Source organism: Anas acuta, chromosome Z (assembly GCF_963932015.1).
Source record: "Anas acuta chromosome Z, bAnaAcu1.1, whole genome shotgun sequence".
NCBI lineage: Eukaryota > Metazoa > Chordata > Aves > Anseriformes > Anatidae > Anas > Anas acuta.
This window is the reverse complement of record NC_089017.1, coordinates 9,845,815-9,973,990: the sequence shown is the minus strand read 5'-3', so window position 1 is coordinate 9,973,990 and position 128,176 is coordinate 9,845,815. Positions and strand designations below refer to the sequence as shown.

Here is a 128,176-nt window from a genome sequence, read left to right as displayed (position 1 = left end):
AAGGCAAGTTTTACCCTGTTTTTGATGTGTTTGTGCTGTGAAAAGGATCTTAAGACCATACACAGACACTGGTTTCAACTCCACGTCAACAGCTGGCTTTTTTGGGGGATGCTCTTACGAAAGTAAGAGCACTTCACTTTCTCTTTTCCCACCCTGCCATGCCCTCTTATTTTTTTTCTTTTGACTTTTTTTGACTTTCCAGAGATGATTCAGTAAGAGCAATAAATCACTACAGCTGGGGAAATTTCCATCAAAACATCTTGTCAAAGCCTGGATGAAACCCTCGTGGAAAAGCAGCTCCAAGTTCTGAAATCTCTCCAGATACTACATCTTAGGCACTGAATCTATTTTGAACAGTTTAAAACCGTCCTCAGAAAAACAAGTGCTTCATGTCACAGCATTACTATATGGTGAATTTTAAATCCTGTACTCTTTTGGCACAGTCTGCTTAAGAAAGTGCCTAGATCTTGGGTCATGCTACTCCATCCAGGTCAGGTATGCCTGTGCCTATTCCTCAGAAGTTAGCAACCACAGAGCCCATTTAGCTAAGACAGGGGTTGTCCTTGTGTCCTGGTTTCAGCTAGGGCAGAGTTAATTTTCCTCCTAGTAGCTGCTAGGGTGCTATGTTTTGGATTATGACGAGAAGAGTGTTGATAACATGCTGATGTTTTAATTGTTGCAGAGCAGTGCTTACACTAAGCCAAAGACTTTTCAGCTTCTCACTCTGTCCTGTCCATGGACAGGCTGGGGGTGCAGCAAGAGCTGTGAGGGGACAGGCCCAGGACAGCTGACTCAAGCTAGCCAAAGGGGTATTCCATACCATCTGGGGTCATGCTGAACAATATATATGGGTGGCTAGCCAGGGTGGCTAGCTCAGGGTTAGGCTGGGCATCGGTCAGCAGGTGGTGAGCAATTGCATTGTGCGTCACTTCTTTCACACACATTATTAGTAGTAGTACTATTATTATTATTATTACTATTTTCTTGTTCTAATAAACTGCCTCTATCTCAACCCAAAGGCTTCATTTTCCCATTTCTCTGTCCTATTCCAGAGAGGGAGGGGGAGGGGGAGCAAACAGCTGTGTGGTGTTTAGCTGTCAGCCAGGTTAAACCAAAACAGTCCTTTTTGATGCTCAACATGGGGCCCAAAGGGTTGAGATAACAACAGATCTGACCAGAGTGTGTTAAACTAAAATTGGTATAAGTATTAGACCTGCTTAATAGTTGCTAGTCACAACGTTGATTGCTTTAATCTCAGGTCTGCTGTACCTGTTTTCCAAATGGAGTTATATAGCACGTTACTGTCATGCTGTTTATCCTTTCCAGGCCCTGGTTTAAGATCTTTATGGTACTGTGCGGTGTAACGGGGTATCACTGGCTTATGATATGATGAAATTGCTGGTCATGAGACTAACCTCATATGTGTACTCAGCACTGTCATTGACTCTATGCTTTGGAAACCATATCTTGGAAACTATTACCAATGGCACCTGTTGCCTTTTTTCTTCAGAGAGCCAACCTGTGGAGGGGACAGGGGAAGATATTTTTTTCCTATTTGTTCACTCTCCCTTTCTCCTTCGCTCCCCTCTTATCCTCTGAGCTAGTTACAACAGTTCTTCAAGATGTTGAATATCCCTGGGATACTCAGACCAGCATGTTGTTATAGTTATGTCTCCTGAATGCACTTCAGATTTTGTTTAAGGTTAAACAACTTAGGAATGTCATCCAGAGACCTGTCCTGAGGCGGGATGGCTATGAGTGGCAGGGAGTGTGGGAGGATATGGGCAGGTATCTAGAGCAGTGGGCACCTCCACTGTACTTTTCACATTTAGTAACTATGAACCTCTTTCATAATTTGATTCATATGCTTTTATCACTTCTAGAAATTTCAATTTCTGTAAATGTGTCATTAGTTATAACAACCTTCAAGGTAAAGATATTTTGTAATTAACTCACAGACAACACATGCAAATAAACACATAGAGGCCAAATACAACTAGCAAAGAATGCATGTGTGGTGGGGGTCTGATCTTAATTAGTGGGTAGTATAGCTATTAAGAATGAATATCTTTTTCAAATGAGTTAATACTGGTGGAATGTCTTGCAAGAATCATTTAGGACTGACAAAAATGTTGCTTTGCAGATGCTGTATTCTACTATACAATGTAGTCCTGTTATCATACCTTTTAAGGTACATCAACCCAAAGGTATTACCTTCCTAAATTTGGAAACAGGATCCTACCTTTTTACTGACTGTGGCTTCAGTAGTAATAAAATCAAAGAGACTGAGCTGGCAAGGTGCAGAGGAGTATGAGGCAGAGAAAAACTTGTGTCCCTCCTAGGACTGCAAGCCCACAGCTCCTGTGGCTGTTTTGCAGTGGACTGCTATTCAGTCTCCTCTACTGTGGGACTGTGTATGGTTGATTCTTCTTCCATTTCACAGGGTATTTACAGCAACCTCTTTCTACTCAGCACTTAGGCTCCGAACCTTTTAGATAGCTTCTTACTTGTGCATCGTATTGCAGTGCAAGCCTCTGTGCAGTTGTGGGATAATATTGCACTATCACTTTGTAATGGGGGACTGTTCCCAGGCTATGACCGGTAGGTATGTCTACAATAACAGAAAATATTACTCAAAGGTCTGACTGGAGGACGTCACCAATCACTCCCCCAGCATGCACACTAATGAGGGACTGTGTAACTTTCAGAGTAGATAAGAATGATTCTTCCGTACTGTTGGTGAAAACAGCAATGTTTTACTCCTCTGTTAACACTTTTTCAGTAAAAGTGTGTTTATCATAGCAGCTTTCAGTTCTTGCTAAACATTTCTACTGTCTATTCAGAAATGAACTGGCTTCAGGCTTAAAAATGAAGTTTGGGAGGAGTAAAGGAGGAGTAGTTTGAGAGGCACAAAGGGTTAGCCATAAGGCAAAGCATTTCTTGTCTTGCACCACATGATAATCCTAGCACAAGAATGATTAATGCAATGCTTCACTTGCTGGGCTAATGATATCCTGCCTGGTCTGGAGACAGCATGAAATGCTATTGTCTGTATTTTACTTCACACTAAGGTCAGCCAGAATATAATTATATCAGCGATATTTCCCTGTAGGCTTCCATCCTTTTATAGGATTGATGCTAAGGTTACTCAACAGTTTACCAAGCTTTAAATAGTCTTGTGTCTTCATTGTCCAAGTTCATTATGCATTACAGCCCTAAAGACAGTCTGTGCTCTGTGATTGTTGCAAATGCCAAGGATCCAGTGACAACTGAGTGGAGAAAGAACATCTAGTCATTATGGTTTTAAATGGTGAAATTGACTCGAAGAGTTTTTGGATTTCTTTCTGTTTGCTAATGCCATCTAACTTTTTTTTTTCTTTTAAGTGTTTTTATTGTCTAGTTTGCTTTTAAAGTATTTATCATATTTCAAGGATTAATGACAATGCCTGGGGATGTGTCTCTATAAAATATGTCAAATAGCACTAACACTGTGCTAACTGTAATACAAATGATCCTCTCTTAAGGGACCTTGTAGAAGGATATTGCCTTAGATACCGGAATGCATTTACTGCAGAGCCTATGCCACACAAACAAGGGCTGTGAGACTTTTGGTTTGAACAAACTGGGTCAGAAAAGAAGAGCTCATGTCATTATAATTCAAAACTCAGAGGGCTTTAGTAGTAGTTAAGTAATAAATCAAACTTATCTAGAGCACAGACATTTCAGCCTGCAGTACACAGAGGTCTTTACTGGGCAAACGAATCATTACTATTCTCTAGAGTTATGTTCTGATGTTAGAATACAAGACATGGTGAATAAATTTAACGGCTTGAAACTGCCCCAAATAGTGAGTTACTATATCACATTTCCATCTTTTTTCCTGCTGTCATTTTCAGTCCTCACCACATGTTTCCTCTGCACATCTGGTGTTAGGTTTGGCACAGTTTTGTCCTGTCTGTGGAGGACCAAAGTTTAATTTATTACAGATAAATCCAGCAAATAATGTGAATGGTTTTCCGCTGTTTTAATGGGTGAGATCATCTGCCACAAAGGCCCTGTGGGCAACAGAGCCAGAAAGAGGATGGCAATGTATAGCCAGGAAGGAGAGAAAGAGGAGAAAAGAAGTGGAAAGTGTAAGAGAGAAGGAAGGACAGAAGGAGACCCTTCTGCATGCAAACACTGCATCTGCTCAAGTGCTTGCAAACCACCACCTCACACAAATTATTCTGGTTGGTCCTAATCCTAGGCTACTGTTTATAGACCACCCTGCAGCTCATTGCTTCATGGGACTCTGCTGGACATGAGGGTGGAATCCACCTTATCTGATTTAGTTGTTGACTGAGGTTGAGTATGTATTTCTCTTTCTTACAGTTATGGATACTTGCCTCCCTAAGACATCCCTCTTTTGTGCTAAAAAAAATGCTAAGGTTTCAGGCATCAGCCTTCAGAGATAACTGTGACTGAAGTGTTAGTATCAAATATGAGTGAAATTTTCAATGACTTCCATCACTGAAGGTTGGAAGCAGTATTAACCACAGAATGGTTTCGGTTGGAAGGCACCTTAAGTATCACCCAGTTCCAGCCCCACCTGCCATGGGCAGGGACACCTCCCACCAGACCAGGTTGCCCAAAGCCCCATCCAGCCTGGCCTTGAACACCTCCAGGGATGGGGCATCCACAGCTTCTCTGCGCAGCCTGCGTCAGGTCCTCACCACCCTCAGAGTGAAGAATTTTCTCCTAATACATACTCTACATCTACCTTCTTTTAGTTTAAATCCACTCCCCCTAGTCCTATCACTACATTCCTGACAGAGCTGAACAACCCCAACTCCCTCAGCATGTCTTCATAGGAGAGGTGCTCCAGCCTCTTGATCATCCTTGTGGCTCTCATCTGGACTTGTTCTAATACTTCTCTTTCCTTTTTGTTCTGGGGGCCCCAGAGCTGGGTTCAGGACTCCAAGTGGAGTCTAATGAGAGCAGAGAAGAGCAGAGGTACAGAATCACCTTCCTCACCCTACTGGCCATGTTACTTTTAACGCAGCCCAGGACACAGTTGGCTTTCTGGGCTGCAAGTGCACATAACTAGCTCATGTTGAGCTTCTCATCAATCAGCATCACCAATTCCTTCTCAGAGCTTCTCTTAATCCACTCCCCACTCAATCTGTATTTGTGCTTGGGATTGCCCCAGCCCAGGTGCAGGATCTTGCACTCAGCCTTGTTAAACTCCAAGAGGTTTGCCCAGGCCCACCTCTCAAGCCTACCCAGGTCCCTCTGGATGGCATCCCTTCCCTCCAGCACGCTGACTGCACCACACAGCTTGGTGTCATCAGGAAACTCAGTTTCCTTGCAGAAAGTACATCAGGTGCACTTGATCCTACTGCCATTGTTACAACAAAGAATTTAAACAGCACCGGTCCCAATACTGACTCCTGAGGAACACCACTCATCTCTGGTCTCCACCTGGACATTGAGCCATTGACTGCAACTCTTTAAGTGCAACCATCTGGCCAATTCCTTACCCAATGAGTGGTCCATCTATCAAACCTCTGTGTCTCCAATTTAGACAACTGAAGCCCACCATGAGTCCTTCTCAACCTGAAAACCATGCCCACTGAGCTCACAGGGGTCATGGCTTTTGCACAAACTCTTCTGAGAACTCACCTCTCAGCTGTGTTCAGAAGTACTATGACTGCAACAGATCCATAAACTCTCATAAACCTGCCCAGAAACAGAGGCTCACACATATATAGGATAGGTGTATTTCATGAATCACAGAGGTCTCATGATTTTAGCATTTTAAATAAGCTAATGCAGAAAAAGTCACATGAAACAGGCTAAAGTGGAAGTACTATTGCATTTGTGATAGTAGTGACAAAGAAGAGCAAAAAAAAAAAGGTGTGTCTCAGAGATTAAATCACCCAGATGACTGTAGAGTCAGTTCCAAGCAATTTATCTTCAGCAGCTGACAAGTTCAATTTTTCACAAATATCCAATGATTTAAGCTTTTTTTTTTTCTTGTATTCTTCTATGTTAATTGTGAATTTAATTCATAGTTTAATAAATTTGTAATTTTTCCATCATTTTATATGACTGCCTGAGACAGCAGTATTTAGCGCTGCTGATCCAGAAAGTCTCTTTTAGTTTGATGTCTTAGCGCTTTTCAAAACACTGTCTGATTGTTCTTTGTAGGGCAAGTGGAATGTCAAACATCAGCTATTAGCAACCTTGCCCAGGCTTTTATATTTCTGGTTCTTTCTAATTCAGTGGCACATGTGTATTAAATAGTTTAGAATTATTACTGTAACTAGTTGGAAAGGTAAAATGCTTCAAGCAGGAAACTTTGAACAGAAATCTTTCATCAAAATCCATCAGTATCCCTCTGAAAATTTCTGAGCATCTTGAAATTAAAACCTAAAGAAATATCTTTCAATAAGCAGAACAAAGATTCCTCTTATAAAAGAGAGTTAGGGAAGAAAATTAAGGCAGGACTTCAAAGAAACAGATCTTATTAGGATGTCTTTTTGAACTACAGTGTTTTTTGGATCATCTGAAATTCATTATAATCCTGTCAGCTTACTCCACAAATCAGTAGCTTACCCTAATTGCTACTGTGAAACTTCCTGGAATGAGTTTTTATAGACACCTTCTAGCTGAAAGGAAAGTTTGACAGTCAATGCAAGCTTTTGCAAACTTTCACTGAGGCAATGGGGATGTAGAGCATTACGCTAGTGGCACCAAAACAACATGTGGGTGACTTCTGCCTTCCCTGACTCTGGGGTGGGAAAATATACAACAACCATCAGACTGCAATAAATGAAAACACATAGCAGTGATAACAAAGGACTAATATAGTTGCAGAGATTCACCTGAGCTCCACTGACATTCAGCTGCGCTCAATAACATTTGCTATCTCTTCCACAACCAATGTATAAATCCTTAAAATGAATACTACATCCTTTTGCAAATTATTCTTTCTTCTCTCTGTACTCACAGCTGTGTTCAAAGGAGCAGCACTGAAGCACAGGGTCAATGTGCTGCTGTGATTTTTATTTTTCCTTTTTTTTGGTAAGTGGATACGTGTTTTCTTCTGTGCTACTGTTAATGATGTACTTTGTTATTCCCAGATAAAAAATTCTCAGTAAACTTCTGCCTATCAAGCCATGCATTTTTGACTGGTATATAATAAGTTGATTTAGACCTGTCTCTGCATCAAATGTAATTTGGAAATTTTTCATCTAGCAGTGAAGACCATATAACTAAATATTTTTGGAAGAATCTGCATTCCTGGAGATAGTATTTGCTCTTAGTTAACCTGTAAACCCACTCTGTTTTTTGGTTATTTGTTTAAAAAGCCATTATGAGCATGATTAAACTTATGGCATTTCTAATGTGAAGAGAGGCAATTAATAGCTAGGAAAAAGTATTCAGCAAGTAGCAATGTCCAGACTTTTTAGAGCTATCGAGTGGCTTGGAGGAAAAGGAAAAAAAAAAAAAAAAAGAAGAAGAAGAAAAAAAAGAGAGAGAGAAAGACTGATGATTCCAAGGAGATAATGTAAAATGCAAGGCTTGTGATAACTACAGCATACAAAAACCCCAATGGACAATGAAACCTCATGTTTCTTCCTTTCTTCCTAGGCAGGCTCATAGCAAAAGAGGCACACACTTCTGCCTGCTTATTGGTGACTGTATACCATACCTTCAGAGGTAGTAATGAAGCTTGCACAGGAATATACTGCCCCACACAAAGTGCATCAGCCTTTTCAAAAAGGCTGCTCAGGAAAGGTACCTTGGGAAAGGTTTGTGCTTTGCTTTGACTTAAGTCAATAACTTGTAATTTAGTTGAAATACTCAGCAGAAAAAGTCAATTACCAACTTTGTTGTTTCAAGGTTCATCACATTTTATTCTGCTTTTAGAATACAGTGAAAAGTATTCAGCAAACAGCAATGTCCAGACTTTTTAGAGCTAGTTTTGTGACCCTTTGTGTCATGGTTTTTTGACCTTTTATACAGTGCAAATTCCTTCACACATTTCCTCTCTTCTCTAGTAGCCACTTCTTAGGCAATGTCTCCACCATATGTTCAAGCACAACTGAAAAACATTTCTAACTTACAGCAATTAGTTATCAGCTACTAACTAACATGATAAACCAGATGTAAAATTGTGGTAGAAAGGTGCTAATGTGCAGTTCCAATCTAAACAGTGGCAGCTACTTAGCTGGATACTTAAGAAAATCTGATCTGATCCATGCACCAGATGACCAGAACAGCATCTCCGTTTCCACCAGCCTGCCAGTGTAAAACACAGACCTCAGGCCACATCTGCATCCCATCCCCTCCAAAATCTGCTCTGAAGAGCCTGGCTGTGCTGCATATGCTAGTCTACTCTAGTTCTGTGGCCACAGGATTCTAAGTACCATGTTGTGATCAGGTAGAAAAATGTTCTTTTTATGTCCTCTTTGCACACGCGAAGAAGGGTAGGCAATGTTTTTCCCTCTGTTTTTATTAAAGTGAAATGGTATACCATTGAAATTGTTCATGGATATTAGGAGAATTTCCTGATGGAATCAGTATGTCTCAGTTCCAGTAAACAGAAATCTGAAAATGCCTGATACAGGAAAAACCTATTCCAGAATAAACAGAAGATAGCATTTGTAACTGCAGGCTTAAACTGACCTTTGTTAGCAAAGCATTTGACTTAGAGAAGGTTCTGAGCTGGTGAACATAATAAAATGCAACAGTGATTTTGATGAAGAAAGGCTAACTTACTTCACCTGTGGAAATAGGTTTTATCTTCAACAAATTTAAATTTGCAATAGTCCATTTCATTTCACTGAAAAGACTTTTTTCTTACACCATGCATCTTGCATCCTGATATTAAAGTCATAACATGCAATTCCATGCAGAGCAAAGTGAGCTGTGCAAGTGTACAGGGTTTTCTACTTTTTAATGAAGTTATGTTTCTCTTTCTAGTCAAGAGGCAGAGTGATTACGGTAAGCAGTCATTTGTGGTAGCTCTACAGCCAGATAAATGAAGTTCTTTAGGATTCCTGAGGTGAAACTAGAGATAAATAAATTATATATTTGGCTTGTTTTTACTGATTTTCAGATCAAATATGAGTGCCCTACTCTTCTCCAATGTTTTCTCATCTGACTTCCATCTGACTGGAAACATGCATTTTTATTTTAACACTGAATATTAGGTCTAAACCAAAATTTAGTCTGTATGAATACAAATGTTCATGAGAAGCAAATATGTATTTCTGAAAATAAATAAAACATATTTTTTTTCACATGCACTTTAGTCACAGCTTACTGATGCTTTCAACATCATCAGGTGTCAAATCTGGATGGGTGCTGTAAGACTGAATTACCTGCGTACCTTTGGAGAGAGAAGGTACTGTAAGGTTTTATTTTCCCTACCAGTTTAATTTTTATTTTGTTTCTAAAGAGTCAGTACATCCACATATTGTCCATACTGGGAAATCTGAAAATGTAAAAGAATTGTTGTTATAAGTTATATTTAGATGTTCAACTCTGGGCTTCCAAGTTAGCAAATTTCAGCTATAATATTTCAGCTTAGATCTACTCTGTATCCAGCTATGAACCAGACAAGCTTTTGAAATATATGCATACAGTTATGTAAGAAAAAAAAAAAAAAAGGAAAAGAAAACTTTTCAAGTACTGCTAAGTGTGTACCATTCATGTGTATGTTTCTGCATAGAGATATACATGACTGAATGACATTTGCTTTTCTTTTGTTCAATACTGATTTTTTCACTGTAATATGCTTTAGAATACACCTGCAAATGCAAGCCAGAGACCTGCATTACCTTCGTAAAGGACAGATGTTTAAAATGCATGACTGTCTGTGCAAGGCAAGTTTGTAAGGCAGAGTCCATAGAGTTCATTTTACACTTACGTGTATGGTGTTTATTTTTATAATTATATCTATAGCATTTATTTTATATTTATTTATAGAAGGCATATATCAAACACAGCATTGATAACCAGTCAAGGGAAGGGACTGACCTACTCTGCTCTGTGCTGGTGCAGCCTCACCTTCAGTACTGCATGAAGTTTTGAATTCTACAGTATAAAAAGGACATAAAACTATGATAGTGTGTCCAAAGGACGTCTACAAAGATGGTGAAGAGGTAAGGATGTTTTAATTAAAGGGAAAAGGAAGAGGAAAAAAAAATGAAAGCAGCTCAAGGGAGATGATCCTGCCCCTCTACTCAGCCCTGGTGAGGCCCCACCTGGAGTATTGTGTCCAGTTCTGGGCTACCCAGTGCAAGAGGGACATGGAGCTACTGGAGAGAGTCCAGAGGAGGGCTACAAAGATGATTAAGGGACATGAGCATCTCTGAGGAAAGGCTGAAAGAACTGAGCCTGTTTAGCCTGGAGAAGAGAAGGCTGAGAGGGGATCTTTTCAATGTATATTTAAAATCTTGAGGGTGTCAAGACGATGGGCCCAGGCTCTTTTCAGTGGTGTCCAGTGATAGGACAAGAAGCAACAGGCAGAAACTGAAACACTGGAACTTCCATCTGAATATGAGGAAAATATTCTTTATTGTGAGGGTAACAGAGCATTGGCACAGGTTGCATAGAGCAGTTATGGCATCTCCTTCACTGGAGATATTCAAAACCCATGTGGATTCAATCCTGTGATGTGTGCTCCAGCTGTCCCTCCTTGGGCAGGGGGCTTGGACTAGATGATCTCCAGAGGTCTCTTACAACCTCAACAGTTCTGTGATTCTCTGAGCAGCCTTTCTCATAAACATTGCTGTGTGCTCATATTTTCTGTTATTATCACAGAGATATAAGAACAGTATAAGTAACATTGCTTTCAATTTATTAACCTAGTTTCCTGTTTAGAGAGTTTCGACTGAGTGGTTTGGAAGAAAAGTTTTAGTTGAACTATACTGTCACCTTGTGGTGACCAGTGTTTCTCATTCAAATTCAAACATGAAAGTTTTATTTTCAAACTGAAGAATCTGGACACCGTACAAACACAGGTGTATTTTCAAACTAGATACCCTTCTTGTATCTGCTTTTTAAAAGATATCCAGGGTGGCTTTGTCACCACTATTTGCAACGAGGTGTCTACCTTTGAAGATCAAGATGACATACAGAAACAAAGGCATCCAAACTGATTGTCATGAAAATCTTGTCCTTCAATTATTCACTTTTCCTGCAGCCCAACAGAAACACTGTTACCTAGGCCAGAGCGTCCAGTTCCCAACAGGACCTAAAAACATTTGTTTCATCTCAGAGATCACATTTAGAAATAGATACTTCAGCTGGCCTGCATTTTTGAAGATAATTGATATCAAGCACCTACTAGCTTCTAGCATATGTTAAGCTTGAATCTTCATTATTCCTATCCCTTGCAGTCATCCCCATTTGTGCAAAGGACACACAACATGTACACAATTAAGAGACGACACATGATGACATCTGACAGAAGTTGTTTGGGTATCAGGCTCACATTTGCCACACAGAATTCCTTTCAGCAGTGTTCAGGTTTTGAAGAATGTCCTGGTTTCAGTTAGAACAGAGTTAATTTTCTTCCTAGTAGCTGGTGGAATGCTGTGTTTTGGCTTAGGATGAGAAGAGTTCTGATAACAACCCGATGTTTTAATTGCTGCAGAGCAGTGCTTATACTAAGCCAAGGACGTCTCAGCTTTTTGCTCTGTCCTGCCAACAGGCAGGCTGGGGGTGCAGCAAGACCTGTGAGGGGACAGATCCAGGACAGGTGACCCAAACTAGCCAAAGGGGTATTCCATACCATCTGGGGTCATGCTAAACAATATATAGCCAGGGGAGGGGGGCCAGACTGCTCGGGGTTAGGCTAGGCATCGGTCAGCGGGTGGTGAGCAATTGCATTGTGCATCACTTCTTTCACACACATTATTAGTAGTAGTACTATTATCATCATTGTATTATTATTGTTATTGTTATTATTATTGTTATTGTTATTATTATTTTCCTGACTTATTAAACTGTCTTTATCTCAACTCACGGGCTTCACTTTCCATTTCTCTCCCCTGCCCCAGAGAGGGAGGGGGGAGGGTGAGCGAATGGCTGTGTGGTGTTTAGCTGCCGGACGGTTAAATCATGACAAAGAACCAGAACAACTACACTGCTTTGGAGCAACTCCCACTGTGGTCACTTCAGGGTACTATAGCTGTACAATGGCGATGCTTGTACCCTGGCAATGTTGCTAACTAGCAGTATAACGCCAAACCCATGAGAAGCAAATGCCCCTGAGGCTATTAGGTGCTTATATCTACCTCGCTCTTTACTGCTTAGGCAGCCCTGTTTCGGCCTCCCCTGCCCCCCAGCAGGACTTGCATGTAAGGCTACACTGTGTTAGTGCAGGCAGGGACTGGAAGTAGGCAATTCTTCTCTTCTTCCTCAGCAAAGTGCCAGGGCAGAGCAAGGGGGTCAGGAAGGCCTATGGATGGGATCAGGTTGAGGCAGAGAGGCTTGTACACCTGAGGTGAGGGATGGAAGGAAAAATGGGTGGATATGTCCATTGTAACTTTTGGCTTCAGTTTTTCATCCCCAACTATATAAGACAGGCTGCAAAATACTGTGTTAGGGGATACAGAGAAAGGCACCCACCTCCACAGTATTCAATAAACCTTTAACTAGATGCATGCTATGATCATCTAGGATCGTATTATCTGCTGACATTTGTGGTGGTTTTACCGTACTGGGCAGCTAAACCCCACAACCGCTCTCTCACTCCCCCTCCTTTAGATGAGGAGGGGGAGAAGTAAAGCAAAGAACAACTCACGGGTTGAGATAAGGATAATTTAATTAAAGGGAAAATAATTATAATAATAAAATAAAGACTACCGAACTAACAATTTAACTAAGGGGAAATAAAAAGGGAAAGGGGAAAGGGAGGGGAAAAAAGGAAAATAAAAAGAAGGGAGGAAAACAAACAAACAAAATAAATGAAGGCTATATGGAAGTGCAGAGGAAAGAAATTACTCTCTACTTCCCACAAATGAGCGATGATTGACCACGTCCTTGAAGCAAGGCCTCAACGCACGCAGCCGGTGTTCGAGAGGAGGACCGACCTCTTCCAAACGAGAGCCCACCCCTCCTCTCTTCTTCCTGTTTTCCCCTTTTATTGCTGAGTGTGACATCACATGGTATGGAATATCCCTTTGATTGGTTTAGGCCAGCTGCCCTAGTGATGTTTCTCTCCTCAACTTTTGCCCACCCCCTAGGAGGGTTAGAGAAAGGCCTAATACTGTGCCACTGCTGCTCAGCAGCAGACACAACACTGGTGTGATAACACTGCTGTTCCAGCTACAAGTACAGCGTACGGCACTGTATGGGCTGCTGCTGGGAAAGTTAACATTCCAGCCAGACCCAATACACATTGCAGTGACAGTTTCCCCCATCACTGGCTGGATGCCAGGTGCTGTGTGGGAGCTGCAGTGGAACATAGGTTGTAGTGACAGACTACTGTTTCCTGCATCAGAAAGACAGTCCTGAAATCCAGACCTTCTGTATCACTTGGGATATTTCCTATTGCATCAAAAAAGAGTGACTTGGTCAGTGAATTTAGGCCGGTGCCATTCAGTGTGTTATATATGGAGTGGTAATTCATGTCAAAAAAATGGTTGATATTAATAAAGAAGGGGAAGATGTGGGAGTGAGGCCATTGGGGTTGGTTAATGATAACATCAGACTCTTAAAGATAAGGCCATCAGGAATGTAAAAGAGCTTAGAGGGAACAAAGAAGGGTGATTCAGGAGACTCCATGCAGTCTTGAGTTTCTTGCTCTCCATAGAAGTTTCTGGGTGTTTGCTGTTGCTGGGCAAAGATGTTTGACCAAGGAAAAGTTGTTTTGAAAAGAACTGCAGGGAGGCGAAGGGTACAAGAAGGGAGACTGGCCTCGAGATAAAAAAGAAGGCAACACGATGAAGTTATGTCATCAATAAAGAAGCAGGAAAAAGGAGTAAAGAGGACCAGCCTAGCAGAACGGTTACCACGACGGGAACAGCAGGCACATGGATTGCCATATGAAGAAAGGAACAGGAAGTACCGCACCACTACGCAAAAGAACTTCTTCACGGTGAGGGTGACGGAGCACAGGGACAGGCTGCCCAGGGAGGCTGTGGAGTCTCTGCAGATATTCAAGCCCGGTCTGGACACCTACTTGTGCAACCTGCTCTAGGAAACCTGCATTGGCAGGGGAGTTGGACCCAATGATCTCTGGAGGTCCCTTCCAACCCCTACAATTCTGGGAAACGAGCCCCACAACGCCTAGGTTTCTCTATCTCCTGTTTAACCTATTGGAGTAACAGCTCCATTAATACAATGTTTCCACAGTCTTCTAACACTTGGATTACCCCTAACAATTGAAAAGAGGAAGATGCAGTCTTTCTAGACCTGGCTTGCATCGATAAGAACCCCTGGTCTTGAAGACGACATCGAACGGCGAGTTGCATAGTGGGGCCTTGGTCCTTGCACAGCCCACAGACTCAAAAGTTTGCAGAGCGGAAGCTTTGCAGAGCTGTACGAACACTGAGGATCCAGTTCTGCAAGAAGCTGATGCAAAAGCTACACGGCACTGGGCAGTCTGGGTGAGGAAGAAAGAGACTGGCATTCTCACGGTGCATGGTTTAACTGAGTTTAGTCCTGTGGGCTGTGTCAACAGAACTGGCTTTGGTTTGTACCCTTTCAGGACACTGAGGACCCAATTTCATGTCTGTGGGCAGCACGGCTAAGCGGGCAGTGTACTCTGTGTCACTGGGGACAGAGGAGGGATTGACTGATGGGCAATGTCAGTGTGCCCTGCACAATGCTGCCGCCACCTTGCTGGAGCAGTTTGTGTGCTCCTAGCGCCAAAACATGCCTCTCGGAGGGCCGGGGGCAAGGCGAGGCAGAGCTGGAGGTGGTGTCAGGAAAGCCTCATGGCTCCTGCCAGGCACTGCGCCAGGCCTCAGCCCTGGGAGGCCAGCCCCGCCCTGCGGCCTCCTGGCGCCCATCGGCTGCCACAGCTCCATGCTGCCTAGCAACAAGCGCCAGTGGCCTCGCTATTGGCTGCGCCCAGAGGTGCCAAGGCAGGCGGCCAATGGGGCGGCGCCTGGCCGTGATGGAGCAGAGATGTCACAGGGCAGGGTTGGTGACATGGTGCTGGGTGTGCTGGGGCTGCGGCACTCTGGCGATGGTGGCGCACAGGCGAGGCGCGGCTTTTGGGCTGCTTGTGGCCCCTGAGGAGTTCTGCACCATCCAGCCTTTGGGGTTCTTCGCCATGCTTTCCCTGAGGAGAGCTTCATCATGCCGCTTTTCGTGTTGTTTTCACCTTCCAGCCCCTGAGAAGTGCTTCATCTTCTAACATTTGGTGTTTTTTCTTCTCTTTCTAGGCCCTGAGGAGTGCTTCTGCGTGCAGCTTCTGGTGTATTCCTCATTGCAACCCATGAGGAGTTCTTCATCGTCCAGCTTTTCGGGATCTCTTCACCACGTTTCCACATTACGAGTTCTTCATCGTCCAGCTTTTCAGGATCTCTTCACCACGTTTCCACTTTAGGAGTTGTTCATCGTCCAGCTTTTCAGGATCTCTTCACCACGTTTCCACTTTAGGAGAGCTTCATCGTCCAGCTTTTGGTGTTTGTCCCCTGCAGCCTCTGAGGAGTGCCTTCTGGAGCAGTTTTTGGTGTGTTCTTCACTACATCGCTGAGGAGCTCTTCAACGTGCAGCATTTGGGGGTTTTCCCCACACCACGTTTCCCCTGAGGATGGCTTCATTATTCAGCTCGTCGTGTTTTCTTCACTGTGCCGCTTGAGGAGAAATTCTTCGTGGAGCTTTTTGGGGTTTCTTCTCCCTGTGGCCCCTGAAGTGTGCTTCTGCGTGCGGCTTTTGTTGTGTTCTTCACTACGGCCCTGAGGAGTTCGTCGTGCAGCTTTTCTGGTTCTCTTCACTTCGGCCGTTGAGGATTGCTTTGTGGCGCAGCTTATGGTGTTTTTTTCACTGCGGCCCTTGAGGAGTTCTGCATGGTCCAGCTTTTGGGGTTCCCTTCATTACGTTTATGCGGAGGAGTTCTTCAGCGTGCAGCTTTTCTGGTTCTCTTCACTTTGGCCCCTGAGGAGAGCTTCGTGGTGCAGCTTGTGGTGTTTTCTTCACTTCGGCCCTGAGGAGTTCTGCACCATCCAGCCTTTGGGGTTCTTCGCCATGCTTTCCCTGAGGAGAGCTTCATCATGCCGCTTTTCGTGTTGTTTTCACCTTCCAGCCCCTGAGAAGTGCTTCATCTTCTAACATTTGGTGTTTTTTCTTCTCTTTCTAGGCCCTGAGGAGTGCTTCTGCGTGCAGCTTCTGGTGTATTCCTCATTGCAACCCATGAGGAGTTCTTCATCGTCCAGCTTTTCAGGATCTCTTCACCACGTTTCCACTTTAGGAGTTGTTCATCGTCCAGCTTTTCAGGATCTCTTCACCACGTTTCCACTTTAGGAGAGCTTCATCGTCCAGCTTTTGGTGTTTGTCCCCTGCAGCCTCTGAGGAGTGCCTTCTGGAGCAGTTTTTGGTGTGTTCTTCACTACATCGCTGAGGAGCTCTTCAACGTGCAGCATTTGGGGGTTTTCCCCACACCACGTTTCCCCTGAGGATGGCTTCATTATTCAGCTCGTCGTGTTTTCTTCACTGTGGCACTTGAGGAGAAATTCTTCGTGGAGCTTTTTGGGATTTCTTCTCCCTGTGGCCCCTGAAGTGTGCTTCTGCGTGCGGCTTTTGTTGTGTTCTTCACTACGGCCCTGAGGAGTTCTTCGTCGTGCAGCTTTTCTGGTTCTCTTCACTTCAGCCGCTGAGGATTGCTTTGTCGAGCAGCATTTGGTATTTTCTTCACCGCTGCCCTTGAGGAGTTCTGCATCGTGCAGCTTTTGCAGTTTGCTACAATGAGGCGCTTTTTGGCATCTCCCATGTCTGCAGCCAGACTGACAGCTCCGTGCCTGACGTGTGAAGAAGCAAGTTCTTCTGTTTGTTTTCAATCTGCCAACCGATCATTTCATGTAGAGCTGTCTTTTTTTGTACCTGCAGGTGCCATGTTCTGTCATGCTGCAATAAATCTCTTTCCAACCATTTCCGAGTTCTCTTGCCTCATGTACTGGGTTTATGTGGCAAGGTTTTGGTAGCGGGGGGGCCATCAGGGTGGGTTCTGCGAGTAGAATCCAGAAACTGCGCCACGTTAGAGAAGGGCCTGCTGCTGGCCACAGCCAGGCCAAGAAGCGCTGTTGTTTGTGCCTCTGTGAGGCCAGATTTAAGAAAGGATAAAAAAAAAAAAATTGCTGCGGAAGAGCAGCTGGGAGAGAGGGAGGAATGAGAAACAGCCTTGCAGACGCCAAGGTCGGTGAAGAGGGAGGGGAAGAGGTGCTCCAGGCGCTGGAGCCTGCAGCCTGTGGGGAGGACCACGGTGAAGCAGGCTGTCCCCCTGCAGCCCATGGTATACCACGGTGGAGCAGGGTTCCACGCTGCAGCCTGCGGAGGAGACCCCGGTGGAGCAGGGGCAGAGAGCGACCGAGAAGGAGCGGCGGAGACGAAGTGCTACAGGCTGACTGCAGCCCAATTGCCCCGCTCCCCTGAGCCGCTCGGGGGGAGGAGGTGGGAGAGGGTGCACTGGGTGGGGGAAATCTTACTGTCTCCCTACTCGGAGTCTGCTTTGCCCATCACGATACCTGCTGAGTGATCTCCCCGTCCTTATCTCAGCCCTTGAGCCCTTGGCATCGTATTTTCTCTCCCTTTCCCTTTCAGGAGGGGGTGTGTTAGAGCGGCCGTGGTAGAACTCGGCTGCCCACCCAAGTAAAAGCACCACACAGTAACACCTAAACTAAAGTCCCTTTGCTGCATCTGAAGTCCTTTCTTCCTTGTCCTAAATCTATGGCCTGGGGAGAAGTTTGCTCGCTTTTTATTTGCAGCATCCTTCTCCACATCTCGGTTCTGCCTGCTCCTGACATTAAAGCCTTAGTCCATTAATCCAATGTTTAATCTTCCCTTAGAGACCATGTTTTCTAAAAGTCTGATCCTAAGAAGGGTCGTTCTTAGCATCACTTCCTGGTTCTTTGGATGCTTTCTGCTTGGTGTGTGTGTTCCTTGAAATACAATCCTCAGAAATGGACACAATTTCAGTGGAAAATTTCACAGTAGACCCCACACTCTGGATAGAGCAGTCTTCCGTCAGCCGCTCCCTCTCACCTTCTTCAACCTGCTGATGGGAGCATGAGGTGGAGGGTGCCAAAAGGCTTTCTGAAGGTGACACATGGGGGTCTTCCCTGAGTAAGGTGTTCCGCTGTCAGAGAAGGAAACGGCTTTGTTGTTTGTTTCTCACCATCGGCACTTTGTTGCAGTTTCAGTTGTGATTGCCTAACTACACATAACCTATTGGATTATTTCGTTGAATATTTTTGCAGGAGTGGACATTTAACTCATTAGTTCAAATAGTGAGATCACGTTCATGTCATTCACTTACTTTTCAGCCGAATGCAACTTTTCATAGAATTTGCTAGCGTTGCAAGAGCCCAGCCATGACTGCTCTCCTCTTAAGGCACCTCCAGTGCTAAGGAGATGGGGAAAGACTTTGGGAGTGCATTTCGTGTCTTCCCACTGGGATGCTGATGCGCTAAACTTTTCTATCACGGAGCGTGATGTGAATCTCCAAACCAAGCAACAACAGCGCAACAAAAACAAAAGGCTCCTGCTACTGTCTCCCATGATATCCTGCTAACAAAGCTGACAAAGCGTGGGGCAGAAGAGCGGACAGTAAGGTGGGTTGCAAACTGGCTGACTGGCCGAGCTCAGAGGGTGGTGATCAACGGAGCAGAGTCCGGTTGGAGACCTGTGACAAGCTCAGGGGTCGGTGCTGGGTCCCATCTTGTTCGACAGCTTCATCAGCGACTCTGACGAGGGAACAATGTCCACCCTCAGCAAGTACGCTGACGACACAAAGCTGGGACGAGTGGCTGGCACGCCAGAAGGCTGTGCTGCCATTCAGCGAGACCTGGACAGGCTGGAGAGCTGGGCAGGAAGAAACCAGAGGAGGTTTCACAAAAGCAAGTTGCACCTGGGAAGTGTTATATATGGAGTGGTAATTCGTATGACCCCGGTGGAGCAGGGGCAGAGAGCGACCAAGAACAGGCCCGAAGACCAAGTTGCTTAACAACTTAAAGCGAGACATATTGCTCCCACGACTAGCCCTGGAATTCTCCGGTGTTTGTAATCAAGAAAAGGAATGGAAAATGGAGACTGTAAGTCATGGAACTTAAAGGATTGTTTGTTACATTTCCTGATTGTACCTATGTATAGGCATATTTGGGTTTCGTATGTCAAAGCAATGTTCTGTATATTTAGAATGTTTGATGTTCGTGTGTGCGTTTTGGTGGAGCGTAGACTCCCCGCACACCCAGCACTGTTTACTTGCCTTTTATACCTTTTATAAATATTTTTTTATAAATATTACGAAATTTAGATTGAGATGAGACTTCGTGTATAACAAGTAGCTGTTATTATGCGAGCCTGTGGTTCTAAGTAGGCTGGAGTTCACAAGTGGCAGTGAATGCCATTTTCATACATGACCTGCATGGGGGCTAGGAGCTGGTGAGATTATACGGGGTCAGCCACAGCTCTGCCCATTCCATACCCTGTTAATTTCCAGCCGTCCTGAATAGTGAAGAAGGCTGTGTGATGATACCAAGAGTCCTTTCCTAACAGGTTTGAAAATATTTAAATGAACAAGATTATTTTTACCCCACAAAGGACAAGAATAATTCCTTTGGCAATGTATCCTTGCAGGCAGCCAAACTAACACACTGCCATTGAAGGCTGTTGCTATGGTATCTGTCCAACATCTTCACAGCATCCTACAGATTTCTGAGACCTAATGTGAAAAAAAGAGAAGTAAAGAGGTAGCAAATGAAAGATGCACACGCAGGTTGCTGGGAAAATATGACCTAGGCCATCCTGTAGGATGAATTCATACTTAAAGAGTAGGGTTTTTGTTGTTGTTGTTGTTGTTGTTTTGTTGTTTGTTTGTTTGTTTGTTTTTCCAGTGAGAGTTCAGAGAGATTTGTTTCTCACCTTTCACTACAGATGGACCATGGATGGACTAGATGCGATATATTTTCATCTAAGGATGGAAATCTCCAAAGTGAAAGAAGTGAGGTGCCTGGGACACACCTTTGTGTGCCTGGAAACAATGCAGATAAAATCAAAATGGCTTTTTTTGCCCCATCTCTCAGTCCTAGCAGAAGTCAAAAGACTTCCAGCACATAAATCTGTGCTGAAGGAATTCAGTGGCAGGCCACACTCAGGAAACAAATGACAAATTAACATCAGAACAACTGCACAAGGCTGATTTGCACCAGAGCGAATATACAACAGATGAGGCCTAATTGTTTTTGAGATGGTGCCATGGGCTGATCTCTTTTTCTGTACAAAGAGCTCTACATTACAGGGTTTGAATTGTCCACATGTTCTTCATGGGCGGGCTCACCATGGTTTACAGGCTTATAATTCCACAATCAATGTTAAATAAAGTGGCTTTATCATCATTTTCTGATTTTCATTTAGGAGTATATGCGTTGAGCTGCTGATAAACACAAATTTATGCAGCTTTCTCTTGTTATAAATGAAGATACAACTCAATCTGAATTTAGTAATATTTATAAAAGGCTTTATATTTACTTTTTAAATTTTTTATTTTTATTTATAAAACAGCGCTGGGTGTGCGGGGAGTCTACACTCTAGCAACATTCACATACTAACATCAAACTTTCCAAATATACAGAACATTGCTTTTACATATTCATAAGTATAGAGTATGCCTATACATACGTACAGTCAGAAAAGGTATCAATTGAAACATGAATATGGAAAAGTTTTCTGAATTCTGGCAAGGGTTTAACAAACAATCCTTTAAGTCTATTACTATTAATGTCCATGACTGGGGGAGCACTGTTGGGGTTGGTAATCCTGGTTGAAGTGCTCCCATATCTTCCATGACTTCACTAGTTTCTCTCAGACCATATAATGGCCTCCATTTTCCATTCCTTTTCTTGATTACTATCACCAGAGAATTCCAGGGGTAGTCGTGGGAGCAGCAAAGGCCTGCAGTGGCAGTAGCGGTAGGGGGTAATGGTGCAGCAACAGGATCGGTGGCTGGCAACCCACACGTGTCTGACTGTGGTCCCACACGGCTCTTTAAGGCCTCAGAGACTGCTCGCCAGGTGCTGAGCAATCCCACTGCAACCTTGTCGTTTTTAGTTGCAGAGTCCCACACCTTGACCTCAGTTTGGTCCCATATTTCAGGATCATAAACTGTCTGATTGTTAAGAAGGAGAATAAGCCGTAAGGTTACCAGGACGTTTCTAAGGATGTATGATTCCCCATAAAGTGCAACTGCTTACCAGTGAGGGGCAGTTGTGTGCGCGGCTCCGCTTCTGTCAGCGTGAGCTTCTTTGCAGCTCCGGTGCGCCCATTTCCAGCAACTTTCTGTACGAGTTTCTCTGAGCGGTTTGCTGAGTTTGGCTGAACCTATCTTCATGAGGCGATTAGTGTGCCTGTTCCCGTCCTGGTCACCGTTCTGCTAGCCTGTCCCTTTTAATTCCTTTTCTCTACTCCTTTATTGATGACATAACTTCATTATATCGTGTTGCCTTTTTCATCTCAAGGACAGGCTCCCCTCTTACACCCTTCTCCCCACAGCAGTCCTTTTCCAACAACTTTCCATTGGTCAAACAACCTTGCATATAACAGCAACAGCAAACCCCCAGCAACTTCCATGCCTTAAGGGCTGCAGAACAAGCAACCCCGGAATGGCATGGCTCCTGAATCACCCTTCTTTGTGCCCTCTAAACTCTTTTACATTCCTGATGGCCTCATCGTTAAGAGTCTGATGTTATCACCAACCATGTGGCTCGTGGACACCCATGGCCACATTCCCACATCTCCCCCTTCTTTATTAACATCAATCATTTTCTTAAAACGAATTATTACTCCATAGATCACACTCTGTGCGTGTAATTTTGCCCAGTACTAACTCTGATGTAATTCCCCATAGTCTCTAGGTCTATTGGAGATGTGTGGTAGGAGAATACATGCAGCGGATGTAATACACAATAAATGTTTGTTCATTGTCTTTTGTATTATAAAAACAGGGAGTTCTGTTTGAGGAACGGGAGTTGTGAAAACTCCCTGCTGAAGTAAGGAGCTGTATAATGCTTGGCTAGACACTATGAAAATTCTTTTGCTTAATGTAACAAAAAAGAGCCTCCCCCCCCCCCCCCCCCCCCTTCTCTCCTTCTGCATCTCAGTTGTCTCTTTTGTTTAAAGACCCTGCTGCAAAGCTCATGTAACCACCTCCTGATAAGTTGCTAAACTAGTGTATCAACATCCTGCCTTCCTGTCTCACGCTGGGCCAACATGACCAAATAAAAAAAGGTGAACCACAACGCCGAGGAAGACTACGGCCTTCATCTTCACGACCACCAGAGGGACAGAGACGACCCCCTAGCAACAGCGCGCGCAGCCGCAGAATATACCAGGATGTGCTGCGTAATCCTGGAATTACCAAGATCTAAAAAGGGACCCTGGGGGGGGTGAGGTGCGCGCCGTTGGTGGAGCTGAGACTCCCCGGTCGCCCAGCGCTGTTTTGCTTGCTGTTTGCTTACTCAGTAAATTCCTTTCTGTTATTAATGCAATGCTCTCTGAAAATTAATTAAGGGGGCAACTTATAACAGCGGAGATGAATTAAAACCGATTTTTCACTGGTTATGTCTGGTTTAATGCTTTAGACGGTATCACAGGAGCTGCATGCCACAGACAAGCGGACTCTCCCCTGATCACTTCCCATTTATCACAGCCGAAAATGCCCCGCTCCTGGACGTTGAAAGTACCAGGAGCTCTCCCAAGTCCCGCAGCCCAGGGATGCGCTTTTGGGGCAGCCGCAGCGTGCACAGCGCAGACGGGAAGGGGGCAGAGAGCGCCTGAGGGGCCGGGCCGGAGGGGGCCGGGCCGGGCTGCGCGGCCGCTCCCCCGGAAGCCGTGTCGGGGCTATAGCGGAAGGGAGGCGGGGCCCGGCCTCTTTGGTGCTGGCGGCGGGGGAAGATGGTGAGCGCCGGGAGGGGGGCGCGGGGCATCGGCCGCCATCCGCCGCCACGCCGCGCCCGGCGGCACCGCGGGCCCCGGAGGGGGCTCAGGGAAGCCCCGGCGCCACGATGCGGGCCCGAGCGGCGGCGTTGGGGCGGCCGATGGAGGGCAGCGGCCTCGGGGCTTGGGCCTGGGCCTGGGCTGGCGGCGGGAAGGGGGGGGGGGGGAAGGGGGCTGGGGTCGTGCTGGCGGCGGGGCGGGGAGGCTGAAGGGACGGGGCTCGGTTGACCTGGCCGCCCGCGGTGAGCGTGGGGCAGGCGTGCGGGGAGTAAACGCGTTTTAGGAAAAATAAGTTTAATATTTGTTGGTGAGGAGGGTGGGGGAGTTGAGAAGGGCTTTGGGGATAAATGCCGGGTGGTTTCACGTGGATCAGTGCACAGCGGGGGGATGGGGGCAGGGTGGGGCAGGGAAGGCCAAGGAGCCCATTTCTGAAAATGGAGGAGGCCTGCAAGTAAAACTGGGGGGGTGGTTTAGAGTTCAGCATGGCGCTGACACACTCACTGTGCCAGAGTCCTACCCAGCAGCTAATTCCTAATTAATACCTCAGAGGAGTTAGGGAACTTTTGCTGGTATTTTAGACAAAGTTATCCTTTGAGGTATGGATGTATCTGTCAAGTGGTCATGATATTTACACATGTTATGTCTTGAAATCTTTGTCAGACGAAGGGCACGTCATCGTTTGGTAAGCGAAGAAACAAGACACACACTTTGTGTCGCCGATGTGGGTCCAAGGCATACCACCTGCAGAAGTCTACCTGTGGGAAATGTGGATATCCCGCAAAGCGTAAGAGAAAGTGTAAGTATGGAGCTTTTAACTGACTTGAGCTTAAATACTTGCATTTCTCTTCTTCAGTAGTTAGACTTTTTTTTTTTTTTTTCCAAACCAGGGAAAAATAGTCTGTCATCCTGGAATATTTGAAGCTTTTTTGAATTGAAATTAATACTGATTTAATTAATTTAGCTGATACTAAAGCTACCTTGCAGTATTACTACATAAAAATTGACTTGGTTTAAAACTTTTTTTCTTCCTGTTGCTGAATATTTGTGCAATTCAAATGTACTGTGCAGCAAATGATTTTGTGGACAGCATGAGTAACAATAACTTCCATGTTCTAGATAACTGGAGCGCAAAGGCTAAAAGGCGCAACACCACTGGTACTGGTCGCATGAGGCACCTGAAGAAGGTCTATCGTCGATTCAGGTATGATGTTTCAGTGCAAACTAGTATAACATGAAATCTTACATGGATTTCACTTTATTCTAAAATCCATCGTGATTCATAGTTAACATGTTTGGTTAGCACACTTAATGTGGTATGGTCTTCCTTCTAAAATATATCATGAAATAAAGGATGCCTTATGTAATTGGTAGCATACTCCTTTGAGGTTATAAAGCTTACCATTAGTAATACATGGGCTGTATAAAAAGCTCTGATGTTTCTTTTAAATGCAGGTAGTGCAAAACAGAGAGGGTATTGTAATAAAATGGCCAAATTTTAAAAGATACCACCAGTATTTGTGAGTCAGTTAAGTTGCTGGTTGCACTCAAGTGTGGGTTTTTATAAGGGAATTCTTGAAATGTGTTCTAATCACTTCACTTAAATCCACAAAAAAAAGTTGAGAATTGAAATACTTCTGTAGTTGCTGTGTTACCTGGGTGAACTCAGTTAGCAGTAAGTAGTTACAATACCAGATTGTGTTCGAGGTTTCAAGATCTTACTGTAAAGCAGAGTTGAACTTATGAAGTAATGTAGGGGAAGGTACTGTGCTGTTAAATTAAGAATTCTTCTTGTAATTAAATCCGTGTTCTAAAACAAAACTGTGTAATTTCTGGTCTAGTAAGTCCTGGAACTAGGTGTAGTAGAGGGATCAGTTTCATAGTTTTTTTGTTTTTTTAATTATCACAGTCCATCCCAGCAGCAGCCAGAAAATAGCTCTTGTATAACTGCAACCTCTGTTCCACCAAGTGTGGCTGAAGTGGAAGTGTCATTTCCTGGCGGCAAGCTTGGGTCTGACTCTTTTGTCATGCCTGTGCTAATTTTTGGTTGGAAGCATGGAGAATTTCTGCAAGAAATTGACTTGATTTTTCAGTTCTAACAAACTGAAACGTATTGTTGAGTTGCTTAGTAGAACATAAAATACTGGATGCCTTCAGCTGATGTTCTGGATCAGTCTCACTGTTTACCCTCAGTTACTGAAATCTTCCTATTTGAAGAAGTCAAAATTAACAGAAGAAAGAAAACCATACCACTAATTCCAAAACAGCTTGTCAATGATGCTTCTTACTAAAAATGTCTGAACATATGAACTTCATAGTGATTTCAGTGCATTGCTGAGATAAGCTGATAAAAAGCTGATAAACTTGATCTATAATATTAATTATTAGACTAAATGACCTTGAGCAAAAGTATACCTTCCAAAAAGTGGTAACTGTATTTCTAATTGCAGGAATGGATTCCGTGAGGGAACCACACCGAAGCCTAAGAGAGCAGCTGTTGCAGCCTCCAGTTCATCATAAAGATTCATCTATTTGCTAAAATAAATGGTCTTATCCAGATAATCTGTTACCTTTTATATGTTTTACTTTATTGAAATATGGGATTCCTGAAAATACATACACTTAGACACAAAATTTCTTAAGAGGCTTTATGTGTTACTTGAGACATGACTTGCAGGTGAAATGGAATGTTGGCACTTGAAACTTGCCTTTGAGTTTCACTGTGTCCATAAAGAACCCTGAACATGTGAGCATCTCTGATGAGTCTCTTAGCATGGACAATTTATTTCAAAAACAGTAACTCCTATAACAGCTCTTCAGTGCTGTTTTAAGATGCAATAGGTTAAGAGGGATGCTCAGTCTTAGACATGGTTCACTGTTCTATGGCTCTGAAAGGCTACAAAGAATACTGCATATTCATGGGGTTGTTGCTCTAGGGAGGGGGAGAAACTCCCAAATCTGGAGGGGCTTATTGCCAGATGCAAAGGGATGGGAGATAGGTCATCAAGGCAGAAGTTATCCAAATGGTCTGAGAGCGGCAGTGTGAAAAGTTGATGCAGACAAATTATGCTGGGTATAAACAAGTAATAATAAGGTATATAAGTAAGTGGGTTATGTTTGAATTATGGACTGATACCTGGTAAACTTGCACCCTGTGTGGTGTTGCTGGGTCACTCAGCTTGTTTCAAGCTCTCAACCTTTCAAAAAGTTCCTCCTAACACAGAGGATGGTAGTCATTGGATGGGTTAAGAGGATTTTGAGATGTCTTGAAGACAAAATACGGAGTGGCAGTGGGGGGGGGAACCTGATGTTTCCTTGAAGCGTTGGCCTGTTTTTAATTCATAGAATCATAGAATATCCTGAGTTGGAAGGGACCCTTAAGGATCAAGTCCAACTCTTGACACCGCACAGGTCTACCCAAAAGTTCAGACCATGTGACTAAGTGCACAGTCCAATCTCTTCTTAAATTCAGTCAGGCTCGGTGCAGTGACCACTTCCCTGGGGAGCCTGTTCCAGTGTGCAACCACTCTCTCTGTGAAGAACCCCCTCCTGATGTCAAGCCTAAACTTCCCCTGCCTCAGCTTAACCCCGTTCCCGCGGGTCCTGTCGCTGGTGTTAATGGAGAAAAGGTCTCCTGCCTCTCGACACCCCCTTACGAGGAAGTTGTAGACTGCGATGAGGTCTCCCCTCAGCCTCCTCTTCTCCAGGCTGAACAGGCCCAGTGCCCTCAGCCGTTCCTCGTACGTCTTCCCCTCCAGGCCTTTCACCATCTTCGTAGCCCTCCTCTGGACACTCTCCAACAGTTTCATGTCCTTTTTATACTGTGGTGCCCAGAACTGCACACAGTACTCGAGGTGAGGCCTCACCAGCGCAGAGTAGAGTGGGACAATCACCTCCCTTGACCTACTAGCGATGCCGTGCTTGATGCACCCCAGGACACGGTTGGCCCTCCTGGCTGCCAGGGCACACTGCCGGCTCATATTCAACTTGCTGTCTACCACGACCCCCAGATCCCTCTCTTCTAGGCTGCTCTCCAGCGTCTCATCGCCCAGTCTGTACGTGCAGCCAGGGTTTCCCCGTCCCAGGTGCAGGACCCGGCACTTGCTCTTATTGAACTTCATGCGGTTGGTGATCGCCCAGCTCTCCAACCTATCCAGATCCCTCTGCAAGGCCTTTCCACCCTCATTCGAGTCCACAACTCCTCCAAGTTTGGTGTCATCAGCAAACTTGCTCAAAATACCTTCTATTCCTACATCCAGATCGTTTATAAAAATATTGAAAAGTACCGGCCCTAAAATGGAGCCTTGAGGGACCCCACTAGTGACTGCCCGCCAGCCTGATGCACCATAACCCTTTGGGCCCTGCCCGTTAGCCAATTGCTCACCCATCGTATGATGTTTTTATTTAGCTGCATGGTGGACATTTTGTCCAGTAGGATCCTATGGGAAACCGTGTCTGCAGAATGGTTTGGGTTGGAAGGGACCTTAAGATCTCCCAGTTCCAACCCCCTGCCATGGGCAGGGACACCTCATACCACACCAGGTTGCCCAAAGCCCCATCCAGCCTGGTCGTAAACACTTCCAGGAATGGGGCATCCACAGCTTTTCAGGGCAACCTGTACCAGAAATTTCCAGAGATTGCACACAGTTTTGTCAACAAATGTGTCAGCTAATGTAAATCTTTAAAGAAATTTTCAGCCAGGTTTGAAACAGAGGTGTATACAACTAGAGTGCCTTTAAAAGACACATAGTTTGTGCGCTGGATAATTTAATGTATCTACTTAGGCTGTTTATAAGCAAGAGAAAATTTGCTGTTTTTACATTAGCCTGTAACAAGCATGCTGTACTCTGTTATCAACTGGTCATCTGAGAGATTAGCAGTGTAAGTGTTGAGGTTTTAAAATAGATGTGTATTGCACATAAGTACCTGTGTATTCACAGGTCTAAGGAATGCCTCTGAAATGTGCTTCTTGATGAGCTACCTGAAAATGAGTAAATAGACAAAGTAAGCGTACATGCTTTTTTATTAGAACATCCCCTCAAAGTATCTTAAAACAGGAGATCAGCAAGACAGCAGAGGCTTGTTGAACAATACTACTGCAGGCATTCTGAGTGGAAATTAGAGCCTTTGTGTTGTAAACTGTTCATTCTGTAACCTGAGACTTGTTTCAGCACCCTGTTACACTGACACAACATGATACAACGCTGCAAAGGCAAGTGCTCAGCCATTTGATGCTGCTACCAGTTAGTTGCTTAGCATTAATTATGTTACACTGTACTGTGCTCCTTAAAAACAAGCATTTGTAATAACATAGCATTTGTAATAACATACAATATGTAACAACATACAATAACATACAAAAAAACAGTGATTGAAACTTGAAATGACTCACAGTAACCTTTAAACCTACAAACTTTTTTCAGAGATATTTCTACCTGCACTAAGAACAAGTTCTCTGTTGGAGCAGTTTGACAGCATTTTCAACTGCTCTTAAAATGCTTTGGGATTATATTAAACCAAAGAGCTTGGTTAATCACCAACACGTAAGTTATAGTTAGACTACAAGTCAGCTTTGCTGGACGTAGATTCTGAAGCACTTCATTTGTAGTGTTTCCTTAAATGCTGAAAACTTAAACTTTGTGCTTGTTCTTTTTAGCATTTAGGTAATCTTTTGTTGATATCTTGTTAAAATAATCTTAACTTGAGGGTTATCCATTAGAATTGAACCCCTGCATAGTGCTCACTGTAGTTTACATCAGCCCCTTTCTGTACAGAACTATTACCATACAGTTTATTTTTGCACCCTTCAGACTGATACACATGACACAGTTAACCTAAGAGACCATTACACAGTATTATCTAAATTGTTTCCAAAATTACAAAATGTCATATTCAGTGTTGCAAGTCTCGCTTTTCAGACAACACTGTATCAGATGATTTAAATTAAGGTTTCTTACAGAGAGGTGTTTGAGCAACTGTGGTGGCAGAAGATTAATCACTTTTGGTATGTCTAGCTCCAGAAGTGTAATAGCATGCTAGAGTTTAAAAAGGGATCCTTGTCAGCTTGACTTGAGGGTCAGAATGTTTTTTTCAGTCTCCAAATTGTAAACAGGAATTCTGCTTAGTGCCATGGAGCAGTATTTCATCTGTGTTGCTTCATAATGTAGTTGAAGGGATGGTGAGATCTGACACAGCAGCTGAATGCATAGTGAACCATACCTACTGGACAGCTAACCAGGGAGCCTCTTTAAATCCAGAGCTCTAGATTTATAGTAGGGTGATTTTGCTTTTCTTATTATGGTCTTTTGAGGGTAAGAAGGAACAAATGCATAGACCAGTACCAAAGTTTATTAGTTGTAGTTGATAAAATTAATGCAATCCCTTAAAGGGAATTTAGACATTTACTACTGTTGTACTGCCTGCAAGTACATGTAAATAGTAGTACCTATTTTAGATCGCATGTGTGCACTGGCAAACCCAATGTCACCTGTAGCAACAAGAGGTTCTTGCCTCCACAACAGGAACAGCTGAAGATGTTTCTGTGATCCAGCGTGCTGACATACAGTGGTGTTAATTTTGCTTTAGGTAGGAGCTGTGACCAACTCTTCTGCTGCTGTATTGATAGGTAGTATGGACACCAGTCCAGCTATTTTTTTTTTTTTTCACAATGACACAACAAGATTTACTAGGTTTTAGTGGCTTCCTGGAAAAGGAACGGGCAAAAGTGAGGAAACTGTTTGGGAAGAAGTATTAGTCACTTTTTCTTTATGAGTTTACATGAAAATGGTTTGTGCTTTGGTTCATGACAATGATGTAAAGATCTCTCCTAAATTACTTTCCCATACACTGCCTAAATACTGCACTGGATTCTTAAGCTTCTCTCACCCTGAGAACCTTTGAGGTCTTGACACTACATACATACTACAATACAAATGTGAGAGGGTTTTTAGTTCAAAATACCAAATAACTTAATTGATGTTATTTCTCTTACTCAGAATGCGTATAAACTCCTCTGCCACATCATGGGGCAGTCGATGTAAGATGTGTCCATAAAAAACATGAAGTGAATCTCCAATTTCTGGGTTTTTATTGTTGTTGCTTCATGAACTAAAAATAAATATGTTAGTGCAGCAGTCCTCAATTCAGGTTGTGTACAAGTTGGCCAAACTGCAATTTCTTCCTGGAAACAGTCATATTTCTTGTCTGATGGGGAGGTCAATGTTCTAGTGCTTTCCATGGAGCATTACTTTCCCAGTGTTTTTATCCATAGGGACCAGCAAACCATGGACTATGCCTCCTAACAAGGTATTTTGTATGTAGAACAAAGATCCTACATTTAGGTATAGGGAAAGATGCTAAATGACAAACCGAGTTTTCTAATTGCAATAAATATGGGATAAACAACGTGTTTCATCATGCCTTTTTTTTTCTCATGGTAAGTTTACCTAGTAATTCTCTGCTGTCGAATATGCAAAATGACTTTCCATTAGAATTCAAGATATAATTAATCACTGGGATTCTGTCATCCAATAATGGACAATTACAGGAATTATTTTCAACTATTTTATCAAATACACACACTCTTACTATGTACTCCCCATATGCCCTGGAAATACTGGTAGAAAATGTCAGACTTTTTGCTTCAGTAGTCGCAGGTGATCCCAGCTATCCCTTGGTTCAAGCATGTCCTACTGAGCAGCATTAAACCCTTGCAACCATTTTTTTCCTTGTTTTTGTATTTCTGTGGCTTCCAGCAATGGTTCATGCTTCTCTTGTGTGGTTTCTTCAAGGACAATGCTGCAGGTTTCTCAAATATGAATCTATTAATCAGCTTTCTGTGGAAAACATTTTCAACAATGTCTAACCCTGATGCTTATTATTCTGCTGTGGGATATGGGAGGTTGTAGTGGGTTTACATGGCAAGGTTTTGGTAGCAGGGGGCCCTAAGGATGGCTTCTGTGCAAAGAACCTAGAAGCTGCCCCATGTTAGGTAAGAGCCCCGCTGCTGACCAGAGCCGAGTCAATAAATGAAGTTGTTTGCACCTCTGTGAAAGCTTATTTTAGAAAGGGGGAAAACCAAACCAAAACAAACAAAAACAATGCTGTGCCACACAGCAGCTGGGAGAGAGAGAGGAGTGAGAAACAGCCTTGTAGGCGTCAAGGTTCCACGCTACAGCCCATGGAGGAGACCACAGTGGAGCAGGCGGACCTGCACTGACGGAGGCTGTGGCTGGTGGTGATTAAGGAGATGTTGGGGAGGCAAGGACAATCCCCAGACAAGGCCTGTATATTTTGAAACAAGACACTGGAACTCATGATAAGGAAGGGGCAAACGGACAGAGAAACAAATGTAAGGACTATAAATCTCAAAACTGGACATTGGAATTCATTATAAAGATACAACAAACGGAAGAATTAGTAACAACCAGCTCTTGCAACTAAGAAACATGCCAACTCAGCAGATTCCTGGCCAAAGGTGAAAAGTACACTGTGAGGAAGACTCGGGGTCTTCCTCCCAAAGACCCCTGCCCACGTCCCAAAGACCCCTGCCCACAATTCTTGGGAGGCTCTACGCAGGCGCAAGGTGCCAAAAGGCTAATTAGCATGAGAAGCGAGGGAAGGCGGGGATAGGTAATGAATATGTATAGGCGCTTGTAGAATATTGATAGATTGATTGTATAAATTCAAGACTGCTTTCCGCTTTGGGTATGCACGATAGGTGGAGAGATCCCCCGTGCATCCAGCGCTGCAATAAAGAATATACCACTTAAAGGAATTTTGGCTTTGATCTTTGAATCAGCGGAAGACCCCTGCCAGAGCAGATTCTGGGCCGGACCTGTAGCCTGTGGAGAGGAGCTCACGCTGGAGCAGGGGGTCTAGGGGGAGCTGCCGCCTGTGGGGGAGCCAGGTTGGAGCAGTTTGCTCCTGGGGGATTGACCCCATGGTATGGACCCATATCTGGGGCAGTTCTTGAAAGCTGCTGCCTGTGGGAGGTCCATGCAGAATCAGTTCAGAAGGACAGCATCCCATGGGAGGGACCCCACAGTGCAGGGAAAGAGAGTGACCAAGAAGGAGCGGTGGAGACGAAGTGCCATAGACTGACCACAGCCCCCATTCCCCTGTTCCCCTGCACCACTCAGGGGAAGGAAGTAGAAGAAGGTGGATGGGGGAAGGTGTTTTTAATTTCTTTGTTTCTCACTTCTCTGGCATGTTAGTAAAAGGCAATAAATCTTACTGTCTCCCTACTCTGAGTCTGTTTTGCCCATCACGATAATTGTTGAGCAATCTCCCTTATCTCAATGCTTGAGCCCTTTGATTCATATTTTCTCTCCCTTTCCCTTTGAGGAGGGGGAGTGAGAAGGCGGCTGTGGTGGAACTCAGCTGCTGACACAAGTAAAACCGCCACAGAGGTAATGGTGCTGGATAAAATATGTAATGGAGTAGAAAGTTAACTTTACATAAATCAACATGAAATACTTTTTATGTTAGCACTTTTAAAGCTAAGGTCTCATTTTATTACAGAATTGAAATTCAAGTAAATTAAAAGCTTTAATTACTGCTTGCTAATAGCTCCGAATTTATTCTGCTCTTCCTTAAAAACAGAGGATGCCCAGATGGGAACACAGCCTGATGCTCGCTCATTTCCCTCCAATGCTGTACATATGCTGAGGATCTGTTAGGGACGGATGGGAACTGCTGCAGAAGACAGGAAGTTCTGCTGCAGAGATCAAAACTACACAAAGAGAAATTGCCAGATTTCTGTACTCTATTCTTCACAGTTACATGAGCTAAAAAAATTGTACAACCATATGATTCTCAGTCCTCCTAGTGCTGAACAGGAGCAGTGAAAACAAATGAGAATTTCTGTGGAAGTACTTCTCTTTAGATGATGTCCAGAAAGGGCAAAACTAACATTCCCGAATCAGAAGTCAGAAAGTGAACAATCTGGCATCTTTACACATTAACACAGGCTTCCTAAAGAACATTAACATCTGATTTTCCTGCATTACACACTAGCTTTTCATATTAATTTATTATGTTTAAATTAAAGATTTTACTGGTCAATTAGTGCTGGCTGAAGGTATCTCATATTTTCTGCTGAGATGATCTTCATGAAAATGCTTGAAATTAAAATTCTAAACTACTCAAATCAGAATCATTACTTTTATTTTCCTCATTTTTACTATTTTACCATATAAAATGTTATTTTATTTCACGTCATGCAAATTTTAACAGGATACATATTAAGAGTAGTACCTACATTGCTTACCAACTTATATTTTGGCCCTGGCTGAATAAATTACTATTTTTTTCCAAATAATAATAATAAAAGTTTTAAAAATAATTTATATTAAATCTTATTATTTTTTCTTTCTTTCTTTCTTTCACAGTAATAAACAGATGGGTTTTAATTTTTTACCCTTTTAGGGCAGAGGGATGATTCTAAATATATAGTAAGATAGTATTAACAATATAAAAATATTAGTAACAGATATGTGACGTATATGACATATATAATTAGTAAGTATCAGTACTATTAATAATATAAATAATGTAAAAGTATCTTCCATGGACCTGAGTTTGTTTTCCAACTTTCTGTTAAATTCATGACTGCTGCAACAGAAGTAATACTGAATACTCTCTGAACCAAGTTTAAGGTCATTACTCGTTTTTTTAACTTCCTGTTGTCTGCATGCTGAAAGATCTTTATGTGGTCTGTGTTATAATACATTGATCTATTTGAAGACACATTTTGGGGCTGTGCATAGGGTTGGCAAGGGAAAGCATTTTATTTGGTTTCGTTCACTCAGTCTGGAGAGCAGGGGAACGGAGAAAGGATGGGAGTTGGCAGCAGCCTTCCTCTCGAGTCGATGATCTCCCCAGACAAACGTATCTACTCAATTGTCACTTTTTTTCCCCCAATTTCATCCGTTTCTTTGAAGGCAGGGTGGGACAGCGCTTTGGGACAACCCGGCCGCAGGCGGCAATAAGGAAGGGCGGTCTCTGGCGTGTCTCCCTGAGGAGAGGGGAGGGTTTAAACCAAGGCTTTATTAAAAAAAGAAAGAAACGATGACTCGGCGGGCCTGTTTTTCTCTATTTTCGGAGCCTCCTAACCAAGATGTCGCCTCACGGTGGCGCCAGGAGGGACAACCCCCTCCCAGCGCCGAACAGACCTCTCCCCAACCCACCCCCCCCGCAGGGCCGCTGGGCTGTCCCGCCCCCCCCCCGCGGAGCCGCAGTGGTTCGTTCCGCGCAGGGCGGCCGGGCGGTAAATGCGGCGTTCATTGCCGGGCTTCGGTGCGGGCGGGCGCAGCGTGGTTGCTCCTCCCCCGCCGGCCCTCCGTCCCGGCGCGGGCGGGCGGCACTATGCGCAGACTCGGCCCTTGGCTCAAGATGGCGGCGGCGGATAAACAGAAGCACGAGCACGGGCGGGTGAAGATCGGGCACTACATCCTGGGCGACACGCTCGGCGTCGGCACCTTCGGCAAAGTCAAGGGTGAGCCGCTTGTCCCGGCTCCTCCGGCCGGGGGAAGGGCGAGGCGGCGGGCGGTGGGCGAGGTGCGGTGTCGAGCTCTCAGGCAGGGGGGGAGGGGGGAAGGGAGCCGTGGCTGTCGCGACAGAGTCGCGACTGCGGGGCTGCCGACCGAGGAGGTGTCGGGGGTGTCGTGATCCGTGTGTGTGGAGGCAGCGCCGGGAGCCGGGTGGTGTCGGGACGGGAGGGTGGGGGGGCGATAGAAGCGGCGGGCTGGGCACGGGGGTGAGGGAGGCGCGGTCTTTGGAACGAATTCGGTCGTTTTTTACCCAACTTCTGCTCCTTTCCGACTTAAAAAAAAAAAAAAAAAGTTTTCCTGTTAGGGGTGCAGGTACCCCGCGGCGGACTTGCAGTGGAATAGAGATTAAGGTTTCCCCTCGATTCCTCTTCCTCATCTGGCCGCTCTGATAAAGGTTTCGTCACTTGGCAATTTAAGAAAAAGCATTTTTTTTAAAAAGAACCTCCTAGTTACTCAGTTTTTATTCAGGTAGGGTTTCCATCGCGCTTCTGTGGTGTGTGGGTCAGACATACGGCTTCTTGGAAGTGGGGGGTTTGAGTTTTAACAGCAGTAGCAGCCCCAAAAATGGGCTGGAAAGCCAGCGCTTTGCACAGCGCCTGGTAAAGGTCTCCTGCTGCCAAGGCATCTGTCGGGTGAATTCGCCTTTTCACTTGCCTCTTTACCATCACAGATAACTGGCTGGTGTGATGTTTTGCCAATTTAACTCTTCTTCTAGGTCTTCGAGCCCAAATTAACCATTGACCTCATTCACTGGACTGTGCCTCAGATGGGTGTCTGTGGAGGAGACCGCCAGTTCTAGCCAATACATAGGGAAGGCAAAACACCACAGCAGTGAAAGGCTGGGTAAAAGAGAATGCTGAAAACAAATGAGTTTTGTGAAGCACGTTCTCACTTAAATTTTACAGGGATTCTGCATAAAATATTACATGTATTTCAGTTTTTTCTTTTTTAAATACCACTGATGCTTCTTGCTGAAACCAAAGTAAAGTTAATTCCCAGGTGTTTCAAATGATTAGCTTTTATAAAGGAACGAGTAGTCAGACTTCTAGTAACTTGTGCTGAGGTGAGGATACTATTTGTGGTTGTAAATATACAATATTTGTGCTAGTCTTTAGAACTAGGTTAAGAGTGCTGATCTGTATAGACTGCAACATTGATGTAAATAGGCCTTGATGAAGGCAGTGATAAGACACCTGGCAGGGGACTGTGAAGATCAGTTTTCTGTCTAACGTAGTTGTTCAGGAATATGCCTTTGCACAGCATTAACGAGTGTCCATTTAATTTAGTAAAAAACCATGCAGCTTTTTTTTTTTTTTTTTAAGAGTACATTCTGAGCTTTGGGTTGGGTTGTTTTTGGTCTCTGTCAAAATATTTGTGTGAACCTAACATGCTTGTTCAGCTTTTTTTCTGCAGCTGTCATGGCTGGTATCTGTATTTCGTAAGAATGCCATATTTACTCTGAATGGCCTCGCCATTGTTTTTCTTTTCTATCTGAAGCCCTGCTGAACTTACTTTAGTTTGTAGCTCCTACATTTAAGCAGTTAAAACAAGGCATTGCAGCTTTGAAACTTTGTCTCTGAGTGTCTTTGAAAACTTGCTGCTGTGCATAGTGAAATTTGAAGGCAATTGACGTTAGTGACAGGATGTGAGGAAATTGGTTCTAGTTGCACCAGAGGAGGCGTAGACTGGATATCAGAATTTCTTTGCAAAGAGGATGGTTAAGGTTTGGAACGGGTCGGGGTGTACCCATCACTGGAGCTGCTTAAGGGACGTGCACTAAGGGGACACGGTTAAGTGATGGGACTTCAGTGAGCCAGGTTGATGATTGGAGTTGTTAGTCTGAAAGAGACTTCTGAAGACTAGGTGATTCCATAATTCTCTTACCAAATAATAAAGAAATTAAGAGAAATACTAGGTATATAAAAGAAACTTCTTTTTGCAGTGTTCTTCTTCTTGTAGGACTGATAGCTGGTACCTAGCTGGAAGGATTAACAAATACATTTTGATTATTTCTAATTTGTGATCCAGCCCCTTTATAGGTAAAACTTATGTTAAGAGGTAATACAGAGTAGTTTTCAGAAAAATAACACTGGCTTTTTTTTTTTTTTCACCTGGGCTTTACATAATGTTATCATCTGAAGTCATGTTTTCAGTTCTGTCTTCATGCTGAATGCAAAAATAGCCAGTTAGTGTCTGCTTTTTTGCTGGTAATGCATCAGAGTTTGAAAAAAGTTTCAATCGTAGTGGCAACTAGTCCATTTATCATTCAGAACACAAAATGATGGTTGCCTTTGTTCTTGCTATATACAATATGTCAGTATACACTGGACACCCATTATCACTTCAGGACTAAATTGTAATGGGGCTTTACCCTATCCTTTAGAGCATAGGGTGTGGACCTATCAAAAGAGAGAAGACTGACAAACAGTCAATGTGAATTAAGGTGTTGTTCTAGGACAATGAGGTTTCATTTGTGAGAGTAACACTCCTAAAGCTCAAGATAACCTATTTAGATACAGAATAAGTTATCTGTCACTTCAAAATATATCCCATCAAGATTTCCAAAATGGTAATCCTATATATTGAAAAAGGATGTGTGTGTGTGTGAACATTTATGTAAATCTTTCCTAATAGATATTGTTCATAGTGTTACATACACATAAATTAGGGTGATCTATAACTTTTCCATAAGTATCAGTTCTGATCTTAATCTTTTTCCACCCATAATTATTTGCAAAGATTTTTCTTTCGATTATATGCTGTGTCGCCAACCGCAACCAACACCTGTTGGAATGAATTTGACCCTAGTCAAGTGGCTTCTCCATCATCCTGACCTAGCAAGCCTCCTACAACAGGCCCAGAGAACAGGACAAAAATCTCTTATCAGTCTGTCATGAAAGTGAAGAAATACGTCAGGTGTTCTAGAGAGCCATGAAGGATGGAGAGCATCAGTGGTGCAAATCCTTCTTGGATGGTCTCCTACAGCAGCAGGAGTACTGAACCTGACTCTGCACCCTATTGTGACTTTATTAACTCTTGATGTTTTATGTTTACTGTTAGTTGTTGCCTTACATACCAGGTTTGGAGGATGGCTTAACAAGTTGCACTGCTGGAAGAACCCCCTCATGTATACAGATTTTTTTAAATTTTCAATTTATACAATAGGGTGTGTGGAAAACAAAGGAATAAGCATTGTGCTCTAGCTCATACTAATGTTTCTTAAAGTTGCCCACGTACAGGCATAAAACATCTGCCAATACATTTATCCCATGGAGGCAAGAGTCACGCTGCCACTCTGAGGGCAAAGTGAATTGACCGTACTGATGGGGTGGAGTGTGGCAGGTACTCTACTGCTTCAGCAGAGCTGAGACTTGCTCAGAATTAGAAACCACAATAGGCCTTGATGCAATTCCTTGAACTGCTGCACAGTTATAGGGATGGAGTGCCAGGCAGATAGATACCTGATGCCTTGAAATCTGTTGCTGGAAAATGATGAATCATATCGGAGTCCAGGAACAAAATGAAGTGACTGACTTGTAGTTAAATTCCATATCTAATAAACATGGTGCTGCATCATCTTTTCTTATCTGTGATTCAAAGAAAAGCTGTTGGCATCATTCCTCTGTTATCTACAGAGTGTGGTGAAGCCCAACACTGGCTCACTCTGCTGACACGTATCTGATACAGGCATGGGATGAGCAGGCCTCCCCCTGACCATATCCAGGGCCCCTGTGGAGTGACTAATTGGGAAAGGTACAGTTAAATGTTGAGGGTAAAGGGATTGCACAACATGATCCATAGACAAAATGAAAAAATTCCAGAATCCCAGAAAACTCCAAAACTAAAAGTTAATTATTTCACAATGCTGTAAATACTGATACCAAGGAAAGACTCTTTGAGTTCTTGAAGGACTGCGGTGGGCTGCACCCTTGTTTCCTCCTGAGCTGGGATGCTTTTTCATGGCACCCCTGAGAGGACTGTCTTGGAGCAGACGCCTTGAGGGTCAGGCTTGTCTGTGGACAACTGCAGGTGAGAGAGAAGGACGAGAAATTCACCTCAAAGGGGGATTTCAGAAGCATGTGTTTGACTTTAGAACTACTTCCCCCCCCCCCCCCCTCCCCGTACCCCAGAGTAAGTCTTGTGTGAGCCTTGCCATTCCCAAAGCTTTAACTAAGTTGCTGTTTCTATTGTAGTATTATTTTATAAGATAAATCCTTAATTACTGCTTAATTAAAGTTGTGTACAATCAATTCTGTGGCAGCACCACGTACCTTGAACTGCTTCAACTTCAAGTAAGTTCTTAGGGCATGTGGATAAAGGTTTATACTACATGACAACTATAGTTTTAAGGTGTTTTCTTGGTGGAATTGCCAGCTTACTTCTAATGTGAGGTACGCAGTCAATAACAAAGCTGCAAAGCCACTTTACAGTGAAGAAATAAGTCAAATTTATTTTTTAAAAACATGTGGAAAATACAAAAACATTGTATTTGCTATTATATTGTACAGCAAAGTGAAGATTACTTGTGCCTGGGAGGAATGAAAGACTTGTGAAAAGAATGTAGTTTGAGATTTAAAGTATGTGATTTGTGGTAGCTGAACAGGACTAGTGGATACCCTATATGTTTGCAACAAAACAGTTTTCATTAAATAGATGGTGGTTGGAAACTCCAGTCTTAGAGCTAGATTTAATATAATCTTAAACTTGAGTAAAAACTTAGTAAAATATTACTGAAGAAAACAATCATTAAGTTTGTTCACTTGCTAAAGACTTTTCAGACTTATGGGGATCTTTATGTGCACAAAACCACAATACTTCTTATTTCAATAATTTTTTCAAAGCTGTTGAACAGCTGAAGAAGCAGAGAAGCATTTCTTTCAGTTCTCGAATAAAATCAAAGCTTGAGGCAAACAGTTGTGATGACTAAAGCTCATTCAGCTGCAAATGTTACTGCCTAAGAAGTACTTCAAATAAAAGTTTCAATAAAATGCTTTTTATGTACCTTGCATATTGAATATAGCTTGTTCGTATCTAATAAGTAACCTTCTATTGCTTTTTTTTTTCTGGGTTCTAATTAAATTCCAGTTGTCATCTAAGGTAGGCTGACAAATCAGAAAAACAAATTGGCTGATTAATTAAACTTCACAACACAATGTATGTCAGAACTGAGTATCTGAGCATTTATATGATAAGCTGCAAAATTGCTCAAATGCACGTGATACTTAAGAAGGTATTTAATTTAGTACTTTGTAAACCAAAGGGTGCTGCAAATTCCTGTGTAGTGGATTCTCATTTAGTTTCTAAGACATTTCTTATTAACTAAAAGTAATGATAAAATTCTTTTAGTAGGTTAAATTTTAAATACTTCTGACTTACCTCTGCTCACATTATAGGTAGGCAAAGACTTGGTAATTCAAACGGAGTAACTGTTTTTTGAGTGTTTCATGTTAATGATTTGTTACTGCTTAGGTTGCGAACATAAGTGGTATAATTTCTTGGTTTCCTTTGAAACCTCAATCACATTTAAATTGGAGAAAGCAAGAGAGGTAATTGCTCTAATTGTATGCTTGGTTGAAAGCAAATATTTCTTGTGTGCAACATGACTTTACAGTACCAGGCACTCATCTCTAATAATCTGTGGTCTGTCTAGAACTTGTGATTAATTGTCTGCCTTGTCCTGCATTCCTCGGCAGTGTGAATGTGCTTGCCCAGCGTTTGGTTATTGTGTCCCTATTTAGGTAATGGCTCCTGTGCACTGGGGGATGTTTTTTCCATACTGTGGTTGGAGCCTTTCTGTGATCTCAGATAAAAAAGATGTCTCATCATCACATCATGGTGGTTCAGTTTTGTGTGGTCCACTACTTGGTTACTTCCCAACTTAGACATGCTGCTTTGTTTTACACAATAAACGTCTTCTTGTCATAAAAATAATCATTCAGAGAGGCTTATCGTTATCTGTATCGCTTCTCACTTGCATTGTTTTTTATCTCAGTGTAGAGGTGAATGGCAGCAGGAGGGTTTTGTACTAGAAATGAGATCAACAGATTGATAAACTTTTACTAATTCTGTCAAAATTATCTTGAGTACAGGAAGATTTTTTTTTTTCTGTAGATAACTGCAGCAAAATAATTATTCATCCACTAGGGAAGGAACTGTGTCTTCTACTTTCAGAAGAATTAGTCTGTCATATAGCACTGGCCTTAAGCCTTAACATCTGAGATGTTGGCTTAATAATCCTTAGTTCTGTACAGTCTTTGCAATTCTCACTAATGTGGAGTGACATTTTCTACTTTGTGAACAAGCAACTGTTTCTTGCAAGCAAGATAAGTACTTCCAGATCCATTAGCTATACTGTAAAATAGTAAAATGCAAAACTATTGAGGGCTTTGTGGATAAACGTTCAATTGTGCTGTGTCAGGTAAACTAGATAGGTACGACTTCCAGTGTAAAGTTATTAATTATATCAGAATTGTTTATCACAGCTTCCTATGGATGTACTTAAATAAGTCTTGAAGCCTGGGAATTGGTCAGATTTTCAAGTGAGGAGATATGCACCCAGATAACAGGGTACTGTGTTCAGCAGAGGATTGTTGCCAATGTCCAAGTGGACACTTAGCTGTCTTGGAATCTGGCTTGCCTGTAGAACATTGCAGAGGATGGTAGCTGTACTTCTGAAAATGGATATAGGTGTGATATTAGCAGTGTTAAACTACTGTGTGCAGAAACTGATGCAGATAGCAAAGTCTTCCAGTGCAAGAGATGCTTACATCCTGTACTATATCTGTGATCCAGCATTGGATTCTAAAAAAAAAATACTGGAACTGGGTTTAAAAGAATGTATTCATAGCAACTTTGTAGCCATTTTAAAAAGCACCTGCAAAATTAAGGAATTCAAGAAGGGTAACTATTTAGGAAGTGTTTTACACTTTAAAATCCCTCAAAGAAGAAAAACAACTTCTTGAAGTAGGAAGGAAACAGAGGAATGTAAGAGGTTGCCTATTTATATTGCTTCTCATGGTCGTTAGATTCTATTGTGTGCATTTCACATTTTTTTTGCTGTTTATAGTATATATAATAAAGCTCTGGTATGATAGTCTTTTTTTACTGCACAGAATGTGTAGCTCATAGGTTCAGACTGCTACATGGACAGGTAAATAATTTTCAAGTCAACTGTTTACTCTTAGCAGTAATTCCAAGTAACTGCTGAAATGTGCTACTTGAGGAGAAAGGAAACAGTCTTTTTTTTTTTTAAAAAAAAGTAAATGCAATACTTCTAGATTGAGTAGAAAAGCTGCAGGAGAGCATGTCTGAGTGGGTTACCATGTGAGTCTGAAGATTGGAGTTACTTACACAGGAAAATAAAATGATATCCTATTTATCAAGGATCGCAGTGTTTCAGATAGAAAAATGTTTTGTTTGTAATAGTGCAAAATGTAGTCATGCTGCAAGACTTTTGAGGATGAGATTTAAGGTTCATTCCTACATTTCCAGTGAATCTTCTAACAATAAAATTGAGAGAGGAATTAGGGTGAAGTGAAGGATATGATGTGCTGTCTAGTTTTCTATCTCCCTAAAGGTAAACGGGATATGTGGAATGATTAATATCTTAACTGTGGTATTTCTTGGTTGTAATTGAAACGATCCAGTAAATGTTCTTACGGGGTAATTGAAAACCCTGACTAACTAAATATTTTCTTGTTCCTTGCAGTTGGCAAACATGAGTTAACTGGGCATAAAGTTGCAGTGAAGATCCTGAATCGACAGAAGATTCGCAGCCTTGATGTTGTAGGAAAAATCCGCAGAGAGATTCAGAACCTCAAACTCTTCAGACATCCACATATAATTAAGCTGTAAGTTTTGTTTGCTATAATCAGATCTTTTTAAACAATCTCTTGTGCCCTCTTTGACCTAAAACGTGTTCAAAGGGTGAAAGTATTATCAGTAACTTGTTAGAGAACTAACCAGCTTCCACGTATTCCATTTTCAGTATATTCTGATGTGTTTTCACAGGATTGTGAATACTCTTGGTAGGGCACAGAACTTTCTTTAGGCAGGTTAAAAGGTAGTGGCATAATAGATCCTTCATGTAGCATCAGTTTTATTGTTTTTAGCTACTGTTTCAGTATTCATTTTCTGTTGGTCACTGATCCTTTTTTCTGCTTAGAAATTGATTAAGAACAAGACCGTAGAGTGCTTTCCTGTGCAAGCTTACTGTATATTTTTCCTCAAAATATCTTTTATCAACATGATGGTTAGTGACCTATGGTTTTCTGATGTAGATAGTGGATTGCACATCTTCAATTTTCTGAATTTCTGTTAAGTGTGATCTGTATAAAAAGAATTCTGAAATATATGCTACCAATTCTCCGAATTAGTACGGTATTTGTATTGTGCCTGTTCAGTCTATTAGTTATTAGTCAATCTATAACTTAACAGCAGAGTTCAGAATACAATTAAATATGTGCTAGACTTGTGATTTATTTTCTAAGACCAGGTATAAATGCCACTTATTTTTGACTTTTTTTGTTTCATATAGCGTACCTACACATCTAGCAGGGCACATCTGTTGTGTATGTAACATCCACTCTTAATTGTGGTGTTAGAGTTCGTAATCTTTTTATTGGCAAAGTCTTGTGTTAAGACCATGCTACCACTGATGCCATGCCACTATATTCCTGTAGTTTGGCAACAGCATGTAAGTCAGTGCTAAATCAGATTGAAGAAGGTATTGAGATGATCTGAAGTGGATTAGTTTCAGAAGGCTGTTGAGCTTTTGTCTGTCTACAGCATTGCTAACACTTCTAGTGAAGAGTTGATGAACTAGTCCAAAGCACAAACCTGTAGTCAAAACAAATGGAAGTGTCGATGTATCAGTTGACATATGGGGGTGAAGCAGGAATATGTACTTTTGGTTAAGCTGATTTAACAGCTTAGCAGCATAGGTTTCAGGTAAATATTTCTAGTGAATTAGGGGGAAAAATTCTTTTTCTCCTGCGTGTGGAGGAAAGGGTCAAGATGTAGGAGATAATGGAAAAGGGGATGGATACCCAAATTTTCAGTTATTCAGCCTGTATTCCCAAAGCAGAAAGGTTATTAGCCTGCATGTAAATATTGTTTGAGCTATAATTGATACAGCTGTGCAGGTAGACATGCTGGGAACTTAGGATTGTGCTGCTTCCTCTACTAGGAACTAGATGGAGCAATTGCTGGGATAAAAGTAAACAGATTTCTTCAGCTGAACATTACAAATAAGACAATGTATAATTTGGAACACTGTGCTTTACTAAAAATTGTATAAAATGTTTCAAGTGTGTCTCAAAGATTTTTTTGTATACCATAGTTTAACTTAAAAACCTCTAGAGTATCTCTTTCTGGTTTTCAACCTCTAGCAGTAGGATACATTTTGCTTCTCTAAAAATTCCTCTTCCTACATCCAGTCAACTGTGTTGTGGGGCTTGATGTCTGTACTTTTGTTATAGGTACATAACTCTTCTTTTCCACAGTGACCTTCTCCATAGCTAGAAAAAGCAAACTGACTGTAGAGAGGCATGGCTGAACCTTCCAAGAGATGCAGACTTGCTTATTATCTGAGATGATGAGGTTATCTCCCAACATAGTTTGTTACCTCACTGTCCAGAAGTTGGACATCTCTGAAGATCTCAGCTATAAACTGTTGCTCATGGTTGCCTTAAGTTTATAGTTCACAAATTTCACAACTGTGAGAAGTCACCCATGTTGTTAGAAATGAAGTTGCAGTGTAACTTTTGACTAAAAAGGATTAAAATACGAAGGGCCATAGCTTCAAATACATGGTGATGTTTAAGTATGTGAGGCACTTTCAACTAAGGAATTAGAAAAATCAGTGAAGATAATTGCTTGTAATTCAAGGTACTTTAGGATAAAACTAACTTTGGAGATCTTGTTCTGATATTTGTCTCAGTGGTATCCAGGTTATTACGTTACTTTAATATTAAGCTGTTAAAACATGTACATGTCTGATTTCACGTCTGAATAGTCTGATTTCACTGTCTATGCAGTTCAAAAATAATTTGCCTCAGCAAGCTGAGAAATGTCTGTTTTCCCCTCTTGTCTTAGAATTAGTCTTCTGATGAGTTCTGTTGTATGTGTGAATTCACTTTTTTTTTTAGTTGGAATATATTTGTATGCTTAAGTGAGGTACCTAAAAGCATTCATTTTAATCCAGTTGCTACCTTCTGTCTTCTCAGTAGCATACCTGAATTTAACTCCTCAGTCAAATCAGTGTGCTTTCTCTTTCTGTGTAAAGAACAGTCATTTCTCACTGCTGTAAGAGGAAAAGTACTAAACACCTTTTCAGTTAAGGATACACAGAAAATATTTCAAAATCTTATAAGTAGGGCATTTGGCCATCACCTGCTTATTTCAAAACTCCATTTTCCCCCGAACTTAACTGAAGTATGATAAAAATGTATAGACCTCATAATCAAAGAATTAATTTGCATCATCATTAATATTTTTTCCAAGTCTTGAAGTACACTTTATTTATGACACGGCAGTTTTATCGTCTGTTAGGGTTGAGAAGTGTGGATTTTTGAGGCACTAGTAAAATCCTCTTGTACTTTCGTATTCCTTCCTCACTACGTTAAGCTGTGTGTGAGGTAGCACTTCAAATACTTTCACAGAAATATCTGATATAAGAATGTTCCACTGAAAGTACGGAGACTGATCTTCCTGGTGGGAAATACAAGTTTTTTTCTAGTCTTTACAGTGATGTTATCACATATTGAAAGGAGAAGTAGGTTCTGAAAAAAAGTGTTACTGCAGTAACTGTAAATTGACTGATGAAACTAGTGTTGTGCAAAGAGTTTAGAGTAAAGTATACTTCTATGCAAATGTTTATCTGAATATTACTAGTTTCTTCTACTGAGTACACAGACTAACAGATATCTTCCTTTATCAGGTACCAGGTGATCAGTACACCAACTGATATTTTCATGGTGATGGAATATGTTTCAGGAGGAGAACTGTTTGACTATATCTGTAAAAACGGAAGGGTAAGAAGTAGTCCAACTCTACAAGTCAATGACTTGCATTCTATTATTGCTTTTGCAACATTCCTATTAAAAGAAGGTTTGTTTTTATGTATTCAGCATTAATTTTGCTGTTAGCAATTAAAATATATTTTATGGCTACGTTTTGTAAACATCTCTCATTTCAGAGCACGTTAGCATAGTTCAGATCTTAATGTATGACTGTTACAGCATTTTTTCCATTCAACTAATGAATTACTCCAATTATGAGGAAGCTGCTATTCTGCCCTTACTATTTTCTTTGACTGGTAGGATGGTTTCTGTGAATGCTCTAAACTTCCTTATGGCAAACTATCTAGATAAAAGGATCTTGCCTACTTAGACTGAGCTGACTTCGACATGTTATAGGGCATATTGATAGGAAGCGCCTAGCTAAGACTCCTGTCTGGGAAAAGCTGCAAATAGAACATAAATTGCATCAAAATTTACTGCCTTTGTGCTGATTATCAGCAGCTTTTGTGTTAAGTCTTATACTGTGCTTAAGTATCAAAGTTAATTGATACTCCATTTAGACAAAGTTACAGGGTTTGAGTGATAATTTCAAAAGCATGACTGAGAAACTTCAATAATTCTATGTGTGTGAATACAATTTTGTTGTAGTCATTTTAGAGTTGTGGTAGAAGCAAAATAATGTAAGTTATGAAGCTTTCTATTGCAAAGATACGATCATTTGCTGTATAAAATATTAAAACTAAAAATGTTAACTTTAGGTCATTGGAAACATTGCTGCAATTCATATAAATGAAAAATAATTCATTTCCACTGTTTCAAAATTGTTTAAAACCTTTGTTTGTCTTAGCTTGATGAAAAGGAAAGTAGACGTCTGTTCCAGCAAATCCTTTCTGGCGTGGATTACTGTCACAGGCATATGGTAGTACATAGAGATCTGAAGCCTGAGAATGTGCTGCTCGATGCACACATGAATGCCAAGATAGCTGACTTTGGTAAGCATTAATATCTTGTATGATCACACTGTTGGTGTTACTTAGGTTCTGCTAATTGCTATGGAAAATACTTAATAATTGGAATTTATTGGTATTGGGAATCCTAACAATTTCTCAGATGTAGAGAATACTCTGGGTGAAATTGCATACCTGGTGAAGAAATAAAGCGCAGCAGCTTATAAAAATTGTCCTGCATCTCCAGCAGAAGCAAAACAGTAGCACTGAGTTAATTGTGACTAGCTTAATTGTGACAGGAGCTTAAGAAAAGCTTTTATTTGAGTGTGAAAGCTAGTCAAAGCTAGTCAAGCTGTGTTCTTCACTCTCCCTTCCTCCCCTTGATGAAAGGGTGTAATTCCTTCTCTTTGGACTGAGTTCTCAGGCCTGTAGTAATCTTTATAATGCAGCCTCCACTGAGGAAATTAGAAAATATTTTCCATGTCTATTCTGGAAGAGGTAGTTCAGACTATGTTGAGAGCTGGTGAACAAAGATGGCCTGGTCCTAAAGTATGCTTTAATCACTAACAGTATCTAAACCAAAACTATACTAAGCTGCAGTGATTCAGCAACTAGTTGAGAGTTCAGGTGGTTGTGTTGACTGTCATCTGCTCCAAAGCAAAGCTGTGTGCAGTTCTCAATTCCTTTGATATATATATATATATATATATTCATATATATATAATATATATATATAAAAACTTAGAGAATCGTGGGCAATTCTTTGGTAACATCTTCCACTTCATTATTTAGAAACGAATATGTTTAAGATGCCTTCTTGTTAATGGTCAAAATCCTATCTTGTTATGCTTCTCTGTCTCCATTAGAACAACTTTTTTCTGTCTTGCGTGTGTAATCAAAATCATTCGTCTCAGAACGAATGTATATTTTCAAACATGCCTTTGCTGTGTACAATAATGGATTATGTCAGACTCAAATTTCTGCTACACGTAGGATCATGTAGTGTTCTTGTGTATGAAACTTTTTTAGTAATTCCAAACAACTATGCTTCCTAACTGAGCTAAATGTTAAAATATTTAAGTTACTGGTGATTTGTTCTAGGTGGTATATACAGTGTGAAATCATTTTGCTCTCTGAATTTTTAGTAGCTACTCTTATACACTTTCAGGTCTATCAAATATGATGTCAGATGGAGAATTTTTAAGAACAAGCTGTGGTTCCCCTAACTATGCTGCACCAGAAGTAATTTCAGGAAGGTAGTTTCTTTTATTTTGAATACATGTGTGCATGTATTTCAGTTATCTTGCTGCTTGATTCTAAAGGTTACAAAACTGTTGACATTCTCAGCTTGATGCTGAGAAACTGGGCTGAGTTGTTAATTGCTGTGATAATTTTTTTCATAAGCATTTAAGGCTCCCATGAACTAGCTTTGAATAGCTCCTGTAAGTTGGAGGTGATGTCTAATGCCACAAAATCCACTGTGTACAGTGTGCCTGAATTGGTTTAAAAATATCACAGCTCACATCTTGGAAACAGGTATGGATAGAATTAGAGGTGACATCTGCTGTGAAGTTGAATAGCAGTGAAACACCCATTGCAGAATTATATTCAGTCTGAACATAACTTCTACTTTTTACTGGACTCTCATTGTCAAGTCTGCTGTTTACAGCAACTCTAATACCAATCTATTGGTGATGGCAGGCTGAATGTCTATTTTATCTGGGCGTTAGCATAGATAATGTGTGATAAGTCCTGTTATATGGACTTCTTTCAGTTTACCATCATATTAAATTGCATTTGTGGAGTATTTATACACAATAGAGGAGAAAACTACATACTTGTTCCCTAGCGTTAATTATGTTTTTGAAAGGAAAGGATGTTAGGATGCTAGAGTTCAAGGGAGGCATAGCATAGAAATGAAATGTTATAATAATTGCAGATTAGTTGTCCCCAGGTTAACACAATTACAGTAATATAAGTTAAAGTATGTGTGCATGTGTGTTTGAAATCTATTTAAAAGTATTCAACACAAATTACTAATAGCTAACTTTTTCCCAGGTTATATGCAGGTCCAGAAGTAGATATCTGGAGCAGTGGGGTTATTCTCTATGCTTTGTTATGTGGAACACTTCCATTTGATGATGATCATGTGCCAACGCTTTTTAAGAAGATATGTGATGGTATCTTCTATACCCCTCAGTACCTGAATCCATCTGTCATAAGTCTTCTGAAACACATGCTGCAAGTGGATCCTATGAAGAGAGCAACAATCAGAGACATTAGGTAAAACACTGACGTCTGCTTGTATGATTGTCTTAGTTCATGTGTACAGCATAAAGAAACCAGTTGTACTGCTAGTCCTTGTTTTATAGTCTGAGACAAAATAAAATCAACTTCTGGTCATTTGGCTTTAGCTGATTATGATTCTAACCATGTTTTAGATTGGAAGGAACATTAAAGATCATGTATTTCCAGACCCCCTTCCACGGATGCGGACACCTCCCACTAGATTTGTATGGCCAAAGAAGTATAAGTTGGAGGTCACAGTAAAATGTACATGTTACAGGAATCTTCAGAAACTCTAAGTTTAAGTAAAGCTGTTTAACTGCAGAATGGTTTGCAAAAACTGCACAGTACTATTCTTTCTGGGGAAAAAAAAAATCTTTGCTTGAAGAACTATCAAAGCACTAATTTATGCTTTAAATATCTGATGGGAAATTGCAACTCGTAACATATCTACTGCTTAATCAAAGTTTATACAGCCCTTGGAAAAATCATGTTAAGAGGGTGAATATTCCATCTGTAGCACTTCTTGGTCTGGCTTCAAACCCTAGCATAAACTGCTGTATAAGTGACAATTACTACATAGAATATTGAGGAGCTAAACCTACAGATAGCTATAATGGACTCAAGATTCCAAGATGGGATTGTGGAGAGAGTGACTGCTTTGACAAGTGTGAAGTAAAACAACAACAAAATTTAAGCTGTAATTCATCCAGTAGTATAATTACATTTTCCTGTTTCCTTTGTGAGAAACTCTAAGAAGAAAGCACTACTGTAGTGAAAATGCTTCTTCCTTTAGGCTTGGAAGTTAGGAAGCTAGCAATGTTTGTGTTTTTTCAAGAAAAAATGTGGTGCATTTTGTTTAGTCCTTTATTACAACAGGGAGTATTTTCTTGCTGCTCCCATCAGAAAACATGGAAACACTAACCTAGAACTGTAAAACCTGAGTGGAAAGGAACTCTGGTTTATTTAAGTTGTCTTAAGCATGTCCAGATGAGAAGTGATGAAAATGTTGAAAAATGTTGGTGGCAGAACATGGGTGGATTTTGCATCCTAGCCAGGTCTATACTCAACTGTTTTTTTTAACAGCTTAACAACAGCATGATTTTAATTATTGAATACTTTAACTATTCTAGGAGGAAGTGTGCATGTGTACAAGAGGGGAGGCTCATTGCAGTGAATAGTAATAAAATATTTGTCTGAGCTCAGTCGCCCAGTTAGGGCTGTGGTTTGCATTAATATAGGAAAAGCTTTTTCTGCTTCCGAACTATTTGTTACTGATTAAAATGCCTTTTGCACAATGTATTGGTGATGAGGCATATTTTCAGATCAATGCTGACTAGATAGAGCTTGATCAGCGTAACTGTTCTTTAATATGCAGTAAGCCTAGATTTGATAGTTTTCATTTCTGCAACGTAGTGTCATGCCATATTCTTTGGCTGGTTAAGCAATTTATTGTAGGCACACAAGTTGCTCAGTCATAGAGGGGGGAAAAAATAAGGTTAATTATCTGGTTAATTCTGGATCTTTTTCCTTCTTATGAATACTAGCTCATGGATACAGTAATAAAGAGGTACAGATTGACTTTTACATATTCTTCTTTCAATTTTGTATGCATTGGAGACAAGCTGGTGTTGTTCTGAATGGAAAAAAACATAACTTTTTGGGGGTGTGGAGCATGTGAGTTTGTTCAGAAATCCTTGTCAGAACATCTGCCGAAGAAACTATTCAGCATTGAGTTTTCTTTAGTTTGTTATTATATATGTGCTTGTGGAGGAGGGAGCACTTTTCAGATTAAATGGTCTCGAAACTAAGGTACTGGCAGTTAAAAATAAATGTATGTATCACTTATGTAAAAAGCAGATTGAGTTACGCAAAGATATTTTTTGAGCTAAGGTAGTTGCAACACTGCCAGGAAAGATTTTTTTGTTTTTGTCTCCTGCCAAATGTCAAGAAAAATGTTGTGAAGGAGGTAACTTTTACTTTTTTCTATGTAGAAATGTCCAGTTCCCTTAGCATGCTTAACTTGCTTCGTCAGAAGCACAGGAGGAGTGCTTAGGCTGACAATTGTTTTTTTGTACAGGCTGAAAGTAACTTTTAAAGAATTTAATGCTAGAAAGGCTTGCTTTACATACCTAGCCTTAATCTTGTTGTTCTTAAATCTAGGGAACATGAATGGTTTAAGCAGGACCTTCCCAAATACTTGTTTCCAGAAGACCCTTCATACAGCTCTACCATGATTGATGATGAAGCCTTAAAAGAAGTGTGTGAGAAGTTTGAATGCACTGAAGAGGAAGTTCTAAGCTGTCTGTATAGCCGAAATCATCAGGACCCCTTAGCTGTTGCTTATCACCTCATTATAGATAATAGAAGAATAATGAATGAGGCCAAAGACTTCTACCTGGCTACAAGCCCACCAGATTCTTTTCTTGATGATCACCATCTGTCTCGCCCTCATCCTGAAAGAGTGCCATTCTTGGTAGCCGAAGCACCTCGTCCTCGCCATACTCTCGATGAGCTGAATCCACAAAAATCAAAACACCAAGGAGTAAGAAGAGCTAAGTGGCACTTGGGAATACGAAGTCAGAGTCGACCAAATGATATCATGGCTGAAGTGTGTCGAGCAATTAAGCAGCTGGATTATGAATGGAAGGTAAAAGAATAGAAGGTCTTTACAATAGATAACAGTAAACTTTTGCTTGAGCTGTATGATTACATAGACTAGAAGTCTTAAAAAAAAAAAAAAAAAATAAAATAAAATGCATCTTCATGTGCAGGAAAAAAAATCTTGTGCACCATTCTGACAGCTTTTGCTTGCTGTTCGGGAAGGGTTTTGGGGGAGGTAATTTATGCTGACAGGATAAATCTTTGTCACACATCGAACCTTTCTGCTGCAGCTATAGGAATGTTTTTTCTATTGGGGTGGGAGGAAGCTGTGATAGGTAAGCTTTAAATCACTTAATACCAGGGAGTTGAAATGAGAGGAACAGTATGCAGTGTATCTCAAGCAGTTTTGGTAACTTGCTCAAATCTTATTTGTCCTAGGTTGTAAATCCATACTATTTGCGTGTTCGAAGGAAGAATCCAGTGACAAGTGCATACTCTAAAATGAGTCTACAGCTGTATCAGGTAGACAGCAGGACATACTTGCTGGACTTCCGTAGCATTGATGGTATGTGAAGACTTATATGAGTTGTAATGGAAATCATTCTAATTGCCATATCTTGATTTACTTAGAAGTAAAGTGAAATCCTTGCCCTTTGTCAGTTGAAACCAAGTGTTTCTTTATTTCTTCAATCCTAGTGTTCCTATGATCAAATGGTTATCTGGTTCATCTCTCATATTGCTTTTTAGCTGTATTTACTCCTGAATTACTCCTTTCATGTCTGCACTAGCACTAATGCCAGTGGTACAAAAGTGGACAGAGCTAGGAGAGGCAGTATAGGAATCAACCTAAACTGCCTGTGAGGCCTAGATTTAAACATTAATTTAAATCTTAGCTAAGACGGTAAATATGTCTTCCTAGTGAAGATAGTTTGACATGTATGCATGCCGGTTTTGCTGGTTTGGCTTGGATTGTACACTGTTTTACTGAGTCTGGCTGAGATGGAATTAATTTCTTCACAGCAGGCTGTATGGTGCTGTGTTTTGGATTTGTAACTAGAAGTGTAAGTAGCACCATTGTTTGGGCTGTTGCTGAGCAGTACTTGTGCAGTATCAAGGCCTTTTCTTTTTCCCAACTTTGCCACACATGGTGAGCAGGCCAGGGATGAGCAAGAAGCTGGGAGGGGACACATCCTATGGTACAGCTGATCCAGGCATACCCAAGAGAGATTCGGTGACAAATAATACCGTGCTTAGCAAAACATGCTAAACAAACCAAACTGAGGGGAGGGAGAATAGAAAGGCTACCTTGGGGAGGTAGCCTTTGCTCAGAGACTGGATAGACATCAGTCTGCTTGTGGGAGGTAGTGAATGATCTCCTTTGCATCACTTTTTTTTTTTGGTTCAATTATCCATGTTTATCTTTACTAATGAGTTTCTTGACTTTGGCCTTCTGATTCTCTTCCTCCATTGGGCTGAGAAATAGAGGAGTGAACTACATAGTTCACTATCACTATATGTATGTATGTATATATAGTATAGGAATTTGCTAGACACTTAGCTGCCAGCCAAGGTCAACTGACCAATGGTAGAAGACTTGAAACAAGAATTGTAGTAACTGAAGTCTTCAAAGGTGGTGGTTTAACCTGCAGCAAGGTCATAATTCATAGAATGACTGTAGTATTGCATAAAACCGTAAGTTTGCTATTTCCTTGAAAATGAATGGAGGAGGGTGTAACCTAACAAGGGTGTAGTAGAATAAAAGCAAAATTACATACAGCTAATGGGGTACATAACTTGCCTAGGAAAACAAGGCACAGATTTACTGGAGTCTGACTGGATTATTGTATAGAATGGCTAAGGCTGTTTTTTAGGTCAGTTCAATGTAATTTGTTATTACTCTTCTTGCCTCATCCCTTCTGACAATACAGGTGTTAGCCTAGATCTAGTGGTACTTGATAGAGGGGACTAACCACTTTCCTAACAACTGTATATAGGAAAAATCCAAATTTAGTTGGAGGGGAGATGACTTCCTAGAGCCATGCAGCTGTGGGAAGTTAGACTGCTGCAGTCCTGTCTTCAGCTTCTGAGAAAATACAACCCCAAGGCATGGATTTGGCAGCTCTTCCAGTCATGAAGCTGATTTGATATTCTGTTCTGACACAGTGAACGATTCTCTACTTTTCTTACCTAACTAGTTTAAAGTAGCTTTGACTGATCTGAGAAGGCAGACCCTTTTGTTTTCACTAATTTCTCCTGGAAATAACTTTTTTTTTAGTGACAAGTGAGTCAAGCTAATGTTCTGTTTAAGTAAGAATAGAGATACTTCAGCAGAACATCACTTCTAAGGTAGAAGTATTTCTTCCTCATATGGGAGGTAAGCTTAAGTTGCTGCAGTATAGATGTAAAAGATACTAAAAGAAAATCTTCCAAAAGAGAAGGATAAATTAATGTAAATTAATAGCAACTGATGCATCAATTATATTATTTTTATTATAACCAAATACAATTAAATCAAAGCCAAATAACAATAACAAAGTACGTACTAGCAAAAAGCATCTACAAAATGTGTACAAAGTGTTATTTGACTTATATGGGGTAGCATCATAAGGTTAAATTTGAAAGATAAATTAAGCAGATTAAATCAGTTGAACTGTTAGTCACTGAAATTAGTTAATGGAAAACATGGCAGGTGCTGGTCTAACTAAAGTAGATGAGATAGGCATGAAGCACGGTTCATAGCACAATACTAGTTTATGTAAGGACATCTGCACAAGATTAAGTCTCAGGAAGGGAAGATGATTGCTGTTCCCCTGGTCAATTTGATATTGATAACTAACTTTTCTACTCTCTCCTTCCCCCTTCAGATGAAATTACTGAGGCAAAGTCTGGGACTGCAACTCCACAGAGATCAGGTTCTGTGAGCAACTATAGATCCTGTCAGAAAGATTCAGATGATGCACAAGGAAAATCTGCAGATACATCCCTTACCTCATCAGTCACCTCTTCACTTGAGTCTTCAACAGCTGACTTAACTCCGAGATCAGGGAGTCATACGATAGAATTTTTTGAGATGTGTGCGAATCTTATTAAAATACTTGCACAGTAACTTTGAAGATGGGCTTATTTCTTTTACAGCAATAAGCATGCCTAAATCATAGTCAGATGCTTCCAGTTGTAATCAAGTTAAATTAACTAAGGCGCTGAAAAAACTAGCTGCAAAATGCAATTTACCCAGGGACTGAAATGATTTTGGGCAGTTACATATATTGCTTTGAAGCTGGAGCAAATTCTGATTGTCTGCTGTCCAATAGCTTAATTACAGGTACAGGAAGTCACATGTCCTTTGGACAGTGTTCATAACACTTTACATCAAGTGCACATTAGGCTTCATATAACACTTAAGTTACACGGACCTTCTTGTTTTTTTTTGCTAGTGATGCATACATCTGATGCACTGTAAGAAAATGTACAATTACTAGTTCAGTGACCGACATATGACTTGCTGGTCACCACCTACAATTGTGCCTCAGTTGATTGGAACTATCAGTATATCCTAACAGTAATATGTTAGAACTACTGTCTTTTTCCCCCCCTTATTTTGCAGTAAATGAAATAAAAAATAGTTTAATATGCTATTATGTACTATTTCTAATAACTGAAATCTGTTTAAATCCAACCAATGGGAATTTTTAAAGCACATAGGTGCTCTGTAGCACACTTGAAGGTGAAATTCTGTGAGGTGTAAGTAGAACAACTGAAGGTACAGTAGTGCCAAGAGATTTGATGCTGATATTTGGCACCCAATGGGCTGAAACAAAATGTTGATCTGAAGAACTGTCAGCAAGTTCCTGATTTATACTGCTTTGCTAGCTCATAACTCAGTGTGGTAGCAGCATAGCAGCTCCCTGATGCTACTGCAGGCTGAAAATCCGTAGAAACATACATACTTACTTAAGAGCACAGCTTAAGGGTTGTTCCACAAACTAAAATTGACAGTTCTAACAAAAAAGAATTCTGATATGGCTCCTTATATTACATGCTAACTTAAATATGTGATATAGAATTCACTGCAGTTGAAACCACGTATGTAGGTTAGTCTTTTCCAAGCCCACCTATATTAGTAAATTTTGCAATTTTAATTGTGGGAGTAAGTAGTCCAATTTATCAATTGAATACTTTAAATTGAACATGACAACTCAAGTGTCAACATACAAAATGTTTTCAAGTGTAGATTGCAATTAAATGCAAAAAAAACAGAGGCAGAAGAACTTTTTAATGTTTCAGAAAGAAAACAACCTTAAATGTTAAAATCACAGCAAATATTTGCATAAAGACATAATCTTTTGTATGTCTAAATTGTTCTACACAGTTCTAGTTTCACCTCATACCAATGGATGTAAACATTAATAGATTCTTATAATAAAACACTGTAATTTCTCATTCAAGGATTCTGCCCGTCACAATAAACTTCATGACTTAATTTCAAAGATTGCTCTCCCATTTAAAAACTGGAAATTAGTGCATTAAAGCGAACATTCTAACCTGGACTCTGTTAGAACAGATGGGGATTCTTGCCAATGACCAGTGAGTCAGATTTTATTCATGGCAAACTGCTAACTACAGATAGAACAATCTAATGCAGTCCAGCTGGGTGCAGTCCAGAAATTCATCTATTGTGAATTTGAAGAAATTTACAGCTGCTTAAGTCCCAGAACTGCTGTAACTCTGTTCTGAACTGGGCAATTGAGGTCTGTCTAGTATATAGGTACAACTTTCAGTTCTTGTCTTCAAGTAATGTCTCAGGTGGTCCCTGTAATGGAAGGTTATATTCTCAAAGTAGAAGGTTTTTCTGAGATAGAGCTTTGGGTTTTAACCAAGATTGAGATATCAATATGAGGGACCAGCTGCAAATCCTACTTTAAGTCCTTTTTTAGTCTTGTAAGAATTGGTTCTGATGTACTGAATAAATGTGTGCTCATCTTTGTTATCCTTTTGTTTTGAAACTGTTAAGTATTGCACTTCTACAAATATAAAAAACGCACAGATTTTTTTTATTGAAGTAATTCCTCACTGGAATTGGTTTGGGATCACTGAAACTGTCTCTTGCATATATTAAAATAATTATTTGCAAATGGTATCGGCTCCCAGTTTGTAAATTTGTAATGCTGATCACAAATGCAAGGTGTCAAGATGCAAATAGCTTATAATTTTTATATACTTTTTTGGCCCTCTTGTGCTTTAAAGCAACCATGATTTTTACTTTGTCTTGGTATCTGGGGATTAAAATAAGTTTCTGGCAGAAATGTACTTTATGCAAGTTTCAAAGTAAATTTTGTTGGTATGATAAATCAGTTTTGATGGCCAAAAGTTTTCTGATTGAACTGAATTTTTTATACAGGGAGGGAGAAAAGGACTGACAAGCTATTTGAATCCAGTACTGTTATCTGTAGTGTGACTTTCTTAACGCTTTGTAGATCTTGGTGTTGAAACTGCTTGAAACTGCTTTCTTCGCACGTTCCTTGCAGAGGATCTTGCAGATCTTTTTTTTATTTTAGCATCACATCAGGCTGTGAAACCAAATTTCACTGAGAAATATGCCAGGGGTGTAAGGAGGCAGCTTAAGCAAATATACGAATAGGGCAAGTGTGTTACTGTATCATGTCGAGTTTACTCAGTTGGAGTATGCTGAATTGTTTTGCCTTTGTATTGTAGCTTTACGAAAACATAAATAAACCTTGTTGTCCATGAGCAATATGACTCACTAGGATATAGGTAAAAATTCATTTGGGGATATAATACTTTGAAAAATGAAACTTTCATGTTTGTCTTGCTATAAGCATTTAATACAAACTTTGAAATAAATTGTATTTTATCAGTTGATTATCATTGTAAGATGTGGAGTCTTGTTCTTTTAACACGGATGTGCCTACTCTCTATGTTGATTTTTTTTTGGACAAAGCTGATGAATGCAGAAGTGCTTTATAACTGTGTGACTTTTTAAACTTTGAAAACGTGAGAGTAAACACCACCTGCATTAACCACCTTCTTCTGAAGCTGTGTGCGTGCTGTCTTGTAGCGTTACCAGCCCTGGCTTCTGCCCTTACAACTACGGCGTGACTTTAACCCTCGTGCCCCGCCCCTTTTGTTTTGGTTTTGATTCTCTTGTTTAGTTTTAGTTGTTTCAGTTGTTTTATTCCACCAGCACCGGCCCTTTCTCTACACAGCCCGCGCCCTGCCCCTCAGCACAGCCCCTCCCCCATCGCGTCATGGCCGCCGCCACAGCCCCGCGCCCCCAGTGGCTGCAGGGGGTACCCGCAGGGACTACACCTCCCATCACCCCCCGCGGCGCCACAGCCGCACCCCTCTTTTTAGTCACCCTCCCCTCCGCGCGTGGACTACATCTCCCATCGCACCCCGCGGCGTTTATAAGCGCACCTGCCCTTCCGCTCCGCGCATTTCCGCTTCCGGCCGGCCGGCGGGCGGGTGGCTGGGTGCAGGGGGCGTCCCCGCTCGCTATGGCCTCCTTCGGGTGGAAGCGGCGGATCGGCGAGAAGGTGTCCAGGGCCACCTCCCGGCAGTTCGAGGCGGACGCCGCGGATGACAGGGGGCTGCCGGAGGAGGAGGAGGACGACGGCTGCGTGCCCGCAGCGAAGCGGAGGAAGGAAGGCCGCGGCGGGGGCAGCGCCGAGCAGAGCCGGCGGCTGAAGGACGAAGGCGCCAGCCTGGCCGAGAACAGGAGGTAGCGCTGCGGCCGCGCTCCCTGAACGGGCCGCGCTCTTTGCTGCGGGTGGGGGTTGGCTGCCGCGACGTTGTGTTGGTGTTCGCGTCTCGTTTCTGTTTGTCTGCGTGACAAAAAGCGATCACGGGAGAGAGACAAAAAAAAAAAAGTGGGTCTGAGATTTGAGGGGGAAAATAGGATGTTGTGGGTGAAGCCCATATGTTATGGGTGAAGCCCATGGGTAATGCTTCAGGTGCTCGGCGAGCTTTTTGTCTTGCAGGTGTGTGGTAATCCTGTGCAGCAGTTGTTAGAAGTAAGCGCGTTTTCACCCATGCAGGGACCAGGCAAACAAAACAAAACAGTTAATGCGCAGCAATTCTGGCTGATTCTTCAGAGAAGCCAGGTTGAGGTGGCCTCTCTGAGCATCTTGTGACAGGAGTACTGAGTTGCTGCATTTCAGCAAGATTTTTGAAGGGGTATTGCATAAATGGTTCTATTCTCCTGTTATGCTTCAAGCAGAACATCACTTTGCAGCGGGGGATGGATAAAGGAAGTATGAGAGGCTATAAGTAATATATTAACTGCATAATTTGACTAGTTCTTTTCTAGAACGAAAAGAACCAAACAACCACAATTCTGAGAATTTATCCTCTTAAAATCTTCAGAATGCTGGATATTTAACTCTGTATTCTGGCTTTAGTCATACGAAGCATCTCTGCTTTATTCATTGTTCCAAATCAGCAATGACATTATTTTCCTGGTACAAATATTTCCATAATAGGTCAGCATGCACTCATCTTCTGTTAAACTGGTGAGGGCCTGTTACAGACCGCCCGACCAGGATGAAGAGACAGAAAAGGCATTCTATAAGCAGCTGGCAGAAGTCGCTCAATTGTCAGCATTTGTTCTCATGGGGGACTTTAACTTCCTGGATATATGCTGGAAATAGAGTACAGCCCCGAGGAAGCAGCCTGGAAGGTTCCTGGAGCGTGTGAAAGACAGCTTCCTGACTCAGCTGGTTAGTGAGCCTGCCGGAGGGGGTGCCCCGCTAGGCCTGCTGTTAGGAACAGAGAAGGACTGCTGGGAGATGTGGTGGTCAGGAGCAGAGTGACCATGGCATGGTAGAGTTCTCTATTCTTTGTGAATCACAAAGTTACTGACCTCAGGGCAGGCTTTGGACTGTTCAGGACACGGGCAGGCAGGATCCCTTGGGACTCAGCCCTGAAGGGCAGAGGGGCCCAGGAAGGCTGGAGCTTCTCAAGAAGGAAGTCTGAAAGGCGCAGGAGCTGGCTGTCGCTGTGTGCCGTAAGTCTGGCTGGTGGGGAAGAAGACCGGTGTGGCTGGACAGGGAACTTTTGCGGAGTCTCTGGGAGAAAAAGAGAGTTCATGTGCAGTGGAAGAAGGGACAGGCAACTTGGAGAGTGTACAAGGAAGTTGCTAGTGTACGTAGGGGACAGATCAGGAAGGCCCAGCATGAGCTCAACCTGGGCACTACGGTTAAGGATAACAAAAAATGTTTTTATAAATATATTAACAGCAAGAGGAGGACCAAGAAGAATCTCTATCCTTTACTGGATGTAGGGGGAAACATGGCTACTGAGGATAAGAAAAAGGCTGAGGTTCTTAATGCCTTCTTTGCATCTGTCTTTACTAGCCAGACTAGTTATCCTCGGGGTACTCAGCCTCCTGACCTGGAAGGCTGGGACAAGGACCAGAAGAAACCCGTCACAGTTCAGGTGGAAACAGTCAGAGACGTGCTGCTCCACCTGAACTGTCACAAATCCCTGGGGCCAGGTGCTGAGGGAGCTGGTGGATGTGATTGCCAAGCCACTTTCCATCATCTGTCAGTGGTCATGATCATCCAGACAGGTCTGGAGACTTGTTTACCAAGAGAGAGACCATGTTTACCAAGACTGGAGACTTTTTAACGTGACACCCATCTACAGGAAGGGTTGTAAGGAGGATGCAGGGAACTGCAGGCAGTCATCCTGACCTAACTGCCAGGGAAGATGATGGAACAGGTCATCGTGAGTACAATCATACAGCATGTGCAGGACAATTCGGATCAGGCCCAGTCAGCATGGGTACATGAAAGGCAAGTCCTGCCTGACCAACCTCATCTCCTTGTATGAGTGGATGACCAGCCTGGTGGATGAGGCTGTTGATGTAGTCACCTAGATTTCAGCAAGGTCTTTGACATGGCCTCCCCCAGTGTTCTCCTGGAGAAGCTGTCAGCCCATGGCTTGGACAGGTACACTCTGTGCTGGGTTAAAAACTGGCTGGGTGGCTGGACCCAGAGAGTGGTGGTGAATGGAGTGAAATCCAGCTGGTGACTGGTCACCTGTGGTGCTCCTCAGGGGTCAGTGTTGGGGCCCATCCTCTTTAATATATTCATTGATGATTTGGATGAGGGAACTGAGTGCACCCTCAGTGTGTTTGCAGATGATACCAAGTTGTGGGGAAGTGTTGATATGCCAGAGGGTAGGAAGGCCCTGCAGAGGGGCCTGGACAGGTTGGGTTGATGGGCAGCGGCGACTGGAATGAGGCTCATGTGGTTAAGTGCTGGGTCCTGCACTTTGGTCACAACAACCCCATGCAATGTTACAGGCTTGGGACAGAATTGCTGGAAAGCTGTGCAGAGGAAAAGGATCTGGGGGTGTTGGTTGATGCTCACCTGAACATGAGCCAGCAGTGTGCCCAGGTGGCCAAGAAGGCCAACGGCATCCTGGCTTGGATCAGGAACAGTGCAGCCAACAGGACCAGGGAGGTGATCGTCCCCCTGTACTCAGCTCTGGTGAGGCTGCACCTCAATTACTGTGTTCAGTCTTGGGCCCCTCACTGCAAGAAGGACATCGAGGTGCTACAAAGCTGGTGAAGGGCCTGGAACACAAGTCCTGTGAGGAGCGGCTGAGGGGACTGGGGTTGTTTAGTCTGGAGAAGAGGAGGCTCAGGGGAGACCTTATTGCTCTCTACAGATACCTCAAAGGAAGGTGTGGGGAGCTGGGGGTCGGCCTCTTCTCGCAGGTAACCAGTGACAGGACAAGAGGGAATGGCCTCAAGCTGCACTAGGGGAGGTTCAGGTTGGAAATGAGGAGACATTTCTCAGAAAGAGCAGTCAGGCACTGGGACGGGTTGCCCAGAGAGGTGGTGGAGTCACTGTCTCTGGGGGTGGTTAAGGAAAGGTTGGACATGGTGCTTAGGGACATGGTTTAGTGGGTGACATTGTTTGTAGGGTGATGGTTGGACCAGATGATCTTGGAGGTCTTTTCCAACCCTTATGATTGTATAAACTATACCTGTCAGTCTATAAAAGGGAGGACCGGGGGCAATCTGGAAGAGAGAAAATCCTAGAAGTCTAAATCAGGTAAATTTATATATGTTATTTTAAATAAGCTTTGTACGTGGTCTGCTTAAAATATTTTCCTTGAGGAAAGGCTTTCTAATCAGATAATTCATCTTCTTACTGTTCATCTTCTTACTGGTTTTACTGTTCATTCTGATGTTGACACTATTCAAGGGGGTTGTGATTCATTCCTATACATACACCTCTGTTCTTGAGTTCTGTGTTTTCTGAGTTCAGAAATTTGTCAATACAATTTTGAAACTTTTAAAAGATGACTTTAAATAAACTGAGATTAACCTAAATCGTTTAAACATGCTGCCAATATATTAGTCAACACCTTTAATGCAGTAGCCACATCAATTGGCTACAGTAATGTTAATGTCTTTGAACACAAAATAACCCAAGTAATTGTGTATTGTTAACATATTCGTATAAGCTATTTCCAGTGTTAAAAACAACAATCTACAGAACGGCAGATCTATCCTTTTCAAGGTACAGAGTTTGTCTTTTTCAGCTTGAGAAAACGAATTATTTCCAAAGGCTTTCATTCTACAGCTGGTAATCACTAATATTTACTGTATGTTGAACAGAAATTGATCTTTATTTCTGTCATCCTCCTTCCCACCTTTACCCTCTTCATATTTTGCTTTAGGATGATGTATTCTGTGAAACACCCCTCAGTTCTGCGTAGATTTTGTTATCCTTTGATTTGCTTTTGTAACAAATTTTAAGTTTTGTTTGTAAAATGCAATAAATCTCTTGAACAGCAGCAAATAATCCATGTGGTCTGCAGCTGGATCAGACTGCTTTATATTTATTCTGAGCAGCAGGTAATTCTTTGCACCTTTAAAATCTTGAGTGATTGTGAGGGACTGAGTTTTGTCCTAAGACTTTCCTTTTAATGTTGGTTAGAGAACCTTACAAAAAAAATCAACCCATTTATGAGTAGCAACTTGTGGTTTTGTTTGTGATTTTAATGAGAACTGTATCTCATTGGGGTGCCTATGTGAGCTACTGAGAAACAATAAATGGTTTATAAGAAACGTGTAAAAAAGGCAACAAGAAATTAAAATGTATTTTTCAGGAGACTTTTCACTCTCTCTGGTGTTAACACTTGTATCTGAGACTTAATGTAAGTTCTGACTTAAAGCTGTAGTCCTGGTAAGTGAGGGGAAATTATCCCATTCAGTGGAGTTTAGGCAATTGTAGTATGGTATTGCCGTCATATGTAACTTTCAGGCGGATCTCCTTTAAAAAAGATTTGACATGGATTTTTAATCTACAGAAGCTTTTATTACTAGGACAGGTGGAATAGTTGGCCTACCATCACAATGAACTTGAAGAAACGGTATGAAAGGAATGTTTATTCTCTGTGATGATGAGTGTTTGTTGTAATTGTGTGTTGGACTTCCATGGTCTTTTTTTTTTCTGAACGAATGAGCGAATGAGCGTACAGCTTGTGTAGAAATTAAATATTTAATGTAGGTTGTTTCAAAAAGTAGCAAAGTTTAGTAACAGGTAAAGACTTCTAGTTGGATTGTGCTGCATTCAGTTAAAAGGATGATATTCTGATGATAATTTTTTGATAAAGGGATGATCTTTTTTGGCAACAAAGTTGATACGGGGCCTGGAGCATCTTCACTATGAGGAAAGGCTGAGAGACCTGGGAATGTTTAGCCTGGAGAAGAGAAGACTGAGAGGGGATCTCATCAATGTGCATAAATACCTGAGGTGTGGGAGACAGAGGGACTTGGCCAACCTCTTTTCAGTGGTCTGTGGGGACAGGACAAGGGGCAATGGCCACAAGATGGAGCACAGGCAGTTCCGCACCAACGTGAGAAAGAACTTCTTCATGGTGAGGGTGACAGAGCATTGGGACAGGCTGCCCAGGGAGGTTGTGGAGTCTCCTTCTCTGGAGATATTCAAGGCCTGTCTGGAGGCCTATCTGGGCAGCCTGCTCTAGGGAACCTGCTTTGGCAGGGGGGTTGGACCCAATGATCTTTCGAGGTCCCTTCCAACCCCTACAGTTCTGTGATGCTGTGATATTCATTGCAGAACTTCGGAAGAAAATCAAAGCCTGAAAACTAGTGGGAATTGAAGGTGTTATCTTAGTTGGTGGTACTTGTGGGATGGAGAGAAGAAGAGGGTTCTGGAAGGAGACAGAAGGGAACCAGCAGGACTCTGAATGAAGAGTGGAAAGTAATAAATTCAACTTTGTTTCTTGTTGAAAAGAGACAATAAGGTAATGTGCATGGCAAAATTAATATGATGAAGGGTGATTTTTTTAAGTGGATTCACTGTTACTTACACAGAACAGTGTTTACCACTTCTGTGTTTGGTTAGGTCAGGTAGCTTGTTCTGGTAAGGGAGCATCACAGCAGTGATGGTGTTATTTCCCCACAAATGTTCCTGTTTTCATTTGTGGTAAGTACCTCTCTTTGGGTAAGTGAGATGAAACTGACTGATTTGTGCTTGTAAAGTGAGTCTCAGTGTTTCTGGGGGGAGCAAGGAATAATGGGGCCACTAGAAAAATTCATACAGCCTGCTCTTTGCCCATTGTTAAGCTCAGGAGTGGCACTGGTGAATCGTATGGGGCTGCAGGCACCAGAAAAATGGGTTTTCAGCTTTTATGCCAGTTGCTTGCGGAGTGTTTGTATGTACCTCGTGTCATGCATGTGCAGTAAACCTGTTATGTCTGGAGTCAGAGCAAAAGTGGTGCTGAAGGAAACAGTTTCTGATCCACACTTCAGTCTTCTGAGGACTGGGAAGGAAGAAGGGGAGATACTGGGAACAGCTGATTATCCCAGTGGGTCTAATATATTGTGGGGGACATGGGTTAGGAAATTCTGAGCTAGGGTTTTGATTGGTAGGTTGTTACGATCAGTAGTCACTAATCTTTTCTTTTTTTCTCTGATAGCGTGAAAAGTCAGATGTATGGAAGAAGTGTTTCGTTTGTCTGCTCTTTATATATGTGGGAAGGAGTCTTTTGAGAAGCAGTCTATTGGTTGAAAGAATGGAAGATATTTTAGATAAGAAATTACTTTTGCTTATAGGAAACTTACAATGCTGGCAGATTGTTTAAACTGAGATACTAGCATGGATGTATCCCCATGCACTGGAATAAAAAAAAAAAAAGTCTTTTAAAGAAAGGTTTTTTTTTTGCTGATTGTCCTTTTTTTTTTTTTTTTTTTTTTTTTTTTTTTAAATCCAGCACTACACAAAAGAATAAACATTTCTGCTCAGCTTCAGGATATTGAAAACAGCAGTTTACAGTTGCAGTGTATTTTGAATGGTAGGTACCATGCCCTGTGGACACAAGCCTAAGAATGGGTTCAGATGAGATTAAATAATGGAATGGCCTCAAACATAAGATGTATTAAAAACTAACAGAGAGGAGAGGAGATCTTTTGTCTGACTAGCATCTCCGATATAACTGAATTGCATATTGATGTAGGTAACTTTGCTTTATTCTTTTTTTTTGTTTTTTTTTTAAAAATAAACGTTTTCGTAGCTGTCCACTAGGTGGAGGTAGAGTTCTTCTCATTAAAGCCTAAGTGCAAAAAATGTTTTTCATATTTTTTTTTACAAGTAGACACTATTGTGTTTAAGTTCTTATTGATTTGCATTTAATGTTTCAATTAATTCTGAAAAATACAATAACACTAGTCTCTTATTTCTGATGGTACATTTTCTTTATTGCGTTAAAAAATACCTTCATCTCTCAAGCTGCTACTGGTTTTGGAAGGTCATGCTTTCATCTGGAAGACTGTCTTTTGTGTGAGCTTACAGAGATTTACCAATGTTGAAATAAATAATTGTTGTTGCTTTGTCACTTGCTGATTTAAATTATCTGACTAATAATGTTTTACACTTAGCTTTTGAGGTGGCATATTAAAGAAGGATATGCTGAAGTGCTACAGACAGAGCGGACAATAGATCAATCTTCATGAAGTGGTTTATTCTTCTAGGGGAATTAGTCTTTAAGAATTTTCCAAATTACTTCTCTAACCCGTTTTTATAAAAAAGACACATCCAGCTTTTCTGATCTGCTGCTTAATCCACATTTTCATAGTTGAGACTTAACCTTTTTTTTTTGCTGGCACTAATATGCCAGCATCACTTCAATGTGTAGTCTGTCACTCCTTAGGTATATATGCTATAACTGATTTTTTTTCTCCCTAGATACCTGTAAGGTGTCGGCATAAAATGATGAGAGGCACAGACCTTTTAAAAGCATGTTAATGTAGTGGTCTGTTGGATTAAGCATTATGAAAAGTTCCATTTAGCAAATGGAGCAAAAGAGTAACATCTAGTTCCAAAACAAATGAGTGACAAATGAAGAGTTGAAAAAACTTTGCTGTGATTTTAAAATGTTTGTATGTGTTCAACTTACCAGTGTCTTTCAGGTTTAGATTGTGGAGTAACAGAAGGGTTTGGGTTGGAAGGGACCTTACAGATCACCCAGTTCCAACGTCCCACACCTCCCATCAACCCAGGTTGCTCAAAGCCCCATCCAGCCTGGCCTTGAGCACTTCCAGGGATGGGGCATCCACAGCTTCTCTGGGCAGCCTGTGACAGTGCCTCACCACCCTCTGAGTAAAAAAAGTTCCTAGTGCCTTATCTAAAGTTTTAGTTTAAAGCCTGTATTTGTGCTTGGGATTGCCCCATCCCAGGTGCAGGACCTTGTACTTGGCTTTGTTAAACTTCAAGAGGTTTGCATAGGGCCATCTCTCAAGCTCTAGATCCTTATTGCTTATCATAAGTACTTGCTTGCTAATGAATTACGAAAGCATTGAAGTAATAGACTTCCTTTCAGGTTATCTGGCATATTTATTTATATGCAACCAACATGGCAAAGGTCACTGGAAAATTTGCCTTTCAATTCTCAGATAGTAGAACACTGAATTATTTACATAATAAAGTGTTAATATATGTTTTTCAGAAAATCCAAGAGCTCTCTTTGATAGAAACTTTTCAGGAGGCTCAATTGCATTATGTAGTAGCCTAGGAGAAGTAGGGTATGTTAGAATATGCTGGGTGTTTTAGGAGGAGTGGGTTGTGTTAGGACGATGGGGGCTGGGTCTAGGAGACCTGGTTGCATTTTGTTCAACAGCTATCTCCTCCTGGTATCAGTCCCGGATGTAATTTTCACGTCAGGTATTAGCTCTTCCAGACAGTACTTGCCTCTTTCAGAGTGAGTGACCAGTATCAGTATTCCATAACTAAAATTAAATTTCTTCATTTCAGCAATCATTTGCTTTGATTAGGTGTAATGTCAGTCAAACAAAAATACAGAGAAAGCAGGTTGGCTGATTCCTCTAAAGTTGTGTAGTGCAAACAGGGGCTTGATAAGATTGTCTCAACTTCTAGTCCAAATACCCAATCACTGCGTTTCAGGGTTTAGCATGATTACTTATTGTGCAATTGTGTATATTGTGTATATAAAATACTTTGCTGTTAGCTTCCTTGAGGACGCTTTACACATGACATACTAAAATGAGCCTAAGGGTGTGTGATCTGCAGCTCTTCAGTGCAGAGTACATGAGCTGAAACAAAAAAGTCTGAACAAGTATGGGCTTTTTACCTCCACTTTCCTGGAAAAGCACATGTTGCAGCTTCTCTCCTATTAGTCAGAACACAGGATTTGTTCTGCAGGCCTCAACCTTTCCGCAGAGCTAAGAGCATTTTCTGCACTTTTTTTTTTTTTTTTTGTCATGTTCAACAATTTCCTATAAATCGGTTTCCTGAAATAGCACTTCAATTTTTGTCTTTAAGCTAATTTTTATTGCTAGCATCACTGTTTTCCCTCACTTGCTGATAAGAGCTGTTGCTTCCTGGTGATGCATCTAGTTGGCTTCTGTCATTGAGGCGGAAATTATTTGCAGAATGTTGAAGTAGTTCCTTTTGTTTAAATTGCCGTTTATCTTTAGTTTAGCCATTTTCCTCTTACTCCGACAACTGGTTATTGTTTGGCAAAGGAGGAGTTCAGTTTTGAAGTTTTGTTATTAATTTTTTGCAGATTTTTCTAGAGAGTACATGCACAAGAATCAAAGATTATTCAAGAACTGTACAAAACCTCTGATCAAATTTGGGAATGTCTTTTTGTTACTGTTACCAGTGGATATTGAATTATATTGTAGTATCCATGTATATTTGAATGTGTGCACGTTTTATCTAGGTATCTATTTGTAAATTGTAAATCGAATATTCGTAGAACAGCTGTAGACTTTGTGAAAAACATACATAAGGAAATATTTTAATATACATATATGTGGAAAACACAGTTTATCTGCCTTCACTCTGCATTATTTTTAGGCACTGAAGGGAGGCCATGAAGAAATGAATCTGTATTTATTCAGGGTCTCCTCACAATGTAGCAGAAAAAGGTATCTCCAAAGCATGATTCAGCTCACATAGGAGCTTAAATTGCACTTCATTGGGCCCTCTTGCTGCTAACCGTATATAATAACTACACTATAAAGGCACCAGGACTGCTTTTGGGTGCACCAGCACAGACTGATCCGTGGTCCTTCTACAGAATGGTTTTGTGACCTTGGAGAGGGTGACCATGGACAAACTGTCTTTTGGGGGAATGCCTGTGGCCAGCTCTAACCCCACCTCGTCCTGCGAAATAGCAGGGGAGAGCTGTCTGGCCACAGCCATGCCAAGGACCCATCTGAAAAATACCGCTGGGTAACACTGCTGGAGTGGCAGTGGCCAGCGATGTTTCTTGGCGGTGCTGTCTTTGTAGTACGGAAGCAACCTGTGAGACTATGGGATGGATGGAGGCTTAATCTAAACGCTCAGTGTTAGGGACCTAAGGGTGTGTGGGGTGAATCAGGTGTAACAGCTCATACCTGTCTGGAGGTGAAGGGTAGTCCTTGTGGTACCTGTCCTTGGACTGAAGTGTAGAGGGTCAGTGTGTTTCTATCATGTTTCTTGTGTAGAGGAATTCGATCAGAGAAAAGCTCCTGTGTTCACCAGAGATGTGTTAGAAATACTATTAATTTTTAAAATAAAAGCAGAGAGGATGTCTGTTTACTTAAAAAGAAACAAAAATAACAAAGAAAGACTTCTGTTGATAAGTGTTTTGAACCCTGGATACAATATCCATGTGCTTCAGCCTTCCTTCACTTTTTTAAAGCAAGAAAAACTCTGTAATAATAATTAAAGTTCTGTAACATAACAGTACATTAACATAAAGACAAAAATATTGTGTTATTTTTATTTATTGTTACCAATTATGACTATTTTACATTCAATTTTTATAAATCATCATAGCTGTGCTTTAAAAGCTAATATAAAAATCTTTGAAAGCACATGCTGGCATGTTTTTTTTTACTTGTACATTATACATAAGTAGGGTTATACTTTTTTTTTGTCATACATTTAACACAGTCTGTTATTTTGAATGCTGTATGTATGCTGTACAGGATTTGATAAGATGTATTTTCTCAGCAACACTTAGAGCCTTCTGCTGCATATGAGGAATAATAAGAATATACAGCAGAGTACACCCAGCACGTTTTTGTTTCCTCTAACTGTTGTGCTGGAGCAGTTCATGTCACAGTTGTCTTTTTTTTTGTCTCCAGAGTTGATTGCTGACATTTCCTTTTTTTTTTTTTTTTTCTGCTCATTGTTTATTTCTATTATAAACAGGCTGGAATACAGACCATCTCTTAAAAGCCTAGACATGGTAACAGCAGAGTCAGCACCCTTGCCGTCCTGCAGAAGCCCGTTTCTGCAGTAGGTCCGTACGGATGGGTAGGTGTAGGTTGGAGAGTTGTGTAAGTACTTCAATGCAAAAGTATTGAGCAAGTTAAAGAAAACATTGCTACTTTGAGCTAAGGGGTTTTGCCCGTAGTTTGAATCAGACATTGTAATAACACAGTTTTTAAATGAAGAGAATTCTATTATTTATATGCATAGTGTAATACAACTTAGTAAAATCTAGTAATTTACATAAATAATCTAAGAAATACTTTACAAATAAATACAAGCTGGGGCCTTTTCCAGACCCTTTAGATAAGACAATGGCAAAAGTTGCTCAACTGAGGTACTGATTTCAGTGTCCAGTATTCCCTATATTAATGATGTTGTGTTGCGGCTTGCATACTGTCACATGGCTGCATTTATTTTTTTTGTCTCAATGTTACTGTTGTTGATGCTTCTACATATTGTCCAGATTTACTGTTAAATACACCTGGTTGCTTTTACCCAAATAATAAAACCTTTTAAACACCTAAAAATGAAATTCATAGGTATAAATGATTTTAAAAGCAATTATTTTTGTTCATTGTTGAGGCTGCAGGAAAGAAACTAACCTGTTTCCTAATTTAATGCCTTTGTCCAGTTGCTCTGAAAGGCTAGCTATTGTTCCTGAGAAAGATGACATTTTTCTACTACTACATACATTTGGCTTTAAAACTCATGATCATAGAAACATAAAATGATCTCGGTTGGAAGGGATCCTGTGGGCAGGGACACCTCCCACCAGACGAGGTCATCCAGGTTATCCAGCCTGGCCTTGAACACCTCCAGGGATGGGACATCCACAGCTTCTCTGGGCAGCCTGTGCCAGTGCCTCATCATCAGATGAGCAAAGAATTTCCTCCTAATGCCTAATCTAAATTTATCTTTTTTTTTTTTTTTTTTTTACTAGTTTAAAACTCCCTGTCCTATCACTGTACCCCCTGATAAAGCGTCCCTCCTCAGCTTTCCTGTAGGCCCCCTTTAGGTACTGGAAGGCCACTATAAGGTCTTCTCCAGGCAGAACACCCCCAGCTCTCTTGGTCCCTCTCCATAGGAGAGGTGCTCCAGCCCTCTGATCATTCCCGTGGCCGTTCTCTGCGCCATGTCTTTCTTGTGCTGGGGGCTGCAGAGCTAGATGCAGAACTCCAGGTGGGGTCTCGCAAGGGCAGAGCAGAGGGGCACAATCCCCTCCCTCGCCCTGTTGCCCATGCTGCTTCTTACAAAGCCCAGGATATGGTTGGCTTTCTGTCTGCAAGCGCACATTGCCAGGTCATGTTGAGTTCCTTGTCAACCAACACCCCCAGGTCCTTCTTGGGGCTGGCCTCAATCCATTCTCTGCCCAGCCTGTATTGGTGCTTGGGATTGCCCGGGCCCAGATGCAGGACTTTGCACTTGGCCATGTTGAACTTCAAGACATTTGCACAGGCCCACCTCTGAAGCCTGTCATCCATCTGAATAGCATCTCCCTCTTCCACTGTGTCAACTGCACCGTTCGGCTTGGTGTCACCTACAGATTTGGTGAGCGTGCGTGATCAGTGCATCCACCCCAATCTCAAAAGAATAATCACAACACTGTAGTATCCCACTATTTTCTGTTACAACATTGAATTACCACAGCTCAAAAGCTCCTAGACAAAGAGTTGTACCTCTCTCTGCCTCTGGGTGGTGTCCAGAACCCTAATTATAGAGAGAACATATTCCTCACATTCTTCTTACCTCCTGGAAAAACAATTAAAGAAATCTTTCCTTGAGAAACCGAGGCTTGCACTTTTGAAGCTGTTTCAAGCTGATAACTTTTTGAGGCCTGCCATTCTTAATGTACATTGAATGTGTTTTGATGGCAATCTCTGGAGCTTCAGTGTCTAGGAACTAAATAACAAATCTTAAATAACATTGTTTTGTCTTTGACCTGTCAGCCCGTAATATAAATCTAATGTAGTAGACCAGGACTTAAGCTTTTTTCTCTTCTAAAAAAATAAGAAATGACAGTTAAGACATAATACGGATCATGGCTGTAGATTTTTTAATTTTAAAACTAGATTCCTTGGGTAAGGGATTTTGGCAATGAATAATGGCTTGTCATCAACTGGCTCCACAATCCTATTTCACTGTTAAAAATAGAAGACATGTATTAAGTATGTTAAATGACATAAACTTACTGAAAGGCTTTCTTCTGCCTGGGTTTCTGTGTAGGAAGCTGTATTTGTCTGGAGGCTTAGTACAACCATTCCTTTTCCTGGCAATTAACTCCTGTGATGATCATGATAAACTTACCTCCATGAATCTGGATGTTGACAGAAGTGTTTTTAATTGTCTTCAGCCTAATCTGTCAATGAAACTGTACTGTTTGTCAGAAGATTAACTTTCCATGGTATTACTCACACATAATTTATTTTTCTGGACATTTTATTTGATGTATTGCATATTCTAAACTAAAATCGTGTTTCAGTAAGCATTTCAGCTTTTGGTTTTCAAAGAATATTACTGATCTGAATTTGATAAATATTTTTTTGTGATTTTAAAGGAGACTTAGGGTCCTAAAAGAATTGTATAAAGCAAGCGTTTGGGGATGGTAGAATCACACACTGATATTGAAATAAGTTTTCTAATGTTTTATTTTTCACTGAAAATGCATTTTGTTGTAATTTCCCTTGCTAAACCATCTTTCATTGCCAGATTGAAAAATTTATTTGCAGAGCTGTGAATGTGAAGGTGGTAGGAAGCTATTTGCTATGGATGCTGTTTTTATAATGTATTGTGTGTTTTATGAATATCACAATATTTGCCTTGTTTAATCAAGTAGGGAGTGTGAACTGCTTCTCCAGCATCCAAAAATATACTTGAGATGCTGGTGTACAATACAGCGGTGCTACTATTGATTAACAAAGGTCTGTTCATTGTATTTGTATAGCCAAATGGAGAATTAGACTGGGGAGCTGCTTGGTGTTTTAAAATAAACACATTTTTGGGTCAGTCATAACTTGTTTCAGATCATTGTCATGGTATAAAAAACACAAGTGTTTATGCTGGTGCAAAGTAGGGGGCAAGAAAGAGGAGACTGAGAAGAGTGTACTACTGAGAACTGACTAAAAGTGTTTTTACAACTTTTTATTAATACATTTTGATTTGCCTTTCAAAAATTAATTCTCATACTTCTGTGTTGTGGGTGGAACTGAATTAACTGGGTTTTGTGAATTTTGTATATTAGTGGCTGATTTTATTTAAGAGATTTGAAGAGAAAAATTCCAAGTGATACTAGGGCTAAACTGTTAGAATCACTGCTGATACACAGAATGAAATAAGCAAATGCTAAAATTAGAATAATAGATATTAAAATGGAATTAGTTTACACAGTCTAATATCTGTCATACTCTTTAAGAAAGTTTTAGGTAGAGAAAGTTTTAGGTAAATTATTATAAGCTATTGTATGCAGTATCAGTATGGGAGAAATCCTTAACCTGGACTTTTGTAGGTAACTTATAATTGTTGAATATATTTTAACTGATTGTAACAATGCCTGAGTTATTCAGTTTCAGTAATTATATCCTGAAAATAAATTGAGAGGTTGAAATTTTAAATACTGAGCAAAACATGAAAAAAAAAACACGAAAGAAAATGGGGTGAGTGTATTTCTATGTCTAAAGTGAATTCATTGACATTTGGAGTTTGTGGATGAATTAAATACAGGATTCATTTAATACAGGAAATAGATTTATAGAAAAGATAAGGCATTAGCGAGTCAGACTTAATTATGTTTATCTAATCAGTGGAATCAATCTAATGTTTAAAGACATAAGGTAGTAAGGAATATATGTTAAAGGGCATATTTTTGTAATTGAGACATCCTTTCTTCAGATACAAAGCTGAAGTTACCAAGCTTTGATTACTTCACTTTTTTTTTTCTTCAGAAGAAAGGTGTCTTTTTTTTTTTTTTTTTTTTTTATTTCAGTTGTGTGGATTATCTGAGCAAATTCATCTCTGCTGTCCTGCCCTTTGCTGAAAGTGTGTTGTAAATTCATGAGTAGTTTAATGGACAGGATGTCCCTTCCGTAACTTGAAATACTCTTTGTATGTGTTCCCCTGTAGATAGAGCGTGGGATTTGAGGCATAAAATAAGAGAAAGAGGAAGACTTTATTTCAGAAGTTAGGCTTTGGAAGTGTAAGATAGTGTAAAATAAATGGCTTAATTATTGGTACCAGTAACCAGCGTTGATAAAAACATATGAAATATTAATCTTTTGTTGATATTTCATAATTTATTTTTCACCTTATATTGTGGTATGAGAAAAATGGAAGGAGCTAGTTCAAACAGTTCTTGCTGGTATTCTCACTTAATAGGCAGTATTTATGTGCGTGCAAAATCATGCTGCCAAAACCCATTATCGGTCGAAATCTATAGCTTCCTGTAAGGCTGCTCATCAGTAGATGAGCATTTTATTTAGTACAGCACCTCAAGCAATACAGCATATTAAAATAACCATTTTAGGTTATTTTAACTGTTGTGGGAGTGGGAGCACAAACTTGTGCTTGCCTCTTCTCCCACCTTACAGAACGTTTTTCGTTCATGACACTTAGGCTCACTGCTCCTTGTACCTGCAGTGCTGGTAGTCAGAGTTCCCACTCTACTCGCAACTTTAATTTTAAATTTGTATGTTTTTGTATATTTGCAGGTCATCCTGGGATTTAGAATTAATTGTATTCATTTGGTTTTCGGTGATGATGGTCCCTCCCTGTAAACAATCTGTGAATGTTATATCCTTGTATGTAGATTGTACTGTTCATTGCACAATTATATTTCACTTCAGGATAATTGACATTTTTTGTTTACTAATACTTGGATTGATACTTTAGTCATTTTATGTCAATACTTTGTAATCATGTCAGTTATACTGGAAGAGTTGCTTAACTTGTAGGTCCTTTCATGAGTTGTAAATCATAATTGCCCTCCATAAGTCTCACAATGCCATGGAGAATGACACATTTCCCCTGTCTTTATCTGTGTCTTTCTAATATAACTTCTTTAATTACTCAGTGATGTTGGTATCAGAAAACATTGTAAAGAGGTCAGAAGTAATAGAAGGACAATTACATTTTTAGTACAGATAAGAGGAGCATATCATCGAGCTGAAATGCAACAACGCAGAACAGAATGTGAACAGGCTAAAGGCTGCTGCTTCTTGTGTATCACCTCTCCTCAGGTGTTTTGCACTATATGTTGTCTTACTCCCAAGCATTTTTTTTTTTTGGTAATAAGTCATTTTGAGAGGGAGGTAAAGAAATAGTGTTCTTGAAATCTGTGAAGGGGGTGTTGTGTGTGTGTGTGTGTATTTGATTTTTGTGTGGTGAACAGCTTTTGACTTTGTCCTAGTTTTTATGATTAATTTGTAAGAACTAGTATGAGGTGCTAGAGATGGAGCTGTCTGCCATTTTGGACAAATTGAAAGGTTGAGTTGAAATGCCTATTCAACTAAAAAAACTACCTAGTTGTAATGACTGTTCAACTAAGAAAACAAATAGCATCCATCATTCTAGCAGTACTTAGATGTTTCTAAAGGATATCTGAACAGATATCTCAAATAAGACCGGAATACAGCCTCAAAATTGCTTTAAATATATCACAACAGTTTTTCTTCTACATCTTTCTTCCTGTTGCTTTCAGAGGAAATACTGTTGAAGCTGTTTTGAGGAACTGAAGCTTTGTATTTGAGATTTCATACTAGCAATAAAAATTCATTACCTACTATATTAAAATATTTATAAAATATTACAACTATTGCAAGACCTGAAACTTTATTTGTATTAATTTGGAGCTCTTGCTTAAGGATACTGAAGTAGTGAATTGATTTCACTTTAAGTATGCAATTCCTTTTCTTATGAAGTTTGTAAGGTTACTATGGCCTGTTCTTAATTGCTTACGTAATGGAGAAATGGCAGGTTCAGGAATAATAAAACTTGTATTCTTGTTCTTGATTTCAGTTTATTTGTGTAAACCTCATTTCTGCTCTTATTTGTCACTGATTATTTCAGCTTTCTACAGATCTGTCATGCATAGTATCACAATCATCTAGGTTGGAAAAGACCATCAAGATCATCAAGTCCAACAGTCGACCTGAATTGCTGAGTCCCAGCACTAAACCATGTCCCTTAGTGCTATACCCACATGCCTCTTAAATGCTTCCAGTGATTGGAACTCCACCAAAATGACAGTATCATTGGCACTTTGATTTTAGTCAGGTAAAGCTAAATTACAGGGCTGGGATTTAATGAAAAGCTCCATGTTCGTAGATAGTTGCAAATCTGATCTTAGAAACAGCAAGAGGGTTCCATAGGTGTTTAAGCTAGAAATATCTTATTTCTTTTTGAATCCTTAAAGTCAAACATTTATCCTTAATGTAGCTGAATTTTCTGTGGTAATAATGAAAATACTAGTGACTGCAGTCCTTCTATCTGGTAATGTTTCTGTAGTTAATCAGGTATGCAGTCACAGACAGTAGGGTCTTGTGGTTTTTATGACAAAACTAGAACAGCAAAACCACCACTTACATGAAGGAAGTATAGCAAATTCTTCCAATTCTGTTCTTCCACTCTGAATAACATCCTGGTGTTAACGTTAGCAGCTTGTAGAGAACTTCTGCTGTTAACCATTCTCACTTTCAAAATTGCACTACAGAGTTCTGAATACTACCAGAAATAATTAAAATTAGCCTGAACTTGTCATTATTTTGACTCACTGGAGTATTTTTGTAGGTTCATTTACAAAGATAAGTCCTTTTGATTACCAGGGAGCCAGTGCCTAGGATGCCCTGGGATGCTCAGTGTAGGGGAGGGGTCAGGAGGGGAGGAGGTGAGGGTACGGTACTTGATTGCACTAGTGATGAGTCAGTAATGTAATCCTATTACAGGTAATTTCCTCTGTGTTACATTATATAAATAAATTTTATATCTAAACCATATTTGGGGGTGTGGGGAGGTGGGGGCTGGAATTATGAAGTAGCAGTGCCAGGCCTGAGGATATTCTTCAGCAGGGCCAGAAACAAAACTCTGTAATTCCCAGTTTTTAGAATTTTGAGTGTAATTGACATGTTTAGCTAAGATTTTGTTTAGCAGCCTGCAACTTGTTCAGATTTATGCTGATTGTAAGGATTATTTTAAGAAGAAAAAATATGTACTTATGTCTTTCCTGAAGCAATGCTTCTCAATCAGCATTGTGTGATGAACACAATTTTGTGTTCATCAGAGGTGAAATAAGTATTTCATGGTTCTAGAATAAACACAAGCATATGCATGCACATACACACTTTCCAGAGCTCTCCTTGAGGACAAAGCCCTGTAACTGTGCATACTGATAGTAGTAGTTTTTCAGTTAGCAGTGAGAGAATTGACTAGCTGCCAGATAAGTTGCATTTGTGTTGCAAATTAGCTTGTCTTCTTACAGGTAAGTGCAGTATCTGAGTGGTTTTGACCGTGAATCAGATTTGCCAGATTGTAAAGAAGGATATAAAACATGACAAAGGCAGCAGGGCCCTCTGGTCACAGTTAAATGTAAAATGTTTTTGTGAAAGACATCTTACGACAGACTGTCAAGTCTAGACACTGGTTACTCCCATCATTATCTACTACTTTCAATTTGTTGCATTAACTCCTGTCGTTTGTCATTAAAATAATTTACTGCAGTATGCTGCATACCTGACCCTCAAAAAAATAAAATAATCATGAAGTAGTAAGTGATTTCTGATAAGGTTTCTTCACATGTTTTATGTGAGAAAATTAAAATGTTACTCTGCATGAGGAAGGATGTCTGTATCAGAGAGAGTACCAGAATCCTGATTACATGTTTTCCACTCCTGCACATTAGCTACAGGAATACCTTTCTCTGTTATTGGATTTGGTAGGTTTTCTTTGACAAAGGCAGTTTCAAAAGGAACTGCATTTACCTAATAGATGAAATGATAAAAACGTCCATTGGTACATGTGCCGATGAAATACAGCTTCAGAAACTGAGATTGAACTCATGTTGAAAACCTCATTTTGTAATTTTGGCATGATGATGGATGGTAATTGTTTTGGCATGTGATGAAATGGTATTTCTCATCTGCTCTTCTGTGGAAGTTCCTAAGAGAGATAAGTCTCTTTGAAGTAATTGTGGAGCTGTTTAATTATAGGGTATATTCAGCTGATTTAGTTGTAACAGAATTTTGCTGCATAAAAAATTCTGCTGCATAAATCTGACTTCTTTTCACTGTTTACACTATGTGTGCCCGGATGTCAATGACCTGATATCATGGGGTCTAATATATGCAGGAACATGAACTCTTACGAATAGTTAAGCTTTGAAATGATGGGCATCAGCTGTATGCATGCTGTTTTGTCCAATGGTAAGTTCTGTATAGTTCACCAACTTGAAGGAGAGCTACAACAAGCTTGTTTGCATTTATCTGGCATTTACTGTGGGGTAAGAACATGTATGTGGTTAGTTGGTGTTGAAGAGCTATAATGTACTTCTTTACCTGTGGTAATTAGTGTGGCCATACTTGAATCAGCCTGTTTAAAAAAAAAAAAAATGTTTCCTTTGAAGCTGTAGCAGGTAGCAAAGCAGACAGTTTTAACTTTATCCCTTTAAAATCACAGGTAATGTAGAGTACATTATTTACCATAAAATAACTATACTGTTGAGCTGCAGCCTGTTGGTGATTCATCAATAGCATCAGAATTATCTACAATTAAAAAAAAAAAAAAAAAGTTTGAAGACGTAATAATCTTGGGAAGTCTGCCTGTGAGCTTAAATGTGCTGTAGGTCACTAACAATGGATTAACAAAATTAGATGAACAAAAAAAAAATGTTTTAACCTGCTATTGCATGTTGTTCTTGCTAGATGCTTATATAAAGTACCAGTTCCCTCCCCACACCCAGCAGAGGAAGCATTTTACTATAAAAAGATCTGTCTGTCATAGAGGACTTTGAGGTTGTTTAACCCAAGAAAGCTGTGCTACTATTCTCCTTTATTGCTTTTAGTTTTCTCCTTCACCTGTTCATGAATCCTCTCCCACAGTGCAACCCTGCATCATCACCCAGCTTGTGAAAAAGAAAGTTGGTTCCTATAATCAGATTCTCATTGGCTTTTAATTTCTCTCTCCTTTCCATTTTATGTACACTGTATAGTTACTGGCTGGTGTTCTTTTCCTCTAGCTTCCACCAAAGTTTGATGAATTTGCCCCAACACTCTATTAAGATTGCTCTTGCTGATGTTTCTGGTGGCCACAGACCTTTCACCTTCATCCTCTGTGATATGGTTCAAGTATTCAACATGCTCTTCTTGAAATTTTGTTTTCCTCTGGCCTCTGTCTAACTGTGTTGTTCATCGTCCTCCTGAGACATCTGATCCTCTCCAAGTCCCTGACAATTTTGGGGATGTTAAATCCTCTTTTCTGCTGACATGGCACTTCTGTGATTTGCCTCTCTCCTGCAGGTGTGTCTTCTGAATTTGCTACCATCTCATTTCTTCAGTATATCTTAAGATGTTTTCAATGTCATTCTGTATGTGCCCTGTTTCAGTCTCTGCCTGAAGCATCAACTGAGGCAAGCCTGTCAGAGTAAAACTACAGGACTCTGGTGTATTATATGTAACTTGAATCAAGTTTTTTTTTTTTTTTTGTATTTTTTGTATTTTTTTTTGTTAAACCCAGAAGCATCTAATTAAATACAATTAATGAATATACAAATTTGGCATAACAGTTTTGTTTAAGAGCACAAGAGATCCCGTTTTCCCAGAAGTGTTATTGAAAAAATGAAGTGTAAGCATAAGATGTTTGTTTCATAAGTTCACAAAGCTGTACGAAAATCTGCCAAGTCTCTATAGCTCCCAGATGGTCAGTAGCATGTCTTAAGAGAGCAATTTTAGTATTTCAGGGGAGCCATGGGATTTCATGTCGTTAAATAAGAATTGGCAAGATCCATCACATCTTGTACTCTGAAACCATCCCAGATGTGTCCAGTTTTCAGTAATTTCTTCTTTTTTTGACATTTCAGTGAAGAAAATAATAACTATGTTCTGGTTATAATTGCATAACTTTTGCTTTGTAGTAAGGTGTACTATTTCATTGAAATCACTGTGGGTAGATAAAAGTCAGTATACTGTATCTTTGTACTTGCATAAATAGCAACTCAATACTTCAAAATAAGACAATTTTTTTCTTAAAAATGTATTTAATGTATCTTAATAGTATTACTGAAGTTTAGAGGCTTAGTTACAATGCATATTAGGGTTTTACTTTTGCAGCAATATTAATTTGATTTTATATAAAATGAATATACGGCCATTATTAATGTTCTGTGATTTCTTTATGGTTACATTAGATAAGCCTTATAGTAATCCTGGATGTGTGAAAATTAATGACTTTATAAGATTCTGTTTTGTTTTCATTTTGTCAGGAGATGATCGGATGTCCTTTTAAACTAGATGCCACTGAAGTTGCTGGTGTCATACAATCATACATAATCCTAATAAACCCCAGGACATTTTTCTACTCCATTTTCTACCTCAAAGCAGGATCAACTAGAGCAGCTTGCTCAATTGGGGTTTGGATATCTTAAATGATGGACACTCTACCACCTCTGTGGGCAACCTGTGCCAATATTCAGTCACCCTTTACAGTATTTTTTTAAATGTATTTCTTACATCTAAACAGAATTTCCTCTGTGTCACTTTATGCCCATTGCCTCTTTTTTCTGTTGCTGGGCACCAATGAGAAGAGTTTGGCTCTATCTTCTTTATTCCTGCACCCACTTCTGAATCAGATACCTCTACGCTTTGATAAGATCTCCCGAGAGATCTCTGCACAGTTCATATCTCTTAGCCTCTCCTTACATGATAGGGCCCTCCATGCCTTCAGTCATCTTTGTGGCCCCTGGTTCATATCTCTCTTGTGCTGGGCAGCCTGAACCTGGACCCTGCGCTCCAGATACCATCTCACCAGAGCTGAGAAAGATCCCCTCCCTCAACCTGCTGGTGATGCTTAAAGCCCTCCATGATGCTGTTGGGCTTCCTTTCTATGGGGGCATGTTGCTGGCTTATACTCAGTTTGCTGGCCACCAGGACTCGTGTTTTTTTTTTTTTTTTTTTTTTTTTTTTTTTTTTTTTTTCTGCAAAGTTGCTTTCCAGCCAGTAGGCCCCCAGCCTGCTGATGCTGGAACTATTTCCCACTGTGATAAATATCAGAGTTTTCTGAGGAATGTTTATAATATCACCAGTGGATGGGTCTGGGGTTTTTGAGCCTCATTCTTGTTTGTGTTGCAAGTTAATTTTTTTAAGTACTAGGTTTCATATCCTTTTTTTCTGAAGGCACATAGGATTCAATTGCACGTTGCTGTACATCATCTGTGCTATATATAGCATGTGTTCTGGATATATGTGCTCTCATTCTCTGTCAGGCACATTGGAAGGAGTTAAGTTAGGCATGTGATCTGCATTAAGATAAATGGAACAGCATTAAGCAAAAATTCTTTACCAGACATGACACGGTACTTTTTGCAGCTTGGCTGATGGATACTGCCTTGTTACATACTAGTAACTCAATTGTATGAGTTTATTTGCTTTCTAAGAAAAGAAATGGGAATAGCAAGTGGAATATTCATTAAATTTGTTTCAATTAAACCCAGAGCATGAATATTTATATTGAAGCTCTCTTTTTCAAAATTATTTCTTCTTCCTTACAATGATAAAGGTCCTGTACAATTCAGTTCAACAGGATCCTGAGGGACAGTAAAATGATGAAGTTTTTAATTTTTTTATTTTAGCAACTCTACCTACATGTTAGCTCATTTCTTATGTCAGCCAAGACATATGGTTTTACTGGAACACTGTTTTTACAACTGTATCTCTACAACTATATTCCCAGTTGACTTTTTCTGCAGGGCTTCTGATACTTAATACAGTTTGTAATCTTCTCTTTTAGAAGAATGAGGAAGACAATTCTTTGACAAAGAACTATCTTTATAGAAAATATTTTTTTGCAAAGTTTGACTCACTTGAGCAAGCAGCATGGTTCACTTTCTCTAATTCAGAACAGTATCAGTAGTTTTTCCCTTTTGTCAAAGATTGATTTTTTTTTTTTTTCCGACAAATGAATGTTTACTCTTCTGCACCTTTTGTATCACTGAGCTGCTCTGTTCAAACATATATCATACACAGGGTGCAATGTTTTTGTGAATGAATGGCCTACTTTCCCTAGACTATTCTGTTGACAGACTGTTGACAAATTGGCAGCAAAACTCAACAGAATTTTGGGCTATATTTGCCTATATTTGACACTACCTTCAGAGGTAGTGTGCTCTTGCTGTGAGTTTTTTCTCATTAGATTGATATTTTGATGAACTATGATGTCCTCTTCGTAGAAGTAAAATGGTTGTTCTTGAAAAGAAGCTTTGATCTTATGCCTTTCTACTTCCAGAATGCCAGTGTTGTACCTTCTTTTCTATTTATTAAATAATGTCACTGTGTTTGCTCAGGTTTCTAAAGTCTTCTGTTTCTAACTTTTTTTTTTTTTTTTTTTCTTCCCCTACACTCACTGTCTTGTGGCTTCCTGCATGGCCAGGACATTGCCTAACTGAGCTCAAAATCCCCTTTACTGGTGTATTTATCATAGCTAATGAAAGTTTTGTTGTGCTGTGTCTGTGCTGGGTTTAGACAAAGCTATAGTTTTCTACTGAAAAAGTGTTTTTCTTGCTAACTAAATTATGGCTTATGTTTCTACTAACACGTAAAAAAATTGGTTATGCTTCCTGTAGTTTGAACACCTGCCCATGGAGAATGAACTGAGATTGCAAATGCACAGCTGGAAGCTAAACTTTGAGGAAATGGGAAAATGTATTGAAACATCTTTTTACTTGTGTTTTATTTGAGTACTATGCATACTTAGCAGTGTCACCTACAAACATTTACAAATAATACCTGAATCATTACTGAGTGCTCAACTTCAGTTGTGTTGCTTTTCCAATCTATTATTTACTTCTGATCAGTTCAGAAATTTGTGGTCTTTATGTGACTGATTTGGTGTGATGCAAGCCAGAGGACTGAAAAATGGGGAAACGGAAAGAGAAGAGAGAATGGGAATGGCTGAAGATAACTATTATAACTATCACGTGTGTATGAAAACTAGTTTTACCTGCGCTATATTAAAAGTGCAGTGCGTATTTCAAAAGTAACTGCTTTTGTACCTTCACAGTGAAGTTAATAGAAATGTAATGGTTCCTACACAGTTCTGTGTCAAAGGTGAATTTTGAAATGGAGGATTCAGAGAAGTTGCTGCATTCGGCAGACTCGTTGATGCTAATATGTGGCTTTCTTTTAGTCTGGAAGATTGCACCCCTCTAACTGTTTATTATGCTGTCACAGTTTTTCGGTGTAGTTTAAAACCCTAGTATAGGTTTGTCAAAGTTCCATCTCTTTGTTTAGTCAAAGACCTACTTTTTATGTGGTTTGGTGAACTCATTTTTTCTGTTTTCTAGGGGAGGGCAACATATTACAAAGCTACTGTGTATCTTCCCAAAGTTGAATGATTTTAGTATACCTGTTTACTTTCTGTTTCCTTTTTTTCCTTATATACCAAAGTTACTTGAACTTAGGTATTTTAGTCTACGTAACAATACAGAAATGCTGGTGTGTAACTCCAACAAGCTTTTGAGGTTGAAAACAAATTTGAAATGATAATTGTAGTAAGGCATGTTGCATTCAGATTATGTTTTATAATAAGTGACTGAACATGATTTTTGACAACGAGGGGAACTGGATTAAGTTCAAGAATTCTAACTTTCGTTCATTGGTTTGACATAGGTTTCCTGTGTTAACTTGTAAATTCAGTTGAGGCAAGTTGTACGGTAGTACTTAACACTCAGTGGTCACAAAAAGAAATACCCAGTTCCTCAATGCAATTCATTCAGCATGTTTTATGAGGAAGTGATTAGAAAAGACATTAATATTAATGAGATGCTTTGGCACTTTAATTAGGAAAATGTCGGTTTTTAAAATAGAAATTCTTAATATAAGTTTCATTTAAATGTAGTGAGAGTGTAATATTGTTTTAACTGCAGGTACCGGGAGGCTATTCAGAAGTGGGATGAAGCACTTCAGTTAACTCCAGAGGATGCTACGCTTTATGAGATGAAATCACAGGTAAATCATGACAATTCTTTGTGAGTGTAGAAATTAAAACTCTGTGGTCGTTGACCAGATACTGGCCGATGTTGCTGTATGCGTAAACTACATCAAAATTAATTTAGGATTTCCATTTATTCTTAACACAAAGGAGTATCTTGTAGCAGGAGTTAAAAATATGCTGTATTCCAGCCAATCATAATAAATAACATCTTTGCTAAGAACTGAATTAAGATGTTACAATGTAGAAGAAGCAACCGAAATACCTGTAAATTGTATTTTTGAGGGAGCAGAGAGAGCCTTACTCTTGGTAGATGAACAAGATTAACAGTGTGTCCTGGCGACCAGGAGGGCCAGCCGCACCCTGGGGTGCATCAGGCACGGCACTGCTAGCTGGTAGAGGGAAGGGATTGTCCTGCTCTGCTCTGCACTGGTGGGGCCTCACCTCCAGTGCTGTGTGAAGATTTTATGCTCATTATAAAAAGGACATAAAACTATCAGAGAGCATCCAAGGGAGGACTACAAAGCTGGTGAAGGGTGTAGAGGACGAGACATATGAAGAGCAGCTGACGTCCTTTGCCACAGGCCCAAAAAGACCCTCGGTTTGCTCAGCCCCAAGCAGAGCAGGCCGAGGGGAGGCCTCATGGCGGCCTGCAGCTCCCTCAGGAGGGGAGCAGAGGGGCAGGAGCTGAGCTCTGCTCTCTGGGGACAGCGACAGGACCCGAGGGAATGGCATGGAGCTGGGACAGGGGAGGGTCAGGCTGGGGGTTAGGGAAAGGCTCTGCACCCAGAGGGTGGTCGGGCACTGGGACAGGCTCCCCAGGGCAGCGGTCACACCACCGAGCTGCTGGAGTTCAAGAACAGTTTGGACAATGCTCTCAGACATATGGTTTGGTTTTTCAGATGGTCCTTAGGGGACCCAGGAGTTGGACTCCATGGTCTTTATGGGTCCCTTCCAACTCTGATATTCTGTCATTCTACAAAGTTTGACTCTGCCACTAGAAATCTGCCTGCTCTTTTTAGTTGAAAGAGTTGGCTTAATATTCTCAACATTAAACACGGGTACTGTACACAAGACACGCTACACTCTGTTTTCACATTAAGTATTTCAAAGATAAATTAGTCTTGGAAAACAGCATTAGATGGAATATATTTATGACATTAACTCATCAAAGCCTTTATTTTACAAATGTTTTGATGAAAAAGGCTTGCAGCCATCAACACTTCTTGTCAAAGTTATGACATCAGCTTGTAATTTAAGTGTGTCTCCTTGTGTAGTTTAGATGACAAAAGTGCCAAGATTTGTCGTTTTGTTTGGATCAGGAAGCTTTCGTCTCCATCTTTTTGCCAAGGTACAAAAGTACTTTTTTTCCCCAAATTAAATAAAGATGCTGTTTTAAAAACATGTTTTTAATTTGAATTGAGAATGAGAACAAGAAAATGTATGGCTTCTGCTTTTTTATCACATTATTTTTTAGCGTTTAATACCTGTTTAAGCTGCTTGATTCAGTTGCTAAAAGCTTTTGTCCATCTTCCTCATCGCATTTTTTCTACTTTTTAATTATTATTATTATTTTAAAGAATATAATGGTTATGCTATGTCATAGTTGAGATGAATGGAAACAGAAAACACTTGCCAAGCTGCTGAACATGTTGCCTGTGTTTTGATGTTTTTGTTTGTAGGGCGTCGTAGCTTAGCAGGCTAGAGGGAAGATGAAAAGCAGTGATGTTGTATTTTTGCACATTTACAGGGACTGCTTCAACAGGAATGGACAGGAACCATCTCCTCATATCAACAGTTTAGGTTTCTTTTTTTGAAACATAAAAAACTTCTCTTCTTACTAATGTGCCACAATATAAGCACATTTGTATTCTCTGTAAGAGAGCCTTTTGTTGCTTCAGAAGAAACAGTGAGAGTTATTTCTTCATTCATGTTTTCTGAAATGCTTAACTAATAGTTTAAACCATAAATTAATTGCGTATGAGGTTGTCACTTCACGTATGTAACCACAAAAGTCAGAGGACAGGTAAATAAATTGAGATGAAGGGAAAAGACTGAAACTTACATGTGGAAGAAAGGCTTTTTAAAAACAATCTTCCATCTGTTTTACAGATTAGAAAGCAAAAAAAAAAAGTACTCTTAGGGAAATAGCTACCCAAAATATGGGGGAAAAAGACTTTGTTTAAAGCTGGGAGAAGAAAAAGAGAAAGGAAAAACACCACATCAATGAATGTACTATATCAGTGTTGGAAAGCATGGTATATTTTTTAGTTTTAAAATTGTTATTGCTGCTGCAATTTGATTCTGGTATAGAGATAACAAAACCGAAAACACAAGATGTGGTAACTGCTACTTTTTTTTTCTGGATGTTATCACAACTTCTCTTATGTTGTCTGTGAACTGAAAAAAGTTAGATTCTCTAAAATAATAAATGGAGTATTGTTGGATTACTTTATCAGCATATATGTATATATGGGGTGAATATAGCTTGTATTAGAAAATCTTGGGTGGTGTGGGTGGGAAGATTTGAAAATTTTATCAGTCCTACAGATTTTTTGGCTATAAATAAAAACTTAACTCTTGTTTGGGTAAAACAGACCACATAGTAGGGTATCTTGATATCGTTGATATCTTGATAAGATACCTTGAGAAGAGATGATTTGAGTGCTTTATTGCTGGCTCCTTTATGCAGAATGTTTTTGCTGTAGCATTTATTTTGCAATTTGTTTCTTCTGTGTCTTACTCAAGAGTATTCTGTTGAAAAAGGCAGTGGAAATAACAGGAGTACAGGGAATTGTTAGCTTTCCAAGGTCTGGACTAGGGTGTGGAGTGACCTGTGCAAACAGGTGCTTACTACATCATCATTCAATTGGTACTCCAGATGCAATACCTAATACTGACGTGTGGTTGCATGCTTGGCACTCCCAATCCTTCTATATTTCATCTAAATGACCAAGCTATATAGAACCATAGAATCGTACAATATCCTGAGTTGGAAGGGATCCACAGCGATCATGGAGTCCATCTCCTGGCTTCACACAGGTCTACCCAAAAATTCAGACCACGTGTCTGAGAGCATAGTCCAAGCTCTTCTTAAATTCTAATGGGCTTGGTGCCGTGACCATGTCCCCGGTGAGCTTGTTCCAGTGTGCGACCACCCTCTGGGTGCAGAACCTGTTCCTGATATCCAGCCTGAACCTCGCCTGTTACAGTCTGACTCCATTCCCTTGGGTCCTATCACTGGTGACTAAAGAGAATAGATTGGCGCCGGCCCCTCCGCTCCCCTTCATGAGGAAGCTGTAGGCTGTGATGAGGTCTCCCCTCAGCCTTCTCTTTTCCAGGCTGAGGAACATATAAGTGACTTGGAGGAAGAGGAAACATTGCTTTCCTGCTTACCAGGAAGGGCTCAGAAACCAGCTGTGTGACTGTAATTTGGCTTGTAAAACTTTTTTGCCTGTCATAATACTGTTGGAGCGGAACAAAACCTGAAAGAATGAGGGAATTCAGGCTTTCACTTCCAGCTCATCTTTGTGTAGAAGGGAGCACAGCTGGACAGTTGCACTGTTTCCCTTTGGTTTCACTTTTTGTTATTACATAATATATTCTCATTCATGGTGTAACAAAAGATAAATTTATGTGCAAAATAGTGTACATTTATAAAATTATTTCTTAAATCTTTTCAACAAAACCTCTTTTTTAATCTTGTAAATTGGCAGTAGTTCTTTAGTACATGCAAATAACTATTACAGATGTTGTTTGCGGTATGACTTATGCTTACTGGAAGCTGATTAGTATAATGTGTAATCTGATACCTTTCTACTTTTGAAGGCACTAATATGAGCTGTAAAAGTCCACTTTTTGCCAAAATAGGAATACGTTAAGTCATTCCAAAAATATTGTGGTTCATATTTAAATGATACCGTCTTATGGCTGAGAATGTAACTCCAATCCATCACACCAGCACAAATACTGAAGCTATTACTGTGTAGCTAAATGAGAAAGTTTAGGTAGCTCCAGATTTGGAAGAAAGCTGTACACCAATTTCAGCAAGGGCTTGACCAGTATTGGAACCATGAAAACCCTCCTGTCTTGATGCAAGTCATGTACTAGAGGTAGTGATTCATGCTAAGAATGACTTTGCACTATATGCAAAGATTCTTTATGGTCTATACTGATTTTCTGTCCGTGAAGAAAAGTTTCCCCGTGAGTCATGCTTTTTGAGAATTAACATAGGATGGGATGTTTTTAATGGGTCTGAATATCTATGTATCCTGTTCGGTTTATGAAGATTATCTTAAGTTGGGTTATATAGCAGCTCCCCAGTTCATGAGTATTTGCTTTCTCGGCAGCAAAACAACATCTTAAATAACCTGTTTAATATGCAGCTCAGAAAAATACACTAATGACACAATAGGAATCTGTAAATATTTATGGAAAGACTTAAAGATCCCTATTTTAACTGATGTGGGACAAATGTCTTTCCTAATTTCTGCAGAACGGAAATAGCATTTAAAGTTTTCAATTGTCACTGACAGTTGCATTAAGAGTGTTTCCAGAAAATCGTATGGGAGCTGTGGAATTGCTCAACTGTATTTTGGTTCAAAACCCATAAAAGTAGATGGGTTTGTTTCCATTGCTCTCAGCTACCCTTTGATCCCTTTAAAAACAGATGATTATGGTGTGTTGAGAGGTTAGGGGTGCACATATTGTTCTCCTTTTCATGCAAGATGTTTCAATTTATATAGCTTATATTCCCTTACCAGCTTAAATTGTTTCCCTGTTGCAAGAACACCGAGTATCCAGTAAATGTTTATGCAAGCAGTTCAGTTCTGTATTTTTACAATTATTTATTGTTTTGGCAAAACTAACACCCATCGTATTAATTCTGGTATTAGATACGTGGTATCATACTCAAAGGAGTGCATAAAGCCCACCTACATTAATGTAGTCTCTTAGTCTGCTTGAAATTCATTGAGGCCTAAGCTTTTAAACATTCATCGCATTATTTCACTGCTGCTTTGAATTACAAAGATGGAGGAGCATGCATGAAGGAGATGCGTGAATTAGGGTCTGAACTTTTGTACAGCAGACTAGCCAGGACTCTCTTCTTGGGGCAAGAGAGGTGTCAAATGGCCATGGTACATATAATGAATTTACTTGGGATTCAGGCAGGATTCCTGAGAATTCACCTGGCTAGTGTTACTCATGCAGTGATATTTGTACCACAGAGATCTCAGATAAATTCTGGAACACCCCGTGCAACTATGACAGCATTCCTGCAGTTCTTCTGGGATCTGCATAATAGTTTAACATTGACGGACTTCACATGAATTCCTCAATATTTGGGGGACAGGATCAACCTATTTGTTTTGCCATGCCTTAACATGTTCTTAGCATGTCAGGTTTAAAGTAACGTATTTCAAAGTAAATGTAAAATAGCTTATTTAAAGGAATCCTAAAGTGCACATGCAATGGTATATAGATATGTATTGAAATGCGTGAATACAAATGTAAACATACAAAAACGGTTATCATAGAATCATGGAATGGGTTGGTTTGGAAGGGACCTCTAATTTCAGATAATTCCCACTCTCTGCCATGGACAGGGAAACCTCTCACAAGATCAGGTTGCTCAAAGCCCCCATCCTGGCCTTGAACACTTGGGATGGAGCATACACAGCTCTTCTGGGCAATCTGATCCAGTGCCTCACCACCGTTTTTTTTTTTTTTTACCAAAGAACTTTTTTACTAATGTCTAATTTAAATCTCCCCTCTGTTAGTTTAAAGCCATTCCCCCTTGTCCTGTCACTGTACCCCGTGACAAAGAGTCCCTCCCCAGCTTTATTGTAGGCCTCCTTTAGGTACTGGAAGGCTGTGATGAGGTCTCCCTGGAGCCTTCTTGTCTCCAGACTGAACAACCCCAACTCCCTTAGCCTGTCTTTGTAGGAGAGGTGCCTTCAGCCTTCTGATCATCTGGACTCTGGATTCACTCCAACAACCCCACGTCCTTCTTGTGCTGGGGGGGCTCTAGGGCTGGGTGCAGGACTCCAGGTAGGGTCTAACGAGTGCAGAGTGGAGGTGGAAAATCACCTCCCTTGCCCTGCTGGCCACGTTGCTTTTCATGCAGCCCAGGTTACATTTGGCTTTACGGGCTGCAAGCATGCATTGCCAGCTCAAGTTATGTAAATGTAATAAGATTTTTGGCTGTTTATCAGCTGTCTGAGGATCTAGTTTCTGTACAGCCCTGCATCCTCAATTTGCATTAATTGAATAGGATCAGGATTTCAGCTGCATATCTCTCTTTGTATGCCAAGCCCATATTAGTATTTAAATTGTTCCACCCTTGTTCTTAAGGATTAAGAAATTCATAGCTCAATGAAGAAATAATTTCAACTTCCCTCTTACCCTCTTTGTACTTAAGAAATTATAAAGTTTCTAAGAAATGGCCAGATTTCATAATCAGTAGTTTAAGTTAACAAATCAGCTAATAATTGCTGATTTATATATAGTTGGTCATATATATGGTCATTAGTAATTATATGTTTGTTACGGAATTATAAATTTAGCTTAATACAAGCTCTGCATTACTGACAATCAGTTGGAACCAGACACGGTGGTAAAAGATCAATTTATGGTGATGACTGCTGCCAACCTGTTCATGAGGGATACCATGGCAAAATAAAGAAAATAAGAGAGGAATGTGGTTATTATTATTTTTTTTCTCCAGGCCCACTAGAATCCCTCTGCTGGAACAGGCCTTTGGCTAACGTGGCTATTATAGTCACTAAACTGTGTAGGTACAAACCAGTCTGAACTGAATTTAATGTACTCTTCCAAAAGGCAGTCTTATACTCCTATTTTCTCATGACAGATAGAAACTTTGCTACTAACTGCTGAGATAAATTGATTTAAAAATAGCATTGTACATTTCTGTGAATAGGAAAAAAAGTCTAGAAATTTACTAATTAAAACAAATATTACTTCTAAGCAAAACAGCATGTCATGCTTACAGTGCAAAATGCTGTACCTGTGTAAGTTGAAGAGGCGATTCACTGTGAGGGTTGGGGCAGAGCATCTGCCAACTCTGAAGTTCTTGTGCTGTCCTTGAACTGTATTTGGCCTCTGTGGAACCGGATGAACTTCAGAATATGAACTGCTGAATTCTTCATGTATTCTTTGTCAATATTACAGATGTATGCACTGTAATTATGTAATGTACTGGTGTTACTTCAACTGTGCAAGCTACTAAGCAAATAAATATTTTAGTGTTCTAGATAGGTTAGTTTATTTCATCTGCAAAGACATAAACTTCACAGATACCTATCTATGAAGGATATGAAACCGTCAGTGTCCAGAGGAGGTCTATGAAGATGGCGAAGGGTCTAGAGGGGAAGACATATGAGGAGCAGCTGAGGCCCCTTGGTTTGCTCAGCCCCGAGCAGAGCAGGCTGAGGGGAGGCCTCATGGTGGCCTGCAGCTCCCTCACGAGGGGAGCAGAGGGGCAGGCGCTGAGCTCTGCTCTCTGGGGACAGCGACAGGACCCGAGGGAACGGCATGGAGCTGGGACAGGGGAGGGTCAGGCTGGGGGTTAGGGAAAGGGTCTGCACCCAGAGGGTGGTCGGGCACTGGGACAGGCTCCCCAGGGCAGTGGTCATACCACTGAGCTGCTGGAGTTCAGGTGTTTGGACAATGCTCTCAGACACATGGTCTGATTAGGGGACCCAGGAGTTGGACTCCATGATCCTTGTGGGTCCCTTCCAACTCAGGATATTCTGTGGTTCTATGATTCCTAAGATCTCTATTACCTAGTGGGAGGGTGGAGGTGCTGTGTGTAGCAGAGGAGAGAGATTCTTTGCAGAAGTGTCCACCAAAAAATAAAAGGCAATGCTTACCAATGACAGCAAGATAAATTCCGATTTTATGTGAGGAAGAAAAAAAAACACTTTTCAGTGAAAATGATTATTCTTTCTGAAGATTTCGGAAAGAAACTGGAATTATTTAGTTTATTTGATCTTGAACAACCAGATTGAAGTTAACAGTCTTTGTTCGAGGAGGTTGGACTATATGACCTCCAGAGGTTCCTACTAACCTGACTGAGTTTGTAATTCTCTTCTTTGATCACAATGTAAGCAAGTATAAATGGTAGGGAGTTTCATTTTATTTATTTTTTTAAACTGGGATGTAGTAAAAAGAGTTTACCAAGAAAACCTTGAAAATTATAGAAAGGTCCATAACAAAAGGTTTTGTTGTATGGTACAACAGATATTGCTTCGTGGCATGGGTAAATGTAAACTGATTATAGGTAGGAAGAATTTTATTCATGACTGGTTCAAAATTGGTTTCTGGGTGGAAGAAGGAATTGGGTTGTTTTCACTGGACTTGGAATGTGTCTATATATAGTGATTCAGCTTCGAGCCATTGATCTCATCTAAAGTGAGGACTCATTCGGATTCATAACACTTCCAAAATATTGTGGGTAGCGCAGGACAGGTCATGCTACTGCCTGGATTTTTTCACTTGGTCTGATGACTGTTGCAATATTTGATTTTTTTTCCTTCACAAAGTTCTCCACTCTCACTTTTTTTTTTTTTTTTAAGCTAGACCTATTAAACAAAGTCACCATAGTGACATAGATGTTCTTTGTTTCGATGCATGTGATAATTGTATGTCTGTGTTGGAATAAAATAACCTCAGAGAAGCCACCTACTGAACAGCTTTATAAGAAATATATTAAAAATGGCTAGATGGAAGTATGTCCATAGGAAAGAGAGAGCTTTTTCTGTTTTGTAAGATTTTGTTTTCTTCTCTAATTGATTAGCTTTAACAATGTTTTCTAATGAATTGCATTCACTGTAACTGGAAAATAAAATTTGCAATGAGATTACTTAACTGTGAAGCTTGAGTGCCATCTTGTTAATGAAATTTGCAAAAGAAGTTTCATGCAAGAAATTAGTAACAGAAAAGGAACAGAATCTTTTGTCAGCTCCTAAAAGGGACATTCATAAATAGGCACATATCTTGATTCTTACTTTACAGGGAGGTGATTCTGGCAAAACAGCCCTTTTCCCTCATAGCTTGCTTGAAAAAAAAGATCTGTTTTGCTGATAAGATTGTCTCTTTGTGGAGGTTTTTCCAAGAATAATTATGACAAGTAAAAGCTTGATATTTTTGTCCTTTCAAATGACAAGGTCATAGTAGTGCATTTTTCTGAGAGATATGTAGTTTCTCTGAAGCATCATGCTATTTATCTGGTTATTGAAAAATACCCTAATGCAACTGAATTAGTGTTTTTTTTTTTTGTTTTGTTTTTTTTTTAAGGTAAGTTCATTGTAAAGAAATGCTGGGTGACTAGTCTAATTATTTCTAGTCGTGTATGACCAATAAAATAATGCTTGCTTGTTCCTGTTTACACTCATAATCTGAGCATTTGCTAGAAGTGACTAGCAGAGAATAGCAGAGAGTAACTACTATTAATCTCTGTCCAAAAATACATGGACATAGTTGTCAATATAAATTGAACCAAAAGAGATCACACAAAGCAGCTGATGAAGTAATGTAATTGTATGTGTGTCTGGATTCATGCTGATTATAGCTTGTGGTTTAGAGTCAATTGTACTGTAGTCCGAAAAAGATTAAGAAAAGGTCAAGAGCTTTGTTGTACTAAGTACCATAGAGCTGCCGAAAAGATACATTCTGCACATGGAGGAGTTCCTTCTGAAAGGAATTAAACCAAATCAAAGAGCATGGTTATTTCAGAGACTGCATTTGGGGGTAAGTTACTTCACCCAGTTTTCTTCAGAATAATTGTGGCAATACAGTTAAATATCCAAGTCTAAACAAACTTACAATTATAACAAATGACTGTAACAATGAGAAGATGCAATACAGCAAAGTGGCTGCAAGTATTCTAATAAATACAGGTGTAGGGACTGCTACTGGTTGACAGATTCCTGTTTTGGTCACATATCTGAAGGAAAAAGTAATAGATCAGCTCAAGTATTTCAAGCATCTGCGTTGAGATGAAAGAAGACCTGGAGACATCTTTCTGAGAAATAGAAAACTAGACCATTATGTTCATGCCATGTTTGATCAAGTAAAAATAACGTATTCAAAACCAGATAAATGAACCAAAAAACATAAATTCTTAAAATGAGGATAAAATCAATTTGTGTACAGTTGGAACTGAGCTCAGGACTTTGAACAAGACACTCATTCATTGTGTCTTATTTTTTTTTTTAATAAACAAATGAACAGTGGTTCATTATAGTGCAATATGTAGGGATCAAGGAAACCAACAATGAAGAGAATAGAATCAAAACAATGTGAAAGGACTTAAGAGAGAGAAAAAGAACCTTCATAGACTCATAGAATGGCTCGAGTTGGAAAGGACCTTAAAGATCACCCAGTTCCACCACCCCTGCCATAGGCAGAGATGCCACCCACTAGATCAGGTTGCCCAGAGCGTCTTCCAACCTGGATTTCAACACCTCCAGGGATGGGGCAGCCACAAGTTCTCTGGGCAACCTGTTCCAGTGCCTCACTACCCTCTGAAGAATTTCCTCCTAACCTCTTGTAGTGGGTTTACGTGGCAAGGTTTTGGTAGCAGGGGGCCATAGGGGTGGTTTCTGTGAGAAAGATCTAGAAGCTGCCCCATGCTTGGGAAGGGCCCCGTTGTTTTCCAGATCTGAGCCAATAAGCGATGTTGTTTTGCGCCTCTGTGAGAGCATATTTAAGACAGGGAAAAAAACGCTGCGCCACACAGCAGCTGGGAGAGTCAAGGGAGTGAGAAACAGCCTTGCAGGTGCCAAGGTCAGTGTAGAAGGAGGGGGAGAGGTGCTCCAGGCGCCGGAGCAGAAGTCCCCTGCGGCCTGTGGTGAGGCCCATGGTGAAGCAGGATGTCCCCCTGCAGCCCATGGAGTACCACGGTGGAGCAGGGTTCCACGCTGCAGCCCGTGGAGGAGACCACAGTGGAGCAGGTGGCCCTGCACCGATGGAGGCTGCCGCCTGTGGAAGACCCCTGCCGGAGCAGATTCCAGGCCAGACCTGTAGCCCGTGGAGAGGAGACCACGCAGGAGCAGGTGACCTGGCAGGAGCTGCTGCCCGTAGGGGAGCCAGGTTGGAGCAGTTTTCTCCTGAGGGATGGACCCCGTGGTACGGACCCATAACTGGAGCAGTTCTGGAAGAGCTGCTGCCTGTGGGAAGCCCACGCCGGATCAGTTCGTCAAGGACTGCATCCCGTGGGTGGGACCCCACAGCACAGGGGACGAGAGTGACCGAGAAGGAGCGGCAGAGAAGAAGTGCTGTAGACTGACCATAACCCCCATTCCCCCGTTCCCCTGCGCCGCTCGGGGGAGGAGGTGGAAGAGGGTGGATGGGGGGGAAGGTGCTTTTGGTTTCTTTCCTTTGTTTCTCACTTCTCTAGTTTGTTAGTAATGAGCAATAAATCTTACTATCTGTCTTCTTATGCTGAGTCTGGTTTGCCCGTTACACTAATTATTGTGTGATTTTCTCGTCCTTATCTCAATCCTTGAGCCCTTTTCACATATTTTCTCCCCATTCCTCTTTGAGGAGGGGGAGTGAGAGAGCGGCTGTGGTGGAGCTCGGCTGCCCACTTGAGCGGAACCACGACACCTCTAATCTAAATCTCCCGCCTTTTAGTTTAAAACTGTTCCCCCTTGTCCTGTCATTATCTGACCAAAGAGTCGTTTTTGTAAGTGCCATTTAAGTACTGAAAAAAAATGAGGTCTCCCAAAAACCTTCTCTTCTTCTGAACAGCCCCAGATCTCTCCGCCTTTCTGAAAGTGCTCCAGCCCTTCAAGCATCTTTGTGGCCTTCCTCTGGACCTGCTCTAACAGCCCCACATCCTTCTTGTGCTGGGGGCCCCAGGCAAGAACGCAGCACTCCAGGTGGGGCCTCACAAGGCAGAGCAGAGGGGCACAATCCCCTCCCTCCACCTGCTGCCCACCCCTCTGTTGCTGCAGCCCAGGACACAGTTGGCCTTCTGGGCTGCAGGCACACACTGCTGGCTCGTGTCGAGCTTTTTGTCCACCAGAGCCCCCAGGTCCTTCTCTGCAGGGCTGCTCTCAATGGGTTCTTCTCCCAGTCTGTGCTCATGTCTGGGACTGTCCTGACCCAGGGGCAGCACCTTGCACTTGGACTTGTTGAACCTCATTCAGTTCATGTGGGTCCACTTCTCCAGCTTGTCCAGGTCCCTCTGGATGGCATCCCTTCCTTCTGTTCTATCTCTGCACCACTCAGCTTGGTGTCATCTGCAAACCTTGGTTTGGGTGCACTTGATCCCACTGTCTGTGTCATTGATAAAGATACTGAAAAGCACCAGCCCCAAGACAGACCCTGAGGGACAAGGCTCATCACCAGCCACCACCTGGATATAGAACCACTGACCACAACACTCTGGGTACAACCATCAAGCCAATTCCTTATCCATTGGTCCACCCTTCAAATCCATATCTTTCCAATGTCGAGATTAGGATGTCATGTGGGACCATGTCAAAGGCCTTACAGAAGTCCAGGTAGATGACATTGGTTGGTCTTCCCTTGTCAACTGATGCAGTCACTCCATCGCAGAAGGCCACCAGATGAGTCAGGCACAATTTGCCCGTGGTGAAGCCATGCTGGCTGTCCCAGAGCACCTCCTTTTCTTGCATGTGCCTTAACATTGCCTTCAGGAGGATTTGTTCCATGATCTTGCCAGGCACAGAGATGAGAATTTATTTATATTTATATTTATAATGATGTTTCAGAGTAGTTGCAGTAGAAAGTACTTGTAAAAAGTACTGAATAGTCTGAGATGCATAAAATCGTTCAAGTAATGTTATACTTAGATTTGTTTTCCATTATGAGAATAAATACATTAAGAGATGAATGTAAAAGCTAGTTGAGGGGTACAAAATTGTTTAATCTTGGTAGGATGTACACCTCTCCTCAGGTAACAGTTTGACTCAGTTCATGGATCTGTTGCAGACAGGAGAAGCTGCACACAAAAAATCAGTTGAACTGAAAGTTTTAGAAAAATAAATAATATTCATTGCAAACTTTGCTGAGAAAGTACAGTTGTTGGGAACTATTAAGAGAAAAAAGGGAGAAATGCCAGTGACATGACATACAGCTATGGAGTGTGTTTAAAGATTTTTAGGTACTTTAAATTCCAGTGTACAGTCTGTTAAATCAAATTAAAGCAAAACCATGCAATTAGTCTCCAGAAAAATATAATCTTACTAAAATATCAGAGGTATGGATCCAAAGGCTTTATTGGAAGCTTTGTTTATCGTGTTTCTTGTGTGCAGGATTACTTTCTGAAGTAAAGCTCTCTTAGTCTTCTACTCCAGTTACCCTCATACTGCACGAGTACTTTGTGAATTAAAGTTAATTGATTAATTAAATTAAGATAATTGCATTTGAATCTTCCTTTATGCTACACTCATATTTGTCTGTTTAATATATCATGGGGCTGTAAGATTAAATAACTGCATTTTACTCTTCAGCAGCAGTGAGAATGTGCTCTGATATTATTTGTCATACTTCTGGGTTGACCGGTTGGGAAGAAAGTGGTTGCCCACACATGAGTTGTACTTGTGTGGTTCATATTTTCATCATACTGTTGGAATGCAGTTCTCATTTGTTTCTTACACTGTTATCTATCACCATAGCATGCGGGTGTCTGAAATCATGATCTCAGAGTGATGCAGGTCTTCAGGTAACATGCCAGTCTCATGGAGGTCTTGGAAAAATAAAGCAAGCTTTGAGACATGATATGTGCTGTTAGCTATGATTTATAGGCTTAGTTATGGAGATAAAGTGCAAGGGACAGAATGCTTTGGTAACAGGCTCACACTAACCTGTAGTGTTTTTTGAGTAAATGAGATTTCCAGATTCAGAAAACCACCATTTAACAGTTTTTATGTAGATTACTTCCTATCCAAGTAAAGCATTCTGCAATAGCAAAGCCTTCTCTCCACATAAAATAATCATTTTTACAGTTGTTTCCATGCTGAATTACAAGGGTTATTGCTGTAGTTGTATCACATGCACTGTAACTGTGTTGGGTAGATTTTGGTTCTCTATTAAAAAAAACACACGGGCATTTTGCAACAGTACTTGCTTATGTATTGTGATTAATTCTCAGTGTGTTTCTGCTCCAGTGTAATATCACAGTTCTGTTATTCTTTTACAGAATGTGGGATTTGTAGGAGGGAGGGAAAGACATGGATGTCTTCAGAAGCAATTCATTTACTTCTAGGAGAGTTGCATAAATTGTTCAGATAAATCATCCTGTAGCACTCCTGTTTCTCTCTGTGAGCTATGGAGCGACACTGGGTGACTCTTAGATTAGGCAACTGTCTTGTAAACTATAAAAACGTAGGTGAGACAAACGTGTCCTTATTACTGAAACAAGGCTGGTTGCTTGTGTAATCCTGGAAAATTTAATTCCATTTTCAGTTTGTTTATTCTTGTTCCTCTTATTTTTCTGCCATAGGTCCTGATGTCATTACATGAAATGTTTCCAGCAGTGCATGCAGCAGAAATGGCTGTTCAGAGAAACCCACATTCCTGGGATGCCTGGCAGACTTTGGGACGTGCCCAGCTTGGATTAGGAGAGATAGCACTGGTAGGAAAATCGACAACATTGATATGCTAAAATTATAAACTGCATCCTCTGATTTGTGCATGAGAGAGTGAGAGTACAGAAATATCCAAGGTAGCTCAGTATCTTTAAATAACCTGAAAATAGGCAAGGAAGAAGGTTCTTGCTATTAATTGTCAGTACGTCCTCTACTTGGTTGTTTTTCACAAGTGCTTTTTTTGTGGTTATGTCACTGCGCTTGTGCAAGACTTGTCAAGCTGAAAGCCTTTTGTGTAACATGTTGTGTTTGAGTGATGCCTTTATGTAACAATATGTTGACATAACTGCACATACTACATTCTGGGTTCTGTACCGCTACAGTGCTTTAAAGCTGAAGGTTCTGTGAAGTCCCAGGTGATAATCCAGCCTCAGTTTTATACATGGCTGTTAATAGACATCCAGCATCGTTTTTGTTTTTCCTATCTCCTACTTTCCAGCTTCAAGGTGCAGCAAATCATGTATGCACCTACACGCTTCCCTGTGGCTTCTTGACTCCCAATTGATGGGTGAAGTTGATTCTCTTTCTAAAAAGAGAGTAAAAAGGCTGGGGTGTGCTGCAGTAGCTCAAGTGCATCTTTTCTCTAGCTGCAGCTGTACTGTCCCATCGTACTGTCTTGGCCACATTGTGACCAGATGACTCATCCCCCACATCAAATCACCCACTGTTTACAGGTTATAATGGAATAATTTTCTGCGTGTTAAAGTGTGGAAGCATAGCAAGTGAACTTCTAAATTCAGATACATTCAGAAAAGTCCATTTGAAAAATAACTCATCATGAATTCTTAGATTAAAAAAAAGAAAAAAGAAAAAAAAATACTGGCTCGATTTTAGTTCTAATACAAAGTAGCTTTATGTCGGTTTGGTAGAAATAAATAATTTTGTCATTAGAGTATTTCTGGAACGGTGCAATGTTAGGGCTGAAAAATTTTCAGGAATAAAAGAAATGTTTTTATTTTTTTGAGTGAGGCTAACAAATCATGCGTAAACATTTTTTTATTTATTATAGTGGTACTAAATAAAATAAAATAAAATAAAGCAGTCCCAAAACGTGAGAATAACATAAGGCAAAAGCAGAGCTTTGCAGACGTGTGTGTAGTGTGCTTCTTTATATTGTCACACTATGATAACATGAAATATTTAGTATAAATCCATACATATCTGCATCACCTCAAATAACTGGTGACATTTTGTTGCTTTTGTGTTGTAGAAGGTAAGGGCAGATGGTCTGTCATGTCTGGATCAATGACCTATAAATCCTTCTTTTTTCCTTAAGTGCTTCAAATTGTCTCTGTAAATTATGTCTGAGATTTTAAATACATTTAAATACATTATAAATCCTTTTTTTTTCCCTTAAGTGACTGAAATTGTCACTGTAAATTATGTCTGAGATTTTAAATACATTAGTCTCAGGAAATTCCAAGTTATTTCCTGCAAGGTAACTGATGCTTCTTATTCTATAAAAAATGCTACAATAGCAGTAATGAAAATTATAGGTACTGATTTACCCTTATTAGTTATACCACCAGGTCTGCTCACCAGGTCCTATAAGCTTCATCTGCATTAAATAGGCACATCATGCCAACAGGAGTGGGTATGTCAAGTTAATTGTGCTGGGGACTTATCCACACAGTGTTCATTTTGTTGTAATTCAGACTAGCTCTGTTTGGAGCTTCAGGTGCTCTCTTGGAGTACATCATCGAGTTTAATCACAAAGGAATCTAGTTTATGTTGTCTGAGACTACTTCACAATGCAAGCCAAATCCTTTTAAGTGGGAACAGTCAGAGATTTGCATCAAAGCACATTATGGATCTGAAACAAAACACTTCTGTAGGTGCACCTGTAGTTATGTTATGTTGACCTTACTGCCTGAGAGAGACAGGTGGCATTACCACCAGGTAAGTTTTGCCCTCTGAATGCTTTTGTCTCTTTGTTTTCCAAGGAGGGATCCCAGGGGAGGGTAAGCTCCCTTCCATTGGCTCCAACAGTGCTGTGACATGGGATGTTATTTCTTTGCTTTTCTGTGTGTTTAAGACATATTGAGTTGTCTTCTGATGAAGATGTTCTCATACAGAAAAGTGCTTTGGGAGGTATAATGCTCACTATTTTCAAATGAATGAATTTTTAAGGAATCCTAAAAGATTCCTTAAGGAGTTTTAAAAGGCTGGAGAAGTCTTAACAGGTTAAATGATTTTTCAGCTAATGAACCTGTGGAGGCTTCTTGAACTAGTGATCTGTTGTAATTACATTCTTCCCATTAGCTTTTCATGATTTTCTCATCTTTCACCGCATTTTATTTTTTACAAAGAAAACCTAATAAAACATAAACGTCATCAGTTCTAGTAATGTTTGAGATTTGGGAATTATTGCCCTTCTCCAGAGCAGCTTTACTGTTTTCATCATTTGAGTTCTCTTCCCCCACCTCCTAACCCTCAATGTGTTTCTTTGCTACCCACATCCTGCCAAATGTTCTGTCGTAAACATTTTAATTACTTCACAACAAATGATGCACTTTTCTTAGGAAAAACAATTTATTGTATTTTGATCTTGTTTCCCCTGTCTAAAATAAGGCTTCCAAACAAATCTAATCTCTAATAACGTGCCACACAAGATATTCATTTCTTTCAAATGAAAAGAAGGATTTTTTTTTTTGTCAAACTGGTGAAAAGAAACAGAATGAGATAAATTAGCCCCATTTTCATTAACTTTTACAAGAAATATTTTGTTCTTTTTTCTGAATTTAGTAAGTACGGTAAATCAATAGTGACAAATGCAAACAAGCAGAACTTAATTTCTGCAACTCAAGTAAGATGTAGTAATTTCTTAAATTCTAGAAACCAGTTTGTAAAAGCACACTTATGAGTAAACTGCAACATGAATATGTAGAATATTCATTCTATGTATGCAGAATGTATAATTGAATTGTATTCTACATATGCAGAAATGTATAATCAAGCTTGCAATATTTCTCTAATTGTAAATGTTTGCTTCTAAAAGGGAGTTTTACTGTATGGGTGATGACAGTCTAAACAGTAGCATTTTCTTCATATCTTCATTAGAACAATTCTTCCCATTAGAGAAAGTGAGACCCATGCTTTCATTTGAAAAAAAAAAAAAAAAAAAAAAGAGAGGGAAGAACAAAAATCCACCAAACAAATGACAAAAAACAACAAAGGCAGCATTAAGGAATGACCAGCTAAAAGCAGCTGAGCCTCCCACCTTGGAGATATTCAGAAGCTATCTGGACATGGTCTGCAGCAACCAGTTCTGGGTGTCCCTGCTTGAGCAGGATGTTGGACCCGGTGACTCCCAAGGTCACTGCCAGCTGCAACCATTCTGTGACATAAGTTTACCCCATTGTGAGCTGAGCCCTCGTTTTCAAAGCTAGGATATTCAGGATTGCGAAGATGTGTAAATATGAACCAGCTGTGGATGCTTGCTGCTTGATGTTTAGAAGAATGCAGTTTGCTGTGTTACTACTAAGTAGGTGGTTGTGTAAGAGTGAAACTGCATTCTGTAAAAGAAATCAGCTCTTGACAATATGAATCTTCAAATCAGACTTTTCCTTTAATTTTTCCTGAAATAAATAGTGTTGAGGTCTTTATGTGTAGTGATAGCAGTTATGCAAAGAGGAATTATTATATTTTTATTGGAATCTGTTTGGGAATCAAAAGGAACATTAACAGAACATCATGGCATTTATGTGTAGCCTTCATAAACTGATGGTTGGTCTTCCACTGAAACGCAAAAAAAGCCTGTACTTCAGATTGTGTTCCTGCCACACTGAGGGAATAAACAACTCAGATCTTATTTTTATAGACTTACATGGGATTAAAATATTTAATTGCACTGCTCTGATGATCTTCCTTCTAAGCCCAACATAATGTGTGGATGATTTTTGTAGTCAACTATTTATGCACATTGATGGAATATCTAACTCTATTATACTAATATAGTCAGCACTTGCTATTCTTATGTGCATAAATGAAAATAAAAAGATCCAATTAAATTTTAAAAATAGTTATTTGGTTTATAATTTTGGCTTAGAATTTCTTGTTACTCCATTTGAAGTGTGAAACAAAAGCTCTGTTATTTATTTATATATATATATATTTATAAAGTGCCTATCACTGTATTGATAAACACTCTTTGAAACCACTCTGATGACAGGGGTAAGAACAGGAGTTGGCCTTGTTCTGCCTTCCTTATCAAGGTTTGATAAAAGACATTGATTTAAAATAAAAAATCACAGGGCTTGTTTTGGTCCTGCTGACTCCATCCTAAACTACATGCCAGGCACATACACATTCTAGCACATAGTATCTGGGAGGTATTAAACTATAATTTGAGAGAAAATAAAATGCTTAGTCAAATAAAAGGAGTTAAATTCTTTTCAGCAGCTTTGAGCGGTCCTAGTCAGGAATAGATACCGCTTAGTAATGGAAGGTTCCCAACAGGTCCTATGCCTGTTCCGTAGTCCCCAGCTCCTATAGTGTATTTATTTATTTTTATTTATTTTATTTATTTGTTTTTTTTTATTATTATTATTATTATTATTTTTAATTATTTTTTATTTTTTTTTAACACTGTTGGAATTCATAAATATATCTTAGTATACCATCAAATATATGTGTAATTTTAATGCATGAAAATGTCATCTACTCAGAGATTATTTTTATTTTCAGGAAGTAAAGCAGAAGAGCAAGGAAATTTCCATAAGCTTAAGTGTTCTTTCAGCAGATTTATTCTAGCATATTTATAGGCATTCCTTAGAATATGTTCATGTAGCAATTTTATCCATATAATTTGCTAATAGAGAAGTCAAATATTCTGAGTTCTATTGATGAGATAGTATTTTATTCCCTTGATCAACCTGGATTATGCTTATGTATGCAGTAGAGCATACTGTACAGATCTCTAAGGCAGAGCCAGCCTAAAACAATTACTTGTACAGAGCTTGCTGCAGTGTCTTCTGAGGATACTCACTGAGGGATAATAAGGCAGAGAGGCAGAGAGGTGATAAGGATTGTGAAGAAAGAAGGCCGGGAAGAAATGAGTTTCCCCAGGGTATGGAGAATGCTGAGGTACTCAATAATTTTTTTGCCTCAGCCTTCACAAGCAAGAGCTCCAGCCTTTTAGCCCAAGCTCCAGAAAGCAAAGGCAGGGACCGTGAGAATGAAGAGCTGACCACTGTAGGAGATCATGTCTGAGACCAGTGAAGGAACCTAAAGGTGTTCAGGTGTCCATGGGACCTGATGAGATGCATCCACAGTCCTGAACTAACTGGTAAATATAGATGCTAAGCCACTGTCTGCCATACTGGAGAAGTCGTGGCAGTCCAGTAAAGTTCCCGCTAGCTGGAAGAGGGGAAACATAACCCCCACTTTTAAAGAAAAAACGGAAAACCTAGGGAACTACAGGCCAGTCAGTCTTTCCTCTGTGCCCAGCAAGATTGTGGAGCAGATCCTTATGGAAACTGTGCAAAGGCACATGGAAAATAAGGAGGTGATTGGTGACAGCCAAAGAAAGTAGAAGAGGACAGACATACCTGAGCCACTGTCAGATGCAGAGTGAACATGCACACTGAAGAGAAGCTTGAAGTGGATGCTGTGACTGACAAACTTTCTGTAACTCAAGTCTGTATAGAGACATGGGCTCAGGGCCGAAGAAACTGAGGAAAATTTTTCTACTAGTTGCCAGAGGCCGTTGTGTACTTGCTATATTCTTGTGGCTCCAGGGTCACGCATGTCAGGCTCACGTCCTGTGGCCTTTTGTGTCAGCCCTCAGATGCTGTGGCCCAGGGTGGATGTATGCTGAGTCACCCCTGGGGATGATGCATCCTAATCCACTCCGTATGAATACTCTGCAGTGGAGAAGTTCAGCGTGGGAGAACTAAAGTGCTGTTGTCTCAGACGTCTGGCAAATGAGAACGATTTTTACAGGTGTACAGCGTGGCCAAATTCCAGTGTGTTTAATGCAAAAATCTTCCACATCTGGAAAATTTCCTACTGTATTTCATGTCATTTCTCCACATGAAACCACTGTACCTTCCGAATAAAATGGATTTATAAATTTAAGAACGGCAAAACATAAGGTGTTCATCTCATTCTTGAATACAGAAGAATTATTTTTGTTGGAAAGAAATTTTCAGTGAAAAAATGTCTATTGGAAAGAAGAAATAATCAGAACAGAAATCTTGTATAGGAAATTTTAGCCTATTTTAAATTAAAATAAAAGCATTTGCTATACAGATTATGTCATAAAAAATAATTAAACTAGAGTGAAATTATCTGGAAGAATTTGACTCCTTTGGGTTAAAAGACGAGAAATATAAAGAGGAATTTGGACAGTGTCTTCAAATATACTAAAGGTTTCTGCAAAAATGAGTTATGTTAACTGTGAATAGTACAAGAAATAACAGGCTTAAATTGCAATAAAATATGTTGGAAAAAAATCCTTCTGTAAGGATCATCAAAAATGGAAAAAGATTACTTACAGATGTATATTTACCTCCATTGTTGGACAACTTTTAAAATAGGTCAGCTAGACTCCTGTCAGATGTAACATAAAAACCTACTCTAAGCCCTGGAGACACGTGTGAACTGCATAATCTTTTGAGATTATGCTTTCTTACTTTTTTTTAAAGGGGATAGTTCACTGTGTAGCAGCAATTACTAGGTCCATGTGATATAAGAGCATGTTACTAATAACTGTAGTCAGATAAAAACTGCATTTTACATTTAAAGACTCTGCATACCAGCAAGAGAGATTCTGCTCATGAGATGAATAACAGGATGATTGTTTGCAGTAGAAAACCCAATAGTATGACAAAATGGCAAATATTTAAAAAATACGAATTCTTCAGATTCTTAACTCAGCAAGCTAGAACGTCATGCAGTAGATTTTATAGCACTCTTCTTCAAAGAACCAAAACAAATGCATGAACCTCTACTGAGTTAAAATCACGACATCCTTAGATGCAAGGTCTCTGAGACCACAGCTGCCCATTAAATTGAAACCAAAAAAATCAAGTTTATGTAGCACCATCACATTTTCCCATAAGGCCATAATTGGAGTAAGAGATTTACATCTCCATCAGCAGGAGATCTGAAAGTAGCACTTCCTGAATTGACCCAAGTGAATGGGTGAATGACTTCAGTACAAGATTAAAGTAAGATACATCTCAGTTTGCTTTCAGCAGCTGTTTGTCATGATTAAAGTTATAAACAAGATGAGAAATAGGAATATAAATCACTTTTGTACATTTTATCTGGCATATTCTAGATGGATGGATAGATTAACTGCCACCTGTGGCAGTTTGGGGTATACTTATGGATTTTTGTCTTCCTGTTATTTTCAGTTCTTTTGTCTTAATAGAAATTAATGACTGTAGAAGCAATTACAATGGCAACATGAGATTTTACGTAAATAACAATTTGGCATTTTTCAGTATTGTGTTGTAGCTTTAAAAGTAATCTCTCTGATCTTTTGCACCACTTCAAATCTATATTACTTATAGCAATGTCATATGCAAAATTTTTTTTCTAATAGATTTACTAAAAGGATTGTTTTGTGTTGTATCATACAATTATTAAGGCAGCTTCTCAGCCTATTAAATGTAGCTTTACATTGATCTGTATTTGATTACTGTGTTTAATGTTGCTTAATGTGCTTGAACATAACTATATAGAAAGGTTTTAATTAAAGGGCTTCTTTCATGGAAGGTTTAAAGGCAGATGGTGTTTGTTTATATTTTGTGTTTAAGAGAAATTAAAAAAAAAAAAAAAAGAAAAAAGAAAAGAGCATTTAGTGTTTACTTGTAGCTCATCTATCCCTGGAAATTAAAGGAAGCAAAATTGAACAAAGTGACACTGTTCTGCAAGAATAAACTGTACTCCTCCTGTTTAAAGTCCAGCGTGCTCCTACACTTCAGATCTGGCTGTGGACCAATTGTAAAGTATTCCTTTTTCCTGGAACTGAAAGGCTGCCTATTATAACAGCAATAATGCTGATAGCATAATCAACATTACTTAAAATCTGCTTTGTATCTCTCGTCTGTTGCTTCTGAGTTTACGTCATACAGAGTTGTATATTACTTTGTGCCAGAAGAAGGATGAATTGGCAGTTTCTGTTAATGGAGATGAAAAGCAGTGATTTTTCAAATTTATTTGCATCCTTTGAGTATTTATAAATTATGAAAGAATACATCATTTGATGATAGTTCATGTCTTTAAAGTCTTTATATGCGAGTTGCTGGAACTTATCCCAAATACTATTCGGCAGTATTATCACTGATCTGCTACCCTGTGGGAAGGCTTCTGTGCATCGTCATGCAAGACTTTCATCATTCAGGTGGCTACTATCATAACTGACCATAAAATAGTAAATGTGAACTAGTTATGTTCCTGTGTGTACATACCTGTAAATCATAGTAGATAAAGTTAGTCTTGACCTTTCCATTGTTAATATAATTATAAATCCAATACAGTTTTAATTTTTGTTCTGGCATTTTTCCAATGTTGTAGCAATTTCTTCTTATTGCTGATTATCACTTCTACTGGATTAGACAGATTTTTTATATTTAGCAATGTCTCTGTTGGGTATTTGTGTTTGCCAAACTTTTCGCAATTGAGCTTAAAGAAAAGAGAAAAAATTTCAACTATGCTTAATTAATTTTATTAATATTACATGGTTTATAAGATTAGAGGATTTCTTTCTTAGAGCAGCTCTCCAAATTGGAAGTTCATTTGTGTACTTTTGCCTGATTCAGCAAGTGTGTTTGCAACCAATTTGCTTAGTTGACCTGGTACAGAGACTCCTTATCATGAGGGTAGGATTACTGTAGTAGTAGGTCTGCATGTGAAATGACTACGTGCTAATTTAAAAGGAGCGATGTTAGTGATGCTTCAAATCCCAGTCATTCCTTTTCTGTATTTGTTTAAACCACATCTCTTTACACTTGCCTTCCCATGTATCTGATGCCAGGAGAAAAGTGGGATAGAAAGCCATCAAAACAAAAATGATTTGGCATTTACCCTTTTAATTACAGTATTATTTTTGACATGTGAACTCTTATTTGTTGTGCCTTTGTTGCCAGGTACCTGATCTGTTCCTGCGTTCTTGGTGCTTTCAGACAGTTGCATGCAGAGTTATCTGGGGGTAATGCTATTACTGAACTTTGAGCTCAGGGAGGATGTTCCACTAAAGACAGATTGGAGTGAAATTATTTTTGTCTTTGCTTGAACAATATGCTCTTTTTTTTTTTTCTTTTTTTTTTTCCCCTGTCAGTTTCTGTGATGAAATGTGTAGGCATTAAAGTCGCCAATCTGTGTTTTTTTCTCTCTTCTGTTTGTAGGCAATTCGGAGTTTTCAGGTATCCTTACACATCTTTCCAATGAACCCCGAAGTATGGAAGGAGGACCTTTCGTGGGCAAGAAAACTACATGAACAGCAGAAGGCAACAAAGACTGAGGCAGTGCAAGCACTGGCCAAAGGAAGAGAGATGGCACAAGCATCAATCCCAGACTATGACTTTGAAAGTGATGAAATTGTGGCAGTATGTGCTGCCATTGCAGAGAAGGAGAAAGCTCTTTCAGCAGCTAAAACTGTAGTGATTGTGTCTGCTTCAGGCACAGTAGAAACTGTTACTGAGAAGGAGAATTGCACTACAACTCCTGATGAAACCCTTTTTATCAGAGCCCGATAGGGCCACCCTATGTCTTGTCAGTACTGTTTCAAGGACTAGTGTTATTTATTGCATTGGGTGTCTTTTGTTTTTTAAGCAGCTGGGGAGGCTGCAAAATAAAAGGATTGAAATTATTTTTCTTTTGTAAAGTGAAAAAACAATAACCTGAGTTGTACTTCAATCCATATTTTTGGGGAAAAAAGCCAAGACTTGATTTTGAGAATCTCATGAACAAATGCAATGTTAAAATGCTTAACTACATTCTAGCAACTGCATTCATCTTACTGTATTTCATGGATTTACAGGTTAATGTCTATGTTTTGTGAGAAATTAATGAGCTCTTATGTAAAATGCAAAAGGAAAAAGAGATTTTAAGCAAAACATATTTCAATCCTTAATCATTGGCATTATTTATCCTAGAGCTAGTGTGAGCTGTTCTGTTATCAGGAGTCTTTATTTTCATCAAGATTAATTTTTCTATGATGAAGTTTTCTGTGAAGCAGAGAGAGATTTTCATTTTGTGAGTGTTGGTGTGTGATAGCCCTGGGATCTGTTCTGTAGTCAGCGCAATCGGTAGAAACTTTCATGTTGCCTTCACAGGTGAATGGTTAAATACTTTATATATATAAATACTTTCTGATTAGATGAAAGGCCATGCTATACCAAACAAGCACCTGAATGCTTAGTTGTTATTAAACATTTCACCAGAAGAAAGAACATTCTGCAGAGACTGAAGCTGGCCTTTCCTTATCTTAAGTGCTATACTACAAACACCACTGAAAGTAAAATAGTGGGAGTTGGACATTGTTATGTCCGAAGGCTAGTGTATTACATTTAGCCTTTTTTTTCCTAGTAAGGCTAATCTGATAAAGGAATCAATTTGCTTTTCATAATTCTTGTGAATTTAAAGTGTGTTTTCAGTGAACCAGTTGTTCAGGACAGCATTGTCTCAGTCTCCCTTTTTGTATTCTTTCTGGATTTTAGATGCTGTGGTGGTTATGGTATTCATACTGTGAGAGACTTAAGAGACTTGTTTGCCTGGTCTTCATCTCTCTTTAGGGGAAGATGGGTGTTGGTTCCTCACATGGACCGCTAAAAGAAACAAAATCAACCTGTTTCTCTTATGTGCTCTGTGTTAAGACTACTCTCTTTTCATTCTCAGGGGAGACATAACAGAGATGATAGGTTCCTAACTGGACTGGAAAAAAAACAGTCTACCGAGGAACTCTTAGAAAATTCAGGATGGGGAACATATCATTTCCACTTAATTTTTATAATATTTTGCATGAAAAAAACACATTTCAGATAAGAGGTTTGTAGCCTGGTGAACCTTTTGAAATCTTTGCATTTTTAATACTTGATTTCTGTTTTCAAAATAACACATTTTTAAAGGCAATAACATCTTTTTTCCTCAAGAAGCATAGTGTTTTTTGAAATAGAAAGTGTATTGTAGAAAAATCACTTCTCTCAGAGCATAGTACAGTTGAATATTGTTAATTCTTAAGAGGGCATTTACAGTTGTTGCAGAAATTAATTGTCTTTTTCAAAGACTTAATTGCCATGTTCGTCTTACATGACTAAGCGTTCATTGACTTTTGCAAACATTGAATTTTAGATCAGTGTGCAAGCACGGACACATATAATCTTCACTTTTTAACATCTAATTATCCAAAACAATTAGTATTGATTTTATAAAAAATGTAATAACATCACCAACATGTATTTTTATTTGTTCATTCAGTTCTGAAATAGATTCAGAATAGATTCAGAATAGATTCAGTGGTTTCATTGAAGTTTAAAGTCACATTTGTTGAAGAACTTCTTCATCTTGTTTTTTCCTAACAAATAATAGAACCTGTTCAGACATAGGAATAGTTAGCGTGAGAAGGATTTTGACAGATTTCTTCAAAGAAGAGACATTCTCTGTCTAGAAAGGAAATGCACAAGAAGCTGTAAGGTGTTTTCTGTTTCCTGTTTTGAAGGAGCTCTGCTATAATCAAACACATCTTTTCTTTCTTTGCCTTTTGTGCTTGTGTCAGTGTTGTGTATTTACTCACATGGGAAGGACTGCCTCCCTCCTTTCAGAGGTCAGTTTTATCACTGTATCTGATTCCACTGAAATGCTTTGCAAAATTGCTATTGACTTCAGCACTGTTGAGCAAAGTTAAATAGAGGGATGTGCATCTATACCATCAGGCTCAACAGTTGTGCTGGCCTTGAAGGGTTGTTGTTGCCATCTCCAGCAGTAAATGTGACTTCCTTTCTGATGCTATTAGGTTATGATTTCTAGATATTGTCATGACTGTGACATCTTGAAACAGGGAGCAGAAAAGTTCCTGTGACCTATTCTCAAATTGGAATAAAGTTTGACAATTGGTGATTGCAACATCTGGTTTTTGTTTGTTTGTTTGTTTTTTTGTACAGCATGACATGTTTTGCATGTATGGGATTTTCTGGATCTGTTTGAATAAAATACTGACTTCTCTGCTGTTTAGTGATGCCTGTTTATTCTTTTGGTTGTAACAAGAATAAGGTTTAACACTGGCCACTTTAGGATGTTACTCATTTAATTAGCCGGCTTCTTCTGTCTCTGCAGAACGTGTTAATTAGTTGTAGTGGAAAACAAAACACAACTGTCTCAAGAAAAATTGTTAATAAAGGGTAGCTGTCAGCTGTTTTGAATCTCAGGAGTATCCAAATGAGTGGGATCCAAAGGATAAAGCCTTTGTTATTAAAAATGGAGTGTTTGTGAAGTACACTGCCACTTTGCCAGCAGGGGTTTATTTATTTATTGTTCATCATCATCAGTAGCAGCGATGTGGCTGCACTAGCTCCTCTGACTTAGTCTTCCATGTGAATTGAATATGAAAATGCTGAAGTGTTATGATGTAGTTAAAGAGGAAATCTCAATGGCAACCGTAGTTTAGCTGGGATTCATTCTTGCTTAATTTATTAAACACAGCTAAACATTTTTTTTTTTTCTGTTTGAATCTTTTTATATCCAGTGGAAAGAAATACACAGCCTTAGAGGGCCATTCATATGCCTCGTGCTAGATAAGTATCTTTGAATTAGATGAATCAGCCTCCCAAGGTGCTTAATTATTTCCATTGACTACAAAGGAAGCCTACGTTGACTGGCAGTTAACTTCAAATGCTGAAATAGAGTAGATGAATACAACCTGTACAGACTGAGATAAACATCTTTGAAGAATTAAACATAGATTATAGTGAGAGAGAACAAACGCTTTCTGACAATACTGGAAGATATAGTATGGATCAGATAACTGTGACTCGGATTTAATAATATGAGACCGGATTTTAAAAATAGTTATGGAAGGCAAAACAATTTTTTTTCCTCTAGTCTTCTAGTTTCTAAGATTTCTTTGAGTAACTGTTGATGTTTGGAATCAAGATGAGAAAAAGGTAGCATTGAAAACTTAACTGTCTATGTGAGGTCAGTGCTCCCCAGACCCTAAAACCAAGGGGAAGAAGGTAAAAGCTTGTGTTGAAGGTTGGTGCTCTCTTAGCTTATTTCTAGGTCTTACAACAGCTGTGAAATTGTAGTAAGGTACGTTAGGACTGGGGTTCAGGAAAGCAGAAGCATGTGGTCTTGGCTTATTGTCAGATTGCAGATAAAGCATTTTATTGTAGGTTGGTGTCATGTTAATAATCATGTTCTCAAGTGGATTGGAGTCCTTGCCCTGTGGTATTTCCACAGAGGACAAGTTTAGAAGCAAAATAAGTTTATGAGCACGGATTACTGCTGGATCCTGACAGATGTGCTGTCCTGGTTTTGAGGGATGGCTTTCTAAGAGCAGTAACTCTACGAACTCTACAAATTGTAGAGGGTAAATGATCAAGGGGAAAGATTGGAGGCAGGGAATTAATCTAGTATTTGGGTACAGAAAGAAGGGGATTTAGACTTGGATTCCAGATCTCATCAAGCTGACAAGTCTAGAACGGGACCTAGCAGTGGAACAGTCTGTTGGTGCTTAGTAGCTTGAAAAGTAAGTAAATCTGCCATAAGTAACACAGATGTGCTGTTGTTTTGCAGCAGAATACAGAGTAAAAAGCTTTGTAGGAGACTTCTTGGTTAGGATGATGGGTGGTACCATTTGGAGATAGTGGATTATGTTGGATTACTGTTAGTGCTTTGGCATTGCACCTGTAGCATGGATTTGGGTTAGGTAACGTGTTGTAGGCAGCAGAGATGTACATGTATAAGCAGCGCTACAGGCTTGGGGGAAAGTGGCTCAAAAACTGCAGAAGAAAAGGCCAATTGTAATGCTAACATATTATTATCAGAGATTGAAATTAATTTTCATAGAAACTCGTCTCCTACAAATACTGACTTTTCCTCTACCTGTGGTGTGTAGATTCTCCACACCATGCCACAGGACAGGGGCTTAAACTGAGTTTGGGATCAGGGTTTGGGGAGTGGTACAGGTGTGGGAGGTCTAGCAGAACTCGTGGATGGATGGAAGGGGTTCTGTGAAGTTGTGGTTGGGGGTGTGTGGGCAGAGGCAGGCTGCTGGAAGTGAGGGTGTGGGACTGCTGGTGATAGGAGCAACAGGATGGAGTCAGGGAGATACAAAAATTTGGGTTTGTTTTTGAACTGGGAATTAATGCATTTCCTGTGAACACACAGAGGGCATGGAAGTGGCTACGTATGTGAAGACAGACTGTATCACAGGGTATGTGGATAATTGTAGGGGAGGAGTGGAAGGAAGCTACTGTGTATGAAGCAGGGTTCCAAAGCTGGTCAGGACTCTCAGGCATGAGGAGAGAGACACTGGTGGTCTGTCACCCTAAACACAGGCACACTTGCCTGGTTCTTTTAGCCAGGCTGCTTCTGAACATCCTTGCTTGCAGCTAAGTGATAGATGGGCTCCTATTTTGTCTTCATGCACTGCCATTGAGTTCGCATAGACAATTCCAGTATTGCTTATGAGACTTTTTAATCTGTAGGTTGATCGTGATTTCTTGAGTTCAGTACTGAGGGCAAGAGGAAGACTTCAGGCTTATTTGTGTTTGCTAAGGGAAGGTGAGCTGCTTACAATGGTCTCTTCCTGCTTAAAAGTCTTCCAGAACACACGCATTTTCCATCAGTAATGCATAGGCCTTATATAAATACTGGACTTACATAAATACACTGGAGATATTTCCTTCTGTCATTGCATCCAGTACCAATAACTCGTTCTGCTGTTTTGTTCCAGCTGTGAAGGTGTGGTTCAGTATTTTTGTAGGTTGCATGGTTGCAGGTGGCGGTCCCACCTTCCTGCTCTGCCAGGTACTGCTTCCTATCTAAGGCAGCACTAGTGTGTTCTGTTTGTTGGTCACTAGTAAGCAACAGACCATGGTTAAGTGATTTAATTGCAAAGAATCCAGGCAGATCTTTATCTGTAGCTCCAGTAGGAGCGTGAGTAATACTGTTCTCCAACTTAATCAGTGCAATATTGGCTTCTGCTGCAAATATTTGTGCACAGATTTAACTTCACTTCCTACATGCGTAAAGGTAAATAAGCTCAAGTGCTCACATGTTAAAGGAACACAATGAAGCAGGCCTGAGGTTTAACTGTGTGGGGGTTTTGATTTTTTTTTGTTGTGTGAAAAATTTTCATGGCTCTGTGTCAATGCTCTCAGGGACATTTTCAAAGGAGGCTTCCTCTTGCTAATGGCAGTCGTTCTGTGGTGTTTTGGAAACTTCCAGACCCAAGTATGTTTTGAGAGTAGCTAAGCACAAAGTGTTCCAAATGGGTGGCTTTTTAAAGTGAGGAGTTGGCACTGAATGGCAGACTCTCATAAACTTTTGAGCTCAAGCAGAACATTTTCATTTAATTGTTATCCCCAAAGTGATTTTGGTCAGTACAACTGCTTAAACATACCATCAACATAAGGCTCAAGATTTTCATTACAATAAAGCATTTCACATGAGAACACTTTAAGCAGCATAACATGCTTAGTATTTAACAAAACATCCTCCAAATATCTGTACAGAATTATTTTAGTAAATGGTCTTTCTGGAACAAGACCTACCCCTTACAAAACAAAACACCAGAAGTCCTTTTGTCACTGGTTAACAGCTGTTTTGGGTGATGTCTTTGTCATCAGAACTCTAAGAACAAATAATCTGCAAGAGGTACAAGACCAGAAGATGGTTCTATATAACCTACACTTTTAAATGAAGATTCTGCTTCCATGTTTTTTTATGTTTATTTGGTGGAATATCAGATTACAGCGTCATAAAATTCTATTTACTATTTAAAGTAAAATGATAAATGTTATGAAAAAATACCTTTATTACATCAGTGATGCTTTAACTAAAGTGAATATTAAGACTATTAACCAGGGGTGGAAAGTTTTAGGCCCTGATATTAAAAGCACTTCTATATGTCCTTAACTTTACATGTAAGGAGTCTCCCTGGCAGCGGAAGGGCTACTCTGATGGGCAACGTTAAGTGTGTGCCTAAGTGCGTGCAGAATGTGGGCCGAAGTACTCAGAGAGGAGCAATGTGTTTATACATGGAAACATTCTCAGCACATAAATAAAATCTGGCTTTTTAGTATGTACATACACTGAAAGAATATTCTTAACTGAAAGGATGTGTTTTCTTTTTCTCAATGGTACATATGTTTCCATTTCACTCAAAGTGTTTATGTATTCTCAGCTAAAGAATAATATCGGCCGTGAATGTAGCACGGATAACAAATCTAAAACAAGAATGTCTTATCAGCAGGCAATACTGGGGGAAGAGAAGGCTGGCAATCATTTCTATATACCTGGTATTAGTAAGAACCCTTCTCATAGAGAAGAATAGACTTTTAAATATTTTCAGTCCTGATACATATACAACAGTAAAAATTCACATTTTCATGCTTTAGTGAGACACTTTAAAATCCTACTGCAGGCAGCTGTCAGAGTAGCTCTGTCCAGTTCCTAGTAGCTGCCTCACATTCTGCTCTAGTATCAGAAGCTTACACTCTTGATAGTTGAGCAGCCACAGGAAAACACAGTTCTACCAGATTTGTAAAGGGAAAGAGAAAGAAAGAAAGTGATGGGTCTTCCTATTTCAAGAGGCCCAGTAGCTCTCCTGCGTCCCAGAACAAGACATGTTCGTGTTTCCAGTCCCATTAGACCCGTCTTGTACAATTTCTGATGGCAGCGCCAATGTCTGTTCCACACAGTCCTCAGTAGTCTAAGAGAAATGTACCCATCACATGGCAAGAGAAAAATAGCCCTTTGGAGCATAGCTGAACCCCTCTCCCCTTGAATAGGCAGAATACCTATCTATTGCACCAGTTTTTCCAGCGTACCGGGAAGGATCACCAGGGTCGATGCCTTTCGTTGCTATATACACTTCTCCGATAAATTCAATGTCTCTGTGGGGAAGGTGACCTGGAGGGGGCTGCCCTTGGATGTGGAGCTGGCCCCACCACCAGACCTGATCTCATTCACCAGGAAGACACTCTCTGAGTCCTGCCCGTGTGAAGAGTCTGAGGTCTCTGAGCTGCGCAGTGTCCTTACGGATGTAGTGTCAGACTGAGCCAGGCTCGCGCTGGGGCCGGGAAGCAGCACACGCCCCCCGACGCTGCTTTCACTTAACTCCGGGGGATAGAGCAGTGTTTGTGAGGTGCTGCTGATCTCCCGCAGCTCACGGGAGATGAAGGAAGGCGACTGACTTGACACGGCGGAAGAGGTCCTGCGGCCATCCACACAGTTGAAATTGCTCCCCGAGTGCTGCCTCCGGGCCCCTCCAATGCGGCAGAAGAGACACTTGATCTTCTCGATGGCTTTGCTGAGCACAGTCTTGCGGAGGAGGATGTAGACCCACGGGTCCAAAATGGGGTTCACCGAGGCGATGCGGATGGCTTGCAGGTCGGGGTTTTGCCTCACATCCTCCACTAATTTGGGCTGATAGAGCTGGTTCACGAAGACACGGACCTATCCAGAGAGACGGGGGAGGAGAAAGGTGCAGTTGTACAATTAAATCAGGAAATCAAAGTTTACGTATTGAAGCAGAGATCTTGATTTACATCTGCAGGCTAGAACATGAGAAGAACCTGGCAAAGTAAAGCACCTTGGATTAGCAGCTGCCAATTTATTTTTGGAAATGGCAAGAAAATCAGAGATTAAGCTGTTGTAAATTGATCTTCCGTGCTACAGGTAGGAAAAGAATGGCTCTTTCTCCCTGCTCCCCTCATAATTAATCCTCCAACCTTCAGTTTTGGGCTGCTGCTTTTGCAACTTCTTTGTTGATGGATATAACCCAGGAACAAAGATTTAGACCTGTATCCTGCTTCCTTAGTATATCTCAAGTCTTAGGCTATCTGCAAAGGGATATCTGAGTTCACTGAAGAGGCTAATCAGTTCCTCCGGTAGGGGTCTAATAATTGCATGTTTAGAAATAAGCTGAAACCCATATTATAATCCAGGTATGTTAACTTCCAGAAATGAGCCCAGAGCTGTTGATTCCCTAGTTTAGAAATATCCTTTTTCTGGCACCTGTCCTTACTGGAACTGTTTGTATACCTTCAGCTGTTGGCTTGTTGCAGCATGTTTTGGACAAAAAACTAAAGGAACAAAAAGAAAGGCCCCTACAGTTAGGAGATTTTTAATAGGTCAAGATGATGAGATGATTCCAGCACTGGACTGGACTGGACTGGAGTGCTTTGCTCACATACATGAGCCATCATTGGGTTCTACTTAGAAAAGCATAAAAATGCTTATCAAGTAGTTAGGAATTGGAGATTCTGAATCTGCCTTTTGAATTAGCACTTTCAGTTTATCATGCACAAAATTTAAGACAGGATCCCGTCTTCTACACAGAAATGCCTCCTTCAGGTTTTTCCTTTGAATCTAAAAAAAAACAACCAAACAGTCCCTATGTCCCTACCCTGGATTTGGGGCCACTTCAGTAATGCTGTTCTAAGGCACAGGCCAGTTCTTTGACATGAGTTGTTGTTATCTTTCCAGTGTCCCTAAAGAGCATGATGTCATATGAGTTTGTTTATCAGTCCCAAATAGCTGCTCTGTTTTAGCAAGACCTACGCAGTGTCCTGCATTTTAGGAAGGCCTAAGAAAGCCACTGAAAAGACGGGATAATGGAACATGCTGTTTACTTTGGACTTAAGGTAAGTCTAAATAAATGTATTACTTCTCTTTTTATGTGATACAGTAAAAATCTAGTAGCAAAAGTAGGGATGTTTTAAAGTCTCTGGCTTAGCTCCTGAAATGAATGAAGCCTGGCCTACCTAGGAGAAGGTTACAGGCAAGCAAGAAGACAAGCATTTAAACAACAGCCAAACTAGAACAGCCTCCTTGAGTCATTTTTATAGAAGTTATGCTTGTGATTCCTGGTGAAAAAATTCACAAATCTTTCCGAGAAATTTTCCTGCAGCAGGGCAATGTGATGGTATTCTGCCTGTCGGGATTCAGAGCTTGAATGTGCTCCAAAGCTACAAACAAAGTATGTTTAAAATAATGCAGAGTGCTTCTTTGGAAGTCCTATGCATACAATCTCTCTCAAATCAGTGAGTGTGAAACTGGCGATCATCTGTATTTTCTTTCTCAGTACTTTTGTGTGGGTTTACGGGTAACAAAACCTTCACACAGAATTCCAAATATGGGAAAATCTTGAATTGATACAGAACTATAATGATCCAAGTTTTACTCTCTGTTACTTTCCTAATTATTTCTAACATTGCAGATGTTTTTTTGACAACTAATTTACTGAGCTGATTTTTCTGTTAAGCCACACACGCAACTGAAGTGCTTTAAAGCATATTCCTACGCATGTAGATCTTGTCTGGTTTTTCTTTATTTTTCTTTGCTTTTTTTCATTATTTATTTTGCTTGTCTCCAAACTGCTTACACTCTTATCTGACATCCATCACTACAGAACTCTGTGTACTGCTGGCTGAGAGAAGACCAGTCCCTCCAGAGCCCCAGATCCGTAAGTACAGTTTTGCAGGCATTCACTGAGGATTCTTTCCTTAAACAAGGCACATTGCTGAAATCTCCTGCCGTAGGCTTTTGGAGGTGGTGTCCAGGAAAGCCTTCCTCTGCCCTGCGCTGAGTGCAGCTTGCAGGAGCGCACCGCTAGGTGGCACAGATGTCCCGCAGTCGCAGCATCCCCGCTTCATGGACAGGGTACCCGCAGCTCGTGCTGGCTGCCCCCATTCCCACGGGCAGCAGTTGCAGCCAAGGGAGGGACAGCAAATGTCAATGCACTGCCAGTGATAAACACTGCAGGAGGGGATTAGTGCCGGGACTTGCATAAGCTTATGCAAGTAGAGCTGCACTTACTGACACAGGCTCTGAACCTGAAAAGCGGCCGTCAGGTTTCCATAACGTGAAATGCTGAAAAAGTTTTTGAGACGACGGCATCAGCTAAACGCTGTCCTTGGAATCGACTTGGCCACATGTGTGAGATTCCCTCCACCCCCCATCCCACCCCACAGAAAGAAAAGATAGTACGGGGTCATAAATACATGAAGAACCAATTTCCCTTAAGGATTTGACCTGCGCCATAACATTTCTTTACAGATGCTGCTCCTTTTTCTGTGCTGAGATTTTCCTTTATGCAAGGGAATGCACCCTGAAGGTGTGTAAATGCTGGTCGACGTATCTAACCATTGATCACAGGAAGGGTACCTGTCCTGAGAGGCAGGAATCCAAAGGACAGTGTTGTGGGAGTGGAGGACTGCTAGCAGCTCATGCTAACTACATGCAGTCATTGCCAGGAATATCAGAGGTGTGACAGGGAGAGGTATTTACTGACAAATTCATCCACATCGCAGAACCAGAAGGCACACTTTGCAGACAGCTGAAGTATGCAGACCAACTTTGGAGACTTGATTTCTATTTTGCCTTTTTTTTTTTTTTTTTAAAGTTAGACCTATTGTTACACATCAGTGACTTAATAGTGGGATTGTTCCTTTGATAAGCACCACCTGAAGCTGAAGTACCTGATTCACCTTTCTCTGACTGCCCGGTAGAGTTTACGGAAAGACAAAAATGTCTTTAAGTGCTGACGCTGTGGTTGAAAAGTACAATCACAAATTGCACAGCTTGCTTTATGTTATCTCTATATGCTTTATTTCCTTGTGACAGATATGTGACGCGTAGGTGAGAGATTCCTAAAATGGATCTACTTATTGAAAACTTTGGACTGTACAAAACTGTTTCAGTTTCACAGAAAGGTGCCACTTTTTTTCTTAGCAGCCCCCCAAAATGTCAAATGCATTTATCAATTCAGACCTATTGCATGGATTACATATTAATCACAGTATGGTACAAATTAATCTGTGTTGGAATGTCACTTTATGATTTCTTTACAACCTGGTAAAGAAAGAGCATTTATTAATGTATCGTCTACACTAACAGTAAGAGATGTATCCTGTTTTGGCTACAAGTCTTCTGTTACAGGATGAAGCATAATGAAGGATATTGCCTTGCATCTTCTTAGTAAGTCCCATGTAAGTGGAATTCATTATTGTGTTAGCTAAGCTGTGCTTGAATTTCTGCAGTTTAAAATCCTGATTAAAGAAGCAAATGGGAACAATTCTAGTCTCAATAGAATGAGGTCTAAATGTTACATCTGCAGCCACAGAACACAGGCAACATATTTTGAAAGTATCTGTGGTTTGTTTGCAGTTGTGTTAAGAAGCACGTTGCTTCATGGTGCACTGAGTTTATGGTGAAGCGATAGGTAGTTGTACATCATAGTCCTGCGTGTTTTGATGCTTTTATTTTTTACTAAATATGAATGTGAATCATGACTTCTATTCCTATGCAGTATGATAAAGTGACTAACATACTTATTGTTCCAGAATAATTAAAGGAGTAGTTATCTTCATAGCTTCTACCTGTCCTCATAAAATCTCCCCACATACTGATAGGATAAGTTTAAAATCTATATAGTAGAAAGCAGGAAACAAGTTTTTCAGCTCCGCAAGCCAATACCCTTTGCCCTTCAAGGGTTTGGTGTCTGCTGTAGCAGATCACTCTGTTGCTCGAAAATCATGCCTGCCACCTTGCTGTTTTTGGCTGCAGACAGCCCCTGTACTTCAGAGACAAGCCAAAACAAACCAAAAGAAAATCCAATCTTTTAGATCAATTCAACATTAAGTTAGAAATCTTTGATTATTTTATATGATCAAACACATGTACATCTTGAAACACAGCATTTTATTTTCAATTTCACTGCAATTCAGCAATGTTCAGTGGTTAGGATCAGAAAAAGTCACATACTTAAAAATCTACAAGTGTCTGAAAGACTGCTGGAGTGAACTGGAGTTTGAATACTATGTGCTTATGTACACTTGAAAGAGTTGTTTTTATTTTTTTACAAGGCTGGCTAACAATTTCTAATACGTTCTCGACACCCCACTTCCCTCCCCATGAAACTCATCCCCTACTTTTAAATATATCTAATTCTCTTTTCTAAAAACTCACAGATTTTTAAAAGATGAAATAACTGATGTGGAGTGCAGGAAGGAGGCAGCATGCAATTTGTGTATTTTTTTCCTTATTTCATTTTTAAACTATTGTAAGATTCTTCATGCTTTCCACACCACTTTCTGTACACTGAGAACACATATCAGAAGATTCTTATCTTATTCACATCTTATATCAGAATCTTATATCAGAAGATTTTTTTCTCTAATGAATTTTGTTCAACTTTTTTTTCCTTGATAAATTTGATCAGCCTTTATCTCTGCAAAGTTCACTCAGTGTTTTGTACAATGCTCAATAATTTTGCTATAGTAGCTGTCATTGTAAAATTTTATTGATTTTATGAATAAATCACTAAATCAATAAATCACACATTATTAAGAACGTCTGTTCTCTGTGACTCAGCTTGCTGTTCTTTAACCACTTTTTAAACCAAGCCAAGCCTTTTCTTATTATTTCAGGGCTATTTAGTATTTTAAGACGTGAAAATTTTTGTTAAACCCTAGTAAATACAGTCTGCTGGACTGCATCTGTGTACTAGATGCACTAGATGTCTTGTGAAAGTGTTAATTCTAAAAAGTTAGAAGCTTACGTCTCTCTTTCTGAAGTTGCTTTGACTTCAGTGATAGTTTATTCAGCTGAAATCATCAGTAGGAAATCAGCTCATCAGAAAATTTCAGTCACAAAGCAACCTCTGAGCTTGCTTTGTGTATCTGAATCATGCCACCACCACCACCTTACTACTTTTATGTTCTTGGTGCCCGCCAGGATCTCCTGTTATAAACGCACCTCTCAGTCTCCTCTGTGGTTGAGGGCTCCCTAGCTTACTTCAGAACTCGTCTGTGTCATGAAAATGTATGTGTATATGACTGATTTTCCTGTCTCTGCTGGTGGCTCTTTCTAAGGATTTGCAGCATAAAGGTGTCACTTCTCTGAGTTTATCCTGGAATGCTTAACCTCAGTGCATAAGTAACATAGAGGGCTTAATACACATATGCAGCAGTGCATCACCGTATAAAGAAACATAAATGGGTACAGGTTATTCCCACAGGGGGAGGCAAATGACTGATAAAAGCTGCCTTTACAATGAAGCAGTTTAACCATGCTGGACACTGTAATGATGTATCTATACGTGTTTTAAAAAAAAACTTTTTTTTTTTTCCTAGTCGTGCATCGGAGTGAGGTACGGAAATAGTGAAATGACAATCTTCTACCTCATTTTACATACAGAAGAAATCTGCGGCTTTAGCTGAGAAAAGCTACCATATGTGAGCACTCTCGAGGCAATACCATGCCTTTGTAAGAAGTGAAATTAAGGTCTGAGAGAACTTCAGAACTTTGTCACCCGCACCTTCACACATGCTAAGGTGTTCACCAGCTACTGTTTAAATAATAAATCTCTCGCCCCACCCAAGTTCATTAATTTTAAGTGTCAACAATCTAGTTTCCTTTCTGGCAATCTCTCCCTCTTGATTTTTTTTTTTTGGAGACTTTATAAAAGCTTCCCTAGCTCCTAATGCATATGAACAATTTCATTTCTCAGTCAGCTGTTCTCTAGCTAGTCCTCCGTGGGATAAGGTTTTGGCTTTTTCCTGACACCGCTGAAGCCCATCAGCTGGTACCCTGCACTGTGTTGTGACATTGCATTTAATTCCCAGAACCTGTTCTATGCATTTACCAGCAGCTCTTCTGAAGACAGCATATTGTTATTTTGTGAAGTAGCTGTTACAATATTAGATTAATCGCATTAAGTACTGTGGACCCACAGGTACTCTCAGGGTTTGGCCACTCTACAACCTGATTCCTTCCAGTGTGGCAAGTCGGCTTACCCGTGAGGTTTCTGCTGCTGGACTGCAGAACAGGTTGCGTGAGGTTCCTCGATCTAACACGCGTGCCGCTCAGAGGCAGCCTGTGCACAACTCAAATGGCACGTTTTGATTTCCTTTAGGCGACGAGCAATAAATGGACGGGAAAGTGCCTGGTTATGCCGTGGCACAACACAAAGTGACACAGCGCTGCGGGATGGGAGACAGCCTTCAGCGACAGCCTGAGCACTGGTGCTCCAGCAAAGCCACACTCCACTGGCTCCTGTTTATGTTAGTAATGTGGCAAAACTGGCCTGACCCTTGCAGTTACACCCTCCTTTGAAGCAGGGGGATGGACTCACTGACCTCTCCGAGCTTTCAGACGTATTTTTCTGAACTTCCTTACTGAGCTGTAGCCTGTTTGTTTCGCATCCCCAGCTGGCCACTTGCTTCTCACGCACATCACAACCCCTCCATGACACTGAGATTGCAGAATAGTTCCTACCTACAATAAACTCCCTGAAAACAATCCATCTTCCAAAAACACTTTCTGTCTAAGAAGCAATGCTTGGCTCCCTAAAATGTGTTTTGGAAGGTGGCGAGTAAGGCAAGCCAGCCGCTTGTTTAATGTTTCTGAGCCAGAAGGGGAGAGAAGTTCGCCAAGTTTTACTATGGTGGGTGGGAAGCAAGAACTGAGCCTCGAGCTGGTGTTTTTTTTTTTGTCTTCCTTTGAGATAAGGTGGAGGAATAGAAGAAAGTAGATCCTGCATGTTCAAGTCAATGACAGTAATTGTAGCAGCTGTTTCAGAAAATTAGCAAATGGTTAGTGGTAATGTTGTCTGGCATTTTGGTATGATCTCTAGCTCCATGTGGGCCAGAATCCTCCAACTCCCATCTAACAGAAAATTACACCAAGTGGCTCCACTGCATTTAGACCTCCAACACTGGGGAGCTGTTTGAGGGCTGTAAATGCATGGGATCTACCCCCAGTGTATCCTTCAGGATGGGACCTCAGTTCTGGTTTTGGGTGCGCAGCGCTCTGCACCTTGCTGGTGCCATGTGAAGAGAACTCTCTCCTCCTGTCAGATACTACGGACTGCTGTACACTTCATCAGCAGAGTGCCTATTTTAAAAACACAATAAGCATCCAGCAGTGTGGGCCAGCCCCAAACCTCACTCATCACAAATTAATTTTGGAAGTGAACTTTAAAGTGCCTTTAGCTCTCAATAAGACTTGTGCTGTGTGGATTCCAGTTAAACGGTGGAAAATTTGTTAAGAATTTTTGGCACTGTATGTCAGCCAATCAAAGGAGCCTAGGACTTGGGATGAGTGTGTTTCTTTTCCTGTAAATATAAACCAGTACTACTCTCTTCTATCACCATGTATGCATGCTAACTGCACTAAAATTACTCCTAGAGTTTGCGGCACCAGCTAAATGGGATTCTGTCCTACAGGCACAGGCTAGGAGGAGAAAAGACTCAGCAATGTGGGTGATGGAAGAAGAAGGGTTGCACAATGTTACTCACCACCAGAGGAATGGAGCAGATGAGCACCACCAGGGAAGTGGCAATGAGCAGAATAACCATCTGGATCTCTGCTCCGGCCATCCGACGGAAGCTCCGGCGTCTGCGAAAGTCTGATAAGCGGCTGGAGGTGGTGTCTGTCCCCAGGGATGTGCGTCGCATGAACTGGCGGTGCATGCGAATTAGGGCCACGCAGACCAGGATGTTGCAGATCACTGTAACCATGATCAGGAAGGAGCTGAAGCCAGCGTACATGTAGGAATACGCTGCATGAGTGGCCTTCTTTGCTCGCCAGTCTATGAAACACCAAGTGTCAGGGTACTGCCGGGTCGATTTGCCGAGCCCCATGCTGGGGAGGGCGCAGAACAAGACATTGGAAGCGTAGATGGCGAAGAGCGTGAGCCCAGCCAGCTTCTTATCTACGTAATGGTTGTAGAAGTAGGCATGGTTGATGGCCAGGTACCTCTCTATTGACATGGCACAGATAATGCTGAGGCCGGACAGTCCGAAGAAGAGGAGGATGAAGGAGCTGTACTCGCACAGCGCGTCTCCTCCCGGCCAGCGGTTCTGCAGGTAAGTGGCAATAGTGACCGGACTCACCAGGCAGGTCCCCAGGAGGTCGGTGACCGCCAGCCCGCAGACCAGCGTGTAGAAGGTGGTCTCCTTCTGCTCCTTGCGGGACTTGCAGAGCACCACGATGGCGATGAGGTTGCCCACCACGCCGAAGATGAACATGACGGTGGGGATGGTGGGGGGCTTCCCGCCCTCGGCCCCGCCGGCGGTCCCGTTGGCAGAGCCGTTGGCAGGTGGCATGATGGTGGGGCTGAAGGACATGGCTGGGGAGCCGAGGGGAGGCAAGGGGAGGAAGAAAAAAAAGCAAAGGAGGAATCGGGGAGGAAAAGCGGGGAGGTTGCAAAAGAGGAGGGAGGGAAAGAGCCGGTGTGGTTTAGGCGAAAAAAAAAAAAAAAAAAAAAAGAGGAAGGAAAAAAAAAAAAAATCGTGAGAGGAGACGAAGTGGGGGCAGCCCCGGCTGGCAGCGGGGCGAGCCCAGCACCGGATCCCCGCGGGTCCCCGCGTCCTTCGCCGCCCCTCTCCCTCTCAGCGGCAGCGGCGGGGGCTCCAGGTGGCGGCGGGGGCGTCGCGGGAAGGTGCCGGAGCGTGGTGCCCGCCGCTCATCCCCTCCTTCCCCCTTCCCTGCCTTCCCTCCGCCTCGCGGGGCTGCGGCTCCTCTCCCCTCAGCGCCGCGCTCCCGCCGAGTTTCGCCGCGGAGGGCGGAGGCGGCCCCGGGGCAGCCGCCGCCGCCGCTCCCCGCCCTCTCGCTCCATTGGCCGGGCGGCGGCGGGCAGGGCCGGCCCGCGGCACCTCCGCCCGCGGCGGGGGCGGCCGGGCGGGAGGGGGCGCCCAACGGCCGTGAGGGGAGCGCGAGGGGACCGTGAGGGGACCGCGAGGGGACCGTGAGGGGCACCTGCCGCCGCCCCGTCCCGCCGTGGGGGCGGGTGGCCGGGAGATAAGGCGGGTGGTGCCGCGGGACGGCGGCGGGAGCTCTTGCATCAGGCTGCCGCTGCCGGCCGTCGGCGTTCCTCACAGCCCGTCATCGATGTATTGCTTCGCGCTGGCTCCCGTGCGCGGCTGGTGGCGTTGCCAAACACAGGAAGGGTGTGTGTGTGTGTGTGTGTGTGTGTGTGTGTGAGCGTGTGAGTGTGCGTGCGAGGGACGTGTTGGTGTGTTTGTGTCGAGGGCTCGCTTGAGCTTGGCCACAAGGAGATCACGTACAGGAGCTGTGCTGATCTGTGCTGGTCTGATGCCTGGCGCGGCGGCACTCAACGAGCAGCGGTGGCTGACGAGACCCTGGAGCAGAAACAGCGGCACGGAGCTCGCACCACGACAGGTAGACACACGCAAAGGTGTTCCTCGGAGAGGAGAAGCACCAGTGGTGCCTGCGCCTGGTCAGGAGCGAGGTGCTCACACCGCCACACCACGTCCAGCACCTGGCGCTGGCTGGCCACACGGCCTCGCTCCTACACCAGATGACATCAGTTACTACAGTGGAGACAAAACCCGTGCCCTGAAGCACGAAATTTATATCCTTAAGCAGAACCTCTTCTCTGAAGTCAAGGCAAAATGTGTTACCAAAGTCTAATCAGTCTAATCTTTTTTTTTTTTTTTTTCACTCTTACTATCCTCCACCTCCCCCACCCCCCTTTCTCTAAACCTCTGGCAGCGGTGATGTCACGGTGTGCTGACAGCAGAAATTCTGCCAGGGCAAAGTGCGTGAGGCTGTGTATTGAAGGGAAGAGGGTGAATAATACCAGTTTTCAACGTTGTGTGAGCAGATGTGGAAAAAAAGGTGACATTTGTGATTTGATCCTTCAGCATTTTAGTGTTGTTATCTTGCCTCTTGGAAAATAAAGTTAATTCTTAGGAAGTATAGTTGGTTTTAAAATGACACGTATATAAATAAGCTATACTAGTGGTGGTGGTCTGTTCAGGTAGAGTAAATAGGACTTTATACAATTGGCTGGCATGACAGCTCTTTGAGCCTCTACAAAATCGGAAGAATATTCCGTCATAAACAAAGAGCTACATGTGGGAGTAGAGGTTGCTCAATTAAGTTTGCCTAATTGTCAGAAACAAATTAGAAGCAGCCCGAAACACTTGCAAAGGAAATGCACAGTGTAATGCACTGCACGATGATTTTTTTTTCTTATCTTTTAAACAGTTTTCCGGGTGTTGCAGCATAAGAACACCTGGTCTGGGTGTTCCAGGAAAGTTGCCCCTGGTACACAGCAGGCTCTGAATTCAAGCTGTGTAACTGTACGTGTTTTCTCTGTTGTCCTTCTTTCATAAACTGGGACTTTGGTGCTCTGGTATTAGAGGCCATTATGTGGGATTAAGTTAACACAGGTGCAGCAGTATAGGAGAAGAATTGCCTGACTTCCCTGATGCAGAGCAAAGGTTTCTAAAACCTAAGGGTAGAGGAAATGATTTTTGCTTCTGTGTTGCTGCTTTTTCTTTGACTTTTTCCTTACCTACAGATCCAGTCTTATGAAATATTTTGACCATCTCGTAACAGGTTGTGTGTCTTCAGAAGTCTTGTCTACAGAAGTAGAGGGTGCTCAAGTCTTTTTGGGGGTATATATACCTGTGTGTCTATGTGGAAGAATGAATGTTATTTTTCATTCTACAAGGTCTGTCTTGCAGTGAGTATACCTAAATAACTGATTAAAAATGCAGAGGAGCCAAGGAGACCAATGAAATAACAACAGAAGTGTAGCTTTGAGAGCAAGGATAGTGAGATCAGTTTTTTGAAATAATGTTAGTTCTTAGAGAATATGATAGTTACAGAAGTGTGGTACAGATGTGATTTTACTGTATCTTTCCTTTGAGTAAAAGTTCCCAAATAACTAGAAAAACTTAATAAGTTTTAGGAATTTCCCTTAGAATTAATAGTTCTGATATCTAGAACTCATAGTCAAGATGAGAATGATAATCGTACAAAAGATTTAGTCTTCAGAGGAAGGAAGACACTTAAAGTGGAACTGAAAAACTAAGAAATTCCGCTTGCAAGGTGAGTAGTCATGCTGTCACAGCAACAGTGTCATGCATTGTAGCACTGAGTAACCACCAAAGAACTTGTATGTGAAAACCGCATAGGTGGCAAGTCAAAATAGCATGAACAAAAACCAAAAGCTTCCGAATGATAATCAAGTGTAGAATAAAACTTCTAATTTTAAAAATACTAGATGAGATAACACGATCAGTGGTTTATAAAATGGATGCAAACCATTGTAGTGTATGTGATTTAAATGTGCTTTGGTCTTTACTTATATACACAATTACATGATCACCACATAATAAACAAGACCTTTTAAACAGGAAGCTTATTGACCAGTGGAACAGTTCATTTGGAAATGTTTTTGATTTTTATATTGTTGGTGGTCTTTAAATCAGACCAAGTAAACATTGTGATATCCTATGGCTCAAGCAGAAGCACCAGACTTGCTAACAATGATTAGGATAAACTTCACTTGTCTCAAAGTAATTATTTTTTCCTGATTTTAGTGGTGTTACAATTGTTAGATTAATACTCAAATACATCAGTGAACTAGTATGGCTTGGTTAGTTGAGCTGTATAACTGTATAACTATTTGTGGTTGTATTTCTAGCATGGTGAAAGAGATTTAAATTTGCATACTTGGCCTTCCCTCGCCCCTTCCTTTCCCTGTCCCCCCCTCACCGTGATGTGGTAAGAGGCTCATAATTACTCAGCATTTCTTAGCTGCCACATGACAGCCTTTTTCAAGCTCCTTTAGCTGGCTGATGGTTCCAAAGCCCTACCTGTGTTGCTCAGAGGGAGTGGAGCTAGACTGTAGACAAATAACCTATTGAAAGGTCTCTAGCATGTGGAGCTGTTTGTAATTTCGACACCAAAATGCCCATGTAGGCTTATAAGCTGATGTCTTCTTTACTGGAGGTGCTCCTATGAGCTCTGTTTCCAGAGGAACTGCATTTTCAGTGGCTTTGTAATTTTGCAGTA

General features: G+C 40.7%; 4 protein-coding genes, 1 long non-coding RNA gene and 1 other non-coding gene across 6 annotated transcripts; 5 read left to right on the top strand and 1 right to left on the bottom strand.

Moving 5' to 3' along the window:
* Nucleotides 1–22,968: 22,968 nt before the first annotated feature.
* On the top strand, nt 22,969–25,713 carry RPL37 (ribosomal protein L37). Its single transcript, XM_068667234.1, has 4 exons — nt 22,969–23,115; nt 23,815–23,950; nt 24,271–24,355; nt 25,602–25,713. The coding sequence occupies exons 1-4, from the start codon at nt 23,113–23,115 to the stop codon at nt 25,669–25,671; spliced, it is 294 nt and encodes a 97-aa protein (XP_068523335.1). The 5' UTR covers nt 22,969–23,112; the 3' UTR covers nt 25,672–25,713.
* On the top strand, nt 25,417–25,497 carry LOC137848713 (small nucleolar RNA SNORD72). The gene has a single exon (XR_011091489.1). It is a non-coding gene; the product is annotated as a small nucleolar RNA SNORD72 (small nucleolar RNA).
* An 8,771-nt stretch (nt 25,714–34,484) lies between the features above and the next one.
* On the top strand, nt 34,485–57,441 carry PRKAA1 (protein kinase AMP-activated catalytic subunit alpha 1). The gene is made up of 9 exons (XM_068666519.1): nt 34,485–34,648; nt 42,412–42,553; nt 45,643–45,736; nt 46,572–46,716; nt 47,840–47,927; nt 48,730–48,954; nt 51,121–51,607; nt 52,000–52,126; nt 54,426–57,441. The coding sequence occupies exons 1-9, from the start codon at nt 34,519–34,521 to the stop codon at nt 54,665–54,667; spliced, it is 1,680 nt and encodes a 559-aa protein (XP_068522620.1). The 5' UTR covers nt 34,485–34,518; the 3' UTR covers nt 54,668–57,441.
* Nucleotides 57,442–58,005: 564 nt separating this feature from the next.
* TTC33 (tetratricopeptide repeat domain 33) lies at nt 58,006–110,347 on the top strand. Its single transcript, XM_068666271.1, has 4 exons — nt 58,006–58,300; nt 83,461–83,542; nt 98,023–98,154; nt 107,524–110,347. Exons 1-4 carry the CDS (start codon nt 58,077–58,079, stop codon nt 107,872–107,874), a joined length of 789 nt encoding a protein of 262 aa, XP_068522372.1. The 5' UTR covers nt 58,006–58,076; the 3' UTR covers nt 107,875–110,347.
* A 3,313-nt stretch (nt 110,348–113,660) lies between these two features.
* Nucleotides 113,661–124,887, bottom strand: PTGER4 (prostaglandin E receptor 4). The gene is made up of 2 exons (XM_068666270.1): nt 123,643–124,887; nt 113,661–115,795 (listed from the first exon to the last, which is right to left on the bottom strand). Exons 1-2 carry the CDS (start codon nt 124,471–124,473, stop codon nt 115,202–115,204), a joined length of 1,425 nt encoding a protein of 474 aa, XP_068522371.1. The 5' UTR covers nt 124,474–124,887; the 3' UTR covers nt 113,661–115,201.
* Nucleotides 116,833–121,876, top strand: LOC137847773 (uncharacterized). The gene is made up of 3 exons (XR_011091067.1): nt 116,833–116,985; nt 117,753–117,806; nt 121,477–121,876. It is a non-coding gene; the product is annotated as an uncharacterized lncRNA (long non-coding RNA).
* Nucleotides 124,888–128,176: the final 3,289 nt, after the last annotated feature.

Coding starts and splice junctions, on each gene's coding strand:
- RPL37 (XM_068667234.1), top strand. Junction 23,951..24,270: donor CGCAAAGCGTAAGAGAAAGT/GTAAGTATGGAG, acceptor TCCATGTTCTAG/ATAACTGGAGCGCAAAGGCT. Junction 24,356..25,601: donor AAGGTCTATCGTCGATTCAG/GTATGATGTTTC, acceptor TTCTAATTGCAG/GAATGGATTCCGTGAGGGAA.
- PRKAA1 (XM_068666519.1), top strand. CDS start 34,519: ATGCGCAGACTCGGCCCTTGGCTCAAGATGGCGGCGGCGGATAAACAG. Junction 45,737..46,571: donor ATATCTGTAAAAACGGAAGG/GTAAGAAGTAGT, acceptor TGTTTGTCTTAG/CTTGATGAAAAGGAAAGTAG. Junction 48,955..51,120: donor GCAACAATCAGAGACATTAG/GTAAAACACTGA, acceptor TCTTAAATCTAG/GGAACATGAATGGTTTAAGC.
- TTC33 (XM_068666271.1), top strand. CDS start 58,077: ATGGCCTCCTTCGGGTGGAAGCGGCGGATCGGCGAGAAGGTGTCCAGG. Junction 58,301..83,460: donor AGCCTGGCCGAGAACAGGAG/GTAGCGCTGCGG, acceptor TTTTAACTGCAG/GTACCGGGAGGCTATTCAGA. Junction 98,155..107,523: donor GATTAGGAGAGATAGCACTG/GTAGGAAAATCG, acceptor TTCTGTTTGTAG/GCAATTCGGAGTTTTCAGGT.
- PTGER4 (XM_068666270.1), bottom strand. CDS start 124,473: ATGTCCTTCAGCCCCACCATCATGCCACCTGCCAACGGCTCTGCCAAC. Junction 115,796..123,642: donor TCTGCTCCATTCCTCTGGTG/GTGAGTAACATT, acceptor CTCTCTGGATAG/GTCCGTGTCTTCGTGAACCA.